The following is a 144179-nucleotide window of genomic DNA, read 5'->3' as shown; positions in this document are numbered from 1 at the left end:
TTTCCTTCGTCCCTGGGATACCTTTGCTCGTGTATGGTTGCCAGTTCTTGCGTGCGCCAAAGCTCCTAAAGCATACTATGCGAGGTACACCCATTTGGATTCCAATTTGGTTTTGACGGGTGACTCAGCCGGAACCGAGGTAGATTGCTCGTTCATAGTGTTCTCAAGCAATTTCACCGAGCTATCTCATGTTTCGGTTAGAAAATTTTTTCGAGATATCGCGATACATTTTACAGACCTAATACAGTACTCATATAGTTGCTGAAAGCTCTTCGACAGCCAGAGACCAGTTTCAAACTTCTGGGAGCTCACCCAGAAATCAGCAATGTACGCTCATTTGTACATCAATTTCTTTTTGGCGGGAGAATCACCAGGAACGCATCTGAATCTCTCGTTTATGACGTTCTTAAGAGCCGGAGATTGCACCTACCTGATGAGTCTCAAGAGGAGCAAAACCGGTCGTTGGCAGTCGAAGAGATTTCAGCAGCTTTATGAGTTGTGTATTACGTCCATATGACATATGGTTGATAAAAGGCTTCCATTCCAGTGCCGGTCACGTAGTCAGTCAGACGAAAAAATGTCGAGAACTAGCCACCGCGTGCTTTTCGTATTCTGGTCAACCACATATGTCACCAAGAGCGCTTCACTGGTTTGTGGAGCAAGTGTTGCCAAAATCGGAAGTGTGGGTAAGCATGTCACAGAGCAGACTTATTCTCATCCACGCGGGATTTTAATCAAGTTGCCTCCTCGACATGAGCCTAGCTGCAGTCAAAAATGCTTTGCGATAGACAAAACAAAGTTGCCCAATTTAAGGTAGGATTCTGGGTACGTTAAACTTAGAGTACAATGCAGAGGTTAGTTTGCAGTTTGCATTTGTTGGGTTACCACGAATCAGCGAACTGATCATTCGGATTGGCCGGATGGGATTCTGATTTGTGCACGGAAGGATAGGCAGAATGCATCATTTGATTCAGAAGGGGCGGCTCCCAGTTGGGTTACCACGAATCAGCGAACTGATCATCCGGATTGGCCGGATGGTATTCTGATTTGTGCACGGAAGGATAGCCAGAATGCATCATTTGATTCAGAAGGTGCGGCTTTCAGCAAGTGTGTATATCCTGCTCGGAAGTGTGGGTAAGCATGTCACAGAGCAGACTTATTCTCATCCACGCGGGATTTTAATCAAGTTGCCTCCTCGACGTGAGCTTAGCTGCTGTCACAAAATGCTTTGCGATAGACAAAACAAAGTTGCCCAATTTAAGGTAGGATTCTGGGTACGTTAAACTTAGAGTACAATGCAGAGGTTAGTTTACAGTTTGCATTTGTTGGGTTACCACGAATCAGCGAACTGATCATCCGGATTGGCCGGATGGTATTCTGATTTGTGCACGGAAGGATAGCCAGAATGCATCATTTGATTCAGAAGGTGCGGCTTTCAGCAAGTGTGCTTGTATATCCTGCTGCTTTTTCGGTCCTGATGAGATCGCCTTCTAGGTGCCCCTTTTGCGAGCGAACGAGGGATGACCTCTGCCTGACGATTGTATAGCACTTGCCGTTAGCCTTCTGTGCTCCAGGGTGTGAACCGACCTATATGGTTTCCTGATATGTAGAGCATCTAAGAGTTGACGTATTTCGTCATATGTTTTTCTTTTTCCGTGAACTGGATAGATGCAGACATGTTTTGGTGTGGGAATGAACACTTAACAATAAAGACGCATTAACCGCATGGCCTGACAAAATTTTGGTCTGTGTTTTGACGCATTTGGTGTGAGATGTTGCACTGCGCTGACAAAAAGCATCACTGGATAGTTTGACGCTGCTTAGAGACCATTCCATCGAAGCTGAGGGAGCAACTCCAAGCTCACATGTGTTGATTTGATAACCAAATTGAGAACTGTGCTTGCTAAACATGAGTTCGTGAGTGAAAACTTGGCAAGGTTTTATTCTAATTGTCGAGGGATCCAAAATTCCAATAACCTCATCATGAATTCTTCATTCACTGGTGATTAGAAGTTCTTGACGGGACATTTTTACTGATTTCTACCACAGAGTGTGTAAGATCAAACTAAGCACTATTTCGAAAAAAATTAATCGCAAGTTTGCACCAGTGAAAAATAACGGAACGCCTGTGCGATTCAAACGGAAGGAAAATTGTTGACTTTCAGTTAAATTCAATCTCAGGAATGTTGATTTGCTTGATTGCATGACTAATCTATGCGAACAGATATGCTTAATCGGTTGGAATAAAAAAACGTTGGAAAACGGCTTAACTTGAGCATGTTTGAATGTAGGATTCTTGCTACTTTATCACTCTGTCTCTTAGAGTGAAATTATGCTCTTTTTTCGGTCCATGGGAAATCATTCTCAGCACTCAAGACCAAAAGCTGAGGACTAGGTGCGGAGTATTAGGGTTGCGGAAATATCACGCGAATATCAGGTAGCATATTTTCAATCGAATTATAGCGTGTTTTGTTGACAAAACTTCAACATCTGTTTGTAACCGCCTAAAGGTGGTAAGCATGAGCGATCCTTTGCAGCATCCGACATGCATATGGTCCTACGTATCCGTCGTTCAGTTCATTGATTGACTGACACTCAAAGGGCATTTAAGAGCCAAATACTAGCCTACTAATAGCAGGAACACACTAACACTGGAAGCCTAATTGTTTTTTAAGTCCTTCAGGCTCTAGGTCACGACAAAAGGTGTCACACCAAAATACACCAGTACACCAAAAATAAACCGATACACTACTATCGCATTTCACAAAAGGCATCATTGCATGGTAAACTTGTTTAGAGAGTATCCTTATTGTAAAGTTTACTGGAGTCGCATGGGAGCCTCAAATAATTTGTAATTGTAATTGTAATAATTTGTAATTGTGTATGCTTTTGACAGCTCTCCAGTCCGATTATACCAAGAGCAAATCTCCTGTTTCGTTTGTTGTACTTAACCAAAAGACTTTTAGGTTTTTTGCAGTCAAGCATGATCGCTCTAGACTACTGTTTAAGGAATCCAGAGAATATTTGCATCAGACGGTATTTTCAGTGTCCACACCGAATATACATGTTGCGTTGATACGTACACATGCTTCAAACAAGCTTCTGTGTACAAGCGACTCTATTCCCAATTTAGTGCCAAAGCTGTTGAAAGCAAGTGCTTTTTTTCATGAGCTTTTGAGCGTGATCAGAGTCTTGAGGCAACCATTGTGTACTACCGGCAAACAGATGTGCATCAGGGGCGCGATTGGGCGAAATTAACAATGATATTTTAACTGACCAGGATGGGAAAGAGGAAACTCAACCGCCAGTCCCAGCTTGCTGTATCAACGAGAGTGAGAACCGGGTGAAGCTTTACGTATATCATTCATCAATGAAACAAGAAGAGGAAATCCTCTCATGCTGGCTTAGCTAAGCTATATATCATCCAGCTGATGAAGGAATGACTTGTGCATCCTTGTACTTTACTTTCGTTTCCGGAACAGCTGTGTTTTTCTACATTTTAATGTTTTGTGTCTGAAGTTGAATATGAGAATTTGTGGTCAATTTCATTCGAAGAGGAGGGCACAAAGAACTGCTTTCCTGAGTCATACTTCCACCAAATGATACATAGTTTCTAGTTCACCCTCAACCGTACAGTACGTAAACTGATTGAGATCTGCACGTTATTTTATGCACCTGTCTAAAAATTAGTGACGTATAAGTCAGACAAACCCTTGATTAAAAATTCCATGATGACACACCAACAACAGGATAGTAAGGTGTGTTTAACATGATCATGTGTATAATAACGCAACTGTTTTGAAATTTTATTTCACCGGTCAAATGAGTCTATGCTAAAGTACCAGGCGACACTGACGGGTTGGTTTAAAACCGTCGAGGCACATTCGCGAGACGAATCGGTGAAGAGACTCGTACTCCGAGCGTTCATTTACTAGCTGTAAGATTTATCTTCCGGTCTAAACATAACATACCAGCAAGATATACACCACCTGCATCGGTACAGTTGTGCTACTACTCTGCCCAGTACACTAGGCAAGTAACTTCAGCCAAGGAACAATTTTGGAGTGAGACTTATTTCCAGATATTTTTTCTGAGGGGACTGCACACTAGAGGCCTATGGGAAACACTATTAGGCCTCAAAACACGGCTGATTTATTCATCAAGTTAGGACATCACTATGGAGGCTTCCTAAGCATGTCACGCAGGATTATTAGTCCGCTGCGATTTCAAGAAGCTTGTAGCCAACGCTCCACTGGTACCATGCAAGGAAGTATCAAGAATTATCAACTACTACTTCGCACTCGCCAATTTTGTGTTTACGCTCCATCTGAACTGCCGAGGGGCTAACAAAACCGAAAGTGAGATAGGATTCCTATTTCAAGGTGTGGCAGGACTGCATCAATAGTTCGGATGTCACTACCTCAATCTGCTTGATGCAGTTTGCTAGTAACCCCTATAGAGTATGATCCAGCTGTACAGTTTCTCGGCCTTGCGGCTTGAATTGGTTTTGCTTGAAAGCTGAAACTTTGGTCAGGACATCAAACTCTCCATCATACACAAAAGTCTTCAGGGGGTTTGTAGCATGAAAATAAATGATAATGAAATAAATTATTCCAGTAGGCTACAATATCAAACACACAAAAATTGATGTAGGCGACTGAACTGCATCACGTGAATCCTGTAAATTCACGGGACATTTGTTTCCCTGTCTACCACGGACGGTTCCGATCAACCATGGTTTATACTGGTAAGGAATTTTACTGGCTTACGGTCCTATCGGAATCACATGTTCACCAGTCTGCGTTTTATGCATATATCATTAGCGCCACACGGGATTCAACAACAAATGTTGAGAAACAAACCCTCCTCCGACGACTAGTTTACCCACAGGACCTGTCTGAATTGAGCTGCAAATTTTCCGTAATGTCATATTTTCACCAGTTGTTGTCGCCGTTTAGCAATAAACGAAAACGGGAGGAACAATTCCGATAATGTTATGGACTTCTGGGATGTGAAGTCGTGTTTCTCATCGGCTACTGCTCAATCTTTATGAGTTAACCCAACGAGAAGGTTGCTGAAATCGTCAAAGGGGCTGTTCACATCAAAGAAGTAAAGGGACTATGTCATTCAGAGAAATACCCGTCGAAAGACGCACACTAGGATTTGTTTCGGATGAATACCCTAAAAAGCCAAATGCTAACTCCTTTGTTCTGTAAGGCTTATGAAAAGGTGGCTGCTATTCCGAGACACCAGTGTTTATGGTGGGTTGTTACATGTGAGCGATAAGCAGCACTGGTAGGTTCATATACCATATGGTTAACAAGCAATTTGCAATTTAAATACAGTAATGCAGGGACACTAGTAACTAACTCTACTAGTCCACATATGCTTTGGTTTACTCATTTCAAACACACGGTAATCAGTTATTGTTTTTAACTTTGAGGCAATATATACTTACGTGTTCCCTTACAAGTCGCTGTGGACGGTTCCATTCTTCGACAATAATTTCGCGCCCAAATTTCCAAATACCATAACAAATCTACCAAATACGTTTGGCTAACTAACGAAGCGATCAGCACAAATAACCGTACCGCTTTTCCAGCATTTCCAAAAAGTCTTCAACTAATTCCTGCCAATATGGCTGTGGATGCGATGATTTCAACCTCAGGTCTTTCAACACTGTGTCAATAATTCATCAACCAAACAGCGCGTGGCAATCAAAAAGGACCAAGCAACTGATTATGCTTTCAGAGTTCCACTAGAAGAAAACACTTCGGTGTGAGGAAAAGCAGATGTTGTACATTAATTATTAACTTAGCTTTGGAAAGCTGCAGATTATGGATGCTCTTTACTGCCAGTGTAGGGAATGCCGTTTTTGTTCCTCTGTTGTCTTGTTAAGTTACGTGCTATCTTTTGCGTGTAAACAACATCGCTTACATACATATACATACATATATAGGTCACGTTGTTTGGCTAATCTCACGTATGTAGAAATATTCCTGACCGTAAGAAATCGGGGAATTCCCAGAAACGTGTACTCTGAAATCTGTCTTATTCTGAACTGTGATGCACAAGGCATGATATCCAAAAACGCTTTCACCAAAAACGCTTTCACTAAACTAAACTAAGAAGCCTTTTAATATTGCATTAATTGTTTACCTTCCAAGAACACAGAGAACCAAACTGGATATGGCAAAATGTGACAGATGTGCCAATAATCTTCGACAAGAGACAAAGAGAAAATTTGTAAACTCACAGAGAACTCGGTGAGCTGTAGCTTTTTATATACTGGTTGGTTCTGCCAAGCTATTTGCCAACTGAATGGCATCATATTAGGTGACACGCGGAAATGTAGGAGAGGACGGGGAGGATTCACACCACAGGTTTTCTTATTATGTTAAGACCAAGATTATAAGACCCTAAGACTCTAATCGTTCATTTCTGTAATCAAAGGAAGGCTGGAAACATGCTGGACAGGTCAGTCGTGGCATTGAAACCGATACAAGATATCTGATACAATAAAAACCTAGTCAAGGGTACACAGGCGCATAATGCGTGATTAAAACCACGGATATTTCTTATTAATGCCATAAAGAATGCGGAACGTTAAATTTAGCACCATGCACCAAGTTGACTTTTGACACAAAAATATGAATGCTGCATTTCTTATCATTCTGCCTGTTCCTGGATTAATTGGTCTGCGATACATGAGTAAAAAATCACTGATGGGAGGTGATCTTCAGTCCAGGAGCTCAAACGAATTCTTTTCCCAAAAAGCAAAGCATCATACCTTTTAAAATGGCCTAACATTTTGGGGAGACTCGCCGTATTCGCGAGGCAATATAACAATTGATTACAGAGTTAGACATCCGATATAAATTAATGTATTTTTAGGAGTGGAGTAAGTAACATTCATAAACTTTTAAAACTATGACCAGTGATTTCTTGGCTATTACACGTGCTTGATTCCGTCGCAATTCTTGTCAAAGAATAGAGTTTTACGGAATTATGCAAGTTTATTTTATATGTTTAAATTTGTGCTAATTCTAAATGTGAACTATGTCTATAGGTTGAACAATAAATACGGCCATTGTTTATGATTGTATTTCACTCCGCGCTTCAGAGGCAAACTTATCACTATAGACTAACTTGGTGTTATAATGGATCGTCTTTGCTAAGCATGTGCTTGGATTTTCAGCGTACCTATCAGAAGTCATTCTGTTTCCTGTGCACGAATGTTTGCACAATCATAAATTTAGAAAGCTTTATGCTCCAAAAAAAGTCTCAACATTTTCACTATGCTTGATCCACTTTAATTTCACCGGCTTTCAATATGCTATTCTACCGGCTATTTTCTATGCATAGCTACCACAAATCAAACCTAAATCCGACTACAAAAACCGTGGGTTTTTCTCAGACCGGGGTGCGCGCTGAAGATTGTGTCGCGTTATCCATTTTGTTTGCATCATCTTGGCAACCATTTCCACGCCCTACCACCGGGACCTGGCATCCGTGATGTCCTCTAAACGCCAATAATTTAGTCGTTCTTTGCATCGTCGGACGCATTCGCTGAGTCAACTCTAAGTGGCTATCCATTCCTCTGTGCTGGTTGGCTGTTACCTATGCTAGTTCCATTGGGTAGGCATGCTAAGTATATTTCTTAGGACAATCAGTAAGTTGCAGCCTATTAGCTACGTCCAGCTGTTATGCAATTAGGCGGATTCACGCCCCAATCCACGTCCAGGCAAGGGCATTAGAGAAGAATTATGATTCACAGAGTTTTGCGCAAGCATTGCCATTTCAACGGGTTAGCTAACTAGGATGAAAATTGGCACGTAGATTAGAGTACGGGTTAAAAATAGGTCGGCTATATTCGATATCTTTAACAGTATCCGTCGGTGCTCAAACAAGCAGATCTCCACACGATCATCATCTTCATCAAAGGATGTAGAGGAGTAATCCGTGACATAATTTGTTTCTAGTTTGCAATCCTGGATTTAAAACGTTGGAATTGGTCATCAACTGGTAAATCGGAAACAGTTGAGCGGTAGCGTGCCAAAAAGCAGCTGAACTCAACAAGATTAGGTAATATTTGGTGGCTGGAAATGGGAGAGAGCCCAGGAGAATCAGCGGCCATTCAAAATGTCTGGTGCAGCTTCCAGGCTGCTGAACAAAAATCTTTCACCAAATGAATGACCAATTTGCCAACATGGTTTTCTGAAATGCAGTCGTTGAACGTGCTTAGGTGCAATGTATTCAAACCAAGCCTCAGTACTTATCGACATCGAGAGAGTTTTGGTTCTTCTGCGGCTGATTCATATCTCGATGCATGAGGGACCTTAGCTAAAAACAACTCAAAAAAAACAATATGGATGGACAATTATTAGCTTCAGACATCCCATCAATTGAGCTTGTGCACTGGTTTTTATCGCAGCAAGTTTGTGAAACTCCTGGGAACCACACCCTTTTATTCAATTTTGTTTCGAGTACACGGTCTTTCGGATTATTTGTCTTGTCCTTTGCGAAAGTTGATGCTTGTGCACTAACTGCTTTGTAGTGGCAAACTAGGGCAAATAAGGTTCGTTTGTTCGTCAGAATAAATTTCAGCTAACGATTTAGGTGAAATATTTGAAACTTTAGGAATTATTCATATTATTACTGGAGTCCTCTTTGGTTCTGGACTTGCGAAAGTTTCCAAACACAGGTAAAATTAAACATGTTTCCTGTAACTAAACTAGAAAAGTTATAGTTGACCTTCGAATACGCCAACTATCTATCCTCTAAACACCTTGAATGACGTGCCTGAGGTGAAGTCATGAGAACAGAACAAAGTATGTCATCTCAGTTGGTGCTCACAGTGATCTTTTGGATCCATTTTCTCAAAAGTCTGGCTGAATAGATTGAAACTGACTGTCCTTTTGGTCAGAACATTCCTAATTTTTAATCAAATGCCTTGAAAGGCAAATAAACAAATTTCCTACTGCGTGGGTAGCAGTCGATCAACAGCACCTTATTGTTTGCTCAGTATGACAATGGTGGAACCCAATTCAATGTTTGCTTGCTTGTTTGTTTCCCGTCGAACCATGTTTTGTTGTGGCGACTTGTTTTCAACTGCCCACTTCAATTGTCCTGATGTCTAATGCACTTCAAACAAAACAGCCCGAATACGTTGGTGGACAAAGAAAGTCAATTTGTGGTGACTAAATGTACCTTGTTCGTAAGCTAAGTGGGAAATTCGGATGTGGAACTTAATGACATTCTTTAATAGTCCATGACCATCATTTTTGAGAAGACGTTGTGGCAGAGACATGAAATAATGTCCCATTGAATTGTTTTACACAAATACTGCCATCTGTCCTGTGGCGAACAATACCGTTCCGTTTGACATTATATTTCTGACTTTGCCGGCAGTGACAAAATGCAAATATGAATAATCATCGCAACACAAAGAAGCAAATAGTGCATCAAATCATGCTTGTAAACAAACTAATGATGTTGCACCTTTGTTCGGGTATGGTAAAGAAACAGTCGTGGTGAATTGTTCTACGGGTGATGCCCCTAAGCATGTGAAGAGGAGTGTATTTCCACCCGTAGTTTTAGGGACCACTCCGGCTTACCAGTGTGACTGTTCAGCAGTATTAACCCATCGTCTTATGGGCCACAAGAAAAAAAAGTTGAATAACATCAAACTGTCCCAATTAGGCGTCACAAGAAGTCACGAAAGATGTGAAATTGTCTATTATATTGATAATGTGGATCCATAAAACAATCCTTGCAATAGAGGTCATCAACGAGAAACTTGTCACCTGAAAGTAGCTGAGAGTGATTTCCCTTGGGGCAGGATTGGAACAGGATTATGGAACAGGATTGAAAGTATTACTGTCTAGGGAAAAACGTTTCATGGTAGCAAGGTCAAGAGCCGTATTCTGTAGAATGACGTTGTAGGGGTCGGTGAGATCCATCTATTTTCTCGTGGCCTTTTATGTTCAAGATCCTACTGACTGGCACATTCTGACTGTCATTAGGTCCACTTTCCAGATTTGCGTTGCTTGTGAACGTGTAGTTAAGATTACATAATCACTTCACAACTGTCTTATTGTCTTGAGTGCTGCTGTGTTTACCAAGTGGTTAGCGCTTCTTCGTCAAGGACTTTTGCTGGAAGCACTCACCCTGGTGTTTTGCACTGGCCGTAATGTGATCCAGTTTTGAGTTTGGATTCATTTGAACCATTCATTCACAGAATCTGGGATATATATATATATATCCGGTTCTGCTAGCTGGTGGTTACTTTTTTTAGTGTACTTCGGACCTTAATGGTTGAATCTTCATGTAGAAGTTCAACATCCAGTTCGTAAATACGATAATTTTATTACCGTCTCATGGGATGTTACGATTTGAGTTGCACCTTGGCCCTATTAAACGGAGTTATGACGCAGTCCCGGTCACTGAAGACAGCATTTGGATGGCTATTTTTTGTGCATGTTCGCTAATTATTTTTTTTACAGATATACACCTGTGTAATGCCATCATCCGTACTGAAGCAGTCAAGTACAGTATACTTAATGTATGCTATGCTGCTGAAATATTCTTCTTGTGGCTTAACGCTAACGGAATCACTTGCTAGTCATTGATTGCTAAAACCAACTCGTCTGCAGGAGTGTTGATGTAGAGTGTAGGAACTTTATTTGGTGCCTCACCAGCGGTGCTATACGATCTCAAAGCTGATGCGAAGCACATTCTCTATGAGTGCAATAGTATGCTGACAGCTTAGGATGTTTGTCAATAAAAATGATAATTCGCGTTTCAGCTGCAACCATTCCCATAAACGAAAATGCTACAGGATAACCTAATAGTTCTCAGATTCAACTGTGGTTTTCAGATTCACACGCTACTTCCACTAAACCAAGTTTGTAATTAATCTTTGAGTTCCAGTGAATACTAGCCCACGAAAGCAATGTAATAATAGTGCTCGTATTTTTAACAACTGTGGCTGAATTCTTCCCATCGCCAACCTCTCTGGGTGTGGGCGTCACAAAGTTTTATGGGTTTGTCCTAGCAGCTGATAAATTTGAATTGAATTGAATCTTCAACACGGCTAAGACAACCCATAATTCAGTAAAACTGGTTAGAGCTGGACACTAGACTGAGGTATAAATATCCTACTGCAACAAATTTTCCATAAATCGCTCGGTCTGCCAACCCGAAAATTGGTGTGAAGGAAAAATTCGGATCTGCCCGTCTGCCTTTGGATCTCCACTCCCGTCTCCGAAACCCACCTACTGTAAAGTGTAGTAAAGTAAGATAAGATAAGATAGGCAGGTCCAAAAACATATGCACCTGATGAACATGAAGCGAATTTTTGACTGGCTGAATATGTAAGCAGTGTGACTGTTGCTCACCTAAAAATCTCTTCAATCCGATGGGATCGTTCACACTGATTTACTGTTTGCGAGCAAGTCGTTCTGTGGTCGTGCACCGAACAGCCAAGACGATTATCATTCTGTTACCTGATCATTGTTTATGTCACTGAAAAAGGACCTGTAAAAGCCTTGAGGCTTCCTTAATTTAGAATCAGTTTCGAGCAAACGTACTGATTAGGCGATACTAATGTTTGTAGCCTATGTTAAAGATTCCGTCATCTTCATAATTCTATTACACATGTTACAGTTGCATTTACCAAAATAGACGATACCAAAACCACATGTTTACAAACCCCCGTTTTGTATCGAACGATAGAATGGAAAATCGCGACCCCATACAGTTAGGCAGACACATTTTTACTGGATTTCACTTTGGGAGTGGAAAATCTGTAGGGACTGGTTTCATTGAAATCAGGCTCCCTTGGTCTACTTGTATGCTACATTTGCCTTGTGATTAGGCACTGAACCAAATACTGGTGGAAGGAATAAGGCCTACGCTGTGGAGTTATTTATGAGAAAATGCCAACTGACCAGTTGCAAACTATTGAGCAGGGAAGCAAAATTCTTTACAAAAACTGAATATCCATATTCTCTTTGAACACGTCTTCCTGAACTTTCCTGGATGTTCATTGACTGTTGCTCAAATCCGGAAAAATGCGAGCGAGCGACTCCACAAATTCCGCGATAGATTTCCCTTTTCAAGAGAAGCAAGGCGATTTTACAAGAAGAAAACATACTACTCGCGTGCCTCCCCCATCAGTAGCATCATCGTTACACTGGTAGGGATTTATATTGTCCTCAGGTTTGAACTTTGGCATCCAGCCGATGTCCTAGTTACAAGACAAGTCAGAGTTACTTCAGTTAAATACACCGCATATCACACCGACCATTACTTGGTTTTGGATAAAATTTATATAATGCTCGGTCGGTATCAGAATAAATCATGGCACCCTCTACAAAACACTACGTGAACCCACGAAATCGGTTCATTTATCGCAGTTTGGAAACAACTGGTGTGCAGAATTCACCTTGTGCCGAGCCACTTGGTCTTTTGGTACCAGGGTCATCCGCTAGATTCTGTATACATGTGTCCGCGAGCTTCCCAGATGCTCAGTGAATAACCTAGAAATTATTCCAAAATTAACATAAACTCTTCTAGATGGGATTTTGTCTAATTCGCAAAACATCCAGTTATTTACATTTCCCTCCAAACAAACAAAAATAAACTGTTTTCACCTCCCATCAGTACGAGATAGTTATTCGGAAGTTTGCTTGCGACTTTCAATATTGACAAAAAACAAAAATTATGCAATTAATCCACAAAATACAGCTTAGAAGATACCACAAATGAGCGTTTTTTTTCATGTCTTCACTGTAGTCCATTGGTGGTATCAGAGGATTATTTGCTAAAGGCCGTCGTTTGAATGAAATTGTTTTTCTTCTAATGCACATAAAAGCAAACTAACAATTTGGCCGTGGAAGCTAATTCGAGAATAACTGTGTCCTCAAGAGAAGTTCACATTCTGTCTGTGTTGACACGATAATTGACCTTTTTGCGTAATTTAATGGGTGGCGAAATACTTGATATATGCGACTATGGAGTCGCATTTTGTCATGAACAGTTTTAAGTCCTTTTCATTAGGATTGCCTGTTTGTCTCTGACTTGAAGGATTGTACAATTCTAGTTCCGTTGCACATGTGCTGACATGCGTAAAATGAGCGAACCGGAAACTACCAAACTGGCAGTAGAACATGTAGCAAAGCACAAATGAACAGTCGTGGCAAAACATCAACCCTTCGGATGCCTCGAAACAGCCCAGAAATTAGCAGTTTAGTTTCAGCAGACGTCTTGAGTATCAAGTGAAGCAGCAACCTCCAACATGTCCCTAGCATAGTCCATAATCTTTGAGCCGCAGGTCACTCAGATTATTGCTGTTGACCTTTACTGAGTATTCCAAATAATTTAACACAATTGGAAATCCAGGCAGCAACCAAGCGGTAAAACATCTTTGATTACACTGGTTGCCACAGCATCCGCACGCTACGGAGCGAATGCGACAACGGTGGGTAAACCGTTGTTTGAACTCAGTCAAATGTCTTTGGTCACTTTATTTAAGCAGTTTGTAAAAAGTCGGGAGACTTTGGCTGCCCGTACAAAAGGCTTTCATGCAGGGCTCTTACAGATTGAGGACCCAAGGCTGTGCAAAGTTATTGACCGGATAATGATAGGTCCTGAGTGGTTAGAACAAGCGTAAAAATGGAGGTGACTTGCATCTAAGCATTCCGGTTTGAATCACACAAATGTGTGTTGGCTGTGTGGCTGTTGGCTGAATGTGCGATATCTCGAATAGCGTAGCGACTGAAATATGAGGCGGCCTGTTGCAGCACATTCAGTTGCCTGAAAACATCACAAACGAGAGATTCAGCTGGGTCCCAGGTGAGTATCCCGAAAAACCTAATTAGTTTGCAAATGAGTATATTCGCTAATATTAAAAACAGTTCAGCTGTAGAATCCTTCTGGTGTATAGCTCCCATTCCACCTGAAGGAAGTACAAGGGTTGTAATGCTGCCAGGTTGCCCAAGCCTAGACTGGGAAAGTCGAGAGGCAGAGATCAGGTTCGCACCTCTGACCTTCTGGTCAGTAAATTTGCACACTAACCACTGCAGCCTCTTCACACAATTTGGAATAATAAGCTGAGAAAAACTGACTGCTTGTCTACCGAATAAGGTTTCGGTCTTTGTTCTGTCCAACAAACTGTCGCCCGTATAAACCGAGTAAGAATTTCTCACAAAAACCTCTCCTAAATTATTTGAATTAAACGCCGCCCGCAATACGTTTATCTCTTTTCTTGAAGGCAAAAAACGTTCTTGAGCTGAAAGTGCTGCCACTCCGTCGCGTTTCCTCTGAATCACCTGTTGAATCGATCACTCCTTCCATATTTTAGGCTTCTTTGTCCATCAAAATGACTCTAAATCAGTCATCGAAATGTGACGGTTCTTGACTAAATACTGGTACTGGAATGTTAACACAACATGACTTACACATCTTGAGTTTCTAACAAAGGTAGCTAAGCAGTTATTTTCCAATTTGATTACAAATGGCCAGATAAAATTTAGCCGGACGGGAGCCAATTCTTCCATTAATGTATCTGGTTAAGTGTGAGACTTTGAGACCATCCGAAAAGCACTAAACTACGGTCGCTCTTAGTTGAAGCACATTTTGTTCACTTTAATGTGCCGAAACAGGTCTTTCGCTAGCGAAATGGGCATGGCTACGGATGGACTGAGTTCCTGGTCGGCTTTGGGTATGTGACCCGTGATGCCGTTAAGACAAAATTTCATGAGATTACATCTTACAGTCAAACTGCTTTTTAAAATAAAAATGATTCGGCAAGGAAGGCGAATTAGAGGGAGCAATTGCAAGTTGCGTTTATGAAACTTTCTTTTGAAGTTTTGATAAGTCCGTACTCAACATAGCATTGCGCCGGGAGGGAGAAGGCATTCAACTAAGCTTGAATCACGGGAGTCCTGTTTCATATGCCCTACGATTCTTATCACTGTCTTTCCTGTCTGAAGTTCTTACTCCCCTTTTTCCCCATCCTGATAGGTTTTGAATCGGAGTGTGTGATTGAAGGTTCACCTAAGCAACCTAATTATCTTCATTCATCAGCACTATTACTGCGCATTCGTTTGTTTTTTTGTATTGATATATCGTCACTTATCTACCTTCTTTAGAGTCGACAAATGTTACTCCCAGACCAAGAGCCTCGTTTTCGCTTTTTAGTTCGTATGCCGATAACAACAATTAACTTGCGTAGATCAGCGTGCACCCAAATCGTTTAAAGTGATTCTTTCGCTAAGATTGACGATATCAGAGTCACTAATGATTGCTTATGCAAGATTAATTAGACGTCGCAAACCTGGAATGTTGGCGGAGGCAGAAATCCCACCAGGCTTTCAGCAGTCAACTACCTACTGCCACAGTTAGTGGTAAAAACTCAAATCTCTTTCCGTTACTCGAATTTATGTCTCACTTTGTGACCATTTTGAAATCAACTTGGCCTAGTAATAATGTAACTTATTCTTTCATGCCTACCGGTCAAACTCTAACCGTGCACAAAATTTGGTGATACGGCAAATCTTTCACCCCAAATTTTACCTTCGGTAATTGCTTTTTATAATTCCTCATTTTGGTTTTCAACCTTGTCCCCATATTACTGTGCTAAAAATATCCCCGTCTAATATGCTACGACAGATGAGGACTGTTGACGTCATACAACTTATGTAATCTTACTGCGCTGAAGACTTAGAGTGCAGTGATATAGCGCATTAGAGGGGAGAGGTATGGCGGTCAGACAGCTGTGATGTCCGCATAAAATTTGCCTGTGTGCCAGGGTAATGCGGGGTCGCAAACCATACATTTTTGAAAGGGGTGCGGCCTATCAAACGAGAAGGATGACTGTGGAGAAGAATACTTTTTGAAATGCTTGACCCCGCTGTAGGTTCGAATGGAGCACGGAAACCCTTGCATTTGGCAGTGACAGCGTGGAACCATTCAATAAGTGAGGTCAAAATATCCTTTATGGATTGCGTGTTCGTTTTTTTGAGAGAGTGGGACTTTTTACCACTGGTTGTAACAAGTGATACTCTTCAACTCATTTATTTGCGCGTTAACGTCTGATACTCTTACGCGCGGAAAAACTTCAAGACGCACTCGGGACGGAGTATAGCATTCACATTTTTTATGATCGATTTTTTATGATCGATCAGTACTTGGAGTCCATCTACTTGCTCAATTTGTTCAAACAATAAGCCCAGAAAATGTACTTTTCTACTAGCACGGATGAGTATGTCACTCCATGGGGTGCCATATCTCACACTCAAACCTTGTGAAGAGCGACCATTAATGTGAAGCCTCTGTCTGTTAGGCCATCATTTATATTAACTGCTGATCGTATGCTGTTCTAAAGAACTTTGTTTAGGCCATCTAGCAAAGGCGAATTTAAAGAAAAATTCCATCTCTTTTGTGGAAGTATAGCCATTGTTTTTTACTGTTGAGTTAGATGGAAAAGCTCTGCTTGTTCTTGCCTGTTCACAGATGTAACCCTAACAGCTTTCCAGCTAGAACGGAAGCCTGGAATGAAGGACAAACATGAGTAAAAAGTGAAAAGTTAGTATCTCAAAGAAGCTGGTGAAGTATCAGCCAATTGCTTAACGATGGTGAAAAGTTAAAAACATCGGGTAGACAAAACAGTCCTGAGTTCCCTGTCTCCCTGAGAATGGTCAGAACGAGCGGTTATATTTGATGCTGTTGTCAGAGCATTCACGGTACTAAATAAAATCCGTCCGTCTGCGGAGAATTTTCTCTCAAAAGGTTTGCCTTTTCTTGAGAACAGTGACGGTCTTCAAAACCAAGCCTTTTTATCGTGCTACGTGGTCACGTTCGTTTCTTTTAACCTTACTTTGACTGCTTCTGGTAGATTACATGTGCCAAGGCAAATTAAGTGCATGCAGTTGCGAATGCTTACCAGAGTTATACTTGCATCTGAAGTTGCAAATTTTCTGTCGGTTCAGTTTTGAAATCCTGATGTGCTAAAGCTCAAATCCCTCAGCTATAAGCCAAAAAGTTTGATTCAACAGAAACTTTTCCTGTGATTTTCACATTACTTCCATAGTATGGTATAAAGCAGTATGTTGTAGTACGATACATTATTAAACCATAAAGCATGGTACATCACAGAGCAATACATTGTTGCGGGGTGTTGTGTAGAACGTACTAAAATGTGATGTTATTTACCAAGCACCTTCAATTTATCATTTGAAATAATTACAGAACATTTTCAAAATACAAAATTGTAGGCGGTTTGTTTGCGCTCAGTTAGAGGAACTTTTTCTCCCAGTTCCTTGTTTGAGACGGGACAAACAAACACCTTCGAAGAGTATTATTTCACTATGTCATTTATTCAACGGACATCTGATTGAGACAAATTATAAGGAAACATTAGGCTTTTTCTGCAATCGAAGGTGTTGTTGGACATTCTTGTGTTACCCCTAACGGTCTGCAGAAATTTCTCACCAAGGCTTTTCACAAATGCTAGACATTGTGAATGTATGGATCACATGAAGCTACTTTTGTCAGAAGACACAAATGTTTCCTTTGTTTTCTGTATAAGACGTCGAAACTTGGCTATTCGAGCCAAACAAAACAATCATGGTGCAAGACAAAAATGCAATAAGTTCATACGTTTGCAGAGTTCTACTACCTCTCCCATGACTGAATGTGGTGACAGATTTCTCTGACTATTCTGTTTCTCAAGAGCAGAATCCGAATACTTGTTTTCAGAGCAGTAAATATTAATGAACAAACGAGCGGTGGACCTAATTACCAAGCGTTTGCTTCCAAAATTTTTGGAGGACAAGCAGCTCACAAAAATAAAACGAAACTAAGTGCAACAAGATTGTACAACGCCCTGAAATTCCATATCTGTCTGACTGCGGTGACCCTGAAAAACAGCTATTTTCATCCGGGATTCAAAGTCAATTAACGAGGAAGTGAAACGATCAGAAGTTTTGCCAGAAGGAGTGAAGGATATTAACAACCTTTCCTTAGTGTTTTTTCTTGCCCACCTGCATAAGCATCGAAAACAGTCGTGCTCCTGTAGCCTCTAGTATATATGGTAATCCACACAAAGTACCCCAATCTTGGTTCTTAGGACCGAGCCTAATCCAGCTTTAACCGCTATAGTTTGTCTGACCGACCCTTTGGAACTTTATAAAGCTGAAAAGTGCTTACCACTACTATTTTGCCCATTCAGGTTTCCTAAATAGAACATGGCAAATATATTTCCAGCCTTTCACACAGTGTCAACCCTTAAGATCACAATACTACATCCAGGAAATGTCCATGCGCATGGTGCGCGCGAAACATGTATTGCAGTTTGTTTTCTGTGACATAAGGCAATTTATATCTAGTTAGGTAGTTTTACAAAACCAACATATAACCAGGCGTTTTGAGGGCCGACCCGGTCGTGGCTTGTCGAAGAGTTTTCAGCAACTTGTGAGTAGCTTCCTTAATGAAAATATACCGCGATATCCCGAATATCGTGCCAACTGAAACATGAGGTGGCCTGAGTGCAGCATAATCAGTTGTCAAATATCATAAACGAGAGATTCAGTTGAGTGTCTTGTGAAAACCAAATTGGTTTGCAAATGAGTGTACTTCTCGAAAGTCCAATTTGGGTTCAAGTAGAACATAAGGTTGAGGGAAACTCGTGGAATGCGCCTACCTGACGAGCTCCAAGAAGGGCGAAACCGGTCGTGGGCTGTCGAGGAGATTTCAGCAACCTTGTGAGTAGTTTCCATTATAAGGCTATTTATTTTCATTCCATTTTTCCTTGTATGAGTACTGAATAAGTATGAACCTAAAAGGTCAGCTTCGAACGCTGAAGTTCATTTTTAGTAAACTTCAAATTTCAGACATGTATTTATTCTAAAGCTTGAGTTAGCTGTCTTAAATTCGCTGAGAATTTACGCAACCCACGCATATGTATGCCATCCGGTTTGCAAAACAAACTGTCAAAGTACTGTATCTTTATTGGGAACCATCCTTGTCCGTTTTCCATCACTCTATGGTGACTGGTACCAGTGATGTATCGACCTGCAAGAAAATATCTCAACCGGAGTTTCAGATTTCTTCATTTCATGCACAAGCAGCATGCAATCGATAGTACTTCAATTTGAGAAGACCTATTTCAGGGATTCAGTTGATCGTTGATGTGACTGGCGTGACCAAAACATCGATAAAGCTGTGTTTTCGAAAAGTTGACGAGAACGCTTACTAGCTGCTTGCAGCCGACAGTCTGAATATTCAGCTATTAGCCAGAAAGTTGTGAGTTTTACATTACCGAAGGTTCGTGAGATGACAACTAATCTTTTTGTCAACAATGATGAAATAGAGGCAGTGTTTTTGGGCCTTTCTTTATAGAGTCACTTCAATTACGAGACGGAAACCGGGCGTACATAAGATTGCATGCCATGATGACTGAACAATCCCAGTACACACGCTACACATAGTGCACAAGTGATACTCTCCTCAATAAATGAAATAAAGTCATTTGGGTATGGGTGCCTCATACAGCCACCTGATCTGGAAACTTAGGAAACAACAGTCCACATTTGACGTGCGGGTTAAAGGCTCCCGATGAGCAACACAACCATGCAGTAATCTTACATACAAACATTAATCCCGCTGCTCAGCGAAATACACCAATTTGGACACAAATTTAGTTTTGACGGGGGACTCACCCAGAACCCGGCTGAATCTCTTGTTTATGATGTTTGTAATTAGGTGAATGTGTTGCACCAGGATACCTCATATTTCAGTTGGTAGGACACTTGGGATATTGCGAAAGATTTTATGGACGTAATGCACTGCCCATAAGGTTGTTGAAAAATCTCCGAAAGCCCACGACCGGTTTCGTCCTTCTTGAGTAGTCATCAGGCCCTCTGGTACTTTCAAAAGTGTGAGATGGTTAAAACTCGCTTGTCTTGGATTAAGTTCAGCAGTTTAAATGACACATAATTGAGCACATACACAAGTGGTCAACTAAACTGTGGTCGAAAATACTGAGTTCCGTAGAGAACTCCAGGCATTTTTGAAAACAAACTTGAACGGGTCGCGTGTATTAGAATCCTCAAGAGCTCATTATACAGCAGAGTTATATGATATCATCCGGGCGCCATACGCTGAGCTCCGGGATTTGGACGGTTAGCTTCCTAATCGTAATAATTCGGACGGAATAGCTCAATACCCAACGCTAGTGTGGCTAGTCCTAAAGGACTCAATGATACCCAAAATAGCAAAAAAACACCTGGCAAATGTTTTGCGCCTTAAGAGAATGAGCTCACGGAGAATGGAATGCGCTCCCCAAATGCAAATATCGCAATTTTATGAAATCGTTGAAAAAAATTGCTACACATTCTTGAGTTTCCTGGATCCCTTAGCAGGACAAAAAACGAAATGCAACTGAAAAGATAAAAATTCGTAGAGTTAAGGGTTAACTGTTGGATTAGCAGTCTGTAATTTTCTGGACCGTAACGAAATCTAGCCTTGCAGGGTGGACCTGGTCCGCTATACAGTAACAGCAGTCTCCTCACTGTCTGCACACTTGACTTGGGGGAAGCCATGTAGGTCTCGTCCTCCCCTTTCCATAGCGCCATAAATAGACCCGAATCTGTCAGCTGCATCTTAATGGGTTACGTGTCGCTTAGCATTATGAAATTGTGCAGAACACTAAAAACACCGATTTTGAGCGATTATTTTGCATTTAGGCACTACAAGTAAGCCTCTTATAAGGAGTCTGATGGCAGCCTAATCAAGATTTGAATTCCAAAAACAATTTGGTTTTTAATGACAGCCCGGAGACAAAAGCAAGTACTGCGTGTTCTGCAAGATTGCAACCGATTTAGAAGAATTGCTAACTAGGGTGACAACATAAAATCTAGTTCACTAGGAACAATGAACTTTTTACTAAAGTTCAATATTTGCTGCCAGGTGTTTGCGGTTGAAAATATAGAATGATTTCTGGGAAGCTAAATGAAATATTTATCTACCTCACCCCATTCCTCTCATCCAGTATTTTCTCGGTCGAATGCCCAGAATAAAGGATGCACTCAAATTTAAAACAATTCCTGCCTTTTATAAGCTAATGACTGAGCAAATGGTACATGGCGTTCTTTGGCAGAAGTTCCGCTTTTGTCAATAAGACGCACTTATCCTAGACTTGTGTACGAAGGATCCTGAGATTTGATTGATTCATTGCCTGGCGTCACCTTTTCCGTTTTTTTCCTATTCAACTCATTCATCTGATATTTGGAAGAACGGTAACGAGAGCTCCAACGACAGCACTCACCCGGTTTGGACAGTATGTATGTGTGCTTCGCTGTCCGTCTATCTAATTTATCCAAGTACTTCAGCTTAGTAGCGTAGGCGGATTTCCCCGTGAGCTTGCCTCAATTTGAATCGTCTACCACGGAGATCAGCCAACAAACATAGGCGCAAATGTCCACCTACGCGTTCAAATCATTCATAATTCCTGCCTTGTTGTCAGTAAAGTTGGTTTGCGAATGGCTACGGGACCAGACAAATTTTGTTCTGCTCTTATTATCAGTTGACTGTGACAAGCTGCGACCACACTGTCGGATTTTTGCACATTTTTCCCGAAAATATTGTAAGTTACCAGTGCAGCATTTAATGAAACCCGTTGGCAGATGTGTCTGCCCAGTCAACATTTAATTCACTCAGTCTACCATCTGTTTATTCATTTATTCATTTACAAGAAGTTATTTTTTTCAGTCCCTTGGTATTAACGCAAACGTAAGAATTCTTTTGCTGGGTTAATGTGTCAACTCTATAAGAAATATATCTAGGATATTCCTACACCTCGTTAAAAGTGTATCGGATGTCTCTACGGGGTGCAGGAAAAGACCATGATCTGATTTGCAATCGTGAGTGTAGTAATAATCCAGAAATAGAAATGCAAGCGCATCAGGCATTAGGAAGCCTCAGCTTAGGATTTGCAGTTCTATGTTCCCAAGTAAATGTCGCGCAGTGGCAGTGCCCTCTGATACGTAGATTTCTAGCTTTGGACGATGACGCTGACACAAAACTTCGTGCGGTGGCTTTTCTGCCAAAGATGTATGTAAATCTGGGGTAACCGTACGATAGTGCACTGCGCAATTGTTTTGCGACACCTATTTGCGGATACACTGAGATGCAGATATTCCATAGCTATGGATTTGTAAAAGACCCTACTTGCGTGATTTAATGGAAAAGCAGTTTCAACTAAAAAGTGACAATCCCACAACACCAGGTAAATAATAATACAAACTAAAAAGCGTCCCTCCACAGTGAATAGAAATAACCAAAACAGTATTTGACAAGCGTAGACCTAAAATGAGTCAAATTTAACGTTGGACCTGAAGTCTTGGAAACTTTATTAAACCTTTGAATGAGGTATTGAGGATGGAAGTTAGTTCGCATTTGCGATCTTCGGTCTTTACTCCCCGTAGGAAAACTAGGAAAGTGTACTGCAGTGTTGCTGCGCAAATGCAATCACGCTAAACGCACCACAGAAGTCTGAAAACCTGAAGTTTTGACCACAGGTACATAGTATTCCGACGCCGTTTCGTTCGTTTCATCGTTGTGTAACCAGCCTTGTTGTCCTAGAATAAAAACCAGTTTTCAATAAGCCCGTGCCGTAAATTCCCGCTTAGTGTTCTTAGAATATTAGTGAGGTAGTAACCAACATTGTAGTTACATTGGTCAGCCTAAGGGCCTCTCCGCATGCCGTTTCCGTATACATTTCAGATGTAAAGTTTCGTCAAATATTCTGATAAATGCATTTTATTTTTTCAAGTGGAATGCCAGCTAAGGTATTTATTCGGCCTCAAAATTTATGAACCATAAGTTAATGGACCATTTGACGGTTTGCCTTTCCATATCCGTGTACCGTAATTCTGCTTAGAATAAGTGCTATTTTATGAATCTTCCTTCAGCCTTGAAGGCTTACATTATTTGTCGCCATATTTATAATCCAGAATTAATGTCAGTCATGTCAAAAATTCTGGCTGTTTCTATACTAGTAAAAAAACTAAAATCTGTAGATAGTGATGACATTTCGTCTGGATATAACAATGGGATTACTGAATGATAAAGTCGCATAAACTCTCGACAAGAGAACTCTGGACAGTCATGAGGATTTTGTTGCACTCCAAAATAAGCATGCTTAAATTTTGGTCCATCATTTTGCAGAGCTAATTGCGTGGCTTGAAAATGATCTAGGGGCTATTATGTATTTTGCTGAGGTAAAATTTGAGCTCCACCTTCACAGTCTTATATTTATTACTATTCCTTGTAACGTTTGCTGAAGTTTAAGACGACGGGACAGTTTACCAAACATGACACTCCTTTATTACAAGCTACAAGCAAGCTCTAGTTAAGAAACCAAAATGACAAGATACGAGGGATAAATAGTCCTGCGGCACTTGACTGAGGCCATAGTTTTGTTACTAGTGGGATCCTACTGAATTCACTTCTAGGGCAGAAAAGGTCACAAGCACAGATATTGTTGATAATCAACGATGAGTTCCGGATTTGTCATTTGGCATGTTCTGAGTGCAGAGCTGTACTTTAGGTATGACAGGTCTGTAACTTTTTTCGACTTACTGCGCATCTTGTTGCTACAAATATGGATGGACAGGATATGATTTTATGCAACTGTGGGCTTAACGCAACGGATCTAAATCTCGTGTATACAAGCCCCATCATCCTTTGTTGAGCACACTTCCCCCAGAATCTCAGAGACAAGCACATCGTTCGTATTGACGATTCTGTGGAATTTACCAACTAAGCTGTTACGTTTAAAATGACGAGCGCCAGTAAACACCTGCTTCTTATATCGTAGATATGGATTCTTTCCATGTTGCTACTTACAAAAATCCCGTGTATAACACAAGGATTTTTGCCGACGCAAAAACAAAAGCTTGGTGGTTCAGCTTTTCGAAATATGTCTATTTCTACTTCAATTGGGACACTGTGGTTTTCCCTCCGTTAAAAACTTGGAAAATCTCATACTTGTCGGACCCAAATCTGTAAATTGATACGAATGGATTTATTTAGTGATGCCAGCTGATCGGATCACTCAGTTTTTTATATAGATAAAAATTGGTAAAACAAGCCCGGAAGCACCTTGAAGAATAGGCTCACATCAGGGAAAAATCCACAAATGTTGAAGGTAGTAGTGCAGTAATGAAATTTCATCTACCCGTTTGTTTCAGTATTTACCACGCAAAATGGTGTGCACTTTTGCCTACAGAGATTGTGCATTGCACTGACCAGCAGAATTTTCTGTAGACATCAGTAGTAGTCCACTGAAAGTCATTCGAGGCTTATAATCCAGCAACATGTGAAATTTAAGTCTCGTCTCTGATCGAAGCTCTAAAAATATGCCCAAATTGTTAATGCCCTGAGTTAAGCTATTGGATATTTGGGTGAAGCAAACTGTAGAACGCATGTTACAGGGAAACGAAGCTATTACGACTCTTCCGTTTGCGATTCGTATCGTAACTCTTAATATACAGGCATTAAATTTCAGTCAAACCTTAGCTTAGTCATACACTGTTGGTTTCCTTATGAAAGATCATTCATCCCACAGTGACACTGGCATACATGTCGGAACTCTCCTTTTTAATGAACTGTAGGCAAGCGGTAGACAGACTGATAAACAACACCATCATTTTGTGAGATCATTACCAAACTTATGCAGCACAAAGCTTCAAATTTGAATCTGAATTATTAATGCATTTGTCAGACAGATAAAAAGCAAATAAAATTGGAAAAATCTCGATGACATTACCCATTCCTAAAATAAATGCGCATTTCTGTTGGCCTACGGCTTTGTAGACTAACCGTAAACCAATTCATTTTGCGGAATTTTTCTTTGAACGATTTGGATCGTAAAACGAACATTCGCTACTTGTCAAACCAGCTGACGTCACCAGATATGCGATTTCGCTTGCCAGTGTGTCGCGTCTAGAGTTTCAGTGCAGCAACCTATACAGGAATATTTGATGTCTCAACTAAGAAGCGGGTTCACTCAAAACTTTGACCGGCCAAATCAGCTGGGCAGTTGCCAAACCTGGTTGCATTGATAACGCCACAAAGACTCTATAATAAATATTATTATGAACGACTTTTTGTGTTACCTATCTATGTCATTCAGGAGCACTTCAAATATCAAAAGCTTGTCGTCTAGCAAAGAAATGTTATCCTTCAAAAATGCCCGAGCAACCAACTGACTATCGTGTTGCTGTATTCGGTGCTGGTGGCGTAGGCAAAACCTCGCTTGTTCTGCGCTTCGTCCGAGGGACCTTCCGGGAGACCTACGTGCCAACCATAGAAGATACTTACAGACAGGTAAGAGGGGCCTTGTTTTTCTAAAGCATCTGACTTCTGTATAAAATAATGTTTTGTACCGGGATGGCATTGTTTTGACATCAGGATTTTACTTCTGTAAACGTAGAAAGCCTCTACGATCAACGGTGGGCAGTTTTGTAGTGAGCTACTAGTTCACTCACCCTTGACCTCCTAATCCTGACTTGTACGACCACTCAGTTGGGATTCCCCTGTTTCAAATAACAAGGTGACAAGTGTAACAAACTATGTGTAAAATAGCATGAGATAAAACTGCTGGGAAGAGCCGAGTTGTTCGCCGAGCTTCGCAGTTCTATCCATCAGTCGCGGTAACATCAGCAATGCGTTGTTGTGATGCGGGGGTGTCGGGTGTTGGTTGTTTTGCTGTGAAGAGTGACGTGCTTTTTTATGCAGTGGAGCCCTTCAACATACTTCCTAAAGTGAACTGAATAAGGCACACACTATTGAGCGTCAACAGGCGGACCAGATAGCGGGATAAACCACGGTATTAGTCCAGAAAACCTCACTTCATAGGAATCTGTGAGGTCAAGTTCAAAGACGCCGGACAGTCAGAATGCGAGTAAAAATTCCAATCAATAGACTTACGTAGAAAATCCATATTAATAAAAGACCACCATACTTCAGAAGCACGCATATAAACACGCGCAGCACTCAGCACACACCCATCAAAGCGCAGCTCCGCTTCACAACAACGTATCCATTGCAATGTTTGAATCAATCGTGAAACATCTGTAAGCGAATTGCCAACCACAGAGACTGATTCCACCATCCACCGAACGGCCTGTGCTACCCACTTTTTCCACTAGATAATACAAAGTAGATGTAGCTAACATTGTCTATATAATAACAAAAGATTGTGGTCTAGCAAAAGCCAAGGAGATGCCATAACACCCTCAATTCTTTTTGAGTATAGATAACAGACTCCAAAGGACCAGTTTAAATGATCTCATGTAATATCGGCCCATGTCATCTCTTGACATTTGCCGGAAAGGTAAACCCAGGCTATGTTGGGGTTGACGAATTATGACCTGCATTCGATCAGGTTTGAATTAGCGCCAGCCAACAGGTTACGGTTTTTCTTCATCACAAGTCATTCTGCTCACGGTTTAGCCATCTGTCAGTTCTGTCGTATCGCTGAAAATTCAGGCTGCTTGATAAATGCAGCGAGACGTTACTAAAACTAATGCTAGGATTTCGACTACCACCGGTGGCACAAAACTGTGCTGCATTATTCGTCCACCGCAGTGTCTTAGATGAAATTAACTGGCCGCAGATGATAACCTCTCTTAAAGCCATACTGACTGATGGTTGCGAATTTGCCGTCTGAGTCCAGAAAGATCAAAGGTTAACTCTTAATCTCCCTTGCTTTCAGAACCTTGTTTTTAGCTTACACGATGAAAACTGCGGTGTATTATACCTTTTATATCGTTTTACACGCTGATATAATAGTTGAATTCTGTATCGTTTGCTTTTGTTGTGTGTTTTCATGATATGCATAAACCGTCATCCATTGTGTTCAGATTTGACCAGGTGTACTAACGACAGCATTGAATGGACCTAATGGAAAATAATTAAATAATTCATCGGAAGGTGTTTGGCGAGCATATTGCAAGAAATTTTTCAAAGTCATTAAAACTAACACTCAAGCATTACACTTGTGCTTGTGTACATACCACACTTAATGCCACAGGGCAGAAAATTGAAGAATCTTCAGCTTCGATGGATGCTTATTCGATTGTTTTGCTAGACGTTAGGGCAGTGAGTGATTCAGTCTTACGACACTCTCGGTGTGATATACAATTGAGTACTAATATTTGTACCGAGAGCAACCACAATTTGTAGGGTTTCTTACTCTCCTGTGCGCAGAATTAGTTCAAACGTTTTACGATGCCGAAATATGGTGCATCCCAAGGTTGAGTCGAAAACTTGCCATGATGTATCTTCGGAGTATGGTTTTAAATATAATAAACAAATAAAACCGTTTGTATTGAAAAGAAACTTGGAAACAGGAAAGTTGAATCGATCAGGCTGCTAGTCTAAACAGATAGGACCACATCTGTATGGACAACAAAAAATTGGCTGCAAATCTGGATAATTTCACCCCACCAAACGCTTATTTTACCGTTTAGCTAATCCGAGGCCCCCGTACATTTCGTTGAAGGCATGCTTGCATGTCGATTTCCAACTGTTAATAATTCGATTGCATTGACACTATTGGCAATGTAGTATATTGCCATCTTAAAGGGGCTACAGAAAATGAAGTAACTTCTGGGTGGGAAGAATTTTGGCTGACGGAGTTGCCTCCGTTTAAGTCCTTGGTGACGAAACAAAGGAAAGGATCCAGTTTCTGAAAGGACTAACCTACTACCAGGTATGATTCACAACAGAAATACGGATAAACTACGATCATTCAACCCAAACAGTTTAAAATTGCTAAACCCAAAGAGAAGGCAGTTGATAGATAGCAATTTTAACCGTAGAAGCCCCATGCAACGTAAAAATTAGTCCAACTGGATGTCATGTGGATAAAGATTTCTTTAAAAATCTATCATAATGATGCATTTCCGGTGTACTTGATTTGCAGTTGTCGCTGTTTAGGAAGTCAAACTAGGTGGCCGAACCTAAATGCTGGTCTGAGAGACTGTCATTCTTAGATGCGTACAAACAATGAAGCCAAGGTTAATGATCACAAGGCCGGAATTACCAGGGGCGTGACATTTTTAGACGGGTTGGTTGCGCCATTTTCTTCCTACATCTCGCGAATGTCTTCTTTGCAAACCCGAGTAACATTTGTCCTAAGGGCTTTATCGGACTGCTGTACTCTGTTCGGAAGTCGAAAAGTTTAGAGAAAATAATTGCAAACGAACTCATAAATCATCGTTTCTGCTGTAAGGAATAGCTCCGTAAGTAGACAGATGATAACGAAGTGCGGCCTTCCAAAGGCACACGAATCAATCCGTCCCACACATAAACTTGGGGACGGTATTTTTGAAGAAACCTTCATTTAAAGACGACAGAATATCCTAGTTATAGGAAATAACGAATGACACAAGCACTCATTAGTTGCTTATCTAGTTACTGATATTTTATTCTTATGTACAGTGCACAATAAATCATTGTATTTTGAAGTCATTTTCACAAGTAGACGATGCATCGTGATAACAAAAGTTGTAGACAAGCTCAGTGTGCTGGAAAACACTTCTTTGTTTCAAGGGTCAACATAGCATAGTGCATCAGGTTTACAGTTCTTGTGAAATGCTATTACCATTCCAAATAACCTAGGAAAACAGAGAAGTACATCCTTCGAAGGGTGACAAAATGCCTACTGTTGGATAGCAGCAGACCGCGATGGACTGGCCTAAAAGTATCTCGCAGTTTATCCGTCGTGTCTGCTATTACTATCTTATACGCTATCCTGCATGCTAACCGCAGCAACATCCAAAATTAGGTTGAAATATTTGGCTGCAACTATAGGCTGTAAATTATGCAGAGATCATAATATATCCCCAAACGTTTGGTTCGTTATAGCCATGATCTTTTTCCTAGGTTTTTAGCTACTGGAAGGAACATAATATGTTATCATTTGTTGCTATTTTAGGTGATCAGCTGTAATAAGCAAGTCTGTACTTTGCAGATTACTGACACAACAGGAAGTCACCAGTTCCCAGCCATGCAGCGCCTCAGCATGAGCAAAGGACATGCATTCATTCTCGTTTATTCAGTTACCAATCAGTCGTCATTTGAAGAGCTCCCTCATTTGTATAATGAATTAACCATCATCAAACGTGAAGAATTAGCCCGCGTGCCCATTATGTTAGTCGGTAATAAAATCGATGAAGGTGAGTCACGGGAAGTCAGTACCGCTTTGGGCAAGGCACTGTCGCAAAAGTGGAAATGTGGATTTATGGAAACTTCAGCCAAAACAAACACCAATGTGAAAGAAGTATTCCAAGAGTTGCTGAGAATGGAAACACGACAAAATATGGCACTGGTTGGTGAAGTCAAGCAAAAAAGTGGGTTGGCCAAGCTCTTTAGGAGGAGATATACTACCACTACTGAAACTTCACCAAGTTTTTCGTCGGATAACGTGCTCGATTCTTCAGATGTTCCACGACAAATGAATACACAACCGTCTGCTGGAAGTTCAAAAGAACGAAAGCCTTCCAAAATTCGACGATTTCTAAGGCAGCACTCAAGTGCAGATTTGAGTTCAAACAAAGGAAGCGAAAACAGTTCTGAGACAACATGATGAACTTCCATTAATCTGAGAGAAACGAATGTAAATCCTGGGTGCTCGAATTGTACAAACCATGAATGCATCCTTGTATACTGACTTTATCTTTCCTTGTATTTTGCCCATCAACAAAGTAGACCATACAGTATTTTTCTATGGGTCCCGTTATGTCTCCTTCCCATAAACAGGGTTTTGTTCTTTTCAGGACCAGCAGTTGCTCAAAGTGTCCTAACAGTGAACTTCTGCTTAACGGCGCGTTCTGGACCAACGTGAAAGCCCTCTGAAGCACATTCAGTAGTTTATTCATAGGAGAAAAATGGCAGTCTATTTACCATGGGTTTTTAGTTCAATGAGCGGTCTGCAAAAGTTACCCACTAGCATGGCGGTTTCCCGGGTCTAGTTTGGACCTGCTTCAAGTTGCCACCCTCATCCTCCAACATAATCTTGCCTAAGGCAAGTAAACTACAGCACAACTGGGTTTTCTGTTGCCTTGTGTTTAACTGAAATGTTTATAAAATGAATTTTGGTATATTCGCGACGCTACTGCAGGCACATATTTAGGATATGTCAGTGAATGTCACCCGTCTCCCATTCGGTCAGTTCACAGCTTCAGAGGGCATTTTTCATATTCACCCAGTTTGACAATCGTTTGTCTGGAAAACACAACATTTTTGGAAGGTTGCTTCAGTAAAAAAAACAAGAAATCTCCGAGTACATGGTCGAGCACCACAGTCCAATACTCAACCGACTGGTTGCTGAAATCCAGCAGTCAGTGAGTCAAAGCTGCACATCTCAGTCCCCCTCGAAGTGCTCAACTAAATTAATGCATTTTAACTTAAATTGACACCGTTAAAGTGGGCGTCGGTTATCTGGCGCATAAATAAAGCATGCTCTAAACGCCACAAAACGGTTCTTCCTTTGAAGTTCGGAAGTATTTTGGTGGAGATTTTCGGTGAAAAATTAAGAACAAAAATTATATGTTCACATCCAGTCAGGTTCCGTAAAAATTTAGCTCAGAAGCTAAACTGAGCTCTATGAGCCATACGATAATGCATGCTAATATTCCTACCCAAATCGGAGGTTTTGAACCCCGAGCTTAACATCATATTATCAATCAAAGTCCACCTATCTGAGAAATTTTCATATTGGTAATTTGAGAAGATGTTATTCCCGGAAATAATCATGGTTGGGTTGACATTTTCCTTGTGGACATATTTTGAGTGGTTCCATAATATACTACCATGTTGTTTGGAGGTTCATTTATCCTCTCCCTCCTGTGCGCTAAATATTGATGGTGGTAACTGTGATGAAGTGGTCTAGCTTAGTGTAACAATTCAGTGGACCGATATCTTGTTGCAATCAGAAAATGCAGGAGAATCCCTAGGTTGTCTAATCATAGACGAAGAAAACAGGCTTCCAGGATTATTTTCCGGTGTTTTTCTCTACGAACACGCATCGCCTACAACTTAATCCGTATGGCAGAATATTTCAGCAGAAACTCCAGAAACTAAAAAATTTCGGAGATGAGAGTGCGCATTCTTTCAGTATCGATATTACCAAGTAAAGCAGAAATATTTCGCTATTTTTTTACTATCATTGGTTATGGTATTTTGATCAAAATTCACGCCAAGCTAAGTTTCGGAAAGAAGTCCTAGCAACTTAAATTCGGCGGAACAGGTTGGTGTTTTGGTTACGGCTCTCTTTCTTTTATCCCATTCACTTGGGTAATATCAAAAGAGATATTCATACTTGCCATGCCACGTGACATGAATAGCTTCCGGTATCTTCCACCTAATAGTGTCCATAAATGCTCAATCACGCCTCTAGACACCTTCCTAAACTTACTGGGTTTGCGGTCGTGCTCACCATAACAACCCACTGATTACGTCACCCCGATTCCTATAAGAAACGCTTGCAATTAGATTACCTACCTCAGAAAACAAGCCAAAGACCATCTATGCTACCTGAGCCACCAACATCCTCCTCAATAGCCGTTGATGTTCTTGCTGAGCGAAAACTTTACCGCCGATCTAACACGGTGAGAATGGTTGAATGGAATCCAGTGGTACGTACAGGATGGTTTTACGTGAATTTGATGAGAGAAATATAATCGTAACCTCACAGGAATATTTTAACCCATGTGAACTAATTGCACCAATAGGCACATGTCCCTTTGGTGGCACGCAGCAAAGTCTAATGTGATTCAGGCAGTCGAGTAGCACCGAATGCAGTCAAACGTTGTTTCTTTTCTAGCATTTATCAAATCTTTCAACTTTCCATTGTGCAAAATGGTGCCTGAAAACCCTTATAATGCGTTGTTTGCTATTCGAAGTTCGATCTTCCCTGATGCTGTATAAGTTCACCAGCACCGCGTCAAACTACGCTCCGTTAGTTCACGTACAAATCAAAATCAATTCCAGTGTTTTGACGTTTCACTTTTGAAGATTTGTCCACTTATTTCTTTTTCAAGTTTTTACGAACCTTCAGAACTTATCAGTGTTGTGCTTTGTGTTGATTATTTTCTAGGCTCGTAGCGACAACATGTACAGGGACAGCTCTAAGTATACTGGCTGCTTTACGCCCAAAATACCATACATCGTGAGCGTTCTGGAAAATTCAGACAGATAAATATGGACGTAAATGTATCTCACATGCAGGCCAAATCACAGTTCGTCAGTCGGGATAATTAGTGGTAGCTATACGAAGGAAATAAGACCATGATAAATTCCGATCTTCATAGTGAGACCGGTATCGGAATAAATAGGAACAAAAAGCTGCTGGCAGAACAAATAAATAAAAATGAACAAAAAAGTGCCATCAGCCGTTGGTTAGTGGCATGGGATTAAAATGAAAACTTTACGTCGCATGTTTGCACATTATTTGCAAGCTAACTTATCTGCCATCGAAAAGTAGGTAAACAAATTACTAGGTTAGGTGAATCATGCTGTACGTTGGACTATAGCCCAGGGGACAAAGGCTCTTAGTCAAGTGTTTTACTACTGAAAGTTTGCAACACTCTCTGTGAAATGATTCTGAAGTTTTCAAATAATGTCAAATGGTTAATCAGACTGCCTTATGTTTCACTTGGTACGATAGTCGAGATAACGCGACACATTGTGTTGAAGAAATGCACGACCCATAAGGTTGCTGAAGACTCTTAGACTGCCCACGACCGGTTTCACCCTTCTTGGGGTTCGTCAAGTAGGTACAGTCCTCGAGTTTTCGTCAGCCTCATAAGTAGCGCATTCCGTCTATAAAACTTTGCAATATTTCGAATATCGCACCAACTAAAACATGAGGCGGCGTGGTGTAGCACATTTGATTGCTTAAAAACACCGTAAACGAAAGATTCAGCTAGGTTCCAGATGAGTTTTTAGCCGAAACTAAATCGGTATGCAAATGAGTGTAGATTTCGATTCCGTGCAATCTAGGTTCAAGTACAACATAAGGTTATGGTCCATGGAGCGTTTTCAGCAAACTTATGAATAGTACATTACGTCAGTGCCAAACGCTATTGTACTGAAGCACTGGAGTTCAGTTTGCAATTGTTACGCGGGAAAAGTTGTTTCTGCCAAATAAATTAACTAGATCTCTCGGTGAGATATGTCATTTTCGTTCTCGGGAAAAAAGGCAAAGTTAAGACATTTTATGTCAATAACCAGCGTTGTTTCCCCAGTCTTTGCAAAAACCTTTAAGACGTCACGGAGCTTGCTTCTCTGCAACCTGATTTATAGAATGTTGTGCTTTTCCAACTTATGAGGTAATCTCAGATTTACCTGGTCTAAGTAGATAGACAAAAACGAGCTAGGATTTTGCATGTAATGCTGTGTTTAATTTAATCAATCCTGGTATTTAATTAAATCGGACATGTATGTAATCAAAAATGAATTCCTGTTTAATTTTTCCAAATGTAACCAATAGCAAGAAGATTTTGAAGATTTTTCTAAGCAGCGGACCCCTATCAACGGGAGATTCAAAAGAGTCTACTGTCGAAAACAGTTTCTTATGTAAATGGGAGCGTTTATCTAGCTCTCAAATTTGAATTCAAGTATAACTTCAAGGTGGTGAATGTTCAGCGACCAAGTCCTCCGGATGAGCCCTAAGAAGAGCAAGACGAGCAACTTTAGACAACACAAGATTAGTTTTAGTCCAATTTGCACAGTATAAGTCGCATGTGATGGAACAATAGGGAAAACAGTGCTGAATTTTTTAACTAATACGTTTAATGTTTCAATCAGGTTCGACGGATCCCAACGCAAAACATCCATACACTTTAATTCCGTAGTGCCAGCCTCACTCAGTAGAGCAAGCAAATTGACTGATACTAATAGAGTTTCGGTTTGCAATATTTTTCATCCTAATTTTCTTTGCTTCCAGTAGATCAAACAGTCTGTTATGGAAACACAAAGGTTTGTGAAACAACGGAGAGGTCTGCAGATAACAAGTGTCCCTAGATGTCAAGTAAAAGTACACAACATACTCACTAAGTATTGCTTAGCTCCTGTTAGTCTAAGGCTGATGAGATTAAATATTTCTTGGAGGAAGGTGTTGGTTGTTTAGTTATTGGATGATAATCCGCCAACCAAGCTTGGTAATTCGCTCCAGCAAGTTTGTCTCCAATTGAGGAGACATCATGGATAAGGTGGTTAAGTAGGTACCAACTTCTCACCTGCTATGGTTACTAGTTTCTAACAGGTACCTGATATCTAATGGGGGCTCGACCAGACTTCTTTCAACGTTGTGTCCCACTGAGTTTTCATCTGTTCTGAGAGAATAGTTTGGGAATTGCGAAGCCTTACGGCAGAGTGCCCCCAACATTTGTTGTTCTGGAACACCGTTTTAGTAGTTTTTCTCTTAGATTTTACCAGAAGTTCCCAGTCTTTATTCGTGTGGCTTTTCGTCTAGATGTTGCGCTTGCACGCCTGATGTAACTTCTCTGATTTGTGTAAGCTTGAGCATTTGCAGTCTCTCTGGTAATTAGATGTTATTTTTCGACAGTTGCTTCTTCATCCTTTCAAAATTAGCCTTCTACTATTTTGAGTGCGTGTTCAGGCCATTCGAAATGGACCGGTCCGCTCTACTTTGGTTCTTGTGTTTCTTCTCTAAGTTTTGCATGTGGGTTCTCATGTGGGTTTGGGCACTGATTCCATTGGTCTCTAGCTGTTTATCGACTGGGTAGATTTCAGTAGGCTTGTTGATGTTTTTTTGATGGATTCAATTCAGAGTGTCTTTCTCGCTTTTTCGAGATAGCATGTTTAAGCTTTTCCGGTCGAATTCGTTTCCAGGCTGATGTTCAACCACAGAGACCAGCAGAAAGTGACCACGTTTGTGTCGGTATGACAGTCGGGTCCTGACTGGTGATTTACAACTTATTAAAAGTTTTCCTTCAGGTTTCAAGCGTCTGAATCGCTGCCTGACTGAGACAGATTCCCAACGAATGCACCAATTGTCGGCAAAATCAGGACAGTTATTGGGACCTCATTAGAGATGTCGGGAAAACCAGTTACATGGCTAATTCGGGCGCGCATTAGCCTGTTCAGATGTGATGATTCAGATGCATCCGGCATGCTCTTGTAGAGTGATGGAAAAGCGCTTTCATCGCATGCCCGATGTCCGGAATGTTAACCCCGACTGGGCCGAGGATATGGACTGCTGATGAGTTCTAATAAGTGGGTTCAGGTCTTAAACTTACCAGAATTAATGTCCCAGGACAGAAGAAAGATAACTTATACGATTGTGGTGTAGTTGTAAATTATACAGTGCTCGCAACTACCTTCAACCTTTCTTTATATTTTTTTAAAGTAACAGAGATGGGTTTTTTCGAATTTGTTGGATTCAATCGCCCCGGTACTCATTTCTTTAGAAGATGCTATATGAGCTTTTCTCGTTCTTAATCTTGGATTCCGTGGTGTTTTAGTATAACTCACTCGGTTTCGAAAGTATCCTAATGCAGCGCTATCTTTGATACTGTGGGTGGTAGATGTAATTGCTCAAAGTTTGGTCTGACTCAATCATTTTACAGTAGACCTCATACTGTCGTTATTTATTTAGCACCTGCTGATTATGATATTTAATAAGACCAGCTTTTGCAAAATAAACTCATTTGCGAACATATTTGGTTTTGCGAGAGACTTACTTGGAACCTAGCTGAACCCCTCGGTTTTGATATTTCCGGGCAACTGAATGTGCAGCAATAGGCCGGTACATGTTCCACCTGGTACGATATTCGAGACATCGCGATACATGTATAGACGTAATACACTAATCATAAGGTCACTGAAAATTCTTGGACAACACACGACCAGTTTCGGTCTTGTTGGGCGAGAGACCGTAAACGATAGATTCAGCTGGTTTCCAGGTTAGTCTCTCACAAAATCAAATTTGTTTGTAAATGGGTGTATTTTGCCAGTTTTATGCAATTAGTATTCAAGTAGGACATAAGGTTAACGGAAACTCGGGGACTGCGCATCCCCTACCCCCGATGAGGCTCAGAAAGGGCGAAACGGATTTTCAGCATGATTAGTGTGTTAAGTTCAGTTTCCCTTCTTCTTCTTTCAATTAGCCCGGTCACTGCAGTTTGCCCTCCATTATGCAGGCGGAAGAGGTATCCAATAACAGTTCCGTATTTTGTTACTCTAGACCTAAATTTGCCACTATAATCCGCTTCTGCACTGCAGGTTCCTCGATGAATCCCAAAAATAAAGAACTTGCAGATAGTTGATTTCTTTCTTTTATTTTTATTTTGTACAATGCCATTCCCCTTTTTGTTATAGTGGTTTTGCTCTTATACCATCTTCCTTTTTTTGCCTGAACATAAACCGTTGTTTGACCTTGTCATCGGACGTGTTTAACTTCACACTTGGGTTCGCTATCCTGTAAACACGTGGCTTCGAATCGGTGTGGACTTCAAGATCAGTTAGGAATTATCAATTCCTAAACCGGTGTATAGAAGCCGGCATAGTCTCACGACTTGAGGTTTGTAAAGTTTCCTAATTTTATTATTGTAATTTTGGTACCCCATTTGTAGATAAACTTCCATTTGAAAGATTTTGTTTTTGGCTTTTGCGCGTAACTCGAGGTCCAACAGACTACTGAAAACAATCGATACAGATGTCTTTTTAACTTTTGCACAATATGATCTATTGGATCCAAGCTTAGGTAGATAAGTCTTTGATTCCGTAGAGATTTTTTCTACACCCCATGGCTGTCCAAATATTTGGTAGCGGTCTTTATGGTAGAGTCAGTATTAAATGAAACCCGTACTTTGTCCCCTCCAGTGTCCACGTCCCTCCGTAGCTATTTTGTGCCGATACCCAATACTGGGGTGCAGTGTTGAGTGATTCCACCTTTTCCCATTTTCCCTAAAAAGCCCTTTCGGGAGCATTACGAGGAGACAGAATGGTACCGTACGTTTAAGTCCTCATAGGAGAGAAGTAGCCGATTCTCAAGCGCCCATTCTCCAAGACCCCTCCATGACCTCCTGGTGAGCTTGCAGCCTCCTCAGGTTCTTATCGTCCATTCTGTAGATGGCGGTACGCAGGTGCATTCTACAGGATAACGTTTATTTGTTTATTTCTTGGTTTGCTTACATAGTCCACTTCCTCCATGACGACTACAAAGCTTCCTTTATTGATTAATACAGTGACAATAGTTTCATCTTTCTTCGACCTGTTCGTTGTTCTTTCAGATTCACAAAAATATACTTCAGAGATTTTGTCTCCTTTAATGCTGAAAAAGATAAACTGAATGATATTTGCTAAGCATTTTCATCAACTTTCTTTAGTCGTTATCAATGCTGTTTAGAATACCAGTCTTTGTGAACACGAATTTGCCACTGATGGATGAACAGTGGGAATAAGTTTTTGAATTGCAATGAAATCCCTGGAAGGTTAACAGAATGACGATACAAAGTAAAAATAATCCGAGGCTTCTTAGTTGGTGGCCACCTTGATTACCCGCCAATATCCACATTCCTACCGCACTATCTGATCTATGGAGACACCGATTGACGGTCAGTTGTAAAGTTGATTATTTTCAGACTCACCCTTGATTGCCGCTGGTTTTGGAATTGCTTCCGCATATTCCACATTAGCTGATTTTCTCTTTGGTGGCAGCCGGTGCGAAATAAATGGGATGTTGATTAGAGGCAATAATCGTGGAATACTAACCCTTTTAAGCACTGCACTGTTGCATGAAATGCCATAAAGTGAATTCGCTTTGCGATTAAAATCCCTATAGCTCCTGTTCTTGAGATGCATGTGTTGCTGCTGATCAAGCTTGCGCTCGTGAATTTCAAGACCCATTTAATGTGTCTACTACCAAGATAAACTTAGAACCAGTTAGAACCTGAAACCAAAACCTCTTGTCGGTCTACCCAGTAGACCGTACTTGCGCCACCAAACAGACCGAGTGGGGATTCCCTTATTCTCCTTTCTTTTACCCGGCATCCTCATCCTTATTCTCGTCATTATTTACAGCAATAAATAATGTCTATAGGTAAATGGCTTGTTCTGTCATCAGTCTGAGATAGATCAGATGTCAGATCGGGAAAATTCTGCACGGGATTGTACGGACTACAAACTAAAAACCAGCGCTCCCTGAACTGGGCTGGCTTGTTTATGGATAAAATATTTTGCTTGATGCCACATGTCCATATTTCGATATGTATTTCCAAATAGCGATTGGAATTGAACATTTAATCTCGCTAAATGGTTCAAAATTTTATACAGGTTGATTTAATATCAGTGGTTGGCCATTACGCCCTTTTGCCGTCTGGGTGGGTCGCGAGAAACACCTGTTTCAAAAGTCATTCCAAAGATGAGTTAGCAAATCGTTAAATTACGTGCTGATATTTCATCGTTCACGAGCAGATTCATCAACAGAGCTCATCTGTTTAACTCCAACAGCCCGACAGCCAACCGTTTACATTTTAATCTGAAAACTTAGTCAATTACTTAATCATCGTGAATACCATTCTAAGCGATGCAAATCTGTGTCCGGTAAGAACGCTCAGACAAACGAAAAATACAGTCAACAAAGACATTCACCCGTACATACCGAGAAACGTGAATATTCTCCAGCTTTGTTACATCTGCCAGCATGAAGCGAATATGATTTCCGAATGCTCAAGCCGGTGAAATCGTTTTCTACTTCTGAAAATCACCATTCCCTTATAAATATTTATTCTGGCAATTATAACGGCTTTAACTTCGGTAGCGACGCCATTCGGGGGACGATATCCTTTGCAGGCTGAGACACATAACCGTCATGAACAACTTCAGTCTCGTTTTAAGAACTGCTGGTGATTAATAGACTGCAGTAACGCATTCTGATTGGAAGGAGACTTTTCAAACTTTCGTCGAATTCCGCATTTATGAGTAGGGCTGGTAAATTCAGTTAAACTGATAAATAAATTCGGTCGGAAGAAAAATCAGCAATAACTGAGGAAAGCATCCTCTAAGCTGGATAAACTATGAGACATTCTTTATTATGACGTGATTTCATAACTCCGTGAGTTCCATTGATTATACGCCATGATTATAAACTATTTTCTGAGATTAGCAGATGAGCAAGACTTCCACGGCGGCTCTCGAAATCTTTGCAAAACTTCAGAGACGAGTAAAAATTTCGTCTTGTGGAGAAAGAATGAATTGCTCTTATGCCCACATTCAGTATGAGAAAAAGTTTGGGCCCACAATTTGATAGCCAGCGGATACCAAAACGTTTGATTTACGTTCATAAAGAGGAACAACCAAAATGTACAATACAGACGCCACAAAGCAAAGTTTTTTTGATACCACATTCAGGAATGATATTTTGTGTAACTTAGGGTCTGCTCTACAGCGGACTTACAACGCGGCCAAACAACAGCTCCTGTTTTTTAACCGAGTTATCTTATTCACGGAACCAAAACACAGCAGGATGACATATGGGTTTTATACGTGATAGTCACTCCCAGCCTGAATGCAAAGGATAGTTATGAAATAAGTAGATTTTTCTCGATTGGAAGAGTTTGATAAATCTTCGTTTAAAAATTTATTGTGTAAGTGTGGTCAATTTATCCTGAAAAACCGAGAGTTATTATACAACTGTTTCATCCTTACTGGGAATAGTTGGCAGTGCGCAACCTCGGAACTCCAATCTGGTAGTTAGAAAGCTTAGATTGCTGGGTACAATCAGCTGATCAGCTGTGTAAACAGTAACTATGCTATATGGCTCCAAGTAAATTCGGTCCCTTTGGCCGTCGTATTCGTGCTACCCATCTGTTTATCAGATGTCTGGGGTCAATGACTTGACCAGTCAAATTTGTGCTGTGTTGGTTGATTTGGGCACGTGCAGTTTTGCCTACTTTCCAAACAGTCTGGTAGTTCTTTGTATACCATTCTAAATGCGACTGAAACGACAAATGCAATGAGTTGTAGAATAATCTGAAGCAGGGATTTTCATCGGTAACAGTGCCGTGACCTTTGTGAATACTTTTGCACACATCCTTCTTGACAGTACTAGAACGACTGTAAGGTCCATCGCTAGTAGGTCTGATTGTCCCTACAATGTGCCGTTATGCAGAAAGGGAGCTTTCATTGTGAAACTTTAATTTATTGAACATGAGGAACAAAATGATGGTCGGTTCCTGTCGACAATATTGCATGGGCTGCATATTCACCAGAAAAATGGGATCGAAAAATGTAGTTTGCTGTCCAATATGTTCATGTCCTCGACTCTCTGTCTCGCGCCACTTTTAACCTTACGTTCCATTGTGAGTTCGTGCTTAAATCACTTAATCAGATGCGCTACTTTAACATGGCGCAATGCGTTTATCCAGAGCTGTAATCGGGACACACCAGCTTGGTGTACCCTGGAGAGATGGATTATCTTAGCAGTAAGTTGTACTGTTCTTTTATTTTCATAATATTATAGGTTACTAGTTAATGTGTTTGATTTACCTCCAATTTTTCCACAAAAATTTGGTACTGCAATCAATTGGTAACAGCTTGATCTGCTGATTTAGTTCTGTTGTATTATTTCCTGTTTAGGAGCACTACAATTGTATGTCTGTTTCATGTTTTGATGGTAATTCAGATGCTGATAAAAATAGGGTTGGTCTCTCTCACGAAGATTGGCTTTTAGCCATTTTGAACAACAGTTTCTGTTTTTTCTCTTCCATTTCCAGTTTTAAATAGGTGCCAGACCATTATTTGTCCGGCAAAAGTGGGATTTGACAGCCAGCTTTAAAAAATACTTATTTCAAGCAGTCCACTTACTCCATCGCTATTAGCGATAATCCCCCGTACTGTTTCTGGCTCGTTCGCTCGAAGCTTCGGGTTAGCAGTGAGATGAGATGCAAATGGATACGACATTCTGCATTATAAACTCGTGGCAAAGTGAGACGTAATGGGCAATAACGCCCACTACTATAGCCCATCAAAATTCAATTCTTAATGCAGAAGTGAACAAAGCCCAATGAAAATCATCTTTGCAAACCAAATTGTTTTATTCCGTTGTCACCTTTGCAGTGGGACTGACAATCTGGATTCATTTAAACACGTCAAGCCCAATAAAAGTAATGCCACTATTGCTGTCTCTGCAACTACCTAAGTGGAATCAACCATCTTGGTACATATTTCCGTGTTTGATCCCTTTGTGAATGTTTGTTTTGCAGCCGATCCAATTCTTTGTCACTTATTTTGCAGAACTGCCTGCTGGATTTGTTTACCAACTCTTTTTAAGGTGATGTGGATTTTCTTTTTCTATTTGTTCTTGGAGCGACAGCGTTTTTACGGAACTCGTGTTTGAACAACAGCCCAACGGAATAACAATTCAGCTGGTTCACGAGTTGAAAAATTAAAGCGCTGTGCTATGTTGAGACCCACCAATTAGGCATATACAATTGGAGGAATAAATGCCATTTAAATAGAATGGTATTTTTCCTGTATGGAACTGTAAGCCATTTGCTATAGTTGTCGATTTTTTCACATCTATCCAGTCCTAACTGTTTGCTCACTTAATCCGTTGCCCCTATTCAGGTTTGCCCAATCGTACTAGTACTTCTGAATACCTCTGTGCCTCTAATAGGGTATGCTGAGCAGCTGGCTGCTTATTCCCCTCAGTATACCGTCGCATTAGAATCAGACACGTGTAAGATGCAGTTCGTTGTCCATATCAACATCGAATGGTCCATTATTTTTATGGCTTAATCCCAGGTTACGCTCCACATGGGAGGATACGAAAGCTGTCCGAACGCGTGGCCGATAACGCTAATGATAAAAAAGATCACAGCAATCCGGAAATCAGACAGTGTATCAACATTCCTCCAAGTGCATCAAATTGCTGTGTTGTTACTGACATAAACTTCTGTTTTCTGACCATCTAATCCCCGTTTGGAAAGCCCTGGACCAGTCGATCTCTGACCCAAGTAGTTGCTTATTTATTAAGATGTGGGTGAGTCGAGAGTATCATCAGAGTTTAACAACAATTCGTGTTTAAAACTGAATGTTCATCCAGATATCATCCACGAGGCTATCGGAGAATTTTACCGGAAAAAATGTTTTTCGCCCAGTCAAATCGATAAGATGAGGCACTTACCTGTCCAAATTACTTGGGTGGTTGTCTATGGACAACCGTTTTCAAGCACCCTTGACCAGCACTCACACTGTGTCTCCATAAGTATTGCCAAATAAAAAAAGAATAAAGGTTACAAATTTTGCCATCAACAATGAAAAGACTGTAATGTAGCCTCAACTGAGCTTTGCTTTGGCGCTCAAAAAGCTGCATGGAAAACAAAACTGCAAACAACGAATGTATTTCTAATGACAATTTTGAACAGCTGTATCCATTTGCCTTAAATCAAATTTCCAGCCTCTGGTTACAATGGTGTGTTTACTAAATCAGTTGCGGGTTTTGGAACCTCCTTGTGGAATTGTGGTCAGGAATAAATTTTAACCGCCCAAAAATTGACTCCCCCAGCTTGTAAGTACTAAAAGTGAGCTGCTCGCTTAACAGTACCTATTTTGATTTACTCCATCTGAAGTATTTGGACTTTCCGGCTTCGATATGGAACATAAATTTTGGAACTGGAAGTGGCTAAACCAGTTTATGGTCTAACACCTTCAAGTTCTAATGCTATTTTAAGGCATCCTAGTGAAGTCTTTGAATAATGCCAGACGATGCGTTCCAGATCTACCTTCGGGTGTTTTAGATAGCTACCATAGCTCTCATGAACGAATTCTTGTGCAATGGACCGTGAGAACATCCTACTTTTTGGATCTTGAAATAGTGAGTAGATGTTTTTTTAATATCTACTTACTAAATGACTATGAGAAAACGAGATCATCATCAAAGGTAGGATTTGATCAAATGTAACAAGTACAGCAAATCGTAGCTCAACGCATAACCACGGAGGACCGGCAGCCACGCAGCGAACGCGTATTCAGGAATCACTAGACAGCTGGCCGTAAACAAAAAGAACCGCGTTTTAGAATGTGATGTAAGAAAAACACCAGAAATTTTCACTTATCAGTGCTGACCAGAATTACAGAGGTGTGTCACGCGAATGAATGCTTTTCGGAGTAAACGTGACTTCCATATACTGAAGAAAGTGAATTCATACCAAGATGATGCAAGATAGACAAGAAGTTGCCATTCGATGTTATGAGGCAATAAGAGCGCTAAAGTTTGCTGGAGCCTGTGAGGAAAAAAATAATAGATAATAAAAATCAAAACAAATATGTCCTTGGTTGAAAACCAATGAAAGCACAACACAATAAATATAATTTCCGTGAAGCGGAATACATTAAATCAACGATGAGTGCGTTCAATCTCAGAGCATAAATGGAGTTACTGGATTAGAGTAAAAAAGTATGAACACGAGGCGTCTATCTGGGGTCATCTGCTGTGGTACTGCAGAGATAGTTAACATAAGGAACCATTGAGAGAAAAGTTTCGTCTACCACAAGTGATGACAAGCCATTGGACGCAGTATAAATTGGCTTATTGATGAGTGGAACCTCATCAAACATAGCATTTTCTGGGCCACCTAAGAAGTTACTTCAGCATACCTGCGCTAATAGACAGGATCAGGGTAGATAGTTCATAAGTCCTCAAGGCAATAGTGCCGGAGAGAGAAGAGTGCTTTATTTTTGTGAGTGGCGATTGATTCTTCCGCATAGATTGTTCAAGCGAACTCGTTTAGTAAAGGCGGTTAGTCACTCCTTGCTAAGTCAAACAACTGGAAATTGTAGCAGAAGAGTGAAAACATCTGACCCTAGTAATCATATTGCCTAGAAACAGTATGCTTATTGCTGTTGCTTTTCACTACACTAAGGACCGCGATTAAGGAAAGTTGGAAAGAGTTAATACCAGACGTACTGGACCCAGACACTATAGCTCATTGAGCGATGCATATGTCTGCAGTTAGGCTCGCATGACGGTTATTCCCGAAGTTAGTTTCATCAGTGGAAAACCAGCTACTCGGAAGCTGAATTGCTTTATTACCGGACGGCTGTCTGCGGCCTAGAATGCCTGATAAACACGCAAACCAGCCAATTCGATCGTTTTATAATATATAAAGAGGGTACATTTTCATCTGTACAGATATTTTCGTCAGAATACATCATAAAATGTGCGTATAAGTGAAATTATTCACACGATCACGGCTTTATGTGTGGTAGATCTCAACTGTAATCAGACTAATTAAAAACAAACTTAGTTCAAGAAAGACAAACACATGTAGACTTTGTAAAAGACTCTGTAAAAGAACAACAGCAGGGCCAATTTTGAAAACCACGGCAGATACTTGCTTTTAATCAGCTCAGAAAAGATTTGCATAGCCATTTCGTTTTTTGCCGTTTCATTTTCCCTCTTAATTCTTGTTAGATTAACTACATTTACACAAGCAGTACTTTGCACTGCTACCGATAAAATCATAGAAACAACAAAACATCATTGAAGCGGTAAAAAGGCGTTTAAGTTCTTTATGCTTTTCATCACAGAAATGTCGAGAAGTAGGAGTTCTTTTTCCACTCAGAAAGGACATTTGTTCAAAGTTAGATAGCAAATTAATTGCCTTCCTGTTAAAAGTAATATTTAAACCTCTTTTAAGTAATTACTGAAAGCAAACGTTCGTTTTAGTTAATCAAATAAATAATACATATTAATGTTCTTGTTTTGGCCTTTTCCGATTTTACCAAATTGTCTAGGATATAATAAGCTAATCTTGTTTTTAGGCTCAATTTCTCAATTATAAGGAATAACAAAGTTGGTGGCCATTAAATTGAGACTGAACCTCATAGAAAGTATGACCTAACGGGATGACTTTTTGGTTGCCTGAGAAGATCACAAACGAGAGATTCAGCTGGGTTCCAGGTGAGTTCCTCGAAAAACCGAATTAGTTTGCCATTGAATGTATATTCGCTAACTTCGTGCGATTTGGTTTCAGGTAGAACATAAGGTTGACGGAAACCCGGGGACTGCGCCTACCTTATGAGCCCCAAAAAAGTCGAAACCGGTCGTGGGCTGTCGACGGATTTTCAGCAACCTTATGAGTAGTACATTACAGAGATATACATGTACCGCGATATCTCGAATATCGTTGCGACCGAAACATGAGGCGGCCTGGTGCAGCAAACTCAGTTGCCTGAGAACATCACAAACGAGAGATTCAGCTGGGTTCCAGGTGAGTCTCTCGAAAAACCAAATTAGTTTGAAAATGAGTATATTCGATAATTTAACCTTCTCTTTTCTCCAACATTAATGCAACTATTGAAAGTTTTTTCACCACTAAAATAGAACTGACCAGTCAACAATGAATATTCGGCTATCGTCTCGTATACATCTCCTGTAAGTTCAGTGCGACAACTGACGCGGGTAACTGAATATTCTAGCGTACTTTACGAGTTTAGTATTCAGACGGCGTTTGAAGGCTATTTAGAACGGCTCCGCCAGCTTGCAAACACGCAATGCCAGATATTATTGATCGATGCTGTGAGAAAACAAAGGATAAGTGTAACTCGCTATACGGATGACCCGTTTTCTGATAACACCAGATATGGGAAAAGCTCGTTGTAATTACCTCACACGGTGTTCTTCATCTTATCTGCAGCACACACCAGTGATCTTAGCTCGGACAATAACACACGAATCAGCATTGCCGAATTCACGGAAATGCGTATACGGTCAAATCCTTAAGGTACCGTCTATTTAATATATACCAAAAAAAGGTGCATGACTAATGTAAACACCAAATAATTATCGCAATATAAATAAGAGTTAATAGGTCTAGTGATTGTTGTCCAGTTCTAAGGTACCGCGTTTATGTACTGCGCTAGTAAGTGGTGATTAAAATATCTCGAAAAAAGCACAGGGTTAATAGTACTAGATTTCTGGTCACAGCTCTCTTCCCTAGCCCTATAAATGACCCCTCATTAAGACATCTTTTACGAATCATAATTTCATCGTCATGAAAGCCAGCATTATCATACTTCCAAAAGGTTATCTGCTTAACACATTGGCTTAAATCATGTCATAGTCCAGAATTTTAGTCACAGCTGGCATGCAATTTAACTACAGATATTGTACTTCTATTTAAATCATCACTTGTTCGATAAACATTAATATCTGGCTTTTCTATAGTTGTGAAGCTTCAAAAATATCACAGTGAGTGACAGCCCATAAACGGAATCAATAATTACTACTATTTTTCTTAAAAAAATATTTGAGTAGTCTACCCATGAATGAGAATACCTTAAACTCCGTAGAATCTTTAAACTTTTCAGAAACATGAGGCATCTCATTGTAACCGATTCAAGAGCATGCATTTTGTCAACGAAAGTGAGCACACTGCTTACGAAATCTCACTAGGGGGCTTCGTTTAAACAAGATACGGGTATTCCCACAGAGCAACCCACTGTGAGTTTCTTCCTGGTCCGGCCTCATCAGGTTTATGTTTCAAAATCGATCACCGCTAGTTAAGTGCCACATCATTATACGTGGCTAGTAACTCTCAAATTATTTTCACTTATGTTTTTGATTTGTCAAGAAATTCAACTACCCAAGGGCAACCAAATGTTTTTCATGAATTAGAAATAAAGAATAGCATACGTTTTCTTCGTGCAAATCAGCCGATTTAAAGGTGATTTGCTTCCGTTGCCCCACTGATTTATGTTACGTGACCGAAAACTCATTTACAAGGTAATGTCAACTGCTCCGAAACTGTCACGTGTGTGGAACGGTTTTTATGTCAGCTGGCATTGAGAAAACAGATACCATTGGACTCTGCTGCAAACTGACTAAACTGTGGCCGGTAAGTATTGGGCCACAACGAGGGTGCCCTAATTTACAGGACTATTGCCTTTACACACAAGAAGATGAAAAATTATATTTTCTCCTATTTAACCGGTGCCATCCGGTGTAGAAACACTAATTCAGACGCATGAGATCACTGCAACCTTGATTCCATTCCCACTACATCTGGTTAGTTGAGCAGACAGATGGGAATTCTTTTGATCATCAACAAATAGAGGGACATTTGTTTTAATTATTGTTTTCCGAGACAGTTTGAATTTTTTAATCAATGTACAAGAATTGCGCAATCCTAACTAACCAACGGTGGAAAATTAACTCAACGTGAGTGCAAACCACACGTTGCTTTCCACTCATCAGTTTGTTTTGTTTGAACTTATTCTGGACACGTGCGTGTGTGCTACTCACACTGATTTTATGTTATCAGTAAGCAAAGGTTTCTTGGTTTTCTTCCGACATTTCGATAATTTAACCAAAGATGTTGACGGTTAACAACTTTCTCATCCTCACTCGAAATAAATTGCTTTAGAACATGGCCGAGTACAATCCCATTTTGAGCCACTCTATAAAAAGACACTGCACTGTTGTATCTTGTGCATCAAGTCGCCCGCCGATCTAAGACTCCCGGGAATTGTACGTAACACCACATCCGGCTTACGGTCGACCGTCTGTCTCTCATTCTGTACGCAGCCATCAGGTGGTTTCAACTCTGTTGACCGGAAATTTCTGTTTCCCTGACAGCCATTCTTGAAACAGGTCCCGGAAAGGCCATCATTTCCAAGGTACCACAATAAACGTGAGAGACGCATAAAATCACTGGTGAATAATTGTTCAGCTGTTACACCCTTTCTGTGACATGCCACTCGAAGAGATTATGATCTGTGGGATACATCGAGTTTGCCCAGTCTAAGACGGAAGCAGTTGAATAACAGAGGTTGAATTCAAACAATGGACCATTTGAACCATTGAGTTTTCAACTTGGCCAGGGAGCCACCCAGGCCCTTCCTCCATTTCTGGAGGAGGACTTTTGCAGACACTTTTTCATTTGAACTCATTGTTTTAGGACTCATTACATGACTCAATGGCCCCGGCATCTTATTTTTTGTTACACTTTTAGAACTGCTGTACAAAACAAGAGTTTAACAAGGTCTAAAAAGACCACTGTTGCTTACTTCGTTATCTGCCCACCAACGAAAGCTGTCTATTTAAATTAAGAAAGATTCGCATTCGTTTAGGTTTATGTACGCAATTCTATTAGTTCGTTACCCTTAGAAAGTCATCACAGTTGTTTCTATTTTCCGGTTCATGATAAGCAATTACAATAAATTCTCTGTTTTTTTACCAGCTTTTTTCATGAGCAATTAGAGGGAGGAAGTTTGAAACATTTTATTGTATGGCTCAGGTGAGTTATTACATGGCACAGTTTTGGCTGTCTTTTCCTAAAAATTGCTATCAATTCACCGGATGGAGTTCATATTTTTCCACACTTAGATGCACATGGCGGTATTGGGAATTCGCCACTACAATCTACACGATTAGTTACGTTTTGCAACTTGTATTACCGTCAGTGGATGTTCTTCAACTGTTTTTCGCTCGTAACTGAATCTCCAAACGCAGGTTTTTAAACACCGTTTTGTAAAATGTTCCTAGAAGGACAAAGTGAATCCGATTGTGTCGTCTCTTCCATTTCATAAATTTAAAGAAACAGATAGAATATGGTGAGACAGAATAGTTAGATTCAATCGCCTTCCCAGAACCCTGAACAATTTTGGCAGTTTTTCTTGTTGACGGTTCAACGATCGTAATTTAAACTCGTTAGCAAGCCACTGCTCTTTAGTTTTGTCAAAGCTCTCTCAAGACTCTGGCTCCAACAGCCAAACTTAAACAGTCAACAATCTTCAGTTTGAGTTCAAGGTTCTCCTCCGTTTGTGTTGATTCAAAAAAACATTTGGCTTGTGCTAGGTGTACCTTAGATTTTTAGTTTCCCATGTGCATGTACGCCCCGATAAACTTTAGAATCATGAGATGCAACGTAGGTCATTCCGAACCCTGAAATAATATGATAGATGTTGCTGCCAAAATTGTATGAGAACCACGAAATCAATTGAAAAAGTGTATAATTCGCTTAAATATTTCCATTTTGGTCAATTCGCTCCAAAATTTGTATAAATCCAACGTGCACAATTCCGAGCTGAAATGCATCATGGAGTGTTACACAGGAAATGCATACATATTACGCTATTTCATATGTTTGCAATTATAATCAGCTCTAAATTTTGTACCGTTTTATTGCAAAGTGCTTTCTGATTACAACAATCTATCCTTCTATTTCCTTTGGGTAGGGTGCCGATTATCCTGCGAGCAAATTACTTTGATTGAAAAAATGGCATACAACCAGTTTTTATTTAAGTCAGATCCCCTTAAAACCTGAAAATAGGACGAACTGATGCGCCAGCCAGAAATCCTATCCTTCTAAACTACTAACAAACTTTTCGCTTAGTTTTATCGAGCCTCGTTTTACCACAAATTTTTGACTATCATGATTTCAGTTTCTTGATAATGCTACATAAACTACAGCGGAACTTTAGTTCTTGACCTCATAGCACTGTCTAAATTAAATCCCAAGTAAACATGCCTAGATTAGGAAGTTATGTATGACCCAAAACCGAGTGCAACCAAAAATAACTGACTCATCAGCAACAAAACCATCTCCAAAATCCAAGTTGAACTGGAGGATACATGCATCATTGACCAACAGGTGCAATATCAGCTGCTGATTTGGGCACGGATCATAAGGTCACACGGTATTTCGGGTAGAGATGTCCTGAACCTAAGTAGATATTGTGGAATTTGTTAATAAAGCAAATCATCGTGTTACGTTTTACTCATGCCGTGGCATGCTACAACGCAAACCGGACGGAAACCATTCGCCATAGTGTTAGCCTAAGAAAGAATGAACAAAATGGGTTCGTTTTAGACGTTTCAAATGATGTAATGAACCAATAGTCGGCGCTTAAAATTTAGCATTAAAATGTGATCGAATTATGCAGAATAACTTGTAGCCCAATTAGACAAAGGCTAAATGAGGGTTTTGAGAATGCATTTGAGTAGTGTGAATGCACATTGCTATGGTTCATGCAATAAAATAAATAATACATATATAACATAAAATACATAAAATACACATTTCTCTGATAAGTTGGCCTGTCAATAGAAAACTCGTTTAGGATGTGCAATTGGCGTAGTAGTATGGAAATAAAGATTACATACAGAACGAACGAAGGGCTTTTCGGTTGAGGGTTATTTATTTGGGGCAGCTTTACAAAACCAAAGTCATTTGCAGTTGCCCTAAGCATCTTTACTATTTAGTCCAAATGGTTATTTACAGTAGAAAATCATGGCGAAACTGAGCGGAATTCCTCCCGACAGTCTATCATACAGTATTCAGCCAACAAACTTTATTTAAGTACCAAATTCGACGTTAAACGGACAGACAGGTAGTTAGTTAAATGGGCGGATTAGTGGAAATGTAGGTAGATATATAGAGATAGATAAATAGATAGATAGATAGATAGATAGATAGATAGATAGATAGATAGATAGATAGATAGATAGATAGATAGATAGATAGATAGATAGATAGATAGATAGATAGATAGATAGATAGATAGATAGATAGATAGATAGATAGATAGATAGATAGATAGATAGATAGATAGATAGATAGATAGATAGATAGATAGATAGATAGATGATAGATTAGATAGATAGATAGATAGATAGATAGATAGATAGATAGATAGATAGATAGATAGATAGATAGATAGATAGATAGATAGAAGATAGATAGATAGATAGATAGATAAGTACAGATAGATACACGTAGATACAGATAGATAGAGATAGATACAGATAGATACACATACAGATATGAATAGATGCACACATACGTACACACACATACACACCTATGCACATGCATATATAGGGATAGATATTGGAAAGTGTTTGCCTGAAAAATAGATAAACCAGCAATAAAACGACAGGTTAGATCACTTAATAAACACAGGGAGCTTTCGGCCAATAAGCTTTCGATTACTATAGTAAGAATTATTTTTAAATCATCCAGAAAAACACTGTTTCATTTGAGATCTAAGGCAACAACATACGGTTTGGATGAAAATATAGATTTTGAATGCTTACTTGAGACTACGACCATTTTTTATCAAAATTTTGATACACTTTCCTACTCAGTCCGTTTTTGACTAATTACCTCTGACACTTCCGACGTTCAAAGCGCTCATATTACGAAAGTTTGGAACTTTTTGAGAGAAGTAAAAGATCACATAATTGGTGTGCGTCTGCACTGATATTTTGGGTTTATTTCGGGAGAAATAAACTGATAAATCAAAGGAAGATTTTTGTTGTCGATTAAGTAATTTTGCAGAATACTGATCGTTGGGATGAAAATTTTTGGCGGCAATCACTAAACTTGTTTCTACCTGTGAAGAGGCGGATATATTTATAAGTAACCAAAGTAAGTAGATGAATTTTTCTGTTTTTTTGTTTCCAGTGCTGATAAAGGAGTGCGCATATAATACCTTTTCACTCCAGCAAGATTTCAGGTACAATTACTAGAAATAATATCCCGAGGCTCCTGATTTGGCAGTATCTTATTCTGATCTGCTAAAACCGCTATTTTTTACGTTGAGGTTTGACTTCTGACGCTTCAGTCCAAACGTCAGACTGGCTGGTACAAATTTAGTCCGAAGCGCTTAGGTGTGGTACTCCGTTGACGTAACTGTTGATTATATTTTTTTAGTTTGTCTATTAGCAAACGGTCAAGTTCTCTGAACTTTTAACACTTTGTTCGACCAAGTTCCACTACGCTTCTGAATCCTTCGGCTCTCTTATCTATGATCTAGAAACCACAAAACCTTTAAGTCTTCTTTATTTACTCGCCTACTGAGCACTTTCTAGTTTATTGCAAGTGTGAATCAGACTTTTGTCCACAGCTAAGGCGATAGCAATCCACCCACACAATCCCGAGCCTTGGATGCTAATGCAACCCGCAAAAATTTAGGCCTGCCTTTTTCTGCAATCAGCCCCTTCTCACAGTGTTTCGGGAAATGGTCAAACTCGTTCGAAAATAAAAATATGACCTCCAACTCTTGTGGTCTGTTGTAAATGGCAATGTTATACATGTAGTCACCAGAAGAAATCAGTTCGCGTTTCTTTCACCATGGCCCTCCGAGCCTTCTATTTATCGGCTGCCAAGATTTAAAAGAATTTCAACGGCTCTCGGTTCAGGGACATTCGTTGCACCGGAAAACTAAGTTACCAGTCCGCGATCCACTCAACAACTTGCTCACTCGACACCCAACCTAGCCAATAGATCATAAATATAGATGAAGACATGTTTGTAACGCTGACATTTTCCTGTATGATAATATACAGATATGTTGGATAGACGTATAGAGAATATATGTAAATCATTTGCCTCAAAAGTTTCCGCCTTCTTTGAATTCCACATTAAAGTAAGCACAAAGGTGTTTCATTTTGTGAAAGAGACATTTTTCATACCCTACTGAGATATTTAAGAGTGTGCGAAAGTGATCTCGTGGAGACTTGTCCACCGGTAACCGCATATTAATTTCCAATAATCTCAATCAGCCGTTTAAACTCGATCTCTTGCGGTTTGTTCGCGACAACGATCATCCAGCAATATGTATCTGCGCACGTTCAGACTGATCACTGTCCTTCCGGGGACTGGCGGTCTGTTTGTGTGCACGCTCCTGGCGACCTGTCTCACCTGTCTATGTTGGGTTGATAGGTATGCGGTGAAACCTTTTGCAGATTGCCCACCGACTAGTGAATGCGTTTTTCTCGTCCGCTCTGTTTTAACCTGATAATTAAGCTCTTCTTTGGGATTTGTTATTTACCCGGTTGTCATAAGTAATTTTTTCTAATTTCCTCCTCGGGCTACAGTTTTTTTATTGGTTAATAAATTGCCCTTCCACATCTTTGAGTGAATGCTGGAGACATGACCGTGGAAGCTCCGCCGTTCGCGTTGAATGTGATTGGAAGGAGACAGGACTGGAAATGGTCTGTCGTCACTCCCAACGCACTTCCGAGTTTCGGAGAAAATTTAACGTCTCGTTCTCAAACCAAACGGGGTAGTGGTGCGTTGTGTCCAAACCTGTTATACTCTATCCTAGATACAGACATTTTTGCAAGCCCTGCCATACTGGGAACGAGATCTTGGTAGAAGCAAACTGTTAAGTAACTCAATAGTTAGAATTGCCAGTGGACTGTAGGACATTGATTTAATCATTGATATATCGAAACAGTCATGAGAGGTCTATTGTGGCATCTGTACAAAACATTTTCAGAATCACAGCGAAAGAATTCATATTCAAGAAAGTACAGAGAACAGCGGGCTACGAGATTAATTAGAAGTGGATTCACCGTTTACCGCATGATAAAGGAAAAAACACTTCTGACGTACTAGGGTTGCTGAAGGATAGCCTTACCTAATATTCTGACCTACCAAGTACTATTCATAAACTACTTGCCATGTTGACAACTACCTTGGACAAATTTCACGTTTCAGAACATTGCAATCACTTGGCTACTTTCTGATATTTGACATAATATGATGAGAACAAAAAAGTACTTCAAGGATACAGAGACAGATTTACTATATACGTTGGGTAAAGATAATAAAAATCCCTTTCCTGAATGTTGGCTCGATTGTTTGCGCACGGCTTTAAAACAGCTTGATGTGACCCGATGAATCATTCTGAACGATTCCATCGCATCGAACTAGTGGACGGTATCGATCGGGTGAGCAATGACGCACTTTGCCGGCTGCTCTAATCCTTAAACAGTTTGGTTTATGCCCACGAGTTCTCTCAGATAGGTGTCGAATCGTGCGACCCGCATTGTTGGCTGCGAGCTATCAAATAAATAAATAAGTGAAAAGTGATAAGAAACAAGGTGTTGATATGTGCTGGAGGAGGATGTAGGGCAGTGTACAGCAGTTGGGCTTCACTAAATGTTCGCCTCAAATCAGAGCTGAAGCAACGAACCGTTCCGCTCCTAAAATAGCGGTTAGTCATTTTCACGGTTGATGGGCTTCTCAGGGCTAAACTACTCCATTTGGTCTGGAGCGCTTTTTCATGGACTGCTCGGGCTAATTTTTTGTGCATCAAAATTTTATGGACAATTTGCTCTTTGAAATAAAGCTCATCACTAGCGCGGATTTTTAAGCCCTCTGGGGCAGATATTTTGCTATTTTTTCTTGTGTCCCATTATCATAAAGCTGTATATATTGTTATGCTGGTTTGACCGCGTAGATCTCTGGTTTACTTGGTTCTTCCTCCTTGGTTTCGCATTCTGGCATTGTATTCTATTTTTCCCAATATTCTGTGTCTATAAAAATAATTTTCTGAAGTTCAACTTGATGAGTCGTCACTTGTGACACAAGTAAGCTGAAAAAACAAACGGCTCCAGCAAAAAGTTGCTATGGTTATCACAAGTGTGCGTCACTGCACTGATCCGAAATGTGCTTTATCCAGTAGATTTGATGAGTAGCGCCTATTAAGATCCTGACCAAAATCAAAACAAAAAGAAGGACGTTTGGGTCGGCAGTGTAATAAGTGGTCAAATCTGATTGACGGCTTTGTACTTTGTTAAACATTTTATGAAAAGACGCTGTGTCGAAGCTAGATGAAATGTGTATGTAATTAACTTAACTGGAGAAACTGATGTGGCTATTTACGAAGATCGGGGGTGGGGACAAACCGTGAGAAACACCAGAGGTTGCTTTTAGTCCTTACTACAGATCACACTCTTTGAGAGCTAAATGCCATATAGTCCACCTAGCACTCAAACCTGTATATAGTAAGGGCAGAAAATTTTTACGTGGAATCAGGGATTTACTGGTGGTTAAACCCCCCAGAGCATCACTTTGATTAGTGCTCATTGATTGTGCAAATTTAGATTTGCCTCGAGCAGCATTTTGCTTCGATATCCACCATGGTTCTTAACACGGCAAATTGCCATTTATCACAACCAGATATTCAGAAAAATAAAATGAGGAAGCTTCTTTACTTCTACGCAAGTGATAGTTGTTTCCTTGTAGCAGAAACCCCTCGGGTGTCGCGTGTTCCGTAATAGAAAAGGGAAGCTTTGCTTTCTATTTAGCCGAATAATCAGATTTGTGGTAATCTGATTACAACTAGACACTGTTGGAGTTATTTCCTCATGTATGTGAGGCCAAGCGTTTACATCAGTTAAATGGCCGCACGATACAACGTTCAACTCGTAGCAACACATGTCTCTTAACTCCAGTCGTCACTACCGAATTGGTTCAAAATAAAATTTCATCCACATTGCACTCTAATTTACCCACTCATTTTGTTTCGGTTGATGTAGACAGAAATGGTTTCACTCTACTATTCCTTGTGCTACAATTGTCCGCAATTGAACACTGGACTCACTGCAGCAGCGTCAGTTGCTAGTCACATATTTCAGCACTGATGCCGCAGCAGATCACTCATTTAGAGCTTTCTACTTGTCATATAACTTGATTCTTGAATTCTCTTGATATCGCGCCACCGGTCAGTCGTTCTTCACCATTAAACCAACTTTCTCAGTTAAGATCAGATTGAGTAAGTTCGGAAAATATTGCGCTCACGTTTAAACTACTCTCAGCACTTCTGTTCTGACGCAACTATTCTCGCTTTTCACTCTTTTCAGAGTTCATCAGCGGTGCGTATCCGCTGTGCCGGCAGTGCCGGTGTGCACACTCTAGACATCTGCAAGACAATCATGTTTCCACTACTTAAGCAGCGCACGCTGGAAACACGTGAATTATCACGCCTAAACAGGCGGACGTGTTCACACTTGAGCGGTATGATTGGTTTGCCTACCACCTCGAACGACGTCTCAGTAACCGTCCGAGTTTTGCCGAACGATTGACCCTCATTACATGATTTTAGTCCTGTCAGGTATCTCCGAGAAAACCTGAAACCTTATGGACATTTTTGATTAGTTTTAGATGTGGAATTGTATAATTCAAGTCTGCTTGTTATGATTAAGAGAATTTACCAAGTGTGGTTACCAGAACCACATTGAAAGCTGTTTCCGATCAAGGATGAATTACCTCTGTTGTCATCCTTCTACAGCACTTCATGGGATGTGTTCACACAAGACATTTTCAACCTATGTCAAGGTTTCAGTGATGTACCACTTGCACACATAACCCAGATATAACCGTTTTAATTTGAAGAATCTTCCATCATGCGGAAAATCATAACGTGATGGATTGTGGAAGTGAAACAAGAAAGCAGATTTATCAGGAGAAAGAAATCAGTTAACAGTCCACACAAAGACAATCACCGTTGGATGATGTAACTTTTTCACAGATGTGTCATAAAGAGGGGCCGAGAGTGAGTTATTTTTAATATATTTACTCACTGAACCCTTCTCGGTTCTGAATATTTCATTCCTGACGAAGATCACAAATATAGGTCTAAATTTGTGTTACTGAGAAAACCCATTTCACGATTGTTCTTTACCAACAATCGATCCAATTAAATTAGAGATTTCTAAAGCCGTCATTTACTTCACTGAATCTTTGCCAAAAATCAAACGAAAAATCTCAAGTGATCAGGAAAAACAGCGTTAGGGTGCAAACACAGAGGTAGTGGGACTTTAAACTGTGAAAGAGCTAAATGTGGAAATGTTCAAGTGGCAAACATTCCATTTGAATAGGACAAGATTGCTGTTTGAACAGAGAGCAAATAAACCTCATATCAGTTATTAAAAGAGCATAAAAAGCATACTAGTTAGGGTGAGTGAACAAAGCGGTAGAACATGATGCTGTTTTTCCAGAATAAATAATACGTGTTTCACCAGGCAAGGTTGCGAAATTTAGACTAGAGGTGTCTAGTTTTGCGTAGCTTAGTGTTTTTAAACCGTCATTCAAAAATGAACTTATCTTTCTGGAACAATGTTTAGTAGTACGCGTGACTGAGTTACCAAGCATAGACGCAGGGCAGCAGAATAAACTTAAAACCTCCATTGGAAATTGTCCCGAATTCAATATTCACCTTCCTTATGTCGGTAGTAAATTCTATTCGAAACCGCGGAGTGTGTTTACCAGAGTGTGAGCTTGCAGCAGTAGGACTTTTGTTAAACATGGATGTGGGGCTGTATATACTGCTTATCGTGGTTTCGGCACATGCCACAAACAGACATGAAAAAACTTTTCCTTTTTTTTAGCCGCATATAGCGCGAGCTGTGAGACGGTAACCTGATGTAAGGCCTCAACAAACTTTGCGCTAATAATCCATTACCGGACAGCAATAATAAAGCAATTCACACTAGCTAAAATGTTTTTTTTTGGTTTTTAAACAGGTTATCATGGGGGAAACAACCGGGTTCATAGGATATGGTGCTACCTCGTTTTCGAAGCTGGAGACTGGCATTTTCTCAGTATGTCCTATACTTAATCATTATTCACAGAAACTTAGTTGGCCGCAAAATTCCGTTTCAAGTGAAAAATCGTCAAACAAGGAGGTAGCCAATATCAATCCAATAGACACATCCAACTAAGCAGCTCAATCTGAAGGACAAATAGAGCAGAAATTTGTATTTTCGGAAATTTAACCAAGAGAAATTTCCTAGGGAATTTAGGGATGCACATAACTGAAAAGGAGGGTATAAATGCTACTGAATTCATTCTGGAGCTCAAGGTTACTAACCCGATAAGTATACTTCCAATTCCCACACGCAGTTAGGTCAACTCCGTAGGTGCTAGTGACCATGAGATTAATGTATTTCCTCAACTATTTTTTAATAATTTCCCCTTCAGCAACTGTTATAATGCAGTTTTCTTCAGACGCATGATATCTCAAGCAGTCTGTTGATATTTGTAGTTAATACGAAAACAAATGTCAAAATTTTCTACGCTTGAATTGCAAACATTGCTCACGCGGTCAGAATGGTAAGTACGTCAGGGAAGTCCCATTTTGTAGGTACACGTTTTTTACCAACGATTATTAAGCATTTGTTGAACGTTTGAAGTACGTTTGACGTTCGGGTAATTTGATCATACATAAAATGTGATAAAGATTATTGATATACCCCTGGGATGTCGCTCGATATGAGACTGTCTGTCTTTTCTCATGCGTAACAAATAATGTCTCGTTGTCTCCTGCCACTTGACGCAGAACAAAAGAGTCGTTCAAAGAATTGGTTGTCTGATGTTACCCAATCGGGCGAAATTCCACGATTAACATGGAGATGACACGAAAACAAGTGGTTTGCGGGCTGATGAAAATAGTTCCACAGTATCATTAGGGGAACTGAGTTTGTTCTGAACAGGCAATCCAACTGGCTTGCCAACCTGACTGATTCTTTTTAGGTGGATAGAGTACACCTCGGTCAAACTTAAAACACAGTGTAGGTGTTTTCCAAAATCATGTACGTTTTAATTCGTCCTGGTGAATCCTTCACAGGAATATCCTGCGGGTTTCGTCATTCCATCGCTGAAATTGCACGTTTTACAGGATCTTTAGGCTTCTCTTTCGCCCCATCAGATATTCGGCCTGTGTGTACGCAAAAATACAATTTTATGTAGAGTGAAATGCACAGAATGTAACGGAGAGCAGATCTGGTCCTACAAGTAACATTATTAAATGTCCTTGCGTTCAACTATCAATGAAACGCCAAGCTGGTTGCAGAAGAATTAGAAATTTCACATCGCGAGCAGCACGTTTTGACAGGTGAGAGGAAAAGTTCTCATAATTCCTCCCAAAGTCTGAAAATCTTAACCAAATGTCCACTTTGACCAGAGAAATTAAGCTCCGCTATTTACAGATAGAAGTAAAATCGATAAACAACATACGATGAAAACTATGGGAACTGCATAATCAAACGATCAGTCCGGGAAGGAACAAGCAAGACCAGTCGCTTGTTGACATAAGGGACGAATACGGAATGAGTGAGTAAATAAAAAAATGGATGCTAAAGTCAACTGGTTACGGAATTGAGTGTTTCACATAGCTCGCTTTAAAATAGCAGCTACTTGTATTCTTATCTTTTGAAAAGCTTCCAGATCCCCATAATTTTATTTGGGATTATCTGGAAGTTTCCTTAATTTCAAAACATATTGCTTAATAATTAAGATACAAGAGTTCTGGCGACTATGCAATTTGTTGTATGACCTGGTGAAAGAAAAAGTCAGTGCACGCGTCACAAATATCTTTTTAAACGTGGCGCTCTGGATTGCTTCTGTCTTTGATGCTACCATGCACCTGGTCAAAATACGGAACTCTCTCGTAACGAACTGGCTGCTCTGTTTCAGTGCTGACGAAAGGTGCCACTGATAATCCATGAGAATTTGCATCAAATTGATGCATTCATGGATGAACTAGTAGATGCCGACGATGATCTTTGCGTATCAGCACTGAGACCAGCCACGAAGACCAAGCATACTTTTTGACGTAATTTCTAACAAGTCAAAAAGCTCTCTGACAATTAATAATCAGGAGCTGCAAGCTAACACCTGGCTGTACTTTAATTTCGGGGTTTACCACACTTTTGACCTACCGGACACCCTACAAACTACGAAGTGCATCCAACACATCCCAAACTGATCCAGCTATTTCGCTCCAGTATGTCACCTAAAAACGGTAGTTAGGAACACCGTAATTGGTAGCTGATAACGACTGATGTCATGTTAGTCACGTACACTGGTTGAAAGATAAGCAATGAATAGGAGGATAATGTTAAAGTCTGAAATTTTACAGAACCCAAGGCGGACATTGCGCTTACAGTACCCACACTTTGATGCATTGGTGAACATTAGAAGACATTAGCTGGAGAATAAGTGTCGCGTTCGGATTAATGCAACACTTTGGGGGCATCGGCCAACTGTTGCAGTAGAGTTACCTTGAATTTTATGTATCCGAGCTTACTTTGTACCATCAAGCGTGGTACCTCTCATTAGAACCTCCATGATTGGTAATATCGGTTCCTTTGTTTCTGTCTGCTGAATTGCTTTGAAATAAATCCGCATGAAAACATGGGATTGAATGGTCCATCGGAGGAACTTACTGTGACTGTGAAGTTATTACCGACATTTAAATAGGGACGCTTTCTGGTGTACTTTCCGACATACTTGGAGTATCAACCTCATCTACAGTACACAAACCCTTACAGATCATTGAAGCTATGAAGGAATTTGGATTTCAATAAAACTTTCAACCTGTAAGTTAATCAGCATGCGCCAAAACACCAAAAGGCACTTTTCAGACGTTTTCTTCTTATTGGGATAACATATGCATGAAACCCACAGTTGTTCCTTAGTATTAAATGCCAGGAATGTTTGTTGTAGAATGGTGCACAAATTGTGGGAGAATTAGTGAATGATCTGTTCCAAGTCATAATGCCCAAATATTAAAGCCAAGAAAGGTAGTAATGTATTAAAATATTGATTTCTAGCGTCATAGATTTTCAAGGATATTCGAAACTTATTTCCGACCCTACAACAGATGTGGCTTAGCCGGAACTGAACAATTCTCCTTTTGTGACAACAGTTAATGCCATCATGCCATACCCGAAACATTGATGATTCGAATTTATGCGAATCCACTTTTCTTCCACTGAGCCGCATTAAAGTTTTTCATGTGTTAGTGGGTTTTGTTTTCAGAGGGATAAAACACAATCCAACTTTATTTTGGACTCCCTTTCTTCGCCACTCTCGCAGTTTCGTGACTTTGAGTCAGACCTCAACATTGGTTGGTTTATTAGTGCCGTTCACTTCTTCGGAGATAAAGATTTAATGGGTAAATACACAAATGCACATACACATATACAGTTAGGTAATTTTATGGAGTAAAATCCACCCTAGACGTTCTCTGCACATACTTGTAATCCGCGGATTTTAGTCACGGCCTTTGACGTCCACACCTTTTGGACTGTTTGTTTATTATCTGTGGTTTTACACTCAGGCATCTATGAGACGTTTAGTAAGCGAGTTTTGTTAGGACGGCCAAATTGTGGCAACGGGGAACTGATCGATCTGCTAGTTGTTCAACCATTCACCTGCCATTTTTTCAGTCAAAATCAAGCCTGTCTGTCGGTATATTTCATTGTACTGGTTGAGCAAAACATCGAGTTTACCTGATCCGTTGTTGAGTACAGCAGAGAACACGTGACTCTCGGCAGTCAGTTCTCCTCTGTTGAGCTTGATGATGAACTTCGTGGCTAACACAGTGAGGCAATTAGAAAAATTCAACCAGTAAGTTTAACAGAGACCCCAGTGGATATTAACTGTCCTCAGAAAACTTTTTCAGAGGTACTAATGATATCTCGCATAAATGAAATTTAGACGATTCGGATAAACCTGTGACAACGCCGTGACACCCTGTTAACAAACTAAATCTGTTGTCGACAATCTGGTCAATAAAATAGCTATTTCAGTTTGAAGACCAAGTAATCCAGGGTGATTGTTTCTTAGTTCTTTACAGTTCTAGACGTGGTATTGTATGCTATCAATACAGGTAGTCCAAGTGTTGAAGGGGTGGCAAATCCTCGGAGAATATTTATTACTATCCAGTGAATGAAAAGCAGAGGTCCTACTAATGTACAATTCTGTACTAAGGCCATGATCTCAAGGCAAACAGTTGGTTAGTTAGTCTAAACACATGATATTGGTGTCCTATCTGACCGGAAACGTAATGCCCATTTCAACGACGAATGGTCAGTAATGATTACCACGAAACCGAATTCTACCATCTTCACCTGCGTTTGTTCAGTAGTCGCAACTGAGAAGCAAACAATACACTGAATTAGACGTGAGCAGGTTGTAAATATACGTAGACCATGGTTCTATGAGGAATTAACAGTAAATAATGAGTAGGATCGAAGGAAACATTCCGGCTGGGTTAAATCTTGGGCAATTAGCAATTCAGGATGTGTGCTGTCGTACAAATAAAACGGTGAAAATGTTGTGCAGTTCAAAGTGGTACAAAGTGTTCAACAACAAACACAGAAATGATTGTGAATAAACCGAGTCATGAAAACAGTTAATATAGAGGCAACTTTGTACAGAACGGAAAAGTTTAGTCTTGAAACTTGAGCAGCCACCGGGAGTGTAATGAACTGGTCTGAGGAACACAAATAATTACGTCACCTTATTAACAACTACGAAGACTTTTTTGCAGAACTTCATTCGGTGTCCTAGAAAATTCGCTGTGTCTTCTGTCTTCCTGAGCCTTATGGGTAAATGCGTATCTATATTTCGACGGAAAAGAGACAGAGAAGCATGCGAACAATTTGTCAAGAAAATGTGTTGAGCACTTTGTTTTCGTTCCGCATTTGCATTGCCGTGAAAATTCCAATATTAACGGTATTTTCTCGTGCATGGGTTCCCACATATGCTTATGCCTATTTTTTATTTTGTATCCTCATCTTATCGGTTTAAAAATTGCTACTCTGATAGCTGATATATAGAGAAATTAGGAATAAATCCGGACATGAGGAATATAGGTATCCTGATCACAGTTTCTGGTTCATTTTAAATCTCTTTCCGCCCTTCTCCCTACAAGCAATTTGCCGACTGATTCCGGGAGAAAGTTCATGCGATCAGGTTTGTGTACATGAAATATACTCTTCCTTTTTACAAGTTACAGTTTACCGACTGGAAAGAGGGCAAAGCCTCAGCAAGCTTAGCAGCGTGTGGCCGGACACTACAAATGTTTGGTAATTGATCAGGTGGTTGTTGATCTGTTCGCCGAGCTTGGCAATCGATTTGCAAACGTTTCATCACCATTCGAGGAGCCATCTTCAGTGCGCTGTTGGTTACCAACCAATACACCCGAGCTACCAATATTCCAACACATTACCAACTGCAAATGTTTTTCTATCACTCTTCAAAAACATGTGTAAAAGAGAATAGAAATTTTTAGTTTGATGCACATTAACAAGAATGTCGGTAGGTGTGTTTAAACCATTATTCAGTGTGTCCCAAAAAAGGAAAATAGTAAACGACAGTTGTGCAATAGTCAGTCACACAGAAGTTGCTTGCTGGACAACTGACCGCAAAAATTCACCAGTACCTTACGAAGTCGACAGTCGTATCTGATCAACTCAGTAAGCGGCGCTCAGTGCACAACGGAATTTTTATATTACTAACTGTTGCTATGAAAAGCGGGACGTCCGTAATAAAACTTGACTCCCCGGTCTTCGAATGCATCGAACAAACACCTGAAGCTTCAGTATAAATTTGGTGTTAACGACAGTTGATGTATCACCTACGGATAAAATTTTAAATTCATGCACGCAATATCGTAAAAAGCATAATAACGAACTGTCTTCTTACTAGTAATTTCGCGTAAAATTTCTGCGAGCTTTGAACCTGCAACTTTCAATTAAATTCTCTTGCAGATAACATGTTCGTCTACTCGATTTCGACTTTTACGGCCAAAATTTCCTTACGTCTGCTCAAGCCTTATCCAAATAAATTCAGTTGTTCAGTTTCTACTGTACATCACAAATGTTTGCATCCTAACAAATCTCTGATATTTGCAAACAGTGTCGCCGTTTACCGCCTTTTCTGTCTCAGGAAAGGTATCGTAAATGAATACCACATTATTTCACTGAGAATGCATTGGCTCGTCGTCATGGTAATTGGTGAGGTCTTCAGTACAAAGCTGACAATTTCTCCACTTTGAATGCAAGCGTTTGGTCAAAGCTATGGATATGTGAAACCAAGGGGTCTGTTACTCACGCAAAGTGTCGGTAGAGTGGTACTTCAACATAACCAGTGACGAACATATTGTGGGTCATACCCAAATGTGTCATACCCCAACAGGCCGTAAAGTGGTAATATCGGTGGCTTTTCAAAACCTAATAAAATGCGTCGCAACTCGCACAAACTTGAGGTCAGTGCGGCAGAATATCATCAGTAAATTAGTCAGCTAATGACTTTTACACCTGGTGTATTACGCTCATGTCTGGAGCATGCAAACTGTTTAGTACTCACAATGAAGTGGAATGGACCATAAAACCCTTTTTACCGTTAGTTTTCCAATGACAGAAAATTTTCTGCTAGGGCGTTGGTAAAGCACTGCCATGAACGCTACACCACAGCCTACATAATTAGATCTTCTACCATGTGGAACTGTTCAATATGTAGGACAGCTAATTCTGATGACAGTACATTAAACTCAGCAATTGTTGGCCACCGTAACCACAGGTGATGATCTACTGAATCCCTAAAATTCTGCGAATGGTTGGTCTTGATGGATAAAAACAGTATCTAATTATTTTGTACTATGATACCAAATAGGTATGTATTGGTTTGCCCTGCACATGCAATAGCATGGCCCGGCTCCAGGCCTACCAAGCTCTCCAAAATCACCTTTCTTTTGACCGTAGTTATATCTTTATAGGTTTCAGTCGCGTCTGTCATTAGTACGGGTATTCTTCTTAGGTTCATCACCGGTTAGATGAAAAATATCTCAAATCCGACAGAAAATATCCTAATAGGGTCCAATTATCAGCACAGTAAAGGAACTACACCAGTTTTTTCATCTTCTCCCAGGAAATCATTCTCTGAAGTCTGGACGGATAATCTCACTGTAATTTTGTACGTCTTACCAAATCGGTCAAAAACACATCATGAAGACTACTCTTGTAAGTAGCATAGCAAATCAAACGCGGTGGACCTATCAATCCGTGAACTGAAGTTCATATTTATTGGTGTCTTTCAGTTGTTGGAAGAAACCATTGTCCTCTCAACACATTAATTTAAATAAACTGGTTAATTTTTATGCACCCACAGTGTCCTGCAAATCAGCCAATTTCTTAGGCGAATAGGGTAAAATTTATTAAGAAAACCTCCAGAGTAGACAGTAAGCGGATTTAACTAAAATTACCAACCACAGCAACACACAATGTCAAACACTGGACAAGAATGCTTACAGTTAATTTTGTATGGTTAAATAAGTTTGCGCGATGCTAACAAATTCAGGCTACCGAAGTTCAGAAACCTTCAAATAATCAAACAAACAACCTTGCATATCGCCTTTGGTGTTTTGACCTAATCCATAGCCAAGATGGATTTCCCCGTACAAGAGAACGCTTTCGGCCCGTCCCATGAGTAGCCTGTCCAAAATGAAATCACTGGAGCAACCGATAACCCTTGCCAGTTGGTAAACAAGCTGAAATCAAGGATAGGTGGATACGAAACGTCTTAGCTTTATTTTGACAGGCTTCATACGCAAGAAGACTCTTCAAACTACATTTCGGAGTTTAAAGATCGGTAGTTTGAACACTAGAGTCATACTGTGGGGAGAATAAGAGACGTCACAAGATGCATTTTTAATGGATGGGGAAGCCAGGTGACGAACATTGTGTGGTAGCATGGCACATGCTTGCTACGATAAGTTGTGCTTCGGAGTTTAGCAACCAAGCGCAATCTGCGCTTTTGTCCTATTTAAGGGGATTACAACTTTACAAAATGAACGAAGATTTATCTACATACAGGATACTACTCACAAAGTTAATGAAAACCCTTCGACAACCCACGACTGATTTTACCTTTCTTGAGGCTCACCACGTAAGCGCAGTCCCTGAATTTTCCTTAAACTTATGTTCTAGCTGAATCCAAATTGAGCAGATTTGGACAGCTATGCTCATTCGCATATCAACTGTATTTTCACGAGAGACAACTGGATCTCTCTTTTATGACATTCTTCAACTGAATGAGCTGCACACATGCACGGTATTTGTGATATCGTGGTGTTTTTTATAAGGGAAACTGGAAACTCTTCGATAGCCCGACCAGATTCACCCTTCTTGTGGCTCGTCAGTAGGCGCATCCCCGAGTTTCCGCCAACCTTATGTTCTACTTGAGTCATATTGGACTGATTCCGTTTGTTCTCCCGTGAAAGCCAAATCAATATGCAAATGAGTGCATTTGTCTAGTTTAATTCGCTTTCTTATTGTACTCCACCTGTAGGGCAAAATAATCGCGATTCGCATAAGAATCGGTTGGGAAAAGTATCCGGATGGTTGCATCTACGTATCATTTGTCTCAAAAATGGTGTGCGACTGGTGAACTATAGGCCCCATTACAAATTCTACAAACTGCCATAAATGTCAATGAGGTGGTATCAAATAAGTCCTTTCCTTGTAACGCTCCCAAATGCTGAAGAAGTGAGGCAGTGATACTAATGATGAAGCGCGTAGGCAGTCTATGGTCAGGTGTCCAAGCTCCGTCCCCACATTTATTGGAAGCTGAAGTAAAGTTATGGAATCGCTCTGCAGAGTCTTGCACTATTGTTTACTAGCCAAAGAACGCGCAGGTATATTTCAAGAGGACGCTTGAGAATGCTCACCTTGCCAGAACTGTGCAGATTAGATGCTCACCTTTGTGTTTAATGGCTTGCAACTACTTTTATTGTGTTTACCAATAAATAACTTCGCAGCGACTGGGTTAAGTTGGCGTTACTGAAGACTCTCCTCAAGGGCCGGGCAGAGGCTGCCCTGAATTCGGCCAGAAGTGGCCCTGGAAAGATGGATTAGGTCGCCAGAAACGAAGCACTTAAAGGAAAGTTTGACAAACCGGCCGAATACTAGGAGACCATGGGGCGGTTCGGGGCGACGAGGAAAGGAGTGCGATGTGACCCGAATGTGTTTCTCGTCTGGTTGAGTAGCATCTTTCCTGGACCAAAAGAAGTCTCGTGCTAGCAGTTTCTCTTTGACAACTTCGTCGAAGGCGTGCAGCAGGTCCTTGGTGCCCAGTTGCAGTCGGTGAGTGCAGCCAGCCACTTGATCGTAGAAGAGCTGATTCATTCGGCGCAGACTTTGGAGGCGGCGCCACTGGCCACATTTTATTCCCGGAAGAAACGGGATGATTCATCAGTAAAGGATATGTAAACCCAAGTGAAGCAACTGAACAAGCAGCTTTCTTCCAGGAAGACAGAATTGCAGAGACACTTTAGAATAAGCCGATGCTACATGTGTGCTCTACTTGGCCACTACAAAAGTCAATGTCGCCGTACCCGGTCACCTGTAAATAATAAAGGTTTGGCTAAACCTTCTTTTCCCTGATGGGTTGCGATAAGTGCTGCGACACAGGCTACGATACAGACCGTTTTCGGAATGGATGGAAGAATGCAGCTATGCTTAATTGATACGGAAGGAAGGGTTTCACTGTGGCAGAGGGAAAGAAGCTGAATGCAAACCATGCAGCTAGTCTGGAGTTTAGTAGGTGGATAATGACTGAAAATTGATGGATCGTCAATGAACTTAGTGCGTCTAGGCGACAGGTCAGTGCAGCACGAGTTTCTGATCAGCCTAGATGTAAAGCAAACAATTTTGGAAACAGGTTTTCTCAGGAGAGCTGAACCGGTTTTAGACCTAAATTGGGGTAAGCTGATGACGAAGTAGGGCTCAGTCAAGTTTGAAGGTTACCCAAGCACTGCCGAGAGCAAACAGTGTGCCCAAATGCTTCCCCATTGCAATGTTCCCTCCGCGCAGTCTGTGGTCGATGAGTGTTTCAAGATGCTTACAGATGGTGAAGATCCGTTTGCCTTCTGCCCATGGATCAAACACAAAATCCCCCTCTTGTCCGAAAGCTTTCGACCTTACAGCTTTTTACAGCTACCGCCCCATATACGGAAGGAGGTTCACAAAAATTTTCAAGAGATGCTGGAAAATGGCACAATCGAGGAAGCCAACAGTGCGTACAACTCCTTGGGTGTGCTTGTGATGATGTCAAGTGTGTGGCTTATCGGCGATTAAGTGGACTGACTGGAAATCGGTTTGTAGCTGTCTCTTTGGTTGCGAAATTTTTTATTCACTCCGCCAATCCAGGTATTTCATGATGTTTGACTTGCGTTCTGGACAATGAAAACTAGCTAGTAAGTCATAGGACTGTAAGGAAATAGTGTTCAGCGTTGGGCACACCAAATATCAGTTAAGACGGATGCCGTTTTTCTTCCCGCTGGCTCTACTAACTTTACGACGCTCGCTGCTTCGTTTAGCTAAGGGACTACAGATTGTTGCTGTTAACGAGGACGATATCGTCGTGTATAGCGATTCGGAATCAAAAACGTCGTTCATCTGAAAGCCCTATTGAAGCGTATTCCGAAAGATGACTTGTGGATAAATAAAACCAAGGTACAGCTCCCTCGGGTTTCGGTGACACTGCCCGGGCATAAAGCGTGTCAACGAGAGATGAGCCCACTGCCATAAAATCTGACAAAGATCCTGGGCCGCGCATTCCCTAATTCGAAGCGGTCCTTACGACAGTTTCTCGGACGAGCAGTGTACTATAGTCTCTTTGCCAAAGATTTCAACAACATTGCTCCTCCGCTGTACTACTCCGCTGTACTGTCGAAATGGGGAGTTCGAAAGGACGATGGAAGCGCTCGAGGCTTTCCGACATGTCAAAGCGCCGATGCTGGAGCGGCAATTGGCCTTCAATCTACCCAGCGATGGGAAGATGTTTGCTGTTGCAGCGGACGCTGGTGACCGGGATGTCGGTGCAGTCCTGAAGCAGAAAAATGGAGTCATCGGATATACCAGTCATATCTAGACTAATGCTTAGCCATTGTTCAATAACCAAAGAACATCCAGCACAGCTCAAGAGAACTCTTGAAAATGCCCAATTTTCAGGTGAGATATCTGCTTTCCTGTCTAGTGGTTCGTAACTGATGGGTTGACAGTGACATATCAGCCTTGAGAAGCTCGATTGCACCAACTTCTGATAACGGCATTTATGCAAATTCCAGAATGTAATAGCCTGTTAGTGGTCTAGTTGTGACGTAATTAAGTTGATTATCGGAGGGTAACAAGCACTAACCGATGTCTGTCTTACTAGGTGATGAATACAATAGTTAGGTGCATTTGATAAAAATAGATACAATGCGAAAATTGGAATAAGCCAAATAGTGACTTATCGTTTGGGTACACTAGTTGAGAGTTCCTGAGTTAAGTTCCGTACGCAGGATGTGTCTTCTCTGCAGTATAGCTGCTACATGTGCTCGGTAGTTGTCCGTGAAGACATGCGGAGGTCTGTTGACTTCCTGTCCTGTGCGCGTGAGTGTGTGTGTTGAGCCTAGATGTATGGCCATCTATTGTGTGCAGTGTGAAGTGAGGAGTGCCCCTTCGTGTTTGATGCTTGCACGAACATGAATACAACTTGACCTGATGTGTTGAGGTTCAGAAGCCTGACGCGTTACGCAAGTGGTAGCTGCGTAAACAAAAGTGGATGAGAACTTGTCGGCTAAGGTTGCAATTGGGTTAGGAATTGTCATGTGGTTTGAGTATTTGTGATGCGTGATCTGATGAGTGACCTCTACGAACCCACCTAGTTTAAACACTTTTTGCTTAGCTTCCGTTTTAACGGATACTACCCACTGAGGGTTTGGAATAATGATGATGAAACTGATGATATTAAGCGGGGAAACTCCAGCTGATCGCAACATGTATTTTCTACAGACACCAGGCTGATGAAGATTCTTCGTCAGCCCACAACCGCTTTCGCCGGATCGGTATACAAGTGAGTGTATTTCACAGATTTCATACAATATGGATCCATAAAGAACCTAAATTGGACGGAAACTCAGAGATTGTGCTTACCTGGTGAGCCAAAAAATACGAAGCCGGTCGTGGACCGTCTAAGAGTTTTCCACAGCATGATGAGTCATGCCTCTCTGGGAAAGTATTCTGTGATGTTTCGGGTATCGTACAAACTGAAAGATTCAGGGGTCTCAGTGCAGTGCATTTAGTTGTAGAATATCCTGAACGAAGATTCATTTGAAGTTTGGCTGAGTCACCCGTTAAAACCGAATTGGTGTGTAAATGAGGGTAGCTCGTAAAGCGTTTTCTAATTTCAGTACCGGTGTTGTGTTTAAGGCCATTATCAAAATGGAAAAAATCACCTGAAATCCTTTAGAATAACTTAAGCTCGAAAGCGCCTTGTAGTATTGGTGACTTGGGTTTGTGAAGTTTAGTCTTCTCCATGTCTATTCCTTTTGCCGCTGGCTTAAAATATGCCACCCGTGATACCGAATAGATTTTAACATTTGCTGAATTTTTATAGCTTGCCAGTAACTTATGGATGGTCTCACATGTTCACTCACTTTTACCAAACCTCTAAGATCTGACTGATAGTTGCCAGTATTATTCCACAGGGCTAATTGAAATCAAGAATCGTATCATAGGAAAGTTGATGATTACAATTCTTCCGCAAAGCGAAACACATATATGGTATTGAACTTTTGAGGGAAGGCCGGGATGTACACACAATGGCTTCTGACTTGTGAGCAACGAGCACGGGCTCAAATACCTGATTTGAAAAAAGACGTTAGAATAGTTTCTGGATTCTATCATAGATTGGAAAAATGTCAGTTGTACTGTCCGGCAAACAGACCAACAACCATAGATCAATGAACTTTAAATTGATTTTCAAGTTTGCATGTTCCCAGGAAGACTAGTTAGCCTTCTTATATCATTGCTGCATGATTGCCACCTGTAGGTTTCCATTTTCTATCACTCACTCCACTGTTATCATCAAAAAACGTTCTGGACGGACGTTACCAATCTGTCATAAAAAAATGTCTTTTCCCGTTCAGAACTTTGCTGCTTGATGTACTCTTGCAAATCTCACTCAAAAAACGTCGAATGGTCTCTGTACCTTGAGACACTTCTCAGTAAAATCCGAAATTTTTTCCTTCCCACGCAAGGATTTTTTCGACCTAGTAACAAGGCGTTTAGTCCCTTCATATATGTGTTTCCCTTGCTCGGTAGTCAGGCGCCCCTAAGGGGCGCGCGTAAAGTTTACGAAGCAATAGGCCTAAAATATATGTATATGTTTATTTTTGGGCCAATGAGCTGAAAGATGAGCGCCCAAAAATTCTCATGACTCTTAGAATTATCCACTGAATGAGCCATTTTCTACAGAAAAGGAATTTTTGAATTAAATCCATTGTTCTTTTCTGTTCGTTACCGTTGCTAATTTATACTCAGTTATGTCGTTGATGGCTTTTCTGTGACACAGAACTACCTGGTCCAGTATATCTTGGACCATGCATATGACTGTTTTTACTCAGTGTCCATTGGTCTACTGAAAATGCACTCTTGTCCTCATAAATTTTCCCCGACTTAGCTTGATTTGATATGACATACATGGTCTTTCCCATTGTCCCGTTTTTCTACCAAACTGGAGAACAGTTGACCTCAGTATGGCAAACTTGGGAAAATAACAAATGAACCGCATGTTAACAAACGAACCTCATAAAGCATTTCATATTGTTTTGCTCGTGGGCACAGGCCACGCAAACTTCGCATTGCAGTTCGAAGGCAACAACAGTGACAGAAGTTTCCTCAGGACAAAGGTTTATGCCTACCCGAAAGTATTAGTGAAATTGAGCAGAGTTAACAAGGAACCATAGCGGAATAACATTGTTTTACCCTATGAGCCCAAACTCAGGGAAGGCAAAGAGGTTGTTAACAGGTTGCCGACTTCTTCCTCTTACAGAGACCGTTTCTGTAAAGACTTCAAATGTAGTTGGATCCTCTGATGCTGTGGTACACTATTGTAAGCTTTAGTGCACCTCCTCCTTTGGAGCCCCCTTTTCCCCTGAATTAAAAATTTCAACATCGTCAATGAATTACTTTCACCAAAAGCATTTACCATGAATTTGGTGGTTGAGTATTTTTGACTCGTTAGTGAAACGCACTTCTAAACAGGCTTCGTGAATTAGTAAGAATGCCCAATGTTGTTGGCCTCTTTCCATCAAACCCATTATGCAAGCAGGTAGTTAATTAATGTTGAAATGATACCAGCCGGGATTCGTCTTAGGCAAAGAAAGATAGCCCCCTTGCCAATGGGTTTTACTGATATGCATTCGCAATGTGTGTGAAAAGCATTTAGTCTTGTTATGGGAAACCAAACTCTATTTTGTAATCTTTACTTGAGGATACGTGTATCAAAAACGTTCTTCTAGGTCAGCAAGTCTTGCACACAACTGAAGCTTTATACCCTAACACTTTTGGTATAGACTACGATGGATTTAAATTTATTTTCACTTCTGGAAGTACATTTATTACAGCGACAGACCAGCTTATGTTTTGTGTCCTCAGCTGCTTCCCAAGAGCATAGAATTTGCCGAAAGAATCAAGCCAGCCATTTAAACCTTCAGTAAAATGCGGATAGCATGATCACAGCATTGTAACGCTGGTTAAAAATGTGTTCTATAAAGTTCTGAGTGGGAATCACTGACTTACTGCTGTGAAAAGGAATCTGGTCTCTGAACACTCATTTGCAAATGTTCCGATGCACCATTCGACCAAAACACCAATCCGTAATATTCTTCAACTGAATGTGTTGCAAAACGGTTGCTTCAATTTGCTCTCACTGCCACGGACCTAGAAGACTGTGTGCATCAAGTAAGCAAGATAAACCACACACACCAGCGTTTGCTGTCACCGGCCCGTCGAATATATTAGAAGCGTCAGGATACAAACTGTCCCGTATTCCCAGTTTTACAACTGAATTTACTGAACGGTTCATTTTTGACTCATCTAAAAGACGGAGGATATCTGGTTGGCCTTAAAAAGTACCTTGTGGTAATTTATCTGGCTAGTCTAAGCTTAACTCCCTTAAAATACATCTGCTTACTTTACACAGTTCGGGTGTGGGGCGGGGATGTACACTCTCAAGTTGTATTTTGTTGATCACGGAACCAGTTGCGCTGTCACGTGGACTACTTCAAATCGTGAAAATGAAGAACGAAACCAGGGTTAAACAACGTCACCTAAAAGAATTACATCGTAAAAAGTAAGTATTCAGTGAAATTACTCCAAAGATGAAAGCATCTCACAAGTCTCATGGGTCTTTCATTTTGGAAGTCCTTCCCTAAGAACCATTCACCACCCGACCACGTGATGTGAATTCCATGATTCAACTGTAAGAGGCGCTATATTACATCAAAGTTTGAGTCGTATTGTTGGTCAGCCGCTCGGGTCCTCATTGGTGAGTCTTCAAATGCTAGTCGGGAGGTCGCGGATTTTTCTGATGCGCATTGCTGTCTATTCGAATGGACTTCGCGGTTCTTCTGTATAGGCTGGCCATTAAGACGATAAAATCTTAGGCTAAATTTCAGAACCTCCTCATATCATCATCAAATTGGTAAGCCCGCTTACTTGGTTGTAATGATAACGCCCGTGATAATCGGCAGATGAAGCAGGATGGATCAAACCAGATTTCTTGAAAAATGCGAAGAAAATAAGTAACCCAAAACTTAGGCCTAGGCAAAAACACAAGTAACCGTTTGACGAGGCAAATACGGAGATTTCAGCCATCCAGGCGAACGACCTTGAATTTTTACTTTGATGTCTCTTCAGCTACCATTGAGAAAAACCATGTGTTCCCTTTCGAATTATGTGGCGTGTTCGCGCGCAAGTGTTCGATTACAATCTTCATTTTCAGTAATATGATTTCAGAAAACATTGAGCATTCCAGCTAATCCTCTAGGCAGACACAAAACTATGGAATCACAACATCGTAGCTAAAAGAACTTGTGAACGAAAGAGATTCAGACTGTGATTGAGACAAAGTTCACCCCAGTCGAGTAAAAACACGTTATAACAAGAAACATTGCACTGTGTATCAACTCCAGCAAAAAGCGCTTTTGCATGGATTTCGTCAGAAGATACTCAGATATTGGCTGTTACAACTAAGAGATTATCACTTCTGGTCTACTACATTTAATGAAAGGTCAAACATAGGGATGGCTTGCCAATTTTCGTTCAGTCAAATTTCCGGTCCCTTTTAATTAACATTGTGATGAAACTGGTGAAATTCCACAATGTTGAACTTCGAGTAAAGTCGTAGAGTTTCAGGACATTTTCAAAAGCCAAGACACACAGGCATTTGCCATCTTGAGGCCAGTTATTTAAATCTCTTTATCCAGCAACACGTCGACCTGAGCGCCTATCTTTTAATTAGCTCACTCATCCCGTGATCAAGTGATCAATCTTGAACTAATCGGTTGGGATCACATGTTTCCCTCGATTTTAGTCCAATTGGGAAACCATTATGCTTAATATATGTGGTCAACTCGAGACCTGTAAGAGAGTCGTTTCTGTGCTCGATCCAGTATTACCTGGGTTGTGGACACTTCGACTTCCGAATTGCTACGAACTATATTCTCTTTGTAATACTACGAAGCTATTCTCACCCGCCCGCAAACCACTTACTTTCATGTCATATCCATGGTAATGGTGACATTCCACCTGACGAGTATTGTCACACAATCGATTCTTCTAAATTTCCTTCTTGTTTCGTGTCAGGTTGCTGGAGAAAACGAGATATTTTTGTTTTGCATGGGAAAAGACAGACAGTCCTATAACGAGCAACACCCCCAAAGATTTGTCTGTAGCCTTTAGTACGTTTTGTTTAAGATGAAACGAACGTCTCAACATGGGAACTCTTTAAAACCTCAAATATTGACTGCTGTTGGCAAACCAGCAGCTCAGCAAACTAATTCCTTGACTCCTCACGCACTGAATGATCGGAAGCATTCATAATCCTAGAGTTTGTGATGTGTACAGATAGCATCGGGGTGCATCAAGCTGTCTAGATGCTAGATAATATCGGTTTCTTCTTCGGAATCGATGTTTAGAGGGGAAGATGAGTATTTCATTCTTCCCGATGGATACTTTTTATGTCCAACGTTTATTCACCCGTTTCTCTGAAAAGAACAGTGGAACCCACCCTGTCAGTGTTGGTTCTATTTAAGTGGGGTCGACTTAAGTTTAACCCAAAGCAGCCGACAGGATTTCTTCTTCATTTCAAATCGCTAATCATGTTTGACTAGAAAAGCTGCACAAATATTTGAGTTCGGAACTTTTAGTTAAAAACTGAGCACCTCAGTTTTCGTTTACTGCAAGTTGCCCAGCAGAACTACCCATTATCGCTCATAAGATCTGTGCCACGTGATATTTGTTGAACAACTGAGTGATCTGCGCACTGGATTACCTTTAGCTGATTATTGACTATATTTAGTACTCATCAATGAAACTTTGACATCATTAGCTTAAATAATGGAGTGCCGCCCTTTCCGGTGCCAACTTTGATATCTGTGGTTAAAGGTTGATAAAATTCGTGAGACTATAATCCGGTTTCACAAAGTTTTTAAGTGGAAAGCATGAGCGTGCTTAATTGTCTGAATCTCAAAATCAGGTTGTCCCTATGGTCTTATGCACACTATCTTGCACTTTTAGATGCAACGTGAGTGGTGACCAGCAAAACCACACCATCCGCAGTAATAAGATTCACTCTATGTCCGATTTTTTATCTGAACACTGTCTCGATTTCCTCTTTCTCTAACAACGTTTAGCGTTGGCTCAAACCATTGGGATTAAGACAAATCCGAACATTTTTTTCAAGTTCTGTCCTGTTAACATGATGTGAAATTCTGCAGAACATTCGTGAACGGTCAGATAGTTAAATGACTTCCTCGGTTAACCACGTCCAAAGAGGAGGAATCCTTATATTATTTGCTGATGTATTCATGAAATTTGAACTCCTACACGGCTCTTATTTGCATCATTGCAAAAGGTGAAATCCTGCAATATGTTGACTTTTAAACTAAATTTAGTAAGCTAAATGATTGAGGGGTATCTTACATAAAACAGGAGTCGTGATCTCTTGAAACTTCTAAAGAATTCACCACAAGTACTTGTATGCCGCCCATGCCTTCTTGATAGCTCACATGAGTCCCATTCACACCTGCATCAAAAACATCTTGCGTACATTTCCCTGCAGTGTCTGCTATCCTCACATCGGTTAGCATTTCACTATCATTTGTCTCAAAGGTTAGAATATAGCTCATCTTTTGATGCCTTTACTTGGTGTTCTGTGTTTTGCTTGATATTTAACAAAAGTAAATACCAATAACAAAATGCCTTAATTCCTGTAAACCAACACGTTCGACAAATAAATCGTTTCCCCTGCTATCCTTATCCCGCTGAACTAATTGACCCAAAAAACCACCGAATTTCTGGAAAACTTTTGGGCGTTCCCGCATACTCACAGCGCCTCCTTTTCCCCGGATTTCTTGTCTGACAAAGTAGACTTAAATACTTGGCAATACATTGTTCCACCTTTACTAATTCTGTGAGCTTGTGTTTTCCACCCGAAATAGTTCGGTGTTCTGAATAAGGCTTACACGTTTACGAAAAGTTGAATGAATGTTGGCATGATGGTTACGCGTCAAAAAACAACCCGTGTGTAAACAATGATCCAGCAAATATTGACTTTAATTCGCCCTCTCAGGTATAGTGAGTTGAGCTGATAATTGTGAACCATTAAAACATAGTCTAGTATTTTCACAAAGAATGTATTTTTGTTTAACGCATTTTGATTCATTATGGAGCAAGCAGGCTTCATAAGTTACCCCAAAGACTTGAACTAGCCCGTTCCTTATGTTGGAATCTGAAAACCCCGTACTTTTGTTCTTCTCAAAGAGGAGAATTCTCCTTAACCATGTCATTAGCGATACTTGTTCTGCAGTCCACAGCAGGATACCAAAATACCTCATGCTGACTAAGCGAATAAACCGTAATTGACCAGCTACCCCACTAGAATCAATGACCGTATTTTAGAAAAATTTCCATTACGCATGAGTTCGATGTTTGCCCTACAAATGCATCCGTCAGAGAGCATGATCATTGTCAGTATGTTCCACGAACTTTCACAAAGCGCACTGTGGCTTCTAGTGGGAGTTTCTTTCATGCTTTAGTTTAAGCATGACTCTTTCACCTCCCAGACCATTCATTCCCTATATTCAAAGTCACAAATCCTAGATGTACAGGAAATCACTTGTTATTTGTGCACCAAGGCAAGCCATCCTTTTTACACGTAGATAATTCCATGCTCACTAGCTTTTGTCCACTGCTTATGGAAAACACGAATGGATGAGTTTTGTCGCCAAAATCTAACAAACTAATTTTACTTTTATGTTCTCCCGTGGTTAGTGACTAACTTTGTCGCACCAAACAATCGATTTCGTTCACGTTGCGGACATCTGATTACTGTATAGTCCTTTGAATGGGCGTGGCCTCGTTGGAGTTATGTTTGAGTAAGATGTTGAACAGATAACTTACAGGAAGCAAAAGATAGTCTGAAAACAATCTCTCCCATGACTAGTTCCCCGGAGGAACTGCTAAAAAGTTGTACTAATATGGATTCCTACTACAAGTATACAGCCTACTTCTCCACCATGAAAAATATTCTACACACACATCCTAAGGTATCCAGCTGAAAAATTCTATAGGATAAAGGAGTCCAAATGCTAGGTTAGCTGCTTATTCCGACAATTCAGATAAACAAACAACAAGTCCGTTTCAGTTTGAATGTAAAAATCACCCACGCAGCCATCCGTTGTGTGTCTTTTCCTCTCATTGGGTCTCATACCGTGTGTGTCTGTCGTGTTTTCCCGCCAGGTTTCCCCACTCACTGAAATAAAGGTTGAAATATATGAGCAAGCTGTCCTTACTATTATTCATCAATTGTAGTACGGGGACGGTATCACGACTTGGTTGACAACAGCATTTCCGGATCCATATTTTTTTGACTCCAGCGTTTCACTATGAATACTTTAATCTGTGTTACTTCTTTCCATATGGAACGATTTGCCTACAACCAACGACTTCCTTTTGCTATTCGGTGACTGTAATCCTACTACTGTCTGCATGGAGTACAGATGACCAAATTTGTTACTCTCTGAACTGGATTTGTTCAAGGCAAATTGGCAAGACTTCTTTCCATTTTCTAGGATGCCGATCATCGGTCGTAATAAATCCACACAACATTGAGAAGAATGCTAATAAAAGATTAGGGTGTAGTCTATTTCGATATCAGTGCTTGCACGGACCCTGGAAACGCAATAAATTCGCATGAGTGACTGACTTAGATATCATGATTTCTGCATTGTCACTTGGGTTTAGATATAGGGTGCCTCTGGCCTGCATGATGTGATCTGCACGAGGCGAAATAATCCTTAAAAGTGATGGGGCGGAACCGTCGTCATTGTTGTCCGTTGCCGAATGTTATCTCATCCTCCCATTTAGCCGGAACTTAACGACTATCAGTTCAAAAACGCCAATCGTTTGGCGCATCGTTTGGCATGCAACCAGTGAACCGTCAGCTAGAACCAATACCCGCCGTCGCCCTTTCACTCCGGTAGAAGCATCCCTAAGGATAGGCGCTTGGAGAATGTCGCTACACCGTCTCTTCCACGTCGCTTCCACGTCTCAAACGACTACTACAAAAGTAAAGCCTGAAGTCTGCTCACACTGATTAGGATAAAATTATTGGGTAGAATATGTGGATGTGAATACGTGTGGATATTTTTTCACTTGGACCGACCAAGCAACTGGAGTTTGAGCTTGAAAAAGTTTTATGTAACTATGTAAAAGCAGCGATCTCACAGGACAATGCAGATATAATCCATCGTCAAATAGCCATTAGTTGGTAAAGTCTGATTGAGGGACGATAACAATTTCTCTCCAAGAAATCTCGAGAAAATAATTCCCATAGGTGAATGCCTACAATCAACCGAATCAAATCAATTTGTTCAGCTGAACAGAAGGCATCTTGTTTTCTTTTTTAACAAAAACCCCAATAGGGTGTTGGGTAGCAAACCATCGCAGATAAGTGGTTTGGTACAAGAAAACATCAGCAATCAATGTAAAGGGTTTACCAATGTCCGTTTTCTATTTTGCATAATAAATTCTGGAAAACTTTGGTTTGGAATTGATGAAAAATTGATACACGTGCTGCCACCCATTACATTCTACAGGTGTTAAAAAAGAGATACCGTAGAGTATTTTTTATAAAAACAGATTTCTTCAGTTGACGCCGTGGACTTTGACCGTTATTCAAGGAAGGTGATATATGCATGAATTTGTAATACTTGAGCTTTCCCCTCACACATCAATCTTACTTCCCGCAGACCTTTACCGATTTTAACTGGTACCGAGAGGCCATTTCCTACAGGAAACATTTGTGGGGGCAATTTGCGTCAACAAAATTTACTTTGCTGATTAGAGACTCAAAAGATTGGTGAACTTCGTTGTCGTGTGGGTAACTCCGTTACCTAAAGCTGAAGAAAGAAACCCGGGGTGGACACAGTCGTCAAAAATTAAAGCCATACAAATAAACGTACCGTAAAATTGCCAAAGTCACTGGCCCTATATCCCTTACGTATTTGATCGTCAACGGAGGGAAATCAAATGAAGCATTTCAGACTTCTAGTTCAGTACACCTCTTGGACAGAAGGAACTGACCAGCTGATCGTGTCCTGCAATCGGAATCCAGCTCTTACGTTCCGTTTGACAAGATAAGCCCAGCTTGACTTCAACAATTCGGCCTACTAAATTCATTCAAATCGTTTGAATACACTGCACGCTATCCGTTTTGGCTGTTTGGTCCTACAGTATCCTTCAACATGGATTTGTTGCACTTGAGGAAGTATGCTTTAATTCATCTGACCGTTACTTCCTCTTTTTGACAAGCTAAAAGTTTCTGCTTAATCTGTTCTAGTTCGGAACGAATCCAATCAATCATTCCTCTCAAACAGCCTTTACCGTCCAATCATCCGAGTGTTCCGAGGTGTTCCATAAACTTAAGAATGCACAAAAAATACCAGGAGAATAATTATGAAGTCGTATCTCAGGAACGCGTTAAAAATTCCATATTCTGATTTGTGTGACCTAAATCTATATAGATATTTTCCCATACCGTTTGTTTAGTAAAGGGTAAATCGGAACCAATTTCCGTTTTTTTACAATAGCGGCTCAGAATCATTTCATTAGATGCCATAACTAGGTTGAAATCATTCCACTTGATGAGCTAGTTTCTTTGATCTCCTACATTTCACTGGACAGCAATGACTCATTTAAATGTTTTAGGCCCAGCGAGCTTTTTATACTTTAAAAACACATTGGTACCTAAGGCAGGACCTTTGCTATCCTGATAACTCTTTTGGTCTCAAATTTATTCATAAAAGTAGGATAAAAAGCAAGGTAGGGTGTTTCCTTAACCGCTGAGTTTAAAAAACTAATTTACTAACAAATGCAATGGCAAAACACTCACAAGCCATAAAACTTGCTCTTACTGGCGAAAAATTTGTACAGACGTTGTACATTTAGATTTCTCATGTAGGAGCCACCACAGCTCACTTCGCTTATGCGTAAAATTTACACCTTGATTTTACAAGTCACACCTGGCTTACTACCTTACTCGTGTGGTCACTCGTATTCAGAGGTTCACGCCGTTCAGGCTTAAAATGCAAGCTTGCCGGATAAAACCGATCAATATTGTCTAACATCGTAGAAAGTCTATTGCCATTTTATGACCAGTTAAAGCTCAATAATGGCAAGACAGCCAACAGAAACATGAATGAAGTTACTTTGGGCCTTGTCAACCATCAGAGGTGACGCAGAACGGGTAAATTTCTTCTCTTGTCGTAAGAAGGTTTCTACGTGCCGTCTGACGTTCGTTTACGTGTGCTTATGAACTACGCATGTCAGGTCAAATGGTTGTATATTACTTGCCCAGAAATCCTTACTTACCTTACATCTGTTGGACTGCAGAATTGTTGTAATCATGTTTATAAGGGAACGTATTACACAAACCCTCCATGAAACTACAATGAATCAGATGACTGTAGCAAGAGGAGACTAATAAATTAATTTACAAAAAATCTAAGCACGAGTGGAAGAGTTTAAGGAAGTGGATTTCGGTGGTATAGAGGCCAACATTAACCGATAAAAGAACGTTTTTGTAAACTTTGATAGGATATCGGACAACCAGTTCATAGACCTCCCTACTGGTTAACCTCCAGATACTTCCAATCAAGGGAACTGGCGGGAACTTTCATCTTCCAACAAGTCTAGGTTCTAATTTTCCAGCTAAAGCTAGTCGTTTTCTTGTAAAACGAAGAACACGACCTAAAATGCCACCAAAGTCACAGATTACACTGGCAATATGGAGCAAAACATGTGCGGTCATTCGACATCTGAAGGGCTGTTTATTACTCTTCTGCGAACACGAAGACTGTAAAAGCGACAAAAGTGTGGTACTTCGGAATTCCTGTAAAATATCTTCTTCCGGTTGGATACATGATATCCAGTTGCGTATGATCAGCCAATCTCTTGGAGTACGCTTCAACTGTTTTCAGAAATTCTGCTAGGTAATTTCAATTGTACTCTGGCATAACGGTACGATACAATCAGATTGTCTTCGCCAATCTGTCAGCCTGGCAGTCATGGCTATGTGACGTGGGCGGCAACTCAAGATGTCCGTTACTACTGGCCCATGCAGGAAAGAAGCCTTTCTAGAGGTACCTTATGATCAATGTTCACACACTATTCTTTAAGTATAATCGGCTTACATCTACATGACTAATATTGCAAAATCGGAATAATTATGGTGGAATGAGTGTGCGTAAGGTATGTGACGTGAGTGCATTTTTTCACTACCCTTTAAAACTCGATGCAGAACAGGACTGATATCCTGTACGTGGGATCAATAGTATTTGGTATCCGTTAGTAAGAAGCCAGAATATTATCAGTTTTAAATTGTGTAACGCAACACCTAAACTGCATTTCAACCTCTCGGTAAAACAAAAAACTGATATGGCTGTTTGAAAAATTGTGGTCATTGAATTAGCAAATCTGAGTTGAAGGATTTGGGGCTACTGTGGCCATTACCAGATGTCATTTTAAAAATTATTGATCGATAATTGCACCATTTCCGTAAACAAGGCAAAAACCTTCCACCATTGTGATTAAATTGCTGAATCCTGTTGAATATAAACTTGAGCAGGAATTAATTGTTGATAAACTACTATCCAGTTAGCACCACTTTGCTTGTTATTGCCTTCCTGGATGAGAAGAGTTTATAAAATATGGACAGGTTTGTTGCAGGATAGTCTCGAAGAGCAAAAGGCCAGCCAGGACAAAATATGAAAATTCTTGCAAAGGAATTTCACTCGACAGTACGTTCAGTCTCCTAAAAGTGCTCAAAATTAGGCGTAAGGCTGAAATATACAGGCTATTAGCATAAATCTGACGAGAGCTAGGAGGACAATGCGGGAACGTAACACTTATCGGAGGTCTTTGACTATCCTTTGTTCTTTGATGTCGGAAATGGAGGTAACTAAGCCAGTTTGCCACCACTGTCTTGCCTGCTCGCTAGTAATTCAATAAGGACAGTACCTAGTGAAAGCGCCCACATAGTTCGGAAGACAGAACTCTCAAACAACTTGTTCAGAGTCCCGCTTGGGTTTAGGGCCGCTCCAGGAACTAACAGAAGGCTGCTTCACCCGATTCGTGTGATGTGCGCATTTGGAGACTTGCTTGGCTTTAGTGAGACAACAGAACCAAGCCAACTGTAAGCTTTGGGTTACCGGGTTAAAACATAATTCCACAAAAGGTTCCTTAGATGCTGTCATCTAGACGTTGTTGTTCAAATTGTAGGATGTCCTTTCGAGCCAGCTAAATCAAATTCAGTTGACTGCAAATGCATTTCATAAGCAACACCTATGGTGAATGCGCGTGGTTTGGTTTTCAGCTTCCATGAACCAGGGTGGCTATATAAATTAGCTGAATGCGACCTTGTTGGTTCACCCCAGTTCCCTTACCATTAAGTGGCTGGTTAGGTAGCGCCGACATGTCAAACCTTAGAAGGGTAAATCGGCTGCCTATGCTCAGTAGTGCACCCGTGGGTTACTTATGCAGTCGATACTGTTCACCAGCACACCAGTTTGCCTACACCTGTAATAGCCATTAGGAAGAGAATGAATACTTGATCTCAAAATGTTCAGCTTCTTGATGACCTTATGATATTCCCAACCGTTTTACGGGTTCCAGAAATACCACAGATGTCGTCAAGTGCTGATTTGATAAAATTAACAAGATGAAGGTAGTCCGCGCCGGACAAATTTAAATAATATTGAATGTCAAAAGTCAGACAACTGGGTGGCATATCCTAACGGCCCTCACTGAGAAGTAATTGAGGATACAGAGCACACATATACAGAAAGCGCAAAAGAGTCCGGTTAGCAACGGGACCACTGAAAAATCCCAACGAACAAGCCCCTGTATTAAGAAAGACATTTGAAGACTGTGCTTAAAATGTGAAGGCAATGGTGCCGAAAGAAATTTACTGTCCTCTCAAGTCAATTTCATTTGGTCGTTCAATTTCCCACCAATCGAGATAAACATTCACAAATCATCTACAGATACAAATTCACCATCGTCCACGGAGTGAGCGTACATCAATATTTTATGCTTTTTGTGTGCATTCCAGAGACTTAGAGAAAGACTTAGATCTAAAGGAACTTCCATCTGGAAAAGTAGTGACCATGATTTGTCCAGCCTAAATTTGGAAGGAAAAGTGACGTCAAAGTTTGCAAGGGAAACCACTTTTTGAAAGACAAAAAGACAATTGATTAGCAGCTGGCTGCGGTTAGTTGTTCACCGAAAAAAAACATCTTAAAGCTTTGTCTCTGTGTGCATAGTGATGACATAAAATAATACTGGTGGGAATGGAAATTCCGTTAATCAGCGAACAGGTGCACCCGCTTGAGTGCCAGTGGTAAATCATGTCGCTGTGTCATCGGATGCAGGCATACTCCGGACCGAAGAAAGCAGAGGGCTAAAGTAAAACATACTGCTTTTCAGTGTTTTCTCCCAATTCTACGGAATATTGTGGTTGGTGGAATTTAAAAAGCACAAATTCAGCATCTAGTTTGTATTACACTACTTGGAATTCCATTCATGTCCGGGAAATGCCACGAATATGAACACAGAATTGGAAAAATACCAACTAACTTATGTTGCTTGTGAGTTCTTTCCCACGGTTTCAGTCAACCGCACATCCTTACTACTTGGTGAGGTTTGTTTTGGAGCCAATTACTACGGAGCTTATACTTTCCTATTATCAGCATCCGGATCATGAAGTGCCAGTAGTTCCACTTTGGTTTTGAATCACAGTTTGGGTCAAGTTACTTCTGCCCTCACAAGCAACTAAGCGATATTTAGCACAATTTCTTAGTTCATGTCCTGTATTCGTCGTCGAAATCAAAAAAATATATATGGGGACCATTCCGCTGGATTCCAGCTGAGCAAATAACTACGGCAACTCGTTGGGAAAACAATATTTCGTTGGGAAAATGCGCTGAAATATCACGACGTTCATAGCTTAGGTTTCCGTATTTTTAAAGTTGGTTTGATACAATTTCTTAGATAATTCGGATATTAGGCCACCTCAGTAGAAACCCGGAGATAACTCGTTTTTGAGGTAGGGTTACCGGAGAAGAGCGAATTTTTTGCATTTCTGCCGGAGATGCACTACCCACGAGGCACAATAACTCGAACACAAGTCATCTTTATGCAGGCGCTTTTACTCAAATTCATGTGGCATCATCATCATCATCGACAGCATGACATCAGTGTTCAACACCAATGCTTCACTGCGTACAAAATTCATGTGGAGTTACTTTCACGTGTGTCGTGAGTTATCAAAACGCAAGTTTCGGACGTTCCAGCTTCAACTTTTTACAGAATCAGCTCCAAACTTCTCTAGACAGTTTGTTATATATCGATACTCTAAAAACGCCCCATCTTAAAAAATGAATATAATGATGAACCCGTAAGCTGTACCGTCTGTTTCTTGCTATTGTATGTTTAAGCTAGTAAAGTTTGTTATGGAAACTGAATCAATCCGGTTCTGGAGGATTTAAGTATGGAAAAAGCTGTGAATTTTATGATTTCTTGTTGCTTTTTGTTCTTCTGTTAGGACAGAATTTTATCTACGCATTTCGATAATTTTTATCAGTGTCTTTCGTTACAGTCGCATATGTAAAGAATTGGTGGTAGTGGATATCTGTTAGTACATCCAGTACAACGTCGGCTACAAAGATCTGAATAAAAAATGACACAAATAGGCCGATGTTTGTTTTACATTATGAGCCTGTTCGGGTGTAAGAAAGCAATGATCCCATCACGAGAATTTATGGAATAAAACTAAGTTGCTACACCTGTTTGTCATCATCTCCTCAGCAAGGTTAGACGGCTGTTGAGATTAAATAACTGGATCATCCAGCAGGACAGAATGTCTGGAAAGTCCACTGCTGGAATCCTTTGGCCAAATTCGCGATCCGCAGGATGTAAAACGGGCTACTGTGCTCGATATATGCACTTTTTGTCCACAAGTTCTGTTTGTAAATTTCGATTCTGTTTGGAAATAATCATTGGTCTCTTTAGCATCACCCGGGAAAGCCCACATTGCAGTTATTTATACTCCATCTTTCACGAGTTTTAATATATTTTCACTCCTTTGTTTCAGTTTTAAAAGAATACTCAGGATGGATTGCGTGTTCACGCGATGGTTAGATAGAATAACAAATATTCAGTCCTTACCAACATACGGTACAAAGGCTGCCCATGTCTTTTGTAAGGTATCCGCGATTGAGGGAATCACCATGCGAAAAACACTCCCCGACCAGAATATAATTTGTAGTCGGCAGGTGTTTTACTTTTTTTCGGGTCCACTCAAGTCAATTTATCTCCAGCTACCGCCGAAATCTTACCAGTGCCAACTCCAAGAAGTGAAAGCCCAATAGCAATTAGCCTCTCAAAAACGGTGATCAGAACTTTCACATTAGTCACATTATAAAGCCGCAGGAGCTAATAGGCATGAGTTGAGTAGTTTCTATTTCGGCCTCCCAAAGCGGTACCCTTGAATGTACAACAATCATAAAACCAATGAAGCTGCTGAAGCTAGACAGGAAGATGAATTAGGCTATGATTTCAGATTATTAACATGATTCTCGATGCGTAAGATTTTGTGTGGTGTATGATCCCGTTTTATCACGTGGTGGTTTTGGTTCCTGTAGTTTGATTGAAAACAAAAATGCCCGGTGTGATAGGAAACAACGATAAACCTGGAAGCACGTCGCACTGGTGCACGGGTGGAGCGCGCAGCTCTCGAAACTGTCACGGGAAATAACTTCGTCACGTTTTGTATCCTGTAGTTCCGACCAACCATGGGAACTGAATTTTCGTTGACTAAACACGGGGGTGCAAGTACATGGAACATATTTCGCTTTCGCTCAGAAGAAAAAAATACAATACTGTTCATAGGAACGTTAAATATCCAATTCAAGTAATTCCTTTTGAAAGAAATTCTTTTGTTGAAAACCGGAAGGGATATATTCGAGCTCGACTGATGGATTCAAGTAAAAAATGTTCTGGGACTTAAAAGGGTGGTGCGTGGTCAGTGAATCATCTTATATCTTCGCTTATCTAAAGTTTCAACTCAAGCTATTTTACGGATGTATCAGTTGGCCGTACATGTGGATGACATGCAAGAAACAAGCAATCCCATCTGGCTGAATTACTGACAAAGTAAAGACGCGCTACTCCATATTCCAGAAAGCGTCTCTCACTTCCGCATTCCACGGTGGACCCAAATTTTGCCCAATAGTTCAAGCTCACAACGCATTATTTCCCATTCTCCGTAGTTTGCAATTCACCTACTTCCCACCTGTAGTCGCTGCACTTGGTCAACAATGCAAATCAATTCGACTCTTTCACCTCAAATCAAATAAGTATGGAGCCCCAGGAACTCCCAAAAAACTGTTTTAGGTTTTTCAAATTATCTACTCGTGTGCCTTAAGTAGTTTATAATTACACTTCTCACAGCCAACACATCAAATCTGACCCTATGCCTAAAGATTGAAACTGATCAACCTTGAAAGAAATGTAATAGACTCACCTGATTTTATACACATTTAAAATTCTCAGGGTTATACTGTATCTTGGGTGTGAGTTGGAGCACACTTCTCGAAATATCTCCGATGACATTCGGAAATGATCTATCGTCGATAGCTATTGCCCCACTTTTCGTGCTCTAATGTCAATTGTACGATCCTGTGCTAAGGCCGTGATCTCAAAGCAGGGAATAGGTTACTTAGCCTAAACGCACGATCTAGGTGTCCTATCTGACAGGTAACGTGTAGTCTAATTCACCAACGGACGGTCAGTAATAATTGCGGCGAAACCGAATTCTACGAACTTCACCCGCGTTTGTTCAGTAGTCGCAATTGGGCAGTGAACAATATATTGAATTGGACTTGGTGAACCTTGGGCAGTTAGCAACACAGGATGGCACACGAAGGGCAGCGTGCTATCGGACAAATTAAGCGGGAAAATTGTTCAGTTCAAAGTGGAACAAAATTTCAACAAGTCCATGGATAAATGTAAACAAATCGTCTATAGAAATGGTTGAGGTGGAGTCGGCTTTGTATAAAATAGAACGGTTCAGTCTTGAAACTTGAGCAGTCACGGAAGGGTGATGAACTAGCCTGAGGAATAGGGAATCAACTAATTACGTCACGTAATTATCAACAATAAAAGCTGAGTTGAATGAGTCCGTTTTCAAAAAGTCGACTCCAGATGAATGGAATAAAAAAACTTAGGTTCAGAGCTCACCCGAGATCCTACGTTGACCGCATGGCAGCTGTGAGTCTGATAAGCTTCACTCCATTTCACCCGATATGTTTTTCTAGTCAATCGCACTGCAAGTTTAGCGGAACTTACAGTGCAAGCATTCTTTCTGCCAGCAGGAAGGTAACGCCTCATCAAAAAATATCACTCATAAAGTCATGGTCTCCCCTGGTTTATGTAAAGTTTCTATGCACGATGGTCGAGTTATCGCAGTATATGTTCATGAAGGTGGTTGAAAACTCTGACAGGCCGTGGCTGATTTCGCCCTCATAATACGTGTAGAAATGAGCGACAATAATACTGCACCTTTCGATTGCTCCTACACTTTTATTTGATCGTTTCTCATTAGCATGTCTACATTTGTAGTCGACCGGCCTCCCGTTTCTATGATGATGGTTCCACAAAGGCGAATTCGGACAGTTCTGCAACAGCAACAGAAACGGTTTTACTCAGCGCCAATGATGTCCTCTGCAATACGTAGGCATATTATTGTGTGCCGTCAAAAATGAATGATCCGAATCCTCTTTCCACATACATTATCGCCAGCTCGATGACCGATTTTTATTTCGTTGCCAATTCTTATAAAGAATCGATTATGGTCCAAGACATATAAAGATCCGTTTCAACCTAATTTGGCTGCATGTGAATTTTGACCTTTCCTAATAGGAAGCTGAACGTGGAAGGCTCACAAAAGTAGTACTACCAAATACCATTGGGATTTTGGCACCTCCAGTAATAACAGGACTCTGACCTACACACTCCTTTTCCAAAATCCTCTACTAGGAACAGCAGTAACTCGTTAAAAGTTTAAAGATTTTCTGTCGAGTAACCAACACCGGGCGAAATAAAGTGCCTTATCCTCTGGCTGGTCCTTATTTATCACAGCATATAGGCTTTCAACTACGATTTCAATTAGTTAGTTCTATCGGGCCCCCCGTTCGATATGTTGAAAAGCCACCAGAATGCAGAGAGATTCCGATCACAATTGAAAATCAGCCTAGCACGCGTAAATTGTGTGGACAGTGACACTTTCCATGTGACTCCAATTACCTGAGCTACTAACCCACCAACTGTAACCGAAGAGGCTGCGAGTAGGAATGCCGTATATACAACTTCAAAAGGTAACACAAATATCGGCATAGCAGAATAGCACAATTTCCGTTCAAGATAATTCATCCGAATGACGCAATTCTATCACCGTAGAAATCGTTAGTATGGCTATACTGTTCCAACATTACCCCGCAAATGCTTACGTGAATTTCATTGAAACGGCTTTACGCCGTTCCAGTATAGGCTGTCCCACACCGCTGAGCCCTTCAAAATTTCACAGTAAACGGAACAGAAAACCAAAGACGACTGTGGGAATTCCGTAAATGCAGTGTCCACCTGAGGAAAATCACAAAGACATGGTTTCTAAGGCATAGGATGTTCAATTTTTAGGCTATATATTTTGAATTTACCTGACACTACCTAGACGTCCCCTTGAGTTTTATAGCCTACAAAGCAACAATTAAAACAAACAAAAAAGATATGGATGAGTGAAATTCGCAAATGTAAATAATGTTTCAAAACCTGACATGCCTGGTGCACTATGTTCATCTCATGGATACAATTGACTTCCTCATGTCAAATCAAACATAAATGCCCAGTGCTTTCACGACACTTACTACCATAGTTTTCCGGGCGTAGAATGCACATTAATAAGGGATTTCGCACTGGGGAAGAAAAGTTGACAATTTGACATTTTGCATAACCGATTTTGACTACAGACAAACGATCATCTCAAGTAAACCTCAACAACAGGTTGCCAGTCCACCACCACCAGCCTGCCAAATGTCAGGACATTTGGGCCAAATACTGGGGTTCAATTTGGTTTCAGTCCTCATATATAAGGATATGCCGGACTTGTCACAGAAGACCACAAACGGTCTATTTTTTGTTTTCAAGGTAGCATCCTCTGTAAATGTCACTTCCATCGTTTGAATCACACTGAATAATTTATATCTTCCTAACGGGATCTGAAGTAACTTTCTCTAATGCGTCTTTGCAGGGTGAAACTTGTGGTTTCTTCTAGCTTAGCTAGCAGGTTTACTTATTGTGGCTTCACGGAATTCATTTCCAGAAAAGTCTGTAAGACAAAATACTGTTGGACCGTTCGATTTCCCTCCTATGGTTTCCGGATTTATCACACTTATTTTGGTTTAACTTTGCTTCTGCAGCGATATCGCCCAGCCACTAGAGGAAAATATTTGGTACCTTATTTTCTCAGAGAAATTGGCACGCACGCCTCTCCAACATTTCTCATTGAAAATGCTGAAACATCTCACAAATATGTGATACGGTAAGATTCTGTTTTTTGTAATGACGGAATTCGCTCGTAACCTCCAAACTTTTTTAAAACACTTGCAGAAACCGGATCTAAATTATTTGTTGACCCAGTTAGTAGCAGACTCTTCTTCGGATGAAAGCAACATATTCTGCATCAAAACTGAACAGCAGTGTCATACCTAAAAAAAAGGCGAATTGCAAAGAAAGTTATGCTTTTACCAGAGACTACTGTTGCTCAAGTTTGGTCACAGTTCCGTTTGTGAAATCGCACCAAAAGCCTGCATCATTCTACCGTTTAATTAGAAGTTAATACATGAATGCACATAAAACTGGATTTACCCACTATCTTCTATAAATTTTGACCTTATTGATGACTCTCTTATGTTCTTATTGTGGACTGAGTAGATAATCTAGGACGTTAATTACTCCTAATGTGTGCAAATTTATATTCCGTCAATGCAGGTATCAGAACCTGTGAGGCATCTCATGATGCTGTTAGACAAATGAGTGAATAGAGTGTAATTTCCACGGTGAAACCTCTACCATGTAACTTTGCACAACTTACAGAGACAAATGCAAGTCAACCTACCTGCCTTCTTGTTTGCCAAAAGTAAAAAACTGAACCTGGAGTTAGTTACCTCTGTGAATAATACCTGTCTGAGATAGTTCCAAAATTAAGACGACAATAAATAATACCCAAGCAAAGGTGCAGTTGTTATCAGACAAAGATTTTCTTTACTTTGCTAGATCGTGATGTAATCCACTCACCAGGTTAGAACTCAGGCGTTCACTGTTTGAATGACTTCTGCCTTCGGGGATAAATTCCAAAGATTCTTCTCACTAGGCTCCTGCATAGCACTAACAAGTAGAGACCATACCTTTGCATACGCAGAATATTTTAAATACGAAAACTCATGGTCAGAGAATTTTCATTTTGTGTGCATTATAAAACTCCATCCTGAAAATTACAGGTGCTCTAGCAGAAGGATGCTAGCCCGGTAAATTCGACTTTGCTTTGGAGCAAAGCTAGAGATCAGTTTCAGCGCACTTACGTAACCAAAAAAACTTAGAACAGGCACCACAACTTTGCTTCCCCTACAAAGATTTTATACATGGATTGAGGAACCCACTGGCCCGTAGATCCGATCATACTTGAACGGTTGTCACTAGGAATGGTAGAATTTGGTTCATCATTATGGAAAGCGAGGCTTGTTTCTAGTGTGATCAACAAATCATTGAACATTCTTTCATACGTTTGCGACACTGCGGTTATGATATAGAACCATACAACCTGGCTAGTTACGAACAATATTGAAAGGTTCAGTAGAGATTTCGCATTGTAAATGAGACCACCCTAAGAAAATAAACCAAGAAGAATTACAGCACATGATCACGTATTGAATGGCTTTTCGAATAACGACTCCCCGTGCCCGAGAAGTCCTCGGTACAAACCTCGCTGGGGTTTCGTGAGAAGCACACAATTGATGACTCCTAATTGAGGTGAGACCGGACAGTGCTTTTTCGTATCGATTAACTTTAGTTTCACAATGAAAACTACCAAGCCTCCTCACAAAACCAAGAAACTTTATATGTACCACATGCTAAGTAGGCCGCTTATTTCCCCCGGAAGGATGATACAGTATGAATGACATCCTTCACGATCAGGCTGCGTCAAATCAAATCCGGTACAGGCTAGAAAAACGGTATTCAGACAAACAAATTCACTGAAAGTTGACTGATAATCCGCTTTTCCCCATGTTTCACTGTAATGTGTACACCACATACTGTGGCGTGATTTCTCTTAGCCTATTATTTTACGGTAATCCCACCAATGATATGCACAGCTGTTCCTGCCCTGTCACTAAAGGCCCAACCCACGTGCCACGGCGATCAAGATTTCTATCCATTCTACGGACAACCACAATTAACAATCTTTCCATTGTCCTAAGGAACGAATCAGTCTCACTACTTTCACGTCCTTACTCTGGTGTCACTTAGAAGTGAAGAATACAACCATACTTATAAACCTCAAAAAGCCTATTGCTGTTACACTTGGATCTGCTCTAGATCTGCCGTACTTATTGTTTGGTTGCTGGTACCTAACTGTTACGACCGTTTTGAATTCTTGAGCAAAGAGCACCAAGGTTAGCAACCAAACCGGCAAAACTCCGAACAAATCGCTACGCAAATGTGCTGTACTATAAAAAATGAAAGTATTTACACGGAATACAAAATTACAAACCTCAACGGTTTTCGACAAACGGTGAGGTACTCCAAAAGGCAAGCAAAGCCGATATGGATCAACAGTCAACGCGTGAACGAAACCGCGTCTCAAACTCATGAATTAAAACAATATATAGCTGCCCAAGGATTTGGTACGGAAATAGTATAACCAGAGCGGTAAAAACGATTTGCGTGGCAAGGAAAACGGAGAATATAGATATCTTGTAAAACTGAAATAGGCATCAATTCCACCAGTCCAAAAAAGGGTGGTCCATTTGAATTGTTAACCGGGAAGGCAGTCATTCAAGATTGGAGGCAATTTTAAATATATATGAAGTTGCAACACTAACTGTGGCATGTATTCTCTATGCAAATCACTTTTTAATCTCCATACTGTCTTCATTCTTCTCGTTTTGGGTACCATCTACTACAGACCGACCAGCAGTCTGTTTTACAGCGAACATCTCAGCCCCTTATTTATCTCGCTGCTGCTTTCAAAGAGAGTCGGCATCTAATGACGAGACACAGCACCGGTAGCTTTGCACAAGATTGTCCTAACAAATACTGCTAACTTGGTTAGATCTCTGATAAATATTGTCTGCTCGGACCTCTTGTACACTTACAACTTCTACAACACACTTAAACTCTATGATGCTCGCGTGGGGCACATTAGGCTGTCAAACATCAGTACTTGCTGACTTGCCAGTTTTACAGTCCGCAGCTTGAAATGTGAAATGCGCACCCGTAAGGATGTTCACATTTTTCTCTTTTCGAGTCTGACTCCGCAGCTTCATTTCAGAGGTTAGTCAAATAAATTATACGTTTAGTTTAAACCTGGATTTCTTTTCAACTATCATCTTTATCTGATTTCCCTAACTTATCACATTTCGTGCACCGGGTTTATATCCGGTCGGTTGGTAGGTTGCGCGAACATTTAATATTTCACTTGTGTTAAAGCCCATTGTCAGAGTAACTTACATAAACACGATAGATCACCAGTGTTAATTCCATCGGTTTACTAGGAAGAGGCTATTAGTGATAAATCGTCCTAGGCCGCAAACAGAACTGTAGTGCACAATTTTAATGGTATAAACAAGTACGGCATTGTACGTAACTGGATCAAAAGCACCATAAAGCCGGCTCCCTGCGTGAATATACAGGATGTGGTAATGTGGCAATTTGATCAAACGACTCAGGCCTTAGAACTAGATAAATTGGTCAGATGATAAATTTAGTGGCAAATATTTGTAAACGAGGTAAAAAAAAATATTGTTTGCTTCTGTTGCTTCTATTCAATATGACCGTCCACTTCTTTTCACCCAAACTCACGGGCTTTACTCTCAATAAATACGCAAGTGTATCCCGCACTTTAACGTTAGGTCAGCAATTACAGGCACGGTGATCACTAAGCCACTTCCGGTGTTGTAAAGCTTATCTTGGACAGCACTGTACTTAGGTCCATCTCAATCCATATTTTATGGACAATTTATCTCAAACCGAGTCCTACCTACATGAAATCTGACATCTTCCGGTGAACCTTGTTCTTTCAGACAAAAATAAACTGATCTGCTCCTCAAAGCAGTGTCCTGTCATGTGTCACTACATGCGACCATATTCCGGCTCATTCGAGGCTCAAGCTCTTAGCCTCATCACGCTCACCTGGTGAGTTCCAAGAAGGACGAAAGTTCTTGTGTGAATGAAGCTTTTGGGATGCAAGTACATCTTTGTTATTGCAAGCAAATGGATGGCGGCAGTTTAACACAATTCAGGTTTTAACGGGTAGTTTTCCAATAGTAGTGGTTTGAATTTAATATATTATCCTTATTGAGTTGGATTTGATTCTCTTAAATCGTAACTTTTTTCCTAGTGGGGATGACGGCTAAAATCAATCAGTCCATCCTATTAGCCTGTGATTACCGTAGCGTTAAGTAAGATTAGTAGTGCATTTTTGCTGTTGGCTTTTTAACTGGCTGAAATGTCCTGAGAAATAAATTTAGGTTGGAATTTTTTTTCATTTTTTTATTCACTTGGTTTTGACGCTCCCATTGATTAACCCGAATTCCGGACGGACACGTTTTCAGAAAGTTAGTGAACTTTCTCAGTCACAGTGACTTACTGGCAAAAAGCTTACTAAGATGGACTGATAAACTAATTGGGATGTAATCCGCTTGGATTATCTCAAAGGATTTACAAATTTGCTGATCAGCTTCTCACACGAGGCGTTACATCTAGGCTTATATGCAAATTGCGGACGCAAATCTTTGAATAGCAAGGCACTCAAAATCATCTACGATCAACATAGTTAAGCTGTTTAGCGAATTAAACCCGGTAATCAAACAAAGAAATTTCCGCTGCAATCATTAACTCTCTCGGCAGAAGCAATGTGACAGTGGGATTCATCCAACTCACGGAAAGTTGAATTCAAAAGGAGTGCCTAGCGGTTTCTAAAAACAAATGAAAGCAATTAATTATGCAGTCAGCTGAAGTTTAACACGCCTTGTCAGCGCTACTTGACGTTTTGAAGCGCATGCAACGTGAGTTTTTTCTTAAATCAGCTTGCTTTATGACTGGAGGAGTGGAAACTTGTAATTGTGATGGAATAAGATCATTTTACGTAAAATGTGCTCCACTGGCAGAGACGTTCATTCGATGGCAACCAAAGTTACCCAAGAAATCGATGCAATAGAACCTACCGCTTGGCTGTGCAGAAATAAATGGTGTTGGAACATCATCTATCTACTGCTAAACTATTTCTGGTTAAGTTTTACAACCATCGCTCCCGCAAAACACTCTGTTAGATCCATCGCACCACAAAGGCGTTATAAAATAGCTTTTGTAAGAAAACATAGAAAAATGCCCGCACAAAATCAGTACCATTTAACAAGGTTGTCAATCTCTTTTTGTTGAGTTTGATACACGACACGGTGCAAGTTTGAAACATGTAAGCATTCATTATCCGATCAATAATCTTGCATTGCGAGGTAGTGAAAAATTGCAAAAATGAATTACCCATCACTAAGAGGCTAATGAAACTGTATAAAATTTTGGGAAGGAGAGTTATTTCGCGGAAGAATTTACAAAACATGTTCCGAAAAACACTCAAATAAATAAAAACATGGTGTTTCATCAGAACGTCATTTTAAACTTTTGACAGCATAACCTCACGGGCAGACCAAATTCACTCACCTTCATAACATTCGAGTGCTCATTGCGGCTGAGCGTTAACTCAAATTCGGCGCGATTTATAGTGTGCTTCATGCCAATGGAGATCTACTGATCCAAAGTGCCTACCGAGTTATCTGCTCCGCGAACAATGGCCTGCGGTGAAGGCAGGAAATTTTTCAACCTTTTGAGTCATTCTACCACACTTGTTTGTCAAACGGCAGTACTTTCTTTCCGAAGTCGGAAACCACAAAATCTAGCGCCAAATTCAACTTTATCGATCATTATTAGCTTTCATTTCTAGTACTAGTCACTAGAAATCACGGATGATTAGGTATGAAATCCTTAACTGTATGTGGCGTCGTGATTTTCGGTACGGGGTTTTCACCACCGTAGTAAACCATTTTGTTATTTTATGAGTTAAGAGACCATAAGACTCCTGTCCCCTGAACTACACTTCTCTGTTGGCAACATTTTGTGCTCACCTCTATTCGTTGTTATTCTTCTTGATGATTCCTTCGGATCATATGCCTTCTTTCACTTGCAGTGAAATTCTAGCCATTTTCAATCCGAACCCGCATGGGCAAGCTGACCCAGCCACGTTGCTTGTATTACCTGTCAAGTGCCACTTGATAACCGCTTACATGATAGGTGCACCAGACATTGGTGATTCGTCCTGAACAGACGTAACATACTACTCATAAGGCTTCTGAAAGCTCCTCTTAGTCACCTAATTAGTAGTGTGTTGCATTTATGTAACATCTGCCGAAAATTCTAGGAAATGAGTCTACTTCAGTCCGCCTATTGAGTTCCAGGCCTGCACCAGATACAAAAAACGTGGAACTATGAAGACTATGTTTCATACAATTTTTTCTACCGTGCTCAAAGGGGCCATGATCTTTCCGTGGTCCACATGAGGACATATTGATACTTTTATTCAGGCCAAATCCACATGCAACTTTAATAAGCAGTCTCGAAGGATGCAAATTCACATTGCCTCAACGGAACATAAAACTGACTGTTTCCGTCCCTAAGGGAGTAAATGTAGTGGTTTTCAGCTCGAGACTGACCGATAATTAATTGACTTCGATACTTTTTTCGTGAAACCATGCTACAACAATTGTGCGAAGACAGAATATCCCATCAGATGTAATTTAAAGAAGTTACTTTCATATAATAGTTAGATGGAGCTTGAAGTACACGGTGGATGCACTTATTAGAATTTGGTGAATTTCGTGGTTTGTTCCGTTATATGCTTTGAATGCTGGTCTCTGATTGTGAACTTCTATTCGGGCTGTTCGTTAGAATAGGGATTAATAGATTGTGGTACGGCCGATTTTGCAATGAATGTTCACAGAATAAATTGAAAGAATTGAGTTTGATTCAGGTAGTAAGTTAAGTATAGAGCTCTATTAAAACCGCCATTAACGAATAGTCAGATGAGCATGCAGAGAGTCAGACAGAATATGGTCAAACAAAGCAATCAGACTGGACGACTCTTTTGGAACCCTTTTATGTTTGCTTCGTATTTTCTGAAGACCAATGTGGCGTGCACTCTGCAAAACTGCGTGTAATAAGAGAAGCACAATAATTTCGGAATAAATTTGACCCATTTTTCACTGTTTCTGATCAGTAATGAAAGAGATATCAGCAAACCATCGAATTGCCTGTGGTAAGCTTAATAATCCACTTCATGACACACTCCCCATAACTCCTGAATCTTGTTGCCTCTTTCGTCCATCAAAAGTTCTTATTCATACCAATCAATAATGCTATAATGACCAGTAGGCGCTATCTGGCTAACCCGTGAAGATATGGTTGCTCACTAGTTTTTACACACAGAATTCCATAAACCTAAAAGCAATCCATTCGCGCACTAAATCAGGAGGCTTGGAGTTATTTGAGAGACAAACTAGAGAGCTTCGTTCTTGGATGTGTATGAATCTCGCTTGATCGGAATAAACTCAAGCGTGCAATGCGTCAAGTTTGCCAAGCTAATAGGTATGCTGCAGCCGGTGCTGCAACGTCATCATAGGTGATTTGTGAATTAATGGAGGAGCAGAAAAGAAATAGCCGCCTTGCTGTTCGGAATCTTAGCCGTGACATGTGAATACCCCCCATTTAATGTCTGAGCTAACACTGCATGTTACAGTTGCGCACCACTGATGTGCTAGAGAGAATCCCAATATAAATGTTCTATTTTTCTAAAATATCTCAGCTCTCCTCCATTTCTGGGTCATCTGATTTGGGAAATAGTTTTTATTACATGCCTTCTTGATTAGCTTTCTTACTAGACCTAATACGGTGGAGCTCATTTACTAAAGTTTTTCGGTATATGCAAACTACTAACAGGGACTTCTCGAGTTCAGGACCGACTAGCTATTGCTGCGATATTGATTCTGAACCCATGGTACAGGAATTTTAAGTTGTGCCAGAAGAAACTTTCACCCGGCCAGTATAAGATGAAATATGGTTGAAAAATGGCGTAGGTAGGATTCCTATGTAATGTTTACGTCCTTACACACTTTAGTGGATAGTTTATTTGATTCGTTCCAGAAAGGCCTTAGGCTCCTCGCTATTCGAGGGTAACGTAAAAATATAAAAACAGAATTTATTGAACTACAAGAAAGCGAAAATAGGCAAAATGTTTTTTTACAAACGTCTTGCAGTTTTCTCCTCGTATGCCTCAGAGATAGGCATAACCATAGGGTGCGACTGAAAATAAGTGGCTTGCTAATGGTAAAAGCATTCACACAGGAACGGTTACTGAAAGCTAAGATCCGTAGGATTGTCGTTCCCTTCCCCAAAGTGAGCTTCAGAGAGGAAGGCATGTCACGAGGTATTAACACCAAACTGAGTTTTCTACCAGTATGTATACGGTGGTGTAGCCAAAATGATTTGGCTAGCAGCTTTCTCAGCCAGATACTTGACACCAGGACGCCACTGCCTTCTATTTTATTATCGGATATAATAGTATGCTGATACATCAGGGGTCACTGGCAAAACCGTGAATGTTCTTCCAAAATATTCGAATAACTTACGCTGGGTATATCCTGCAGCTGTAGGGTACTTGGATTTCATGTTGGCTACAGTTTTATTAAAGAGCTACCTAAGCGTTTGAGGGCCATTTTAGGGGACAAAATATTGTATCTGTTTTCCACCAGCATACTCCTAATGTCTACCTACATCCGCTGTACTTCCAACGTTTTGCACTAAACATCCGGTTTTTGGCTTTAAGTCCAGAAATCCAACTTGAATCTTGTTACCTTTCGGTTTTTTTATACATGAGATTGGTGTAGTTTCAAAAACATTCTGTGTAACCGTTACGACCGTGTTGACTTGCTGCACGCACACCCAATTGCAGTTTAATATGGTGATATTCTCCTAGATAGTTTGATGCAACAAACAGCAGGGCGAATACGTTACCCCATATCTCGATGCGAGAACAACACACCTCTGAAATGGTGAACAGTGGGGTCCCACTAACTCTGGTACGTACTCCCGTTCACAGCGTTCTTCTGGTCCGTTTGGCCATATTCACGACCATTCTTTAATTTTAAGTTGAACAGCAAGAAGGACTGAGCATATTACCGGTGTTAAGTAATGAAGGATTTCAACCGAAAAAGAGCACTCTAACCATGTTCTCAAAACCTGAACCGATGAGTGTTTACGGAGAATAAGTGACTCAGCATTCGCATCCAGGCAGACCATCTCTACGGATCTGTCCAAAGGTAACTTGTAGCTGTAAATACAGCTTGCTTCCATACAGATAAAGCAGTCAGATTCTACTACTTTGATCTTTATGCAGTAGATTTGTAACGCTTCATTTACAATGAGATCCGAAGGGTAAAATTCTACATAACTTCCCAAGATTCAACCGACTGGAGGAAGCTGTTCACAATGATCGCATATACATACCCTTCAACTTCACAAAGACTGCACCGCCCATTGATTGGACAACTATACTGGACCGAAATAGTTTGCATGCTCTTACCATAATTACATCAGACTTTCTAGCAGTTTCGAAGGACAGTCACCTCGTAGTAGTTTACACACATATCTTGCCTGAGTGCGTGAGGCAGACAAAAGTTTGCTGGTGCTCCGCAACTACCATGGGACGCATAGAGCTGCCGAATCGATCAGCCAGTTTTGTATTATATTAGAGTTATTTTTTGCTAACAGGAGTCCATTCGCTATTCGCATCTTCGTTTATTCAAACAGGTATGCTGGAAAAAACGATGCTCAAGCTTTCTTATCTACAGTTAAGTCTACCACCGTTGTAGAATTGCTAGTAGAGGGACAATTATATAATAATGGTCAAACACAGACCCACACAGACGCGCTGGTGTTGACGTTCGTTTTCATGTCTCAGGCAAACTAGTCAGGTTGTACTCCTATTAATCATACTTTTCGTTAAAGTCTTAGACAAATAAATGTCGGCTATCCATACATAATCACACAGTTACGTGTCGGTTTAATGAAAGTGCACCGAAATCAGGACAATGTCACATTACCTCTTGTGAATCGAGAGCAAAAATACAACTTATCTATCAAATATTAAATGAAATCGCCGTTTAACACAAAAGTATGTCTCGCACTCCCCTTGATGGTATTCTAGACTGGTTGATGGATTCGGGGGAATAATGAAGGTTGAGACGCGTAAATAGAATGTTTTCTTTCACCGACAAACTCTCAGACGCACATCAAATTTTCTAGAGGTGACGGTGGTCCTCGATTTTTCCTCGTCATGTGAACTGATTCGAATCCTGTATTCCCCTTAATCTTCTAAGTGCCATGCGTAATCCACTAAAGCTCGAATCCGTGACCTCCTGGCTTGTAGTTTGAATACTTGACCGTTCGGCCACAGGCGGCTGATCAACAGCGCGATTAACTCGCACTTAGACAGGATAGAGCGCCGTTTATCCTTCAATCGCAGGATCCACATCACGTGGTCACACGTGTTGACTGGCTCCTCGAGCAACGACTTCTAAATGGAAGTTTCACTCATCGGGTGAAGTTTATTGTTTCACCGAGCTACTTATAGATTGTTGGTAGTGTGTAGTGTGAAGGAGTTTTTGATTTTTGTGGAGTTTTCGTCCTGTAAGTGAAGCCAATTTATGCTCAAAAGCCTAGAAGCACTGTACAGCTGTTTTATCCTTATTGGGAATCATCAGTAACATAGAAGTCGTTGCTCGATGAGCCAGTCAGAGCTCCCAACAGAAGTGTAAATAACTGCATAATGCTTCTCGGTTTTCCGCGTAGTTTGAATTCACCTACAGGACGAACTCTAGATAGAAAAACCCAAAATATCATCTCACCAACAAAATCCAGTTCCTAATGCAAATATGTTATCTGAAAAGCGATACGACTTGTAGTTTTGCTTGTTGAGAATTGCCTTGATATGAACTGTTTCAGTAGGCTGGCTTCCTGGTTTGTCGACTTTGAAATTATTTTACACTTGACCTTTGAGATTTTCTATATGATTTTTAATTGAAGAATGAAGTACTTAGTGCTGCTGACCTTCTAACCAATGATCATTTGCTTGTCTATATGAAATGTTCACCTTTTGCGTCGTAGCACTAATGTCCGTTGATACCTCCAGCCTTACCCTGTGAAGGGTTTTATTCAACGAGTTCTACGCGCCCTCCTACATTCCTGTTTTCGTTTCGTTTCGGAAGCGCTGTCCCATTCCTGTGCTAATTCAGGCCAGCTCAGTGCTGCTTCTACATCCAGATCGCCGTACTTGGCGTCGCTGGCAAGGCTCATACCTGCGTAGAAGTCTCACTGCTTTCCCAACCCAAAGGTTGATATAACCGTCTTTTCTACCAAAAAACATTTTCATTACCATTCGTTTCATGTCTGAGCACGGCCACGGAGCACTGTGTACATTCGAATATCCACCACTTCTTGTTGCAATCGTTAACCACTTGTTCCTCACCGATAATCGTGTGGAAATGTTTATATACTATTTAGGTGAAATTTAATGAAGACGGGAATCTCCTGAAGCTTGTTATATTCTTCATCTATATGCGCTTGTATAAAGGCCGTCTAATGTTTGAGTTGATACGATATTCTAAAATCGCTGTATATTTTTTATAAAGAAAGCGGAACGAAACTGGCTATGGGCTACAGAAAAGTTTTTCTAATTATACGAATAATTTTCTTCATATTTAGTTGTCCACTTTCGCAGCTGGTTCTCAATTTATTGTGCAAACGTTCGAACTAATCAGAGATGATATTGAAACCATTCATATTTACGTCTGACTTCGACCGCTTAACGAAATTAACTGAGTCACTCATCGCATTAAAAACTTTAGTTAATTGTCCGTTTTTACAATATTGGTCATACATACGGTGAACAAAAAGTTATGATATCATTTGTAGTTCCCCTTAAAACTTTCGTTCACAGTTTTGCATTTATGGGTAGCGCACATAATCTTAGTTTCGCGTCTTGATTTCAACCAGATGTCCATTTGATTAAAGGATCTTAAATAGTAATATTTTTAGGTGGGTAGTCAATGAACTTTGATGCGAAACTGGAAATTATTGAGTCATGAGCTTGGAAGCCTAACCGGCTGTAACCAGTGAAAATCTACGGCGGCTGTCAGGAACCACCTGTATATTTGCGAAGGCCATGTCCATTTTTAAAAAAACGCGAGGCAACTTGAAGTATTTTTCGCACTGGACCCGTCGACGAAATATTCAACTTGGATCCTTGGTTGTGAAGCAATACCATCTCAAGAACGCACACAAAATCAGTCCGAGAATGCAAAGTGGGAACACTTCTGTATTATTCGCACTTGGACTTTTGATTTCGAGGTTGAAAAACTCCAATTCTGCTGCTAAAAGTTTATTTTTTCAGGTAAATAGAACCGCTTCAATGGATTAGAAGGTAACATACCAAGCATTCATTTCCCGGGATTCGTTGATACTCAAGTCGATTAAAAACAGCACTTCCATAAGGCACTCTGTGGAGCTTTATTCTCGTGATACTACTGTGGTCATTTCAGTAGCTAAAAGAAACATTAGATAATTTGCGAAACGTTCTTGAAATTCCGAGAGTCCGGCAACAATTTGCCAGTACCATTTGTGCCCTTGGACCGGAATTTAATCATTCATTATAATAATTTTTATTCATTGAACCGGACCCGGATGAAGTGACATCTGTTACGTCTCTATCAACTGCAAGTGATCATTTTGGAATGAAATTTTATATCCTCTCCCTAGACATATTTTGTTATAAATTACTAAACTGAATCTGGAGGAAAACTTTATGAAATACAGATTTCGGTGAACTCTAAGACGTTGAGACGATATTCGGGCATGGTTCTTTGTGTGTTCCTTGACCAGAGCAGTTTTGTTGTTATTGCAGCTTGAAACGAAATGCCTGTAGACAACAACAGTTACAATGGGCCTCGGGAATCAGAACGCCACAGTACACGCTAGAAGTTAGTTCAAAGGGCATTTTATAATAAGTAGCAAGAGAGCCAAGTATTTCACACTTGAAAGGGGTAGTATCGTTTCCTAGACAGTTCCAAACAGCATGAAAGCGTCGGAAAAGGGGAAATGCATAATGTCAATGCAGTTAAGAGTTTACTCGGGAAATTTAAGGGATAGTACGGAACAAACCATCCAATGCACCATGAAAGAAAATTCCATTTTTACACCGGGCAAAAGTAGTGGGGATAAACGCAGCAAATTTTTATTTTGTGTTTGTAAACATTTGCTCTGAATGCTAAGCAGTCTGAAGGCCCACGTCCTCGACAAAATTGTGAAAAAATGAGTCAAAAACCAGTAAACGGGACATTCAAATAAAGCGGAATACTCAACATACTCAACATACTAAACGTGTAAAAGAAACCAATGCACAAGAATTGCCTTAGGGTTCCTGGAATGGATGGACGGAGCAACGTTAAAGTAAAATAGAAAAATATTCATACTGTCCCTTGGAGACCTTATCATGGACAAAAGCCATCGGGCTGGCGTTTCACTTACGTAAATTCTGCAATATACGATGAGAAGAGGAAAAGGCTAATTGGCTGTTTGCCACCTATGCGTATTATCAATATTTGGACAGAATAAGGTGGATTGTAATAATCATATGATCACTATTAGCCTGACCACTAGCACAAGCCTACAAGTACGAGCATCTATATGCTATAAATTGTGGTCTGTTCGCATTAATATAGCCACGATTTTTACTTGTTAATATACAAGGGGGTTAATTGCCTGGCAAGGTTACTAGGAAAGATGCGAGCTTACTCCACACGGACAAAACCGTACGACGAATAACTTAACTTTCATAATCCAGTTATTCTATGAGTTGGATACGATACCACTTAGTTGTCTACCACGGGACGAAATATAGATTGACGGTCTTTAATGAATTGTTGCCTTAAAAATAAGGTCATCCACTGAACTGACATCTCAGAGAAGCATAACTCACAAAATGTTATGTTTTGTGCACATTGCACCATCGGTCGAATTGACTGTAGGTCGTGGCTAGCACTGTGAATGAACAATACCCGAAGGTGAGCAACATAATGTGAATGACTTTTTGTATCACTCACTGGCGATTTTTCTTCATTGCATCGCCTTAAAGACTCCGTACCATCAACTCCGTTCAAGGCTGCGATGAAAGTTGAAACACCAGCAAGAGCAACAAGTGGATGGCGACGCTGTTTCAGAAAAATACAAGACATGATGCTAAATCTCTCGCAGAGATCAAAGGAGAGGTCGTAAGGAGCAAAACCAAGCCCGGTAACGGACACCTCCACGATCATTTTACGTGTGCCAAGCTAAGAAAGAATATTTGATCGAATTGAAGTAGGGTAGGATCAAGTGCGCAAAACAGCTCATCTTATTACATTACAAACGAGAGGAAAGGACATTCAGCCGCAAGCCATTCTTTAGCACAACTGTTCATATGATTTGGGTTGACCTGACAATAAGGGACAGAATTCGTAACAAATGTTACTTTGTTATCAGAACCGTCAATTCGGTCTGATATAAACACCGTTGGGCTAAACCGTATAGGAATACTAGTCGGTCACATGTAAGATCACTGAAGGTAGATTCGCATCCACGGAGGTTCATAACACATTTCATTCAAAGTAACTGAATTTCTAATCTTACTTGAAACATGAGGTACTTTTCGGTTATGAGGAAATCATCTACAGAAAAGCGTCGAAGTACTTTGCGACCAGCTCCAAACTTTCTGTTCACTAAGAAAACGAAATTTTAACTGAAATTTTCAAAACCTCCTCAGGGTACCAACGATGTTTCCGTAACTTTGAGGAAGATGAGTGAAACCTCTATCTCAAAGAGACAGTTAGCACGTGACTGCTTGATAGGTCTCCTGTGATTTAAGAGTGAGTGACGCTGTATTCTGTCTAACTACAAGCTAATCACTAATCGTGGTTGGGCGATTAAGTCGTTAAACTACTAGTCAATGGGTTGTTGAATCCAAGCTCCCTGAAGTCTCTTGAGATGCACACTGCCAACCATTCCCCAAAAAATGATACATTTGAGCAGTGCTCCTCAACTTTTTTAGCAGATATTGAATGCAATTGCGGGACAAACATTCATTAAAAATCTCCTCACACTGCAAACTTTTTTTGATTATCTAGTTAAGGCCATCGTACAGCAGCTCAAAAAGTGGTCCTGTGTTGCGTAACCTTAAAGTATCCTGCCGGATGAGATCGCCTCGTGCTAGAAAATATCCTCATTGTAGAATTATTTGAGCTATTGCTTATCCAAAACAACTACTCGCTTATAGAGCCATCTTACCCACTAAACCCTTTCAAGTTCCCAAAATGTCCATCACTTAGAGTCCACACGAAATACGCACAGCGAATTCACTTGTTTAGATTTTGCTACAAAGACCTATGGGTTCTTTTCAAGCATACTAGTTTGGCCATCATTCCAAACATTGGTTCTTAGTCTCACATAACTACAACACCTTCCGTCCATGAAAGACACTTTGACTGCAATAGTATCCTATCTGTCTTCCTATTACCCCAGCCTTATAGAGCTGCACGAATAAACACCAATAGGTATGAATTTCCGAAGAACAATGGCCAAAGTGCCCTCTAATTCAGCCTTTAGCGTCAATCCACCCAACCACAAGTGTAATCATACTATTTATGCATAATTGTTCAACCCAACGCAAGAAACACCTGGAATAAAAGTTGTTTAACAAAAAACACCTTTTTTCTTGCAGCCTCCATGCTCTAGATGTGCTCGCCTACATTCAGAGTATGGCTGCTTGAACTGAGTATGGGTGTGATTAGTTAATTTGAATGCTGATTAGATATTCAAAGCACCAACCAGAATCTCTCTAGAATCTGGAAATGTGCATGCTGCCAACGATTCCAGACAGAGCTTCTTGGTTTGCAGCATAGTTTCATATCGATTTCAGCATAAAATCTTGGTAAAAACATCAAGGTCTTCTCACTGCAATTAACTTAAAAGGGCTTGTTTTTACTGGTTATACCGTGCCAGTTGCAGATAAGCTTCTTGCAACCCCTTACTATCGCACTTGCGAGATGATGAGTACTCGCAGCTTTGCAAAGGACTGCATTATGAATTGCATTCATGTTGAAACAGAAAAAATACAGAACCTTATGAGAATGAATCCAGTTCAAACGCGGCCAGGTCGAGTATCAGCCAGACAATAACGCTTCCTCCCACCATTCGACGGGAATCCGTACACTGGATATAGTGTTTGGTCATGATATGCTCCGGTCGAATCTGGACAAACTACGGTGAAATGGACAACAGACGATTTGCTGACTGTTTTTAGCTCTTTGTATCGCGAACGAACTATGTTTCTGACCAGTCCTGTGGGGGAAACACCTTAGAGTACAGTTACTCCTTGACCTCTGTTGACTTCGCTTCAAAGATCGGAATAATCGTCATGTAAAACTTTGCAAGAACAGTTACACTAATGCTCCCTAAATGAAGGACATAAGGGAGTCTTGTGTATCAGACAAGTTACACAGAATTTTACTGACAGAAGTGGTAAACCAATCCGAGGCTGCCCTACGTGAGAGGAATTAGTTCCTCACATACGAACAATTCGTCTATTGTGTTTTTCCGTTTCCCCTTGATTTCTTATTCATCCATCAAATGAACAGGCAGGCACACGAGACTTCTTCTATTCTCAAAGATTTATGTCCAATTCAGGGAATATCTTGGAATATAAATAATAACTGATGCTCGTAGATCAAAAACTTGGTTTGCTAATACGCCCTCCCCCAACCTTACAAATTCACTTTCACCTCTAGACTGTTTTACCCCTGCCACTGCCACTACTACTATGCAACCGAACGTGAAATTTATCAGCTAACAGAAACCGACCGAACTGAATTATTAAGGTACACACATTTTAGTGCGTGATAATACACACGGATACACACCATCACCCAAGGGAGCACACAGGACAGTGCACGCTCACAAGAATTGGGATTATAATTTGCTTCTGCAATTTTGACAAGGCTTGTTCATCCGTCCACCTCACACAAACACAGCCAGGAAACCAGCTCTTTGTAGCGCACACAGCATTCGGTTACAACCAGATTAGCTTAATCATCATTGTTGTTTATCCTCGTATCTGTGCATGGGACAAAAACTCGTTGCTCCTGCTTCGTCCCTCCCTCACTCACCCTCTCTCCTTCCACGTCGACAACGATTTATGGATGCATTCTTAATGTTAGTTAGTCGAGTAGTCGAGATATGTGGATTTGTCAAAGTTTATCTTTCAAGATATTCATGCATTTTTAATGTGACAGATTACCACTTCTGGATGTGCATCACCAGCAGCGAATCTAAACCCTTATAGAGGAACTAATGAGTTGCTTGTCTTAAACCAGTGAATTGGTTTTGTTCTCTGCCCAGTTTGCACGGAGAGCATGAGTTTTCTGGGGCGACTGACAAATTCCAATGGATTATTTCTTGAAGACCATAACCGAAGAGCTGCCACTTTACCATCAGTTCTGGAATCAGCAATTAGTAAAATGTTCAATACCGTTAACTCAAGCCACCGCAGAGGTCTCCCATCATTTCTTGAACCAGCAACATTCAGTAAAAATGCACTCTTTCTTCAACCGAATGCATTGATTAATTCCCTTTCGCTATGTAAATTTACCATCTGGTGGTTTGCTCTTTAGCTCATTCACAGCTGCCAGAACTGTAGGCTCGTGATCAGCAGTATATTGGTATTATTCTGCATAATATAAAGCATACAAACTCTCTCAGGATTCCGTTCTACAACAAGCTTGGCTTTTTTCATCTAAAAGGCATAATGTTGTTTCACAAAACTCCCAGGCACCTGGGAACCGGTTTCATTGTGCTTTGGCCATCTGAGCAAGTGCTCCATATCACTTAAACCAGACATAATTTAGTCAAATTTTGTTGAACATCTTCGCAATGGAATTCCGACTCTGTCCGTCTCTCGTAGTTTGCACGGAAGAACGCCACTCGATAGAGTCCCCGACTTCAACAGTTTCACCGTGAACTCAAAACTAAACATTCACTCAAACTGCTACTCATGTCTGTGATAAATGTTCTCGGCTTTAGAACAATAGACCTACATGATGAGCCCCAAAATCAGGCGAAACTGGTAGCGGGTTGACCTCGGATTAGGAGTAATAACAACATACAGCTTATATCTAGCAGTTCACATTTAGAATGTAATTGGGTTATTGTTGGTGGAAATTAAGTAGCCTTGTAGTGTCTGTGGAATAAGTGGACATGGATAAGGTCTGAGCATGGGCACGTACAGTGTCGTTCTGAGCGGTTGACGGTTATCAATTCAAACCGGTTGCAACCTGAGTTGTACGGAGTACTGCACAACAACTGGACACCCTCTTGTGAATCAATACAGCCTATGTCGCAATATCTTATTCTGGTCGATGAACGCATTCACAGAGATGCGGAACTCTTTTCTGGGTGCCATAAACAATAAATCCGACAGGGTTCATTAACTTGGAAATGTTTTCAGAGCAGATATCTGTAAAAGAATTCCGGTCAATATGCCCTAGAGACCACCCCACGCACAAAATCCGAAACAACTATTGACTGTGATTCCCCGGTGTTTTTTATCTCCAATACCTCTTTATGTCACTCCGCCGTCCAAAAGCTCCGTCTGGTTGTATGTACTTCATCCTATCGACCAAAATAAAATGATCTATAAACACTTTTTGGAAGCCTATTTTGACTTGTACACGGAACGGGTTGAAAGGTAATTTAGCAAACATGTCCTCAGTAAGTTTATCTACGCACTCTGACTTGTAACTCAGCAATATCACCTAGACAAGGGAGATAAGAGCAAACCGAGCAAAAAGACAATCTCACTTATTGGCTTAAAGCTACCTAATTTGGCGGCTACAGTTCAAAAATGTCCTATTAAAGGAGAGCTGAGGGGACAGTTGCAAAAGAGGGTTTGAGATCCCATATGTTTCCTACATACAGTAGTATATGCAGGACAGAGACCCCTGAGATTTCCGAAAATCTAGATGAAATCATTGGAACGGGCTTGGTGTATTGTAAGAAGCGCAGACTAAAAGATGCATCTAACTCAGAAAGAATACTTATTTAACCCATTGTCGGTTGATATCCAGAAGCCCGAGGCCGTGAGACCAGGCCTAAGACACCTTCCGTCAGACAAAGCACGAACAGTGACGAACAAAGAGCGGAGTCGCCAGCTAAAGCTCAGCGCGGATAACCCATGATACTACTTACTCTAATACTGAATATTTATAAGTGTTTGGTGGGTTTTAACTAGAGCGGAATATTGCTGTCTACTCCCAAGTAGCGCCGAAGTACAGCTTCTCAACTCTAACGATTGCAATCAGTGTTTGAGATGAGGTTGGCTTTTGGGGCGCCATAATATTGGCTAATGAGTGTCGCCTCATACTCGTGCCGCGGACAGTCATGAAGTGTCTGTTTCGAAATATAATAAAACCAAATTGCATGGGACACAGTCTGATGATGGGGATCCAGAAGGTCAGATTCTGGCTTTCTGTCCTATCGGAAAAATGCTGAATGGATAAAACTAACCAGCTACAATCAAGCATATCCTCGTCCCTTTAAGAGTAAGCTCCCACGAAAATGAATAGCTATGGAGTGTTCGCGGCGAGAAAATGATCCACCATACCCTACAAAAATTTAGCAGAATGCCTTGACGTCATGTCATTTTGTGAATGCTTAGGCCACGATGGCCCCAAAAGTGACCTCCATATTCCATGGGTCTGATGTTACTGGACGTTACCAGTGTCGAATGGACAGGAAATTTTATGTATCACTGTTAGAGTTAAGAACCATACCCTACAAAAATTTAGCAGAATGCCTTGACGTCATGTCATTTTGTGAATGCTTAGGCCACGATGGCCCCAAAAGTGACCTCCATATTCCATGGGTCTGATGTTACTGGACGTTACCAGTGTCGAATGGACAGGAAATTTTATGTATCACTGTTGAGAGTTAAGATTACATAGTTTTTTTCCGAAACTGGTTTTATGACAGCAAACTCAACGAGTAGTTTAAAGTGCTTCAAAATATCTGGAGAAACCTCGAGAACAATTTGCGTGGTTTTTAAGTGAGATTTCCCTATTCACTTTGAGGTCAGAATCACTTGTTAAAAATAACGCATTTATCCCGGGCGTCACAAGCTTGTAGCCCGAAGAGCGTTCGTCGTGCAACAACTAAAGCTTTTTGGGACGTCTACCATGGTTTCCATACTTAACTTCAGTCTTTTGTTTTCAGGCGATCGCCAAAATAAATAGCCTTAATTTGTCAATGTGAATTTAAAGTTGGTGGGGATCAAAATGAAAACAATCACAATTGATTCAAACCAGTCCAGAACCCCGTTCCAGCGAGTGTGTGGAGTTACGGGAACATAACTCCAATCGAAGGGTTTCAGACAACCTTAAAAGTAGTATGTAGGGTCTAGACATAGCTGCAGTACATTTGTTAATCGGTTAGTGACTGATAACCGGCTACCCTTGCCGCTAGCAGTTGTCCGCACTTGGTTGGCTAAAACTCTTTGCCGAGGTAACTTTTGCAGGATCTAGATGAGAGTACGAGTTGAACCAGGTAAGACGTCTTCTACAGGATAGTCCTATAGACATGCACAATTTGTGTATAGTTCAATGACTGATCCATATTCGCTTGCGAGTCTATTTTGAGTTCATTGGAGACGGTTGATTTCCTGAAAAGTTATCTCTACTCGAAGTGATTTAATCCGAATAACCTGAAAATCATCCATATATACTAAACAGATAGAAGATAGACCACTCTGGGCTCGAGCATGACCAGTTCTTATCAAGCCTGTGGTCGCGCAATAAAAATCGAATCACTATTAGCACTTTGACAATGTTTTAAAAAAGCTATCTTTTAGAGAAATAGGCCACCAATGGGACATCATATTCTATCCTGTTTGTAAATAATATCAAGTACTGAGAAATTTTAAAAAGCCTTTTCCTGGTTTATACAGTGCGCACAGAAAGGCAACTTGAAAAACGCAAAGATCTCCGGTTTTAGCATTGTTTATACTTTTTGCTGCGCAAACCATTATGAAAGTCTTACCACTGCATCTCTTGAAGCGTCTGGTAGCTTAGGCAGTGAAGGTGATCGCTGAGTTGTTCCCCGAGTTTAAAAAAAACTTGACGAATATTTTTTCGATAATCAAATCGGCATCCACATTTCATAGCACTGGGTTGTAATCAAGCGCTCAGTCATTGTTCAGGCATTGGTGAGTGCCCGCCTACGATCGTTTAATTTCTGTTAACTAGAAGACGACATCTAAGTATGACTGGTCCATCGGATAGTTAGTTCTATTTGTGAACTCGTTGGGTCGCATCCTAATTGTTCGGCGAACTCAATCAACCATCATATTGGATTGGGCCTTATCTACATAGCGTGGGAACGAAAGATCACCAACTCAGCTCATTTGGAATGGATTGTCAGATGGACGGGTCAAGTGGATCTTTTAGTTTATGCTGCATATACTTCCAAATTCCTCCTCACTCTTTAACGAAATGCTTCTTCATATGACATTCATACTCACATGCCGCAGCAAACATAGTTTGTTAAAAATGTCTTCGGCTGCATTCAACACCAGGCACGTAGCCACTCATATCACACCTGGGTTTGAAAAAATCCACGTAATTAGCAGAGTCTCAACCAACATCACTCTTTCGTCTTCGTCTTTGCACTTAGCTCTTTGGGTTAAGTATCACTGTGACATCGCAAAGACTGCTCATACCATGTCATGATTAATGGACAGGTTTTCATCACCGGATTGTGCGTGCTGAGTGGTAAGATGCCGATAAGCGGAGATTTTCTCGTGCTGACACTTGGTATTTTGATGAACTTTATCCGACCGGGATATTATCCTAGAAGCACAAAATTCTATCGAGAGAAAACCTGAGTAGACCTTGTTTTTCTAATGGTAAAAGCTCCAACGTTATTATCATCCCGTGCAATCAGTAGGCTGTCAATCGAAGTGCAGCGCTCCGCAGGTGCATGTTTGCTTTAATGGGAAACTTATGTGCGCATCTGTATGCTTGGAACTAAACACAGACACGAGTAGATGGTAAGTGAAAAAACGGCCCGCTCAGAGTTAAAGTGAGATTGTGCTCATCCCGAAAACCTGATGCAGTCTGTCAGTGATTAGAATTGCGATGTTCTCCTCCTCATGTGTGCCTATGTGTGTTCAAAAAGTCTCATCACTATAGTACAACTACACATCACGACAGTGTCTTGAAACCGGTTGTCATTATTGTTTCGGGGCCTGGGGGAGATGGGAGAGGGCTATACTTGTGGATGCCATTTTATGCTTGGAAATGAGGGTTGGGAGGGATAAGACAGAACCAGTTCCAGACTACATTATCATCGTCAACAACATAAGCACCAGGAGCAGGGAAACAATAAGCGATTAGCTAATCCGCGCATTTGGAGAATTTGATGTGAGCCGATTAGTCTAACTGACAGTCATGTTCGTCCTCCTATTGTGATTTGCGCAAGCATATGTATGACGGTTGCTGGGAATTTTTCAATTTTTATCTGTCCACCAGCCTTAGTACACCGTCCCCCGGCTGAAACGAGTTTTGTCTCACGTTATCTTCCAGTGAGAAAGGACAAGCGAGAGAGAGAGAGAGAGCTTTTAGCGTAGACAGATTGCCCTGCTGGGAATTTTTCAATTTTTATCTGTCCACCAGCCTTAGTACACCGTCCCCCGGCTGAAACGAGTTTTGTCTCACGTTATCTTCCAGTGAGAAAGGACAAGCGAGAGAGAGAGAGAGAGCTTTTAGCGTAGACTAGATTGCCCTGTGTGATAATGCTTGTTATGGTTCTAATTGGGGAAATTCAACAAACACAAAACATTCCAACTATGAATGCTTTTTTTCAAATTTCGGTGCGTTGTAGAACACATCAGTCACTGTTGAATAGCTAATTATAGTTGGGAAAAACTATGGTCAAAATGCTTTTATTAGTAGTGGAAGATGGGGTCGATAGGGATTTTGAATCGGTACCGTCCAAAATCGTTCCCAAATAGGTCGTTCATTGTATAATAGGCAGCGATACTTGTCTGCCGTTCGCCAGGCTTTCGAAACAAACTGTTTTTTGTATTTCCAGCCAACATTCAAAGAAGTCCCATTAATTCAAGATTTTGTATTGGATCCGCAGTTAGCGGGCGAACTCGCACTGTTCCAAAGCACAAGGGGGTTGCACTTCTGCTGGGAGCACCTGCGCTGTGATGACAGTGCAACGGAGCATTGCGATCAACCTTTATTTTCCCTCCTTCATCCTGGAAGTAGGAGCTGAATTCAGAAAACGACAAAACAGCAAAGAAGGCTCGTCATATAGTCTATAGAAGAACCTTCCAGCAGGGGAGTTATCACCTGCCCCCTTTGGGGCTTTTACCAGTTCGGTCACGTATTGGCTGGCTCCTTGAGTGATGTTTTTTCAGAAGGACATTTCACACATTCATGGGAATTATCCTTCTTTCGAGCTGCTTATCGATTCATAGTGAAGAGAAGAGATTTCCGCTTGTCAGTGAAGACAACCCATTTTGAAAAGCTAAGAACCACTGTACAGCGGTTTCATTGTTGTTGGGAATCATCAGCAGCCAGCATTTCACAAGACTCAGAGAGTTTCGAAACCTAAAACTTAGGGCGAGAAGTTGCTTACTTAACCGATGAGTATAAGTGGCTTATGAGTAGTGTAAATGTCAATGCATCTTATAAAATTGAACACCTAATGTCAAGCCACGCAGAGCCATTCATGGCTCACCAAAAGTTAAATGTTGGCTAACTGGCTGGCTTTTGATGTAACAGCTTGTCAGTGACTGTAATACCTTACTGAAATTTCATAAAACCCTGAAATACCGCCTCTTTCAGTGCCGGGAACATGAAATCTCAAGAAATATGGACCATCCGTCTGATGTTCAGACAATCAGCACATGACATTTCACAATTCACTTGTCACTGGATCACACATCAAACTTAGCAGTGACTAGCTCTAAGCAACTAGGTAGCATAATGATGGCGTTTTCCGGCTTACGGCTGGGGTATTGTCCCAGAGATGGACACAGTCTTGCTTAAACCAGCTGACTGTCAATGACTGATTGAATAACCTAGAAGAGCGTTGGCAGAATGGATAGAATATATAGCTCAACTAAGCTCAACGCCCTTCTGTATAAAAAGCGGTACCTGTTTGTAGTGTCGGTTCGTTCCCCCAACAGATGGCAGTTCTGACGTTGAGAAGGATAATTTCTATCGAGTTATTTGGGCTCGTTCGTCAAACAAGAACCACTGGTATTTTAATCCTTGCATGAAGAAGGATAATTTCTATCGAGTTATTTGGGCTCGTTCGTCAAACAAGAACCACTGGTATTTTAATCCATGCATGAGATATGAATGCTCAAGTAGGTCGTCTGAGCTCCTTGGAATCACAATTGGGCTGTCGATTCGGAGTCTACGCTCGTCGCACAGACAACGGAGAGAGATTCCTGCAATTGCGTGCTGATCATCAAATGTTTCTGGTCATTACGAAATTTAAGCATAAACGTTCGCAGCCCGTAACCTGGCGGCCACCAACTACAAATCAACCGTGTATCCAGTTGGATCACTTGACCATCAGCCACCAGTGGAGAGGTGCAATTAAAGACTGCCGTTCCTTCTGGAGGACGTAACTTGATTCCGATTGCGCCACGGTGCGCGAATGCCTGAATGTTCGTTCAGGCCTTTGCAAGTGAGCAGGAAAGATTCCAGCACACTATCTTTGAAAAACGACCAGAGCTTAACATCGATCTGAGCTAGCTCAACAACTCTCCACAGTAAACCAATACCCTACTAATAGTGTGCATATGGATGAGGCGTGGCAAAATGTGAAGGGAACTAGTTTAGCGGCATTCGCTGCTGTCTTTCCGACTTCTCCGATTCAACCATAAGACAACTTGATGTTTTCGAGATCGCTATCCGCGACCGATGCAAAGAAATCCAAAAATCAATGGGTACAACGGCGCGCGCAAATACTTCAATCACCGAAAATTGTGGAACCTAAGGAAATACCAAGAGCTCTGGTGGACAGCTGAAGCTCGGGAGATGAACAAGGCTTTTGCTACCGGAAACAGCCGCGTCCTATACCAACTGATACGATCGACTGGCCTCAGGGGAGCAGCGGTTAGTGAAAAAGTGAAAAAGGTGACTCATTAATCTACTCGCAAAGACGTCGAATGGAAAGATAGGCCGAGCACATCGAACAACAAATTAGCTGGCTCCTGCAACACAGCCTGTGGAGAAAGTGCATGCCAGCAAATGAAATGTAAACCTTAATCACCGTCGGAAAGAGAAATAAAGTACGAAATGTAGGCACTGAAATGTTAGAAGGGACCTGGGGCGTATGGTCTTTATCCAGTCTTCTTGAAAGAAGGCTGAGAATCCCTGGTCCTATATGGAACGAAAAGAAAGTACCATCAGTATGGGGCTTGTCAACAGTTATCCCTCTCTTCAAAACGGGTACGCGGCTGCTGTGTAAAAACCACCATGGCATCATCCTGGTAGTCGTGACATCTATGGTCAACTGTGGTCTTATCTTTCGAAGGTCAACTGAACACAGGGAGAGGCGGATTCGCGAAAACCAAGCTAGGTTCCATCCTGCAAGGGGGTGTATTGATAAAACTTCCCCCGTCCATCTGATTCCAGAACAGTGATACTATTTTCAGCGAACAACAATAGTTTGAAATCTACCTTCGGCTCTTGGACCGTCAGGCACTATGGAAGTGTCTATGGAGCAAAGGTGTCCCCTATAAAGTCTTGATCCTCCTTAAGGCACCAACTCCCGCAAACGTGTTAAGGTCTACGGGAAGCTCTTTCCTGAGTTCTCCACATCAAGTGGTGTCAGACAGGGCTGTTCTTTTTCACCTTTCCTTTCCAACTCCGTCATTGTTATGAATATAGAGGACTCATTACCAGCCTCTAAGAGCCGAGGGATCGAAGTTCATCCGGGACGTCCGCTCAGAGATATCGAGTACGCAGACGACATATCTCTCCTTGGATCTGACCCCTTGGTACTGCAAGCAATATTAAATGATCTAAATAATTATGTCCCGCCTTTTGGCATGGGCTTCACACCTGCAAAGTGTAGAGTGCTACTGCAAGACATGATGGGGGCTCGAACCCCAGCCTCATGCTTGCGGATAAACCTGGGCAGCTTTATTAGTCCCCGTGGTCTGGCGAAGGATGATATTTCCATCCGAATTAGGAAGGCCGGAGCAGCTTCTGAGAACCTGTCACCTGTTGTGGGGGCGTGACATCAGCTTCTCTGTCAAGGGCCGAGTTCACAATGCTAAGGTGCGCTCCATATTACTATATGGACCAGAAACCTAGCCGCTGCGCGCCGAGGACGCCAAAAGACTTTCACTGTTTGACCATCGATTTCTCCGGAGCATAGCCTGAGTCTGATGAGAATACCGGATCAGTAATACTGAAGTACGTCGAGTGGCCTCCGGGTAGATGTACTGCATAGAATGTACTGACATGGTCATGTGCTCCGTGTGCCAGTTGACTGACTTCCTCGACGGGTTCTTTTTGCAGAACCACGCGAAGGATGGAAACAAGTTAGGAGAGGCCAAACAATGACTTGGTAGTTAGGTGTGAAAGCCATTACCAGCAAACTCAGATGCGCTGGTCACTGCCGTCTCCTTGGATGAGAACCCCGAGATGGGCCATGTCAATGGTTGGAGACATTGTCAGACATGGTCCAGTGGCGTCCTCAGTGGAGCTCCCGCAATTACCTCCAATGCATAACACCTTTCCCAAACCCTTTACATATTAGTTTAACGGCTTCCTCCACCCCGCCATCCCCTCCCCTAAACCATCAGTAGAAGAAACTGTGGCAGCTACAACTGCTGTACGATATGTACGCTGTTCTTGCAGCTGATAATGACGAGTTCATTTCCGCCCCGACACGTCGCTTCTCCCTATTTTGGGATAATATTTTGATTGTTATTTCTGCATTTCCGTTAAGGATGAACCCCAACTCGGTTCTGGGTTGATGGATTATTTGCCTACGTACACTGGAGGAGCTGTTCTCAATCAGCCTGAAGTTAAAACAACGAGTTGGGCCTCTCCAGTACCAGCAGAGTGAGGCTATACACTTGGAGGCGATGACGCTATGGGTCGTTGGATTGTGTTGCTAGAATATTTAGTCCCCATGTGCCAGTGGTAACACTAATTCTTCCACCTTACAGATTTACGCACCAGAATGCAGTGTAGCTTTTAATGTAACCATTTCTCACATTCAGTAGTTTGTGAAGCTTCCCTATTGGACTTCAGGTGCATCGGATCTAGGGGATCAGCTCCTGGTGTCAACACTTTCACCAAGTGGGCGCGTAACCTTTAAAATACGTAAATACGGGAAACAGAGTAAACTCTGGGTTGAACTAAATACCTCGCTATCTGGAATCAGTGTCTGAGGTGTAACAATATGGATAATGAACGGGAATTCTTTATCACTGACCCGGATCCTTGGATAGATTGTGGACCTCACAACCATGCCGGACAAATCCATTTTGGCTGGAGAAATTTCCCTTGGTTTCCATGTTCGAGTGAACAGGCTTAAAAGCTGGTCTCCGCATCTGGAGGCTTAAGAATTTTTTCGCAACTCACTGCCACGATTCTACGGATGCCTTGGATAGATTGACAGGACAACACAGCATTCCACGACGCTTACTTGATGTGTTCTCCCGCTTAATGATTTTGCACTGTTCAGTTACTGTTTTGGTCCTCAAGAGGCATTGAGACTTACCGAATAAGTAATTGTACAAGGTTGTAGAGGTGAATGAATCCAAAACTCAATTAATAGATGCTTCAAACAAGGAGCATGATTCAGAAGCATCGCTTAGAGTACTGCTCATTTCCTCGTCATCGCGTGAGCTGCAGACGCCTTGAAGTGCGACTGAAGGAATGAACTGTGAAACACCCCGCCAAGTAAATGATATCACGAGTTTGTTCCACAATTTTGTAGTTTTCATATCCCGATTTGAGTCGTTTTGGTTTATTCCAATTGGGGGAATTTCTCGTAAATCTTCGATCAGGATTAGTTGGCGGTGTACATCAACTATTGTCCGAAAAGCTATTCAAGTACAACATCGAGGCATCGGTGCTACCAATAATGATAGTGATGATGATGATGATGTTGATGATGAAAAATGGTCCAGTTTTCATTTGGTGGTAGTGAATTTATGAGGGAAAATATCGCTGGCCCATACGCAAAGCGGGAATCTGTGGTTATATATTAGGATAAGGATCGCTGTTTTTTTTCAACTCATGGGTTACCGTCCATAAAAAAACAGAAATAAGTAGATTAACCGCAAATCCGATCGAGGTAGCCAACCACCTAAAAGACAGTTTTGAGGTGAAGGATTCATTTCACAGGGCTACTGATTCAGTCGGTAGGGCCGCTTAGGATCAAGTATGATATCTGAGCAAACACCTGCGCCGGGTAACAGCACCACTATAAGCTGTCTGGTAAAATTTATGCATTCAGTGCTAAACTCTAGCCGCGCCGATTTTTACATTATTGCCATTCAGATTTCCTGTTGAAAAGTGAAAAACAACCGATGGATGGGTACAGGCCATCAAGTGGTCTGCATTCACGAATTCTGATGAGTCAGGTTCAAGGTCACGTTAAGCCTCATCTCAACCCCAGGTGAACTGCAGTCACCATCACTTAGGCGTTCGATGACATGAGTCGCGACCTTACTCAGACAAGCTACTCTGTCCTTCCGTTTATCACTGCAACAGAAGTTGTGTGGACCTGTCGGTAGTACTAGGAATATTGGTGTAAAAGAAGTAACACTGCTGCCGATGTAGGCTGAATCCTTGCAACACTCAGTTGTTCGGTGTAGATCAGAAAAATCACGATGAATTAATGAACCTTCGCTTATTGCTCACCTGTTTTTTAATAACATTCACCTACAACCTCTGCGGAACTTCCTCTGTGTCTACTCACCAACCCCAAATTTTCGACTCCAATAATGCATGGTTTTACTAAAACCAAGAAAACTGGTATCTAGCAATTACTCGAAGTCGGTAGAAGGGCTCACATTAGATCAGCTCCATCTTTGCGTTCATTGAGCAAATTTAGTCTCCGAAATATATTACTGATCCACAAATTAAGTGGTAATTTGGTTGTCAGTCTTGCCGAGACTGTTAAAATTGACTGAATCACTCGTATTCAAAAACCAACTGATATACTCTCGATTGGAACAGCACAATAGTTCTCTCGAAATAACTTTGTTTAACAAAACTAGTATGGAACGGTTACTCGAAATCGCACACAGCCTACTACCAATTTCTCCATGTTCAACTTGGCGGGCGGTCATCTTAGATGACCCGGAGTGGATTCATTTAATCAAACTCTTTTCATCAACTCCGTCTCACGACGACTGCTATAGTTTGGTCCTTTTGAAAAAATAGGTTGTCGTGCGCTTTCTATCCTTTTCCTGGGCTTAATACTCAATCACAGTAATATTTTATACTAAGTTTTGACTGGTCAAAAACTGGTTACTTAATATGCCACCATACATCCATACTGTCCACTTCGAAACAGGGTTTGAAATAACTCTACAGTTGGTCCTGGTACATCCCACCATTAGAGAACGGAATTCACCAGAAAGCCCAAAACCCGTGATTGTAGTAGCAAACCTCTATGCGCGGTTCAATAAATATTCCAACCAAACAGTTTGTTTTGCCACGGCGTCTGTTTAAGTTGGTTTGTGTACCAAAAGCGATATCCGAGCACTATTTGTGTTACGGTCGTTTTCGATCGAGAGTAAGCGGGTGAAAGCAACATCACAGGCGAAAACATAACACTTTTGAATGTATTTGTGTTTTTTTTCTTTGCGTACCAACATTATGATCCCTCCCCTAAAAACTTCCAAGTAAATGTGCGGTGTACATGCGCGCACACACATCAGAGGTAAGAGAAATTTAAGTGACTTTCAGGATAATAAAACGTTTTCACAACTGACACTGTTAACAATCCCAGCTGGAGAACGATTTGCCATCTATGAAAGCACGAGTGAGGGGCGGGAGACGACAAAACAGAATGGGCCAAATACTTCAGAGGAGTGAATGTGTTTGAAAACGATTAACTTGGGCACCGGTAAATGCGTCCAGGTAAAATGCCGCCCAAAACCGATTGATCTTTGCCCCCGAAACACAAAGCTCAAAGCCCATAAACACGCTTTGTGCTGTGCAATGTATCCCAGGAGGAAAAATATTGAATGGCAAGTATCTTGGACATTCATGTAACTACAGTATATGCACATGTGTAAATTACCCGATAGCGAAGAGGCAGAATGCGAACGGAAGAAACTAAACTCGAGCTGAGAACGGGAGGGCGAACAGCTGTTTTCGCTGTAGCCAAGCAAAGCATGCTTTCCGTCGGTTGTTTTAAATCTGACTTAACGGGTGAATCCGCAATTCCTTGAGGTCAGCTAGAAAAACGTTCAAACTATATAAGATGAAAATAAAATAATCGATGAATTGTACACCATCACTTCATGTTAGTTTTGTGACTCTTCAGTAATCCAAAGAGTAGACCCAGCGCTATTCTCAGAAGCGAAATTGAATAACTATCCACATTCCACGCAAAAATAGTAATCTCAGTCAACAGAAACTTCAGTGAGTTTTGCGAAGTATCATTGTAACTATCCGAGCCTTTTAAGTTTACACTAAGAACTCTTTGATCCATGCGTGATCATTACCATTCTCTTCACAATTTACGTATTGCAGTCAACGCGTCTACGTGTTAAATCGATCGAAAGTGAACAAGGCCATTCGTCTGGTGTCCATGCAGTTTGATAAGACAGTGCCATTCATCAAACATAAGTTCGATTTTAATATTCCACGGCGATCGGTGTAGTTATTTAAAGTGTAAGTCTCGTGAATCCATCAACCAATTGTCATCAATTCTCCAGCGTCTGAAACGCCAGAATGTTTCGGTCTAACGTCCATGTCTATTCGTTTCCTGATGCTCACTACGTAACCAGCTTGGTCAGTCCTACCACAGCAAGATAAGGGAAGGAAACTTACTGAATATAGCGTTTTGACGAGCCATTAGGTATCATTTAGGCTTCTAGAAAAAGAAGTTGAATACCTATTTATCTTAGCTTGCTTCGTAATTTTAGGATCTTTGAGTTCGCAGGCCGAGATATGATTTCCGAGAGGACAATTGATAGTCTGTCCAGGGTGGTCAAAACAGTCGCCACTACGTCATTAGTTGAACTTGTCGATGGTATTGTAGAACTGAGTTGTATTGATTGTTGTATCTTTCCAGTGATCAGCACTTCAGAGGTTACAATTAGATCTTGTTGACATATCCTTACATGTATATCCTTACATGATCAACTGTTTTCAAGGCAAAGTGTTATTTAGCGACACTGTGGATAGCAACCAGATACTCTGAACTGCGTGAACGGCCGTATGGCGGAACGCGAAATCTTGTGCTCACCGTTAAGTAGGTTGTTTGCCAAGTACTCTTATTTGCACACAGCCAATCACCCTGAAATCTTTCAGTTCTATGGTAATTAGTGTGGAAAGCGCTTTTATTCATTCAGACTGTATACAGAATGTGCCACGAACCCTTGGATCAAATTCATTCTCAACTCCCCTATCTACCGACAACTAAAACAGAAACCCCTTTGAAATAACTACTCGTCGCCGAAAGAAGTGTGGTCTTTTTTAATTTTCGACATGAAACCCATCCGAACTTTGATAAGGGCCTCATTCTCAAGCATTAGGATACTGGCTGACCTGTTTTTCCTAAATGGCACGATGTCGGGCGAACTCCGATCCCCTCACTATAGTTTTGCAACAATAGTTCAGTGGCGGAGAAGCTTGATGTACCGCAGAATTTTAGCCGATAAATTACTCGTGTTTCAAGCCAGTTGACCCCATTTGATTACGAATTGTGCTGTAGTCTGCCTTCAAAACTTTTCGGTACCTTCAATCGTGCTCATGCTACTGTTTTCAGTTATCACAATGAGTGTACTGTGACTTAAGTGAGACAACCTTGGCACAAATTTAGAAAAATTTTAAGAGCTTAAGTCGTTAATTACTAAACTGTTGGTCAGTACGGGTTTCATAGTGTTCCCCCAGCTTTGCTTTCGGTATTGTCTAACCATTCTCTATTTCCTCAAGGCCAGACAACAAACTGTTCAACAATTTTTATCAGCCAAACTAGTTCCTCTTCTGAATTGTTATTTACAACTTGATGCAGACTAATTCAACCAGTCTAACTCTTTCTTCTTTACTTCCCCAGGCCTCAGCAACCACGTCAATCTTCCGATACGTTTTACCAACTTGATAGCCAGGTTCCAGGTGAATCTATCGAAAAAACAAATTTGTTTGCAAATGAGTGTATTTCACTAATTTTGTGAACTTTGGATTCAAGAAGAACATAAGTTTGAATGAAATTTGGTGACTGCGCCTACCTGATGAACCGCAAGAAAGGCGAAACGGTCGTGGTCTATCGAAGAATTTTCAGCAACCTTATGAGTAGTGTATTACATCTAAATTGATTAAATCTTAACTGATGTCCCGTGAATATCTTCAATTCAGAGGTTGAATTCTTCTAGACATCTAAATGCTTCATATCCGATATTCTGATGGTAGTGAACACTGATTGCAGGATAACTGTTGCAAAGTAGAGTACAAGATATAAAAATTTCTCTACTTCGCTCCATTTCAACTACTGGTGTGTCCTTGATGATTCAGTTACCATTTTGTCATAACCAAACAAAATGTGTAGCTTGTACACGTATATGGCATGAGTATATCAGACCCTCCAGACCAGCTTACAGGAGAACGCACCATCTCTAGAACGATCTTCTGAGGACAAGATGCCAGAAGTTGCTTTTGGTGGCAAATGTATGGGACAAAAGCACACTTGAACCCGTACATATTAACCATCCATTAAAAATGCCTCAAAAAGGTCCTCTAACGCCCATCAAAACCACCCCTTCGTCTGAACCATTTTTATTACTTTTTTCATTACATCCTTCTTGTTACTTGTGTTTGAGCCCATCGGTTTTCGAATGCTCCCTTATTTGTAATTTTTGGACTACATTGGAAAGCGAATAGTTAATCAATGGAGCAGAAACGCAACATGCTTTTCAATAGGTCGCTGAAAACCTTCGAAAGCCAACAGCAATTTTTGTACTTCATGAGATTCAGCAGTGTGTGCAGTCCCCAAGTTTTCATCACACTTATGTTTCTCTTTAACTCATGTTGGACAAAATTAGCTAAATAACCACTTTTGCATACGAAGAAGACCATTATAAACGAGAAATTTAGCTTGATTCAGTTGAGTCTGCAGTCAAGAATGCTCGTTTTTCTTGCTTAGTTTTGTATAATTGTAATCCTCGATAATCAACCCAGCGCACACCTCAACGTGAGATAATCACGTGTTTAAACTTCCTTCTATTTTGGCATTATAAGTACTAAGTAACTACCAGCCGCAATGCCTATCATCTGCAAACTGCGGCTCAGTTTTTCTACCACAACCATATATGCTAGCCCTGCACCTTGTATCCGTTATCGAAGAATTTCACTCAGTAGCCTTTATCAGAGTTACTGGTCTTTTTTTGATGGTTTGAGGTCGTCTACAGGTAAAACCGTCCAGATTAGTGGAGGGATAGAAAGATAAAGTTCGTAACCTGATTATTCACAAGAAAACCCCGTCTAAATGGGAAGATAGATGACACAGGACAGACAAACATCTTATCCAGCGTGTTGGGATATTTCGACTTGTAGTGCCAACGGATGGTTAAGTTCTGAATATTGATAAACTTCGCCAGGCTGAGAAAGAGGACTTGCAGCGCCACTACAGACCACATCATTTGAAGACATTACATTTCTTCAGAAAGCATTAGGGGGGCTTGTGACGCAAACGTTGGAAAGCTGAGCTGCACAAACACAGTCTTCAGTCTTGTCAGATACTTCCATCCAAAGGGAAGCGAGAGATTTAGGAGTATTTAAGAATAATTTGTGCCCGTCTAAGACCCTACTTATTATGCCTAAAACGTAATAAGCCTACGTACCAGAACTCTATTGTGTTCAAATTGTCGTTTTTCTCTCTTGCTAAACAACAAGAAATGAACCTGAAACAGTTGGTATCTTTTGTGCTGGTTTCCGTTCAACTCGCCTTCCAAGCACGAATAAGTACTGCAAATTTTCCTAAACGCTTTAGTAATTGTTTGTGTTACACTGTGCTGCGCAGATTTTTGATCTTAACTATTCAGGCAGTTGCCAAGACGAATAATGTGGACTGCCGTGGTATTTTCAATGACTTTACAAACGCTCACTCAGGGCATACACAAAACCTGCTATCTCGATTGTGTGTCAAAAGAATGTCATTTCTGAGGGTAACCTAATAAAAATTTCCATCCCTGAGTAAAAATATGCTTAAAGAGAAGTATCATTTGCATGCGGTGTTCAAAGGCCAGAATTTTGACTAGGTGTGGGCATGGATTGCTAAAAAGCTCAAACAACTCATGACTTCCGTTTCAGGTATGCAGGCACACGAAACATCTAAGTTGCAGTAGATCTCAGGTCAGATCCCGGGTAAAGTGAGACGAAAAAGTTCTAGTTGAACAGACCAGGAGGATGCGGTACAGGCATCTTCTTTCCGGAGGTTGAATGGAATGTGAATGTAGTCCACTGAACTAAAAGAAGCGTCATTAACTACTGAAACTCTTATACATAAGGAGATTTCGTCCTTTTATAGAGAGTAAAATTGTGCTTGCTAACTTTCGCGATTGGACTGGGTTTATGACAAACTGATTAAGTGTACATGTTTTTTCTCAAATTCCGGTAAACGTGTCTCTCAGCCGTCGCTAAATATGTGGTGTATTTCATTTAAAATCATCTAATCAAAGGAAATAGTGAAAAAATTTCTTCAGTTAAAATCTGTCTGAACACTACAAAGTTGTCAATGACCTGCTGGTGTCCCGATGTGTAAGCGCTTACCAACAGAGTCAACCAATCCACACTGCAACATTGCGCCAGTTAAATGTCAGCTAATCCGACACGCAACAAAGTTTACTTCAGCTTTCATTAACGAACTACAAGACCGAACTGAGAAGCAAAAATCCGACATGCAAAAGAAGAAAATCCAACCTTCGAGTAACGCCGTTCCTAAAAAGGTACTTCTGGCATTACTGCAAAATTTTGAAACGTTTTCAGTTCATCATACCAGCATGGTTCAACTTGCTTTTATTATTATTTTGGCAGTATTATTTGGCAGTACACCGCTGTTTGCCACATTGCAGCTAGTGGTAAACAGCCTACTTCAAAGTCTCCCCTTCCTGAGCAAGGTACTCAAGCAGTATGGACAACGTGAGTTGAACCTGTTATACTACTTGAAAATTGTTGTTGATAGTTTCACGTTTGTCGGCGTCATCCCTCCTTCAGCTTATGAACTCAGAAGAGTATGAAACGAGCATCAAATCTCTACACCAACTTTACTTCCATAAGCTCATCGGATTAGTGTTTAGATTAAGATATCTGTTGACTTTCTTTGTATAAAAACGTACACGTAAGCTTCCGTGCACACTGTCACATGCATGAGATATGCGGATCACTGTTTTAAGAAACGCCTATCATTAGTCGCTTTACGTCCTCTTGCAACCCTCCTCAAGACCATCCGCAAAAGGACTTTAGTCACCAACTTCTGGTTTGCAACAATTAACGAATTCGTTCAAGGTCGCGTTCTCCCAAATGTACGAATAATTACCGACGATAAACAAGCTGAAATTTGGATAAAAGACGACTTCTTGTGAGTTGGATGGGGACATTCACCTGATGTGGGGCTCAAAAAGTCTAATACACTTCCACCTCATTGCGAAATTTTTTTCAATACTACTTCCTCGAGTTACCCTATCCGTACAAGGGATAGGGTACTCAAGTAGAGTCATTATTCCCACTGGATGAACCTGCCTACTGCATTTAGATATCTCCAATGGAATTCATTTTTTTAGACTTCTATATTTTAAAAAAGGAAGTGCGATAATAATTCGTTTACTTGTGTATCTGGACATTCGATGAACTCTAATCAGCGCCGGATTGTGTACATTAGTAAACGCTGCTATATACAAATTTGATAAAATGAAATCAAGTTATCGTGGTTGTTAGGTGGACAGATAAAAGCAAGTGCAACACGGGAAATTGATTCTTCTTTCGGTGGTAGTTGCAGGTGTAGTCTCACAGCACTGTGTGGGTTCTGCCGCGATTGTGTTATCGAGTGCAAAAGCAACTTCGAACAAAATTACGGGGAAGTTGATTCTCAGATGAGTAAAATATTTATACAGCGGACTGTCTCTCGGCATACGAACTTACGGGAAGGAATACACATCGGGAAAGCAGTTCTTCTGTTTGTTTTACAGGAATAGCGGAAGATATAGGCGGTGTGTTTAAAACGCAGGGAGATGCGTCATAATCCTCGTGACTGTCTACTGTGACAGAATTACCGGGATTTGCCTTTCCATTTGAATCAACCGAAGTGCCATTTGGTGATGAACTACTGGCCAAATCACTGACTTGGAATCCACATTGTTGTTGCTTTGTGCAGATGACTTGAAGTTGTTCTGTCGAATCATGCTCTTTAAGTGAATGCTTCTGAGGAGTTTGACTGCCATGGACCAGAGCCAGATGTTGCAATAGTTGATTTAACGTGGTGAAATCAGTGGATAGATTTGGGGCACATATGGGGCAGCATAACTTGGTATCAATTTTTGGGAACTCCCGATTTTCCGAGGCTGAAAAATTTATGTTTTCTGACACTTTTAGGCTGCAGCTTCTCGGAAACTGATCGTTCTGGTTCCATTTGTCCGTTTTTGGTTTGAGTGCAGGAAAGCCGGCTGGAGGTCTCTTAGGACGACTCCACTGGGTTGTATGGCAGGAAACACCGGAAAACATCTGAAGTATAAAAGATATTTCTGCGTTGACTTGCGTTACCAACGAGAAAGGAAATCGTTTAAATTTAACAACACTTATTTTGCCTTCGTTTGAAAACCATTACCATTGTGATACGTCTTTTAATAGCTGCACAGAATCTCTATAAACCCTCATCTGTATAAAACCATGTTCTTCACCTGACACGGCAAATTTGTTGCGGATATTTAAACAGTCCTAGCTTTATACTGCACAATTTGGGACCTACTTAGAAATGTAAGTGACCACGAAATAACATTCAAAAGATACCATAAAACGACACCAATGAAATGAATGTTCAGGTCAGATATTGCTGATATACCTGTCTTTCCTAGCTGGCGGACAACTCTCTTGAAGGACTTCAGGTTACGATCAGCAAAATACCGACATCTTACATCAGATCCTACGGAAATAGAAAAATCGGACATGCCGACAACGATCCAGGTCGACTGTATATTAACGCTGCTTCTTGCCGAAAGACCCTTACTTACAGTTACCCACTTTCGGTACCCACAGGTACGAGATGAACTCGGATGACAGCTTCTCGTGAACAGATTGGAAACCTCAGGAGTTGGCTTACAATATCTCCATAAAAGGTAGGGAATAGACAATTTCCATCTCCAGATACCGACAGTTTCTGGAGACTGAGTTGTACAAGATGGAGGACCACAAATTTCACATGGCTTTGTCTCAGCCTTAGGTCATGAGGCTGACATATGGAGTGATTTAACTTTGCGTATCGGATGACACAAAAGCAATTATTGTTCGAAAAGAGCTGTAGCAAAGGGCGTGAAGCGAGTTGAGTACAAGTGCTAACAGTGTTAAGGGATGGGAATAATTTTTATATTTGAGCTCACTTGGTACAAAATCCAAACACAATGTCCAACCTTCATTTTACAATGGGCAAAAAGCTTGAACATAAAAAACTACAGACGCGTCTCAGACATCCCAAATCATACTGGAAGACCCAAGTGAACATATAAGATATTCAAATCCTATGACCGGCAACACTGTCAACAGTTCTCTCCGGCAGCAGACAACGCCCTCATAGATGACCATTTTGGTTAATCCTTGGATTGTTATTCAAAGCAGGAGTAGCTCACCTTCCAGAAGAAGCAACCTACGTGAGTAGGGCTGCTTCCGGTCAGCCTTTTCAGGAAGTTCATCCCGGTGAAAGACAGCCTCATGCAACGAATAGGATGATAAAGTTAAACGCACTCTGTGTGCAAAAACAGAACTCTTGGATGATTTTGTCAACACTGGATTGACCGCTTACACAATGGCAAAATTATGTGCCTCCAGACGCTAAATGCAGTCAAACTGGAATAGTCGTGATCTAGAAGATTTGTGGTAACAAAGGGAAAAATTGTAAGGTCTATTGATTTATCGTAAATGCACCTGTTTGGGCTGGCTCTCACTATTCTCCAACTTTGGTTCTACGGAACGGGAGACAGAGGAACTATAATTTGTAAGAAATATCATAGAAAAACATGTGTTCCCCAAAGAACTATAGAGCAAACAGATGGAAAACGAGTGAAAAAAAGTTGCCACAAAATATTGACTGCTTCCGTACTTCAGTATCATTGGGTATGTTCAGCTAATTTATTCCAAACGAAACGTTTGACCGAACTTCTCAGTCAAAACTCTGGAGGTTTCCATTCGTCTTGGAAAACAAAACACTACACTATCGAAACCATACCCAGCTAACTTTGTCTGCTTGCACAGTGTGCGAAACGAAGAGATCATTTAGAATTCAGTCATGTTTGTCTCGTATTTATTGATACACTCTTCACAACTACCGTTTGTGATGAAAGAACTGAAAGCTCTTTCTTGCACAGTAAACAGCACGCAACTGGTGAGATTTCGCGCGCTCCACATTTGTTTTTAGTGTTCACGGAAATAACAAATGCTTCATGGTTTGTAAACGGTTATGGACGCAAACAGCTGGCGAAATTCACTCCAAAGCACTTGGATTTCTTTTCATTTTTTCTGTTTCTGTTTACAAAAAGCGGTCATACAGGTGATGTCGGGCTGTTTGTTTAGTCGAATCAATTGTTTGTGGTGTTGGCTCCAATCAGTTCACTCAAGTTCATGATTCTGGCTTACAAGGATGGTGAATAGGTTGGTTATACGCCGAGGCCGAGTATATCACCTCAGTGAACAATAACCCATCCGGAAGTTTGGTTTGCATTTGAGATTGTTTTCAGATAGAGACAATTCAGAAAAGTTTACCCCATACTGCCCATTGCTGCTTGTTGATTAGCTGCGTAGATGATTCTGTGAATTGAATTCCACGCTGCTAAATATGGAGAAAACTTACGCAAGTTTTAGACATGGAAGCGAGTGACACATTTGAATTCCTTCACACCAGACCCAGTGGTTGCCAACTTAATGAACTGACGAATGTTGCTTATTCATATGGAGTATTCCGAACAGTTAGTGAGATGGATCATTCCATCCGTAGGTAACCAGATCTGTAGTGACGCTTTTCAATAAACTACTTAACAAGATATTACTACCATACTCAAATGAATCCTTCGTCTGTGAAAACCGTCTGTAACCAGAAGCTCATGAGACTCATGTTAAATAATGAGCATAAAGGGCCCCGCATATGTTCACTTTGGTTTCTGACTACGGAAGATGGTTAACAAACATTTAAGGGCTACTCAAAGACAGTAACAAGCTGCAATGAGTTTTCATTGTCAACAAAAGTACTAAATCACCTCAAAAGTAGGGAGTTAAAATCAGGACCTTTTGTCGTGTATCTGGTAGTTTGGCTGAGTTGTTCGTAAGTGGGAAGGATCGCTGAACATTGAGAGGGACCTGGGAGTAAAGAATTCGTTTCGTTGACAGACCGTAAGACAGAGGGGTGGAATTTAATATGAGACTGAATATATTCGAATACCACATACCTACTTTGTGGACGAATTAATTCTGCTTACGACAGGTTATACAACGTTCCAGATTCAACGTACTTTCTCTTAAAATAACGTTACTTGTAAGACTGTTGAGAACACCGAAACAGTCCATTGCCGATTTCGCGCATGTTGAGGTGTAGAAGGTAAGCTACTGTTCAGTGAACTGAATTCCCACTTGAACACCAAAGTGTACAAAGGCATACCTATGCACTCATTTTCAGAATAAGTCTACGCTAACACTAAACTCTCAGCCATACCTCTCCTTTATGAAGGTCTTTCAACCAAACATCTTTGGTTTACCGTTGGTGCGATATTTATGAGTATTGTTCCAGTTGACCCAAGAGGCAGGATTCAACCGATCATCCCATCAACACCAACTTAGCTTGGGAATGAGCGCGTTTTCTCCTGTTCGAATACAGCTTCTTCCCACTAAGCTTAAGACAAAAGTAACATCATGTTATTCTAAAAAAACTACTCTTATCGCATTCATCCAAGAAGTGGCTTCAAACCGGTTCCATTGAGGCTCACACAGCGCAGAAGTTGCATTACAGAATGAATGAATAGAATATGCAGAGGTTCCTTTCTTCGCAACACACGAATTGCTCCCGTCTTTCATTGCATGCAGATAAACCGTAGAACAGACCGAGGCCGTTTCTGTCTAGAATTTGGATGGAGGCTCTCAAAGTTTAACAGAACGCTCACAAAATCTTAATGCCTGACATCGGACTGAGAAGCAATAAGTTTCAGATAAACCGTAGAACAGACCGAGGCCGTGTCTCTCTAGAACTTGGATGGCAGCTCTCAAAGTTTAACAAAACGCTCACAAAATCCTAATGCCTGATATCGGAGTGAGATGCGATAAGTTCTATTCGCGAAACACAATATTTGCAAACAAACTTGGTTTTGCGAGAGACTTACCCGCTGAATCACTCTTTTATGGTGCTTTCAAGTAACTGAATGTGTTGTATTAGGCCTCCTCATGTTTCAATTAGTACGATTTTTGAGATATCGCGGAACATGTGCAGGCTTAATGCACTGCCTCGCGGAACATGTACAGGCATAATACACTGCTTATAAGGTTGCAGAAAACTCTTCAGCAGCGCACGATCGGTTTCATCCCTCTTGGGATTCATCGGGTAGGCGTATTCCTCGAGTTTCTGTCAACCGTATGTGCTATTTGAACCCAAATTGTACGAAATTATCGAAATGCACTCATTTGCAAACAAATTTGGTTTTGTTTTGTTTTGCAACTCAGCTGATTCTCTCGTTTATGATGTTCCCAAGCAAATGACTGTATTCCGCTAATTTCGAACAACTTGGGTTCAAGTAGAACATAAGATTGACGTAAACTCGGGCACTGCGCCTACCCGACGAGCCCAAAGTAGGGTGAAACCTTTCGTGGGCTGTTGAAGAGGTTTGATCAACAATGTGAGTAGTGTATCAAGCTTTATTCGCCTTTCTAAGCAGCAGGTTTCTTTACATTTGGCGGAAACTAGAACGTAACTTAAAAACTTGAAAAATCATGCACGGCTCGGTGCGCTAGTCAGCTTTCAACGGTACATAGTTTCGTGCCATAAGAGAGGCTGCCTAAGAGACCTGATAGGTGCGTCTCTTCGTCGGAATGGAATATTCTGCTGCACTGTGTGTCAGTTCGGTGTCTTGCTGTGATATGAACCTAGATGGTAGTTGGGTGGTAAAACGAAATAGTACACAGTAACTTGGATTGACGGATGACGTTTGCTATGCTCTGAACGCCACAGCTGGCAAGTACTTGCTGACTGGCTTAACAGGGTCGTAGTAGCGAAAAAGTCGAATTCAGTAACTGATGACATAAGTGTTCAGACACCTCTTTGAAGCAACGAAGTCACCATTATGTCCGTGCCATTGGTGAAAAGCTCGTGTGGATTTTATTGTCGAAAGTCAGCAACCCACGAAAGTCCGCAGTTATGAGGACCTGGAAGACGATGGTTCGAGACACAAATGTTGATTTCTCCGTACAGAGTTACAAAATACTGAATGTATCCAAGTATCAAGTTCGGACTGATTCTCAATTACTTTTGTTCTTAAATATATGTATTGAAACACTCGGCTTGGCTGAGATTTGTCGCGGTGAAATTGAAAGAGGATTTTTAGGAGCTAGATGTTTGGACGTGTATCCAAGTATCAAGTTCGGACTGATTCTCGATTACTTTGTTTTTATATATATGTATCGAAACATTCGGCTTGGCTGAGATATGTCGCGGTGAAAGTGAAAGAGGATTTTTAGGAGATAGATGTTTGGACGTATTAATTTTGTGGTCAGTTCTAGAGAGTAATTCATCGCAAAAAGCCTGATTATTCTGGGAATTGTGTCAGTGCCGAGTTCGGTGATGTTGGCAGTGTTTTACCGAAAAATCTTGGGTTGCATGGTTGGGTTTGTAGTTATACTGCGGTCCATTCGGTGTCTTGCTGTGATATGAACCTAGATGGTAGTTGGGTGGTAAAACGAAATAGTACACAGTAACTTGGATTGACGGATGACGTTTGCTATGCTCTGAACGCCACAGCTGGCAAGTACTTGCTGACTGGCTTAACAGGGTCGTAGTAGCGAAAAAGTCGAATTCAGTAACTGATGACATAAGTGTTCAGACACCTCTTTGAAGCAACGAAGTCACCATTATGTCCGTGCCATTGGTGAAAAGCTCGTGTGGATTTTATTGTCAAAAGTCAGCAACCCACGAAAGTCCGCAGTTATGAGGACCTGGAAGACGATGGTTCGAGACACAAATGTTGATTTCTCCGTACAGAGTTACAAAATACTGAATGTATCCAAGTATCAAGTTCGGACTGATTCTCAATTACTTTTGTTCTTAAATATATGTATTGAAACACTCGGCTTGGCTGAGATTTGTCGCGGTGAAATTGAAAGAGGATTTTTAGGAGCTAGATGTTTGGACGTGTTAATTTTGTGGTCAGTTCTAGAGAGTAATTCATCGCAAAAAGCCTGATTATTCTGGGAATTGTGTCAATGCCGAGTTCGGTGATGTTGGCAGTGTTTTACCGAAAAATCTTGGGTTGCATGGTTGGATTTGTAGTTATACTGCGGTCCATTCCACTGGGACTAGAATTGAATTCAGAGCAAATCCACGGTGCTACCTCATTCTGTCTGAAGAGGAATCCCAGCGAAACAAAGTAAACTTTGTGATTGAGCGTGTCAATGCAGTGATAGGTCAGTTCCTGATAAGGATAAATGGCTGTACACTTGGCAGTCAGACACTCCTCTGACCACTGTACATCACGTGATACACAAAATGGATTCAAACTGAAAGTACGGTGAACAACTATATTTCAACTAGGCGTGTTATCGCCAACCTCCAGATTCAAAGGTTACACATATGTGGTCGTTGGTTTGTTCCATTACCAATGTAATCTGATTACGAACATTGTCCCTTCAAACGAAGGGACGCTATCACTGCTTTGTTAAGGAGCGTATCAGAGCCCAGAGGTGGGTTGGTGGCTCTTCAGCCATGCACCACTCGGCTTCTTAACAAAGTACAAACGACATCACTTCGATTGGTTATGAAACGTTCGTAATCGCATTACCCAGCTCAGCGAAAAAAAAAGCCATGTTACCTGAGCTACTAACATGCTTCTCAGTAGCAAGCTATGTACAAAGTTGGTCCAGGTAGAGTCCAGCTCCCGGACTCATACTGACGCATCGTTATCTGATTGACGATGATGCAAATCAGCCGAAAAAACGGGACCACTTTTTCTCTTGACTAACAGTAAAATCAAACTAACGGAGACAGGAACAAGGTGTGGGTCTCCAGGTAAAGACAAAAATGCATTTTTGGTTGACAACAAAGGTGAACGAAACTTTGTTGATTTTGGAACTTAAATGTAGGCACACTCCTCCACGCCTAAAGCATGCACACGTGCATGCATTAACGAAATTCACGTGGATGCATGAGAAAATTCAAACCGGCGGTGGCCATAGCAACGGCCTCACACAACGGGGGGAGGTAGCCGACTGCTGAGAATTGCATCACCACATTCAAATTAAAACAGTCCACTTGAGCCAAGGATACAAATTCTACAGAGACCGCCAAACCGTGAATTGTGCAACGTAGAGTGAAACTCTGTGACAGCAAAAGACTGCTGCTAGCGTTGTTAGAACTATCACAACGTCACAATTATTCGAACAGCGTTGGGTTCAGTGGTCAGCGGTGTGCGTGATCTGCTCACATTCTTCGGCGGCTGTCATAGCAACTGTGTATAATAACTCTCGTATAATGGACTGTAAATGTGCTCACTTTATCAAGTTAGGCAGAGAGAAATATTTTATCACACACAGAACGAAACCCTATTCTAACCGGGCAGTAGTTTCTTCCATGCCGGTTAATAAACAAGAGGCCGGAATTCGAAAATCCGACAGGGTTCGAAAATGAGTAAATCAGGTTCCTCTATCTAACTTACTGACGTGGAAGGGTGCAAGCTGAAAGCAGTGGAGTCTGAAGATTGTATGCATGAATGCAGGTGTACAACACAAGTAAAAGTCTTGATTTACCAGGTTTTCCGGCCGCATTTTTACTTCTTCTTTCACAAAATCTCAGCCAAGTCGAATATGCCAAGTACATATAGTTAAGAACAAAAGCAATCGGTCATCAGTCCAAACCCGATACTTGAATACATTCAGTACATGCATCAATAAGTGGTTCGGAACTCAACTTTACACGTACATAGGAAAGAAAGAATATCAGATGAACGGAACAAGTCCTCACGACGCCGTGCATAAATATTGGTGTATAAATACGAGGAATATGTCAGGTTGGTTGGATGAAAACACCGACAACATAAGATAAAACCGTCTCCTCTAACTTCGGTCAAAAAAGTGCTCAAGTTTACACAACTAACCTTTACGCGTTTCCACTTGGATGACACGAACGTTGCTCGACCCCTCTGGCTTGGTACTCCACTGCGCAACCACTGTATCCGGAAGTGCTGCGTGGCACGTGCCCGTTGCAGATACTTCAACGCCAAACTCATTGAGGATTTGCAACTCTGTGGTCGCAGTTTTAGCCCAAACTCGTCCTTCGAACCACTGGATGAGGACGCCGTCACAGTTTCTTTGGTCTTGTATTTGAGCGATAGGTTTAGCGGATCCTTTAAAACGGGGATTACATGCACATAAGGGGACAGAGTTCAAAGAAACAATTATATATATATATATATATATATATACTTGCGCGGAGCCTGACAGGCCACTGTACACAAACCTGTGCAAATGGTATAAAACCGAAAGTATGAGGTCAGTGGGCAATTATGTAGTTGTTTGTTGAGAGCTGTCCGCCGGGCTATAACCGATAACTATACGCAGAATAGGCTCGTGTTGCGTTGTAGTAGAACTGCTCCTGTGATAAAGCTTCACTACTGATAAGCCACAGTACAGCTTTACTCGCCATACTGTATGACTAGGAACAATCGGTAGACGAACTATTAATAATAATATTAGTTAATTAATATATTGTTCCTTAAAAGGAACAAAGTAAGGAAAAGCAAGTGACACAACTTTTGGTGTCCAGGAAGGTGACTGAGCAACAGGACGATTTTGATCGATACAGTGTAGGATTTCTGTAGAATCAAAAATGCCAGTGTGTGAAAGCTGGAGCCGCTGTAGATGAATTTATTTAACAAGGTTCCTCCAAACATGAGGACATAGCAACCACAGTTCATGAATTCACTAGTGTTGTTCCCCATAAAAGCAAACTACTGACTTGCAGTTGTCTGTTGGAAATGCTCTGAGTGAATGTGTAAAACTCTATCCGGTTTGTTTTTGGAAAGACAGCAATTGAGCTGATGGTATTCCGCAAAAAATTTCAACGCCGCTACCACACTAATTTCTTTAAGGAAGTCTTTACCGTCTTCAAGTACACCACAGTTCCTAGTTCAGAACAGCGTCCAAACATCATAATATTTAGCTCATTCTACGGGATATACACTTTTGTTGGTCATTTTATACTCGACGTTAGCCTTACTTTATTTAAGTGCCGCACTAAATATAGAAGTATGGTGATCTATTTGAATTTTGGCGTACCATTTTGTTGAACTATCCGGTCGATTGAGAGCAAACATTTAGTTTCTTCCCGAACAAATTGCGCATCACTTGGAGACCTGTCAGAATCCCTGGGATAATTCAGAAAGGATTCAGCTGCCATATTATGTTTTATTCAGATGCCACAGTGCCACCACCGCGACTGGAATATTCTGGCAACCTCACATTGAACACTAACCAATTTTCAATAAATCTCGCTTTTTGACTGCATAGTACAGGCTAAGTGAGTTAGATTAAACTTCATCTTCTAACATTTTCCGATAGTAATACACGTTTGTAATATATAGTGCTTTCAGATTTCACCTCCCGATTGCTCAGTAAGGAGACAGGTGATGACCTTTAAAGCGAACCTTGTTTTATATCAATTGATTCCTTCACACAGCACTAAATAAAACTGAACAAACTAATGAAGAGAATGACATTATTTGAGAGGGGTGAAATCTCTGGTAAAATATTCGGAGGTTGCATGTGAGTTGATTTTAAAGGAATCTACTCCTGGGCTACCGAAAAGCAAGTGTGAAATGGTATTTTGGAGAGGCGGTACTTGAGTAGACAAGGTATGTTGACATGGGACTTAGAAAAATGTGGCATAATCCTTCTGTATATTAGCACAAGCCAGACCGCAGTGCTTGGTGAACACACAAAAAAGACTGACACTCAACACTGCGCTAACCGAAGGGACACCCAGAATGGGCTTATTGAGAACTGGATACCTGCAACACCTCGCTGGTATAGATAAGTGCACAGTCAGGTAAATTTGCATTTCAGGACAATATTTGAGGTATGTGTCTGAGTCAACTTACTCTGCTCTCGTGAGATTGCCGCTGATATGTCTCTACCATCATTCCTTCATCCTCAACATCTCCATCAGTTTGTGATCCCCGGTCAACATCCATGCGGTCCGTCGTGTTCACGTTGGTAGCACAAGGTTGGTTGTCCTTTTCCATAAAACTGCCGCTTCCAGGAAAGCACGGGGGAACGATGATGGGATTTACTGAAACCATCGCTTGTAGGTGAGCTATCAATTCAGGTGGAAGCAAACCGGGTAGAGGAAATGGGAAAGTTAGAAAGCCCGGTGATGGCTGGTTGAAGAATGACGGCATAGTCCGGGGTTCACCGTAAGATTTCCAAGCTTGGGCAAATGGATCAACTGATTTATTCGTAGTATTCTCATCTTTGGTTCCACCAGTTTGGTCAGTTGCCCCAGACTTCATTGAGGTAGAACTGAAATCGGAGGACTCACTGTCGTATCTTTGAACTTGGTTACCTCCGTTGACCTCCGGCTCGACCAAATGTGTCATTTCTTTCAAAGGAGGTAGTTCCCGCTTAAGTGGTGTGTTCAAAGGTGATTTAGCACCGGAATGGGAACGGAGGCCTTGCGACTTCCCTAGGTCCAGTGGAGTTTGAGCTGAATCTGTGAGACCATGTTTATTGGCCTTGTGTGTTCGTAAGAAGTACTTATTGCAAATCCACTTGTTACAAATGTCACAGAGTACGCGCATTTGGTTCGGTGATTTGCGTGGCATATTATTATTGTTTGAATTTATGCTTGCTAAGGAGGTTGTGGTCATACTTGAGACAGGCGGAACAGCAAAAGGTCCAAGTGATTTGACCGAACTGCTAGTAACCGATAGTTGGGATAACGGATTCCACTGACCACTTGCCAGTGCTGCCGCCATGGCCATTGCTTCTAGCGAACCACTTGGGAAAGATGGTAAAGCGGTCGCCATTGCTGATGCAGTGGCCATTCCCACTGGCAATCCCAACGCAGACAGTCCAGGCGTCACTATATTTGCCATTTCACTACCATTTCCAAATAAAGCATGGTTGGAATTATAGCATGAATTTTTTTCTGACGACATCGAACGACAAGTTGCCATATCAGGTAAAGAGATGGCGGGTTTTATCTCCAGTGTTGAAAGTCCTTGAGAATTTTGATGGATTCCATCAGTTGTGCAGAATGTACCCGAATTCCAGTTGTCCTCGCCCTCGGCTTCAGTAGCTTCGCAAGATTTGACCGGTACCGGCACCACGTTAGGTGAGTTGCTCGATGATTTGCCTGCAGAAAGTTACAATTAATAGAGATGTTAAGTCATAGGGACAGGTGCCAAGTGCTGGTTTACACTGCGTAACTCAGAAAAAGTGGGCTGAATGTTTAGATGAAGTTTCAAGTGTTCCAAGGCTGTGAAATATGGAACCATATTTATTCGAGTGATTTCCGCTTGCGCAACCTCTTACGCGTGAACATTTTAGCAAGAAGCACGACCACAAAGCCATAAGTACCTTAGGCTTACTGACTGTTCGCCAGAGGTCATCAAAAAGCTACTCTGTAGGTTCCAAATAAACCATCCACAAGCTCAACTTCGAAAGTCATTTTACCCAAAACCCACGACAGAAATGAATCATATGAAGAGTGTTCCATAAACACGACTGTCGTCTGTCGGTTGCCACGCCCAAGTTAACCTATGACATTAAGGGATGCCCCTTCATTTTTAGGAAGCATCTGTGTACACGTTAACGGGTTAACAGAAGCGGAAATAATGACACGAAAGTAAAAATCATGGGGAAGAAAGCCTACGCCATGGGAACAGTCGGCACCGCGGAATTTACCACTCCCCGCACTCATCACTCGCTTTTAGGCAAGGTTCAGTCAGTAACCCCACAGGGTTATACCACGAACGAGTTTCCTCGCAAAACAAAGTAGCGAACTGTTGCCTACCGACAAAAGGACTAAACAAGACATTCGATGCGGGCTTGCGTGACATCGTATGTCATCCTCCCTTCGGGTTTCGTGGATCCACCCTGCCAACCTAGCAAGAAAAAACTCGCCATGTCTCATTTCATGGATCAAAGGTGACGACCATTACGTGCGTGCCCACTATCGTTCCGATAAAGTCACGATATGTGATTGTGGGGACCGACTGTTCAGTCTCCGCTATAACATCTCAGCCACCGAATTTAAACACATCTGCTCGCGGTAACTGACTATACACCTCGTGGTTTACCCAAATTGTGGGTCAGCAGTACAGCATATATATATTATCGTACCATTCCCATGGTTGTTAATGATCCGGCCGTATTACAGTCTGGTTCGGTCTATGGAACCTGAATTTATAGTTCAGCTTCAGAGAGGATCAGCATGCCGCACCGCAAGATGCTTTTGGTTTCTTCCAGGTTTATGATTAACTATGATTGTCTCAAATCCTGGTGGCTAAATCGCCATCTGGATGAAAATCCCACTACAAGAGGTCACTTCAATGGTTTCTTTTGGAGAGTGTTTCCATTTTAAGGATGACGTCCGATAGGAAGGACGTCAGGTCTCGTAAACTGGACGACCGATTTCAAGTTATGTTCTGTTGGTTCCAAATCTGCCACATAGTTGGCACATTCTTTCGATAGTTTAGAGCCGCTGTCCAAATCTGATAGTTGCACTAGACCAGTACTACATGGCAGATGGACCAGAATTGTACCAGGTTTGAACGTCTACAGTGTTATGTAAAACCATAATTTCATAATCGATTTATTAGGATTAGGTGTGACCAAAAGATGCCGAGAACTTTTGCAATGCCTTGAGGCGTTCGGAAAATTCCAACGCTCTATTGATGCGTTGTCCGGTTTATAATGCATGCATCAGTGATCGTTCATTCGGCGTTAAATATAACAGGAACTAAACAAAACAGATGAATGAAGTTGCAAGTGTTGCGTGTTCATATGACTCGGGGAATTTCCAACATACACATGCCTACAGCTGTGCCTGAACAACAAACACGACAAATCCGTGCTTAAAATCTGAACAGATGGCACACAATATTGTTGAATGGGGAGAACTCAAGTACGGCCTGCTCATGCCTCGCGTCCTCGGTTGAAAAATTTATCAATACACAGGGGCAACACGCATCTATTCAGATACAAAATAAGTTCGTGCAACTTAACTTCATTATGCACCTGCATGTTTGAGGTAGACTTTCTTTTCCCCATGCCCCTTCAGAAAGTTTCCTGTTTTTGGTTTCCACGATGGACAACGCCTTCTCTCACGAATCATTTAAGGCCTTTCGCGCTGTCTACGAGGCAAGACATGTTGTCGGCCATTTAGTTAATAAATTCTGCGAATAATCCAGCCAAACTAGTCGTTGTTACCTTCATTCAACTATGGACGTGTATTTTTGTGGTCAAAACGTAACGTGCTAATGCAAAGGTCCGAAATGTTTGCGGTTTATTCAATTAAAATCTCAGCACATTGCCAAGACGCCTTTCGGTCATAATTTTTTAAGGTCTTCTTTCCGTTGAAACAACTGTAACGCTCTCCCATCGTGGCGGTTGTGAGACCAGCCCCCACTGAATCGAGACATACCATTGCTGTTCTTGTTCACTATCCAACGGCATGTGCGTGCTACGGCTGTCTGCCTCTGTACACCATAACGGTGTTCAAAATGTCAAAATTTTACGGCTTCTCCACTCCGTGCTCCTTTACGTAGCAAGTCGGTCACGATTTAAAACTTTCGGGGAAATATCCTTTATGTTCCCGGGAGTAAAATCTCACTGACCAACCGACCAGATTGGTGCTTTTGGGTACACATGCTTCACCACACATCGACCAAACTCAGTTTTGAAAAACAGGTCTGTAATCAAGCCTCGTACTTTTGGTCTTTAAAAATAGGTATTTTGTCAAAAATTTAGGCATCCCTTTTTGAAGCTGGAATGTATATCTTCTCCTTAAGACCAAGGTGGTCCGGAAAAGTTCTCAGAATAGCTCAACAGGAAGCCTAAAAATGCAGAGAAGTTTCGTTACCCGATTAGGATACACTGACAGGTTTACGGTATTTTGGGTTTGAACCGAAATTTGCTTTCTCCCCATATTTTTAATTAGGAGGCTCCAGGTTCTTCTTTGGACCATCCAAAGAATTTTTTTAAATCCTTTGGCAACTACCCAGACAGCTTGACTGAGGGATGCATCAAAACCCTTCATTGATGTTCAAAGCCAGACGGTGTATCGCAAAACAGTCTAGCAAAATGTAACCCTAGCCTGTATAAATCTACTCTTGCTTCACAAATTCTGAAACATTGCAAAATTGGAGTAAAAACTAGCCACATTGTCCGCTGACCAGGCTGGCTGGAAATCATCACTGAGGGCGCATCGGTATAGAAAACTGCTATGCTATTCCGCACCTCTCCGATTACTCCCTATTTCCAAAGAAGAGTTGTTTAGCGCAGTCAAAGCTGCGTTAGATTTTGTCGGTGGTGAAGTGGCGACTCATCCCTTGAAGGCTGTGTCTGGCTGTTGATGAGAAGTTCAACATAAAGGAGTGATCAGTTCGGAGAGTGAGATGCCGAACGCTTTTAATTTAGTTCGTTTTTTATTAGTCACAGAGACCTTACCCAAACAATATTTAAAAATTATTTTTTCAGTACGCAAGCTGTCATATTTAGGCCATTTTTAGTAGCTTACTTCAATCTAGGCTTTTCTTTCTATTCGTGCAAACGAAAGTGAGCTTTATCTGCTTACTGCAACAGCCATGGGTTTTTCCAACGCCATCACGCTAATCCTTTGAAAAACAGGTTCCCTGAATAAAATATTATTTTGTTGCATCCAGGAGACGAGTTCCGTTCAAGAAAGCAATGAGTGACCGGGCTGTTTAAAAGTATAACCAGATTGCGGAACGCCAGTGCAATAGTCCCTGACATATTATTCGGTATTTCTCTGGAAGTTCGCCATTTATAACAGTAATGTAAAATTCGCGAAAAATTTCTGTCATCCCACCAGTAGTTATGCTTGCATGTAGCCGATGAGCTGATAGCTTCTGACCACACTAGCAATGGGCCCGATTTTGTAATATTTCTTCCGGCAAGAAGAACCTGCCAAAAGCCCTGCTCACTCCAAGAATTCTCAAAGTTCAAGCGGTGCTACCTTCTTGTATGAATTTCGGTTGGTAATGAAACCACACATTATCACATGCATACAAAGCACGCTAGAGGCAGTTGCAAGTGACCAAATGTAGGCCAATGCCTTTCACAGTTAAACTCAGATTAGTAACTTTTTAACAGGTGCTTTTACACCCTTGAGACAGAAACCGTCATCCGAATGAATGCGATTTATAGTAATGCATACCTTTTTCCTGACAGGATACTGTTTGAAAGTTTTGTCTTGCCGAATCAGATTGACTGCATGCCTTTTGACGGATTGAGTTTGTGGATATAGTGCGCTCTGAATATGTTGAGAAATCATTCACACCAGATGGAGCACTTTTATTCATAGCGCTGTCCTCATGCACTTTTTCTTCTTGAGTTAAAACGGGCATACTACCATCCTTTTTACCGTCTTCTGACGTATTCCTCGCCGATGTTATCTGAGTGTGTGACCTAGCTGACTCTATGTCAGATGTCTGGAGACCAGGCTGTTGGATAGTTTTTGCACGTAATATATTCAGAAAGAAAGCTGGATCGATTGGATTCAAACCATGCGCATCGCTCAAATGTGAAGGTAAGAACAGACGTGGTCCGATGGGTTGTTCACATATGGGACAGCTTATCATACTTATCGCTGAGTAGGCTTCCTGTGGATCAGCACTTGTTGGAAAAGCCAGTTGACTGCTCTCAATGAAAAACTTTGCCCATGTTTTGGCTTCATTTTTTGCTGACAGACAATTCGAGTCCAGTCCAAATGGAAATCCAGGCTTGTAGAGTGAATTATCACCAGCCAACGGGCCGCCTTCGTTTGGCTGAACGGGTACAGGAAGTCCGACAGCTGGGTATGCATTTTCAGGGTTCGCCGGAAACATGGAATTCAGTGAGAAACTAGCCATTAGGTTATTTGATGTGTCAAACAATGAAGAGGGCTGCACCTTTTGTGAGGCACTGTTCACTTGGCTTGATTTTGAGTTTTGCGGAGAACGACTACCAGATGAATGCGATATGGGGCTTCCAGTACAACCAGTTTGAGCTACCGTGCTGTTGACCTGCGGCGGATTGCGCATTGGTGGTCCGCCAACATCTTTTGGGGAGATTCCATGTACTCGTATTTTGTGTGTGCGGAGGAAATACTTGTTGCACAATTCCTTTTTGCAAAGTTCGCAAGTGACTCGATCGGCAAGTTTGGCCGCCACCATACTACTACGGAATGCATCCAGTGAGTTCACTGGTTGCTTACTCTCAGATGATGCACGGGATGAATTGCCTCGCGTACCACCAGAGTTTTGATTGGCGACATTTGGCTGTGACGAAAATCCCGGTGACGAGCAAGATGACTTTTCTTGTACGTTGCTAGCCACGGAACTCCCTGAGTCCTGCCTATCAATAGTATCTTGAAAACTGTAACCTGGATCATTTGGCGATGCCATTGAAGGTGCTGATGTGTCAAGCCCAGTGCAGCTGTGTTGGTTGATCTTATGAATTTGAAGAAAATACTGACTGCAGAAAACCTTCTGGCACTGATCGCATTGAACTTCATAAATATCCGCTTTTCCTGGATCAATACTTCCAGCAGGCATAAACGGCATCCCTGCAAAATTTTGCCTGAACTTATTCTCAGCATCATTCGAATTGTTTTCCCCCATAGTGCCATTTTGAACGATGGTTCCTCTGTTGAACGGGAGAGAATTGGCCAAAGCCATCATATAATAATGAGCTGATAACATTGGGTGAACTGCAGTTGACGAGTTGTTTGAAGTCAAAACGTCATTCGATGGACTGACCTGAAAGTTTGTGGGTGAGAGAGATGACGAATAATGTTTGGGTTGAGTGTATTCTGAATTCAGAGTACTAGTTAATGGATTCAAACCGACAAGCGTGCTCACGGGATTCATGACATTTGAGTTTTGATCGTTTGAACAAGCTTGTTGTCCGAATTTTCTCTCAATTTCTTGTCTGTCGTTTGATGCCGACTGAAACATGCCCTTTGGTAGTACTTGGGGATCCATCATTATAGACAACCTATCCTCAGCCAATTGCTGGATATTATGTAAATTGTTAGTGCTGTGCTGACTTGAATGTATACCTTTGTATCCTGGGAAAACGGCTGTTTGCCCCGAAGTGTCACGTTTGCGACTGTGTGAATAGGGTTCTGTGTGAATTCCGTGTACGTCAGCTTTGTGCTTACGTAAGTAGTACTTGTTGCAAAAGTGCTTTTGACATAGTTCACAAAAGTCTTCATCAGACTTTGTTGGAGTGCTCAACGAAAAATCCATATGTGAGCCAGAATTGGCTGCAGAAATGTTGGTTCTACCTCTGGGTTCGGAACTCAACCCCGTAAGAGTCGTTGCATCCAGCGAAGAACCATTGAAAAATTGGTTAATCTGTTTGTAAGTATTTTGCCGTTTCTTTATATCCAATGCTGCGTGGCTCCCATATTCACCGGGGGGTACGGACATTTGTTCGTTCAATAGAAATGACGCCGTTATATT

The 144179-nt window shown here is 41.0% G+C and overlaps 3 protein-coding genes across 3 annotated transcripts; 1 reads left to right on the top strand and 2 right to left on the bottom strand.

Annotated features, from left to right (window-relative positions):
- Positions 1-25203: 25203 nt before the first annotated feature.
- Positions 25204-29662, top strand: T265_10821 (hypothetical protein; the record flags this gene model as incomplete). Its single annotated transcript, XM_009177300.1, has 2 exons — positions 25204-25395; positions 29012-29662. The coding sequence occupies 2 exons, from the start codon at positions 25258-25260 to the stop codon at positions 29660-29662; spliced, it is 789 nt and encodes a 262-aa protein (XP_009175564.1).
- A 7618-nt stretch (positions 29663-37280) lies between these two features.
- On the bottom strand, positions 37281-66817 carry T265_10820 (hypothetical protein; the record flags this gene model as incomplete). Its single annotated transcript, XM_009177299.1, has 3 exons — positions 37281-37375; positions 50911-50954; positions 66588-66817. Coding segments are annotated over 3 exons (369 nt in total), but the record flags the coding sequence as incomplete, so codon positions are not given.
- Positions 66818-68453: 1636 nt separating this feature from the next.
- On the bottom strand, positions 68454-139825 carry T265_10819 (hypothetical protein; the record flags this gene model as incomplete). Its single annotated transcript, XM_009177298.1, has 7 exons — positions 68454-68519; positions 73178-73240; positions 103840-103947; positions 126181-126759; positions 134586-134834; positions 136587-137842; positions 139729-139825. 7 exons carry the CDS (start codon positions 139823-139825, stop codon positions 68454-68456), a joined length of 2418 nt encoding a protein of 805 aa, XP_009175562.1.
- Between the last annotated feature and the right edge of the window lie 4354 nt (positions 139826-144179).

The sequence above is a fragment of the Opisthorchis viverrini genome (assembly GCF_000715545.1).
Source record: "Opisthorchis viverrini unplaced genomic scaffold opera_v5_410, whole genome shotgun sequence".
Taxonomy (NCBI): domain Eukaryota; kingdom Metazoa; phylum Platyhelminthes; class Trematoda; order Opisthorchiida; family Opisthorchiidae; genus Opisthorchis; species Opisthorchis viverrini.
This window is presented reverse-complemented; position numbering and strand designations above follow the sequence as displayed.